We start from the raw sequence: 144,179 nt of genomic DNA, 5'->3' as shown, positions 1-144,179 counted from the left end.
AATTAACATTACCTATCACATGATAATCTTCCAATGTTATTTTAACCTAGTTGCTTTTCCTACCCAAAGAATGATCTAGTGATAGAACCTTTGGAAGGTCTACCTGAGGCCATTGTTAATAGGCAAAGAGGAAGGAAGAACAGAAAGCGCTAAAGAAAATGCTGACTCTGATGGCCTTGGGATCCCTGCCACATTCCTCATTGTAAGGGGCATGTTTTGAGATCATCCCTAATGGATGGTGTCTCTGTGGGGAAAACAAAAGCCTATGTTCTCAAGCAGTGTCAGGAAGAGATGGACCCCAGTCTAAGAGACGGACCTCCTAACTACAGGTGCCAAAGCACAGCAGGAAGGTAACATGCCGCGTGGGAGGAGGCAATATGGTGGAAAGCATGTGGAGGGCAAGCAGGCCCTGATTTACTTACCTGGAGTCCCAAGAAGGGGGAGTTATTGCCCAGGTAGGAGGAAAGGAACACCAAAGCAGCATCAGAGGCAAGAAGTAAAATACAGCACAATGCCTGCTGTGGTTTGGATGAGTGTCCCAAGAAGTTCCCTATGTAAAGACTTGGATCTCAGTAGAGCAGCAGGGGAAGTATTATGGGCCTTTAAGAGGTGGGGCCCATAGGGAAGCCCTTAGGTCATCGAGGGAAGGTGGTCATAGAAGGGGATCATAGCAACTCCAGTCTCTCTCGTCCATCTCTATCTCTATCTCTATCTCTCCTTGCTTCCTGGCTTGGGATGTGGGCACTTACTCCAATATGCATTCTGCCATGATGTTTTGCCCTCACACAGATGATGATGTTCTGTGTTTTAAAATATCATTCTCTTATTCCCCATATATTTATTTATTTTCACGGTGGATTTATGGGTTCTTGCACAATTCAATAAATTACAGTCCACTACTGACTTCATTCCTTTGGATGCTCAGATTGACCCTCAGGATCAGCAATAGCTCCCTAAAATCTATACCTCTGTCCCTTAGTGATGTCCCCACCATTCTGTACTTTCTCACATTCTGACATAACAAGAAATCTCAGGCTCATTTTATACTTTCTGAATCAGCCATTTTTCCAAGGAGTGGTGGTTTATTTTAGTGGAACACTGGGTGAGTCTGCTTTCTATTGCTATAACAAAATGCCTAAGATAATCAGCTTATAAAGAGAAAACATTTATTTTTGCCTCATAGTTTTTTGAGGTTCTAGTCTATGATCAGGTGACATCATTGCTTTTAGGTCTATAACAAAGGTGTCAGGTGACGATGGCAGGGAACACATGCAGAGCAAAACTTCTCTCCTCATAGCCAGAAAGAAAGAGAAGAAGAGGAAAAGACCAGTTCCTACAATCCCCTTTCAAGGCATGCCCCCATTGACCTAGGGACCTTCTGCTAGGCTCCACCTCTTAAGTTTCCACCAGCTCTCAACAGTGGCCTCCCTCCAAACAAATTCTTTAATACATGAGTCTTTGAGAGATATTCAAGATCCAAACTATAGAAGGCATAATGTTGAGAAACCAAGATCTTAACACATAATGTGCTGTTAGTGATTTCTTACTGAAAAGCATTTGAGGTCACCATAGAGATCCTTTTTTAATTTTCTGTTGGAGTTTTGCAGAAAGACTTTCTAATGGTTATATGGTATTTAGCAAATCCAAGGAAAAGGCTATCCATAATACCCCTATTTTTATTTTCCCGTCCCTTGATGGTTGTGGTCAAGGATGTGGTGGTTGCTGTCATTCTAAAATCCCAGGAATCGTCCACAGCCTCACTATTTCAAATCCAGCTACTGCTGGCCATTTCTCTGACCGATCATTTGGCCTCCACATCTGTCAGTAAGTGTAGACTGACCCAAAGTGGCTCTTCCTGTCCTTTTACCTTTCAGTGAGGACATCATAATCAAATAGGCAGCCACACCTGTCCCCTAATGAGTATTCATGTAGTCACAGGATCCACCAAACAGCTGTGTAACTCGGGGGGCTAAAAACCACTTCCTTAGCACCCCAAGTAAGGCTGTTATTTGAATAAATGTTCCATGTCTTCTAAGGAAAAATACCTTTCAAACTACTTACAGATTCTTTGCAATCCTTTCAATGTCAATCTTCAAGCACAGCTGCAATTCCGACCCGAGCTTTCATTGGCTAAACTGTGCCCCGTAATCCTAATGTTCAGTGACATGTTATTTTAGCACACTACAGCAAAAAATAATATGGGGGAAATCAACAAAGTAAGCAGAACCTCTCAAGAGGTTTTGTATGCCAGGGTTAACTTTGAGAGTGGCATGACGAGTCCATATCTCCACAACTAGATGACATGAACTTTAAAAAAATAAAATCCTATGTGCTATACTTTTAAGTATTGTAAAAATTAAGAATCAAAAAATTATTATCAGGGCTGGGGTTGTGGCTCAGCGTTAGAGCGCTCGCCTAGCATGTGTGAGGCCCTGGGTTCAATCCTCAGTACCACATACAAATGGATAAATAAAATGAAGGTTTTGTCTCCAACTACAACCAAAAAATAAGTATTTTTTTAAAAATTACTATCATATGCCACTTTAATTTTTAAACATCTCCCAATTTAGGGCAGTAAATGGAACTTCAGAGAGGATCCATAGGAAATGGTTTCAATCAAAGTCTTTCCCAGATATTTCTGCATATTATTTAAATAGAAATAGAAGCATTTTTTGATTTGTTATAAAGTAAGACATTATTTGTATTATTTTTTTTATTGGTTGTTCAAAACATTACAAAGCTCATGACATATCATCTTACATACATTTGACTCAATTGGGTTATGAACTCCCATTTTTACCCCAAATACAAATTGCAGAATCACATCAGTTACACACTCACATTTTTACATAATGCCATATTAGTGACTGTTGTATTCTGCTACCTTTCCTATCCCCTACTATCCCCCCTCCCCTCCCCTCCCATCTTTCCTCTCTACCTCATCTGTTGTTGTTCAATTCTCTCCCTTGTTTCCCCCCCCTTTCCCCTCACAACCTCTTATATGTAATTTTGTGTAACATTGAGGGTCTCCTACCATTTCCATATGCTTTCCGTTCTCTCTCCCTTTCTCTCCCCCCACTCGTCTTTGTTTAATGTTAATCTTTTCCTCATGCTCTTCCTCCCTGTTCTGTTCTTAGTTGCTATCTTTATATCAAAGAAGACACTTGACATTTGTTTTTTAAGGATTGGCTAGCTTCACGTAGCATAATCTGCTCTAATGCCATCCATTTCCCTACAAATTCTATGATTTTTGTCATTTTTAGTGCTGCATAATACTCCATTGTGTATAGATGCCATATTTTTTTAATCCATTCATCTATTGAAGGGCATCTAGGTTGGTTCCACAGTATAGCTATTGTGAATTGTGCCGCTATGATCATTGATGTAGCAGTATCCCTATAGTACGCTCTTTTAAGATCCTCAGGGAATAGTCCGAGAAGGGCGATAGCTGGGTCAAATGGTGGATCCATTCCCAGCTTTCCCAGGAATCTCCATACTGCTTTCCAAATTGACCTTACCAATTTGCAGTCCCACCAGCAGTGTACAAGTGTACCCTTTTCCCCACATCCTCGCCAGCACTTATTGTTGTTTGATTTCATAATGGCTGCCAATCTTACTGGAGTGAGATGGTATCTTAGGGTGGTTTTGATTTGCATTTCTCTGACTGCTAGAGATGGTGAGCATTTTTTCATGTACTTGTTGATTGATTGTATGTCCTCCTCTGTGAAGTGTCTGTTCAGGTCCTTGGCCCATTTGTTGATTGGGTTATTTGTTATCATTGTTTAATTTTTTTAGTTCTTTGTATACTCTGGATATTAGGGCTCTATCTGAAGTGTGAGGGGTAAAAATTTGTTCCCAGGATGTAGGCTCTCTATTTACCTCTCTTATTGTTTCTCTTGCTGAGAAAAAACTTTTTAGTTTGAGTAAGTCCCATTTGTTTATTCTTGTTATTAACTCTTGTGCTATGGGCATCCTATTAAGGAATTTGGAGCCAAACCCCACAGTATGTAGATCGTAGCCAACTTTTTCTTCTATCAGACGCAGTGTCTCTGATTTGATATCTAGCTCCTTGATCCATTTTGAGTTAACTTTTGTGCATGGCGAGAGAAAGGGATTCAGTTTCATTTTGTTGCATATGGATTTCCAATTTTTCCAGCACCATTTGTTGAAGATGCTATCCTTCCTCCATTGCATTTTTTTAGCCCCTTTATCAAATATAAGAAAGTTGTAATTTTGTGGATTGGTTTCTGTGTCCTCTATTCTGTACCACTGATCCACCTGCCCATTTTGGTACCAGTACCACGCTGTTTTTGTTACTATTGCTTTGTAGTACAGTTTGAACTCTGGTATCGCTATACCGCCTGATTCACCCTTCCTGCTTAGAATTGCTTTTGCTATTCTGGGTCTTTTGTTTTTCCATATGAATTTCATGATTGCTTTCTCTATTTCTACAAGAAATGCCGTTGGGATTTTGATTGGCATTGCATTAAACCTGTAGAGAACTTTGGGTAATATCGCCATTTTGATGATGTTAGTTCTGCCTATCCATGAACAAGGTACATTTTTCCATCTTCTAAGATCTTCTTCTATCTCTCTCTTTAGAGTTCTGTAGTTTTCATTATATAAATCTTTCACCTCTTTTGTTAGGTTGATTCCCAAGTATCTTATTTTCTTTGAGGATATTGTGAATGGAGTAGTTTTCGTCATTTCCATTTCAGAAGTTTTGTTGCTGATATACAGGAATGCCTTTGGTTTATGCGTGTTGATTTTATATCCCGCCACTTTGCTGAATTCATTTATTAACTCTAGCAGTTTCTTTGTAGACCCTTTTGGGTCTGTTAAATATATTATCATGTCATCCGCAAATAACGATAATTTAAGTTCTTCTTTTCCTATTTTTATGCCTTTAATTTCTTTCGTCTGTCTAATTGCTCTGGCTTGTATTTCAAGAACTAAATTGAATAGAAGTGGTGATAGAGGGCATCCCTGTCTTGTTCCAGATTTTAGAGGGAATGCCTTCAGTTTTTCTCCATTTAGGATGATGCTAGCCTGAGGTTTAGCATACATAGCTTTTACAATGTTGAGGTAAGTTCCTGTTATCCCTAGTTTTTCTAGTATTTTGAACATAAAGGGATGCTGTACTTTGTCGAATGCTTTTTCTGCATCTATCAAGATGATCATATGGTTCTTGTCTTTAAGTCTATTGATGTGGTGAATAGCATTTATTGATTTCCGTATATTGAACCAGCCTTGCATCCCAGGGATGAATCCTACTTGATCATGGTGCACAATTTTTTTGATATGCTTTTGTATTCGATTCGCCAGGATTTTATTGAGAATTTTTGCATCCAAGTTTATTAGAGATATTGGTCTGTAGTTTTCTTTCTTTGAAGTGTCTTTGTCTGGTTTCGGGATCAGGGTGATGTTGGCCTCATAGAATGAATTTGGAAGAGCTCCTTCTTTTTCTATTTCTTGAAATAGCTTGAAGAGTATTGGTATTAATTCTTCTTTGAAGGTTTTTTAGAACTCCGCTGTATACCCATCCGATCCAGGGCTTTTTTTGGTTGGTAGTCTTTTGATGGCTTCTTCTATTTCTTCCTTTGTTATTGGTCTGTTTAAATTGTGTGTGTCTTCCTGACTCAATCTGGGCAGATCATATGACTTAAGAAATTTATCGATATCTTCACTATCTTCTATTTTATTGGAATATAGGGTTTCAAAATACTTTCTAATTATCTTCTGTATTTCTGTAGTGTCTGTTGTGATAATTCCTTTTTCATCCCGTATGTTAGTAATTTGAGTTCTCTCTCTTCTTCTCTTCGTTAGCATGGCTAAGGGCCTATCGATCTTATTTATTTTTTCAAAGAATCAACTTTTAGTTTTATCAATTTTTTCAATGTTTTTTTTTGTTTCAATTTCATTGATTTCTGCTCTAATTTTAATTATTTCTTGTCTTATACTACATCTGCTGTTGTTTTTCTTCCTTTTCTAGGTTTTTGAGGTGTAGTGTGAGTTCATTTATTTGTTGGTTTTTTCTTTTTTTGAGGAAAGAACTCCAAGAAATGAATTTCCCTCTTAAAACTGCTTTTATTGTGTCCCATAGATTCCGGTATGTTGTGTCTGTATTGTCATTTGTCTCTAAGAATTTTTTTTATCTCCTCCTTTATGTCTTCTGTAACCCATTGATCATTCAGTAGCATATTGTTCATTTTCCATGTGATGTAGGATTTTTCCTTCCTTCTTTTATCATTGATTTCCAGTTTCATTCCATTATGATCAGATATGGTGCATGGTATTATCTCCACGCCTTTATATTTACTAGGAGTTGCCCTATGGCATAATATATGGTCTATCTTTGAGTAGGATCCATGTGCTGCTGAGAAGAACGTATATCCACTTGATGATGGTTGATATATTCTATATATGTCGGTTAAGTCTAGGTTATTGATTGTGCTGTTGAGTTCTATAGTTTCTTTATTCAGTTTTTGTCTAGAGGATCTGTCTAATGGCGAGAGCGGTGTGTTGAAGTCACCCATAATTATTGTGTTGTAGTCTATTTGACTCTTGAACTTGAGGAGAGTTTGTTTTATGAACGTTGCAGCTCCATTGTTTGGTGCATACAAATTGATAATTGTTATGTCTTGTTGGTGGATGGTTCCTTTTAACAATATATAGTGTCCTTCTTTATCCCTTTTTGATTAACTTAGGTTTGAAGTTGATTTTATTTGATATGAGTATGGCCACTCCTGCTTGCTTCCGAGGGCCATGTGAGTGGTAAGATTTTTCCCAACCTTTTACCTTCAGCCTGTGTATGTCTTTTCCTATCATATGAGTCTCCTGAAGGCAGCATATTGTTGGATTTGTTTTTTTGATCCAGGTTACTAGCCTATGTCTCTTGATTGGTGAGTTTAGGCCATTAACATTTAAGGTTACAATTGAAATATGATTTGTACTTCCAGTCATGTTTATTTATTTATTTATTTTAGTTTGGCTAGTTTTTACTTTTTGGTTATTTTCCTCCCCCTTTACTGAGATACCTCCCGCTGCTAGTTTTGGGCACTATTTTTCAATTCCTCTTCTTGTAGTATTTTGCTCAAAATGCTTTGCAGTGCTGGTTTTCTGGCTGCGAATTCTTTTAGCTTTTGTTTATCGTGAAAGATTTTAATTTCATTGTCAAATCTGAAGCTTAATTTTGCTGGATACAGTATTCTTGGTTGGAATCCATTATTTTTCAGCATTTGAAATACATTGTTCCAGGATCTTCTCACTTTCAAAGTCTGTGATGAAAAATCAGTCATTAACCTAATTGTTTTACCCCTGAATGTAATCTGCCTCCTTTCTCTCATAGCTTTTAATATTCTCTCCTTGTTCTGTATGTTGGCTATCTTCATAATTATATGTCTTGGAGTTGGTCTATTACGGTTTTGAATGTTTGGGGTCCTGTAGGCTTCCAGGATTTGGCAATCCATTCCATCTTTCATCTCTGGGAAGTTTTCTAGAATTATTTCATTTAATATGTTGTCCATTCCTTTGGTTTGAACCTCTATGCCTTCTTCTATCCCAATGACTCTCAAATTTGGGTTTTTTATGACATCCCATATCTTTTGAATAGATTGCTCGTGGGATTTAAGCATCTTTTCTGTGTTGACTATATTCCTTTCAAGTTGATACACTTTGTCTTCATTATCTGATGTTCTGACTTCTACTTGATGTAGTCTATTTGTAATATTCTCGTTTGAGTTTTTAATTTGGTTTATAGTTTCCTGCATTTCTAGGATTACTGTTGGATTTTTTTTAAGATCTCTATCTCCTGGTAAAGCTCGTTCTTTGCCATTTGAATTTGTTTGTTTAATTCATTTTCAAAATATACTTTTGTTGCTTGGACTTGCTGCCTCATGTCTTCTCTAATATTCCTTTCCATCTGAGTTAGGTATGCCTTGAGTTCTTTCCCTATCCCTGTGTCTGATGCTTCTTGGTCCTCCTGTAGAATTAAGTTGTCCTGCATTGTTTGTACTCCTTTTTTCCCTTGTTTTTTCATGATGTTCACGTTACTTTCCAGCTCTATTTGATTGCTGTGTTTCTGCTCTCTTCTATAGATTTGTTTTGGTTTTGTATATCTCTGTTGTCTCTCCTTTGTGTTAGTAGACTATGCCTGCTAAAGTGGATTCCACTGGGAAGAAATTCCGATGGCCGAGCTCCAGTGACATTACCTCTCTGCTATGGCGGGCCCCAGGCTCCTTGCCGGGGTGTCCGAATGGGGGGGTGGGACTGGACTTTCTCTGGTTGGTTTCAGCTCCCGGTCGCTGGCGGGCGGTCTCCAGCCGCCCAGTCACGCGGGCAGCGGGCAGGCTGTCGCCAGCGGGCGGGCAATCTCTTTTTTTTTTTTTTTTTTTCACTTTTTTTTTTTTTTTATTGGTTGTTCAAAACCCTACAAAGCTCTTGACATATCATATTTCATACATTAGCATACATTAGCTTCAAGTGAGTTATGAACTCCCTTTTTTACCCCAAGTACAGATTGCAGAATCACATGGGTTACACATCCACATTTTTACATAATACCATAATAGTAACTGTTGTATTCTGCTACCTTTCCTATCCTCTACTATCCCCCCTCCCCTCCCCTCCCATCTTCTCTCTCTACCCCCTATACTGTAATTCATTTCTCACCTTGTTTATTTTCCTATTCCACTTACAACCTCTTATATGTAATTTAGTATAACAATGAGGGTCTCCCTCAGTTTCCATGCAATTCCCCTTTTCTCTCCCTTTCCCTCCCACCTCATGTCTCTGTTTAATGTTAATCTTTTCTTCCTGCTCTTCCTCCCTGTTTTATTCTTAGTTGCTCTCATTATATCAAAGATGACATTTGGTATTTGTTTTTTAGGGATTGGCTAGCTTCACTAAGCATAATCTGCTCTAGTGCCATCCATTTCCCTGCAAATTCCAAGATTTTGTCATTTTTTAGTGCTGCGTAATACTCCATGGTGTATAGATGCCACATTTTTTTAATCCATTCATCCATTGAAGGGCATCTGGGTTGGTTCCACAATCTAGCTATTGTAAATTGTGCTGCTATGAACATCGATGTGGCAGTATCCCTGTAATACGCTCTTTTAAGGTCTTCAGGGAATAGTCCGAGAAGGGCAATAGCTGGGTCAAATGGTGGTTCCATTCCCAGCTTTCCCAGGAATCTCCATACTGCTTTCCAAATTGGCCGCACCAATTTGCAGCCCCACCAGCAATGTACAAGAGAACCCTTTTCCCCACATCCTCGCCAGCACTTGTTGTTGTTTGATTTCATAATGGCTGCCAATCTTACTGGAGTGAGATGGTATCTTAGGGTGGTTTTGATTTGCATTTCTCTGACTGCTAGCGATGATGAGCACTTTTTCATGTACTTGTTGATTGATTGTATGTCCTCCTCTGAGAAGTTTCTGTTCAGGTCCTTGGCCCATTTGTTGACTGGGTTATTTGTTATCTTATTGTCTAATTTTTTGAGTTCTTTGTATATTCTGGATATTAGGGCTCTATCTGATGTGTGAGGAGTAAATATTTGTTCCCATGATGTAGGCTCCCTATTTACTTCTCTTATTGTTTCTCTTGCTGTGAAAAAACTTTTTAGTTTAAGTAAGTCCCATTTGTTGATTCTTGCTATTAACTCTTGTGCTATGGGTGTCCTATTAAGGAATTTGGAGCCCGACCCCACTATATGTAGATCGTAGCCAACTCTTTCTTCTATCAGATGCAGAGTCTCTGATTTGATATCAAGGTCTTTGATCCATTTTGAGTTAACTTTTGTGCATGGTGAGAGGAGGGGGTTCAGTTTCATTTTGTTGCATATGGATTTCCAGTTTTCCCAACACCATTTGTTGAAGATGCTATCCTTCCTCCATTGCATGTTTTTAGCCCCTTTATCAAATATAAGATAGTTGTAACTTTGTGGATTGGTCTCTGTGTCCTCTATTCTGTACCATTGGTCCACCCCGGGCGGGCAATCTCTAGCGGCCCAGTCGCGCGGTCGTTCGCCTGCAGGCAGGCATTCTCCAGCCGCCCAGTCAACACGGGCAGTGGGTGGACTGTCGCCGGCGGGTGTGCGGTCTCCAGCCGCCCAGTCGCGAGGGCCTGGCCTCTAGTCCCCTGGTTTCTCCTGCTAGACCAGATTTCCCCTGAGTGATGCCTCTCGGCAGTTCAAACTGTACTCTGGGCCTGCCATTTGTTGGGTGTGGAGGGTGTCTATTGGGAACCCCGGCACTCTATTGTTTTGATTTTTTCCGCTTGCCCCTCCCCCAGCGCTGGCTAGACAGGTTTCGTTTTCGCCGCTGATGGGAGGGGGAGTTGAAGGTCAGGTGTCTCTAGTTTTCCCCATGTCTTTATGCAGGCTTGCTCTGATAATCCCTCCCCCGGAAAGCCTAGGAGAGATTTTATGCGAATTCCCCGCTGTATGGGAGATGAGCTGAGTAACACGCACCTGTTTTATTGTTGCAATCTGTCGGAGAGTGGCGGTGGTTACTTCAGCTCTCCAAGATGGTGGCCGCTGGTTTCCTTGGTGGAGTTTCCATTGTGGGGGATAGAACTGTACCGCTTCCTTCCCCGTCTGAAATCCCGAACTCAGCCCAGGGCTCAGTGGGGGCTCAGCCGGCAGGATTCCACAGAATCGCAGCCACATTTCTCCCTGCTTGCTGGTCGCTTCTCGGTGGTGCCCTGCCCTCTGTAGCTGCGGGGCGTGCCACACGGATCAGTCAGCCCCCATTATTTGTATTATATCCATAAAATATTTTCTAACAATGTTAATAGTGTTTTTATCACTGAAGGATGAAATTATTTTTATATTTTCATAATCCCGTCTTTGTAGTAAAGATATACTAAGCATCTTAGAAGTTGGTTCTAATCATAATCATACTAAACTAAACATATGCACTGGTAGTAGACTTGGCAATACAGTTGTGGCAATTGCATGCTGTGTATGAGATGGACCAAGTAATCAAATATTCATGGGATGCTTTATGAACTCTGTATAAGTTGATAGGTTCACTGACATGTTAGGGTTTTTTTATTATTTTTAATTGACACACAGTAATTTTGCATATTTTTGGAGTACAGTGTGACATTTCAATACATGTATGCAACATGTAACCATCAGATAAAGGTAATGGGCCCATCTTCATTTTTCATTTCTGTGTTGGGAACATTCAAATTCCTCTCTAGTAGCTATTCTAAAATAATTTTTGTCAACCCTAGTGGTCCTAGTGTGCTTTATTTATCCTATCCAGCTGCATCCCTGTCCCCCCTCACCATGCTCTCTCCACCACCCCACCACCCTTCCTACCCTCTGGGTACCACTATTCTACTCTCTGCTTCTCTGTGATCAACATGTCAATATTGAATAAATCTTTCATGCAACAACCAGAGTTACAGGAGAGGTCACATGCCACCTTCTCCAGTTACCACAGCAAGAAATCCCTTTCCTCTCAGAATGCCTCACTTTCCAGGACCACAGATGCAGCAGCAGCCTTCTCTGGCTTTATATTAGTGAAAGGTGGTCCATCCCCTCTCTTCTTGATAGAGCAAGATGCTCTGATACTTTTCATTTTCCTCACCCAAAGTCCAAATAGCATCCTGCCTCCTAGCAAATAAATATTTAAGTAATAAGTCATTGAATTGATCTTTGAGTTAATCTTTCAGGAAAAGAAAATAGACCAATAAATTCAAAATAGAAAATTCTAACACTTTCATCATCCCAGTAACTCTTGATGTCAAACATCCCTGCTTTCTCCACCCTACATAATACACTAAATACACTTCCTGTAAGCATCTTACCACTGGCACAAATAAAACCTTTAAGATGCACATTACAGTTAAGTGAGTACAGCTGGGTGAACATTTTATAAACAATTGTTAAGGCCTTAAACACTCTCCATGCATCTATCACAAATCCAGGCAACAACCAAAGCACAAAGACTGTCCTTAGGGTCACCCAGACTCTACCTTCACTACCTACCCACCCGGCAAGCAAAAGTAGGAAGTTATTCATCCTTTCTATGCCTCAGTATCTTCCTCTATGAATTATTGGTAATCATGAGATACTGTAGTTAAAGCACCTAACCATGTTGAATACATTGAGTGACAGCTGTTATTATTACCTTTGTTGTTGTTGGGATTGAACCCGGGGCTTCATGCATGCCAGGCAGACACTCTACCACTGAGCTACATCCCAAGCCTCTATTATTACCTTTTATGTTTCAATTTTTGTAGCCCACCCCCTCATACATGTTGTTCTCAGAACTCAGAGAAAGCGTGCATCTACTTTGAGTGCTTAACCAAATCTCCAACCAAGCCTCATTTCCCGGTTGTACTCTTCAAACCTGATGAATTAAAATATATTCATTGAATCAATGCATACTTAGTAAGCATTCACTGTGTGGCCCGTAGGCCTGATCAATCAAGGATAACCACAGGGGTCTGCTGTGCATATTCCTTGGCCCGGAAGCTCATTGGCTGGGGAAGGTTACAGCACCAGACTCTGCAGTGTAGAGAGTACAATAAGGGGCTGTTTGGGCGGATCCAGGAAAGGACCTGGAGGGAAGGTGTCCTGGACAAATGATTGTCAGAGCCAAAGGATGGGTAAAGATCAGTCAGACATATACAGTCGCCCCCAACCCTCATGCACAAGGGATATATTCACAAATGCCTGAAACCAGGAATGGCACCAAGCCCAACAGTGTTTTTTAAATGCTGCCCAAATGATTATCCTTCTCTTTGAAAATATTTGTTTAGTTCCTATTATTATTATTTTTGTGGTAGTGGGAATTGAACCCAGGGATGCTCTATCACTAAGCTACATCCCTACCCCTTTTTATTTTGAGACAGGGTGTTAAGGTCTGTAAACAAGTCAGATTGGCACCTGTTATTTTGCCAGAGAAATGTTAGAGTCTGTAAACAAGTCTGGATGGCGCCTGGCCAAATGCCAGAGGGAGTGGTTTGTAAAGTAACAAAAGCAAGCCATTAAGTATGGAGATTTCTTATTGGTTGACTGCTGTATCTATTTAATGCTAATTCGATAAGCTGTGTAAAATGTATAAATATCGCTCAGAACCTACAATAAACGGCTTCCACTCCTGCTGCATCAATCTACACAAGTTATTCGTCACCCCCCGGATATTTTGCTGCAGCTGGACTGCGGCAACAGGGTCTCCTTAAGTTGTCCAGACTTGCCTTGAACTTGTTATCCTCCTGCCTCAGCCTCCTGAGTCACTGGGAATACAGGAATGTGCCACCACACCTATCATTATAAACAGAGAACGCAACAGTAAAAAAACACAGCCTCACAAAGCTTTTATATTCTGTGATTTTGTGTAGGAAAACAAACCAAAGAAATAAATAAATTACCATAGACCCCTCATATCCACAGGGAACATATCCATAGGCTCCCAGTAGATGTCTGAAACCATGGCTTATTGCTTATTTCTGGAATTTTCCAATTAATATTTTCCAGTCATCAATGATCATGTTAACTGAAAACACGGAAAGTGAAAATGTAGATAAAGAGGGCCAATTGTACATGCAAAGCCCCAAGTGCAGGCAGTTGTTATGCTTACGGGAATTTATAGGCCTGTTACAATATCAGGTAGAAAGTGGTCAGAGAAGCACAGCTGGACCCAAGCAGTCTTGTAAATCTCATTAAGGAGAGTGATCCTGGGGATACCATGCAGGATGTTAAAATGGAAGTGAAGAATGGTCAGATTAGAATAGCAGCTCAGACTGCAAGGGAGAATGGGCATTTAAGATGAAAAGAGTAGGGACAGGAGAACTAGACAGCTATTGCAATAAATCACATAGGAGCTAAGGTGGCGAAGGAGCTCACAGTGAGGGAAAGAGCCACGCAACGTGTGTGATGGCATAGACGTTCTATGTGTTTGTAAATCGCAGGCTGGATTGTCCAGAGAGCAGAGTAAATGTGCACTTAGGATATTATCAAAACAGGAACAAGGAAAAAAAAAAGAGAGATTTTGGAAGAATTCATTTTCTGTTTCAAAGCTGCAAGCAATGGTCTCCTTCATGGGGAAAACCAGTCCTCAGTTAAGCAGTGGTTATACTCATGTTGCAATTGAGAATTCATTTGAATTTGGATTTCTCAAAGCCAATAAAAAGGAATAGCAACATAATGTTTCCAGTATTTAGGGCTCCTGAAGGTCTTAATCCAATCCTGAATATAAATATTGCCACAAGCTGGGGACCTTCAGGTAAGCTGAGCTGGAGGAGGGTAACTAGTGGGAGGAGAACTTAGGGCCAGGTTCGGGTCTCTGATCAGAGCCAGGCCATTCATGGGTGAGGGTAGCACTTCTTAAAACAGGGAGGGTTAAATGAGGCCCCAAAGCCTTCAGGATCCCACAGGTGACATCTGTTTGGTCAGCTCATTAATTCATGGTATGGGGTCTGGGTGCTGATATGTTAGCACATTCTTGTTTTCAGTAGAATTTCTGCATTTTAAAGGAGATGCTTTGGAAACCAAGCCCTAACAAAATACAGAAATCTCCTGGTCTAAATTTCAAGCTCTGAGGTAGATCTTTGAGGAGAGAAGTCTATGTCCCTGTCAGGGGGACTGCTTTTCTGGCAACTTCTGGATCGCGCTACCTAGGTGGTCCCATTCTGCGTCTGCCTATGTGGATGAAGCCAAGGAGCGACCCTCATTTCCCAGTCCTCTGTGTATCTGAGGCCTGGATGGCGTTCAAACCTCACCCCACTGCCCAGTCCCAAAACCACTCTGGCTCTTGAGGTAGTCATTTATAATACTTTGGAGAAGTCAAAGTCAGGGTCATCTCACTGCCACCTTAAAGTTCCTACTCAAGGAATAGCCCACGGTTGCTACAGATCCTGATGCTGGTGGGAGAAATTCACCGGCATCCACGGAGCTGCTTTTCTATAAAAGTGTTCTCTGATACTGAATATCAAGCCCTTCTAAAAACTCTGTCCTCTACAGATGTAAGTGTCCTCAAGGTGTACTAAAGAAACTGAAGCACTTCCAGTTCAGTGTGTTATTAGTAGCTGTTGATTATTTTTTCCCAAGCTCTCGTGTGCAAAAGAGGGAGGTGGGGTGGAGAATTCTGTTTACTTGCATAGCAAGAGTTACTGCTTAACCAAGCCGTGCTCAGCATGTTTGATAAGAGACCAGAAAGTAAAAAACGTATTTTTTCCTTGGAAGTTAGCAATTAACTTATGAAAGCATAGAGATGTACTGGACTGATTCGACAAAGGTTCTAGAAGGCAGCGTTCACCTGCTGCTCACCTTGTGTCAGCAACTAGCAGTGTCTCACATAGTTACCGAGGAAATCTTACTGAAATAATTCCAGGATGGATTGCAGATCTGTTTGAGTAAAAAACAGTTTGGATGTTGCAATGAAAGATGTGTGAAAGCCGAGAATAAACGGGTGCTGATTCTTTCACCATGCTCAACAAACTTGAAAGTCCACCCTCTTGTTCTGCATTAACAACTATATCCACGCTACTGACAAAGTTTCCTTGCTAACTAAACTTTAGTCAGCCCTCTGAGCCCTTCCCAATGAGGCCCATCTACGCACTTCCTTGTCGAGTCCAGTTTTAACAAGAATCCTGATAAATTTAACTTAACCAGAACCCCTGCCACCCCTGATATCTCATCTCTCTTGTTATCTGACCACATCATCATCATCCACATCCAGGTGATGACTGGTCACCCTGGCCTGTCTTCATTGAGGTTGATTTTTCCTTTACCCCCTAACATTTCCTCTTGGTAAATTTCTGTGCACTAACACCACCCTGCTCCCTGGCAATAAACCCCTGTTGTATTCAAAGTTGAGCCCATCTCTATACTGAGATCTCACTCCCCCTATTTCACCAGACCTGAACAAAATCTGTTTTTGTCATTTTAACAGTCATCTGACTCTGTTATTTATTGTTGTTGTTGTTGTTGCTGCTGTTGTTGTTTTGTTGGGGGTTTTTTGGTTTTTGACACATATAAAGGTCAAAAGAGAAATTCACAATAAACTTAGCAGTGATCAGCTATGAAAAGCAGGTAGAGAGGAAGAAAGCATCCTTCTGTTGTTCAACTCTTAATTTGTTGTTTTTCATGTGAGAAAACAGACAACCCTGCTACAGGGGTATTCCATCTAAAGTTCACTTCTAGGGAGATAGGTCAATGGGAACTCTTTTCTGTTTCATTTTCTTCTAAGCTTCTGAGCTCTGAACTTGAGGTTCTATAATTCCAGGTGACATAATATGATAAGGAAATACCAATGGACAGTGAGATAGATGGTTATTATAACCATATCTCTCAAAAGTCCAGAAACCAAGCTATGTCCAGTTGTGCACGATGTCTTCCCTGGCATTTGCTGGCACTCTATTGGCATGCTTTAGGATGTGTGCCTTTGGAGAGAAGGAGCATATGAATTGTTCTTGGCATGAAGCATTGCAGGCTGAACTCTTAGTCCAGCATATCCCTTGCATATTTCTCTTTTCTCCTGTGTTTAAAATTGCTTTTAAAATTCTGCTGTGTTATCAGAAGGGGCTGTGAACTCTTAAATGTCACCATCATCTTTCACGTTAAGTACGGGGTTTTAATACATAACATATTCATTGAGAAAACTGCTTCCTCAACCTGCTTAGGGGCCTGTCTGTCATCGCACTTGTACTCCTCTGTTTATCTAGGTGTGTTTCTTTGTTTCCACATTTATAAAGAAGAAGGACGTTTTTTAACGCGAGTTTCCCGAGCTTGGGGAAAAGTCTGAGAAAGTCCCCCACTGGAACTAAGATTGTCAATGAACTGCAAATAAAAAGTCAGGAGTAAATAAAAACCCAAGTGAAGGGAAAATCAGATGTAAATTTATAACCCAGTTCTCTTATCTAATTGCTGAGGTTGCTAAGCATCTATTTCCTAGGTCCTTTCCCTATGTGCATTCTTACAACCTCATTCTCTCCTTCCCTCCCTCTCTCCCTCTTCTCCTCCTCCTTCATCTCTTCAGTGTGAGTTGAGAAGAAACCAACATATTTGAGAATATGAAGATGACATTTATGGAATTTAATCTTGAAATAAACCAATCAGCAAACCCTTCTATATGAAACACATACATACATATACACATACACATAACTTTCAGGCTCAGCATTCCCGAGGTTTCCCTAAATTTCTCCGGCAAAGAACATAAGTCTATACATCTAGTCTGGCACTTATTTTTGCTGTTTCCACAGGTCCCAATCCACTCACTCACTCCCAGCAGCACCCCACCCTGTCTCCAGACTTTTGCCTCAGGCCACGGGGCTAAATTGATTTCCGGCTTTGAAGCCTGGCTTGCATTTTTCTACTAAATATATCATCCCTGAATTTCTTTTTTCATTTTTCTGGGTTCTTGGGTTATATATTCACGTCTACCATCTGAGTCAACTGCCTGCCAGTCGGTGTCATTTTATTTTGTTGTTGTTTGCTTGTTTTCTTCCATATAAATTGACACACACTCACTCACAAAGGCAATGTAGGGCTTCCCAGGTCTACTCAGCCCATGGGGGAAATCTGGGGTCTCAGAATAGCCATGCAGCAGTCTCAGGCTTTGTGCACACCCACCATCCCTGAACCCCCAACTTATCTTCAAACTTTTCAAGAAGTCCTAAGCCCGCTCAACAACCCCACAGAATCTGTCCTTTCCTCTGGCTCCAGCTCATGCACGCTGATATTTTCTGAGCCAATAGAGCAGCCAGTACTGTGGGAGCCACAGAAGCACTACCCCTGCTGGGGCCTCCACAAATATGAAGTCACAGAAGCACTACCCCTGCTGTGCCCCCCGGGGGGGGATGCTTCCAGTTGTGTGTGCAAAAGCTATCGCTTATGGAAAGCTACAGGTGTGTATCACTTCCATGTCAAGAGAGGCTGCTGGACCTGCTGGAAGGAAACAAAGTGCCACTCCACTCCCTGCTAGGGGAAAATCATCCCTGACCCCCACCTTCATCCTGGCTTTTCTCAGTTATGCAGCTCATCCGTGAGTGCCCCTCAGTGTTGTCAAGTCTTCAAGCAGGGTGCTTCTCCTGTACTGATCCCCATCCTACTGCTCCAGGACTCACCTCCCTGGATCAGGGTAGTAGTGCACATTTCACAGTGTGAAAAACAGACCCCTTAAAAGACTCAAAGCCAGCTTCCCTTCCACCCTGAGCATGCACTCTTTCCAGCCCTTCTTGAGAACAGCCACTCCCCCAACAGACCCACCACGGCAGCTTGCCGGGCAAACCCAAATACATCTGAATCCTGGGGTGAACTATCCTATACTTCAACCTTCCTCTCCGCTACCCATAAAATGAGTGGCAAGTTATCCTGGTGTAGAGAGGTGAGAAAGTTCTGGATCCTCCTATGTCTTTACCTCCATCTAGTTAAAGTTGGGGACCCTTCATCTAAAACACTTGGGACCAGAAATGTTTCTGAATTCAGGATTCTTTCAGACTTGGGAATATTTGCAAGTACATAATGAGCTATCTTGAGGATGAGACCTAAGTTTAAACACGAAATTTGCTTATGTTTCACCTGTACCTTACACATAACCTGACAGTAATTTTAGCCAATATTTTAAATAATTTTGTGCATGAAGCAAAGTTTCACGGAATGGAAGATTCCTCTCATGGAGTCATATTAGCACACACCAAGAAAAATCAGATTTGGGAGGATTTTGAATTTCAGATTTTAGAATTCGAGATGGTCAAACTGCATTCAATTTTAAAATATGCTCCTGATCTTTAACACAATGATTTTATAATAAAGAATGTCAGAGAGCCTAAAAGGGGGAAAGAGACAATGTTTTGAAAAGAAGAGGAATGTTCTTACATGACCCTGGATAGTAGCCTCTTGGTGCCTCTTCTCAGGCTCTTCATCTCCTTGAGAGAATGAGACCTACCCCAAGAAAACAGTAAGCTCCCCCACCTCTGGATGCCCTCTGGATCCTAAGAGAGAGCACCAAGATGCATAGGAAGGTGCTAGGAGACCAATGGGTAAGCAAAGGCAAAGGAGCTCAATGCTTATCAAATTTCACAAGGCACCTGGCTCCCCACTCCCATTGGCTAATTCATCTTCTCCTTCATTCTATGCATTAACAATTTTAGGGATACCTGAGTTACAGGTGAAGACCTGGATGCCTGGAAGGGGCAATTTGCCCCAAATCACATAGCTGATAGTAATGGTGATAGTGACAAGATTTGGAATCAATTCTCTCTGATTTCAAATGTCATGCTCTTTGATTTAATCAAAACTTTCTTCAAGATCAAAATGTACAGAATGGCTCAGGAGAGTGGAACTAAAACAGGATAAATTCAAGGGTCCTAAATAATGTTAGGTAAATGATAACTGCCTGTTTTGGTCTCTTTTCTGTTACTACAACAAAATACCTGAAGCTGGGTTCTTTATTGTTAAAAACGAATTTATTTAGCTCATGGTTTGGGAGGAGAAAAGTCCAAAACTAGGTGATACCATCAGTTTGGCCTCTGGTGAGGGCTTCTCTGGCTGTGACACATATAACAGAGAAGCAGAAAAGGAAATGGCCATGTGCAGAGGGGATTATATGGTGACACAGGAAGCCAGATGGATACAGTGTTCAGGAGCACTCATTTTATAACAACTCACTCTTATAGGAATTAACCAGGGTTACACAACCACTACAGAAATCCCGTCCAAGTCTGAGCCCCAGTGACCTAACCATCTTCCACCAGACCCCACAGGGGTGGTGGGCCACCTATCTACTTTGCCACACTAGGGGCCAGTAGTCCAGTACATGAGCTTTTGGAGGACACACTTGAATCTTACATAAATGATAGCCTTGCCATATTATGGTATCAGAGCTTTCTAAGAGTATTTGCTTCTCACTGGATCTGTAAGGAGTGTACATTCATACTGGGTCTGGTGAGTTCAAAATCTCAACCAAGGGAATCTGTAGCTTTTATCTTTCAAGTTCTTGGCACCTGGCAACATCACAAAGCTTCAGATCACCTAGGATCAAGTGACACGTAGAATAACTCTGAGTCCTTCACTAATTCATACAATAGGAGAAGTGAACCTTGGTGAGTTATGTCACTGGGCACCCTTGTGCCCAGCAGAAAGAGAACCCCAAGTTAATTTTAAAAACTCATCTTTGAGGAGATCTAAATGGCAATCTCACTGTTCCTGACCCTTCTCACTCTGACATGGATACACTTGGGCAAGATATTCGGGCCACGTCCTAATCCAGATGATGGAATTTGACTCTGTAGACCTAAGTCCAAAAGTCTAAACTAAAATACATCTAGATTTTTCACTAAACAGTTTATTTGGTTAGTTCTACCCTGAAGTTGTCTGCTAGATCTTCAGTTCAAATGCAGTATAGAATAATAAACAATTGCTTGTCTGACTGCAAAAGGAGAATATCTGAAGTTAGAAAACATGAGTGTTTATTTTCTTTCCACTTGCAAGTATGTAATCCATGTAATTAAATAACATGTTAACAATTAGCAATTTCAAATGATGTCATTTAATAATTTAACACCTGTACAAAGACACATGCAGGGAAAAAATGTATATACATCTCAGGGTCTGTTTGACTGAAAATAATTACAGTTGTTTAACTTAAATTTTGATATCATAATTCTGATTCCTAGGTGTTAAATAATGAAAAGAAATTACACAGCTCCAAGAATATTTTAACTCCAAGAAAATTTATCTCCAAGAATATTTTGTAAATATTTGTATTCATGCAAACCCCAATGAGCATTTCTTTTTAATCTTCCTTCTCCCAGTGTGACCTCACTCAGAGCAGGATGCTGCCAGTATCTGATACGACACTTCACAGACTCCTGTTTTTCTCATATTAGTCCAATTTCTAATCCCCACTCAACCAGAGAGAGATAGAAAGAGAGATAGAAGGCACTGAAGAAAGACTCTATTAATTTTATAGCCATTCAATTAAATGATTACTTCTGCATCTTCCAAGTTCTCATTTGGCCATCTGGGAGAGTATGCCAAGACTCAGCTCTAAGACAAACAAGTACAAAGCTTGTTTGCATTTGACAAAGAGCTGGAAATCAAATACATGTTTACTGTAAGTTAAATTCCATGGGTGTCTTATTAAACATTGTCTAATCCTATACATATATTCTAGCCCTGGTTTGAGAATAGGAAAAAGGAGAACATTTTCTTCCTTTTCTGCTCTCCATGTTCAATTTAAACCATCAACAATAAAGATTACCGAGTTGCAACATAGCATCTTGGTGAAGAGCACAGATTCTAGAGCCAGACCTCCTGGGTCAGAATCCTGGCTTTGTAATTAATTGTGTGACCCTGTGAAAGTTACTTAACATCTTTCTACCTCACTTTCGTCCTCTGCAAAAAAAAAGGGATATTACAAGATACCTGATTAATAGGAGGCTAAGAGAATGCAATAAATTAATGTGTGTAAAATGTTAGTATTTTAAAATATTTGAAAATAAGAGGGAAGAGAAAAAAACTAAATGCTTCCACTAGGCATGAACAATTCTCAGCCTTTTAGAAAATCAACAACTGGTTAGAAACATGAGAGAAAAAAAATGGTAAACAGCAGTTCAGGTCAAGAATCTCTAATCAGAAACTCCAAAATTCAAAAATATGCTCCAAAATCTGAAACTCTGTGTATACATATCCACATGACCCCACAAGTGAAAAATTACACATCATGAACCTTCGTTTCATGAAGAGAATTATTAAATATACTTCATAAAATTATCTCCAGTGTAGGAGTTGAAGGTTTTAAAAAACATAAATGAATTTCAAGTGTAGATTTGGATGCTTTCCCCAAGATGTCTCATTACATATATAAAAAATACCAAAATTTAAAAAAAAAAAAACCTGAAATCTAAAACACTGCTATTTCCATGCATTTTAGGTAAAGGATGTTCAACCAGTACAAAAAAAAAAACAAAACATGTAACAACTATTAAATAATTATTGGATTTTGATAGTGGCTATGGGTGTTCAGTGACTGGAATATTTGGTTAAAACAGATAATAGTCATGAAGTGCTTTGAATTTGTGAGGATAATATCTACATTGTAATATTTGTACTGTAAGTCATAAAGACAAGAGCCATTTTATTCACAACAATGGTTAGTTTTAAAACTATGGTAAAGAAGAAACATAATCCACCCTCTTTGAGCTTCCAATTCTGGGTTACAAATATGGGCTATTATTTTCCTGCTTCATTTCTTTCACCAGATGGAGTTTAAAGCAGATAATATTCTCTCAATGTTTCTGGCCTGCAAGAGACAAATTCTAACTTATGGCATTATTAAATGTTAAATGATGATGAGGGTGGTATATAATAATTCTTTACCTTAAACTTTTAATTAAGTGTCAAGTTTGGATATCTGTCATGTGAAAAGTCATTAACGTCTTTATTTTCTTAATTTTTTCTTTCAGTGCCGAGGATCAAGCCCAGGGCCTTGTACATGCTAGGCAAGTGCTCTGCCACTGACCCACAGCCCCAATCCTTTTTAACTTTTTAATAAAAATGAAAATCTATTTTTAAATGTCCATTCTTCCAGAGAGCCCACTGTGTGCTTAAACAGGAATAGATGTCACAAAGAATAAAAAAGAACTCCATGAAAAGAAATACCTGCTGTAAAGGACTTTACCACCACACTGGAGAGACAAAACATCCTGATGTTTTGAGATAACCAGAGACATCAAGTCTTCCCTATGCAGATAAGCCTTAACCCAGTCATTCAAAAGTGAAGTTTCTGGCAGAGGTATATGTAACAGAGAAGTATTAAAAAGCCTGCTGGACATGGTGGTGAATGCCTGTAATCCCAGCAGCTCAGGAGGCTGAGGCAGGAGGCTCATGAGTTCAAAGCCAGTCTCATTTGTCTCAATGGCGAGTAAGCAACTCAGTGAGATCCTGTCTCTAAATAAAATACAAAATAGGGCTGGGGATGTGGCTCAGTGGCTGAGTACCCCTGAGTTCAATCCCTGCTACAAAAATAAATAAATAAATAAAGTATAAAAAGCCTTCAAATTTAAGTTTCAAAACAATTGAGTGAGGAATTGTAATCAGTGCCTAGGTGCTGTCAGCCAGGACTAGCATTCGGTAGACTGGACCAAACATACAAAGAGGGCTGCAGCATTTCCACCTTCACCTGCTGTAAGTCAGTCACTGCCATCTTCTTTATGATTTATCTGATGCAGACATTAGTTAAGGTCACAATCTTGGAGAGCAAGTACACATACTGTATCCTCTGGCTTCAGAACCACAGATCTGGCCCCCTTCATTGACCAATTATGTGATGCTGGGCAAGTTACTAAACCTCTCTGAAGTATTTTCTCACTTGAAAACTGGAGATAATCATGTTTGGCTTGAAGGACTATAGTGGTATTTATATTTAAATTTAACAACTATATTTATAAAGTACTATAATTTAATAATGCAGTTAAATAAATAGTGAACTTCCATTTCCAGGAATAATAAGCATTTAAAAACTGGGAAAAAAATTCTTCCCATAATACCATTAAAAATACTAAATAAAATATGAAATTCCTTTTAAATGTTTAGTTGAATTTTTCAAGAAAAAGGAGAGAAAGTCAAAATCGCAGTGAGAATGGTGGGAGCTGGGGTGGGGCACAGGGAGCAATCACAGTTATCCAGAGGAGCCAGAAGGTGAAACTGAAACTCCTGTGTACAGATAGGACTCTTGAAGCTAATTCAGGGAAACAATGAACTTGCCAGTACATGCAGAGAGAGAGAGAAAGCCTTTCTGCCTCTGCCTCTTTCTGCCTCTTTTTTCTTAAAAGTTTCCTCTGGGAATTCAGAGCTCACACAAATTTTGGGTTCATTCTTGCCACCCAAGAAGTAAAAAAAATATCAATATGTATCCATACTCTGCCGCAACCTTGGACAGCCTAAAAAATCATGAAGAAGCAAACCTGAGCTTATGAATAGCACATGAAGAGAGAAACAGGCATAAGTGAGAGTCAGCAGACCAAAGAGCAGAATTCAGTTCTTAAGAACTTCTCAGAATGAGACAAGGCACAGTGGCACATGCTTATAATCCCAGTGACTCCGAAGGCTGAGGTACAAGAATTGCAAGTTCAAGGCCAACCTCAGCAATTTAGTGAGGCCCTAAGTAATTTAGCGAGGCCCTAAGCAATTTAGTGAGAGCTTGTGTCAAAATAAATTAAAAAATGGAAAAAAAAAATTCTGAGAATGATAGTCTTGTCTAAAGAGGTTTTAAAAAATGAAATTTCAAATGACTTAAACTAAAAAAAAAAAATAACAAAAATCTAAGAAACAAGTAAGATGCTGAAGGGTTAGGAGTGTGACTCAGCGGTGCAAGATCCTAGGTTCCATCCCCAGCACAGGAGAAAAAAGAAAGGAATACACAGACCTTAAAGATATCAGTAATATATAGTAAATATATAGTAATAGAAATATATATAATATGTATATTGTATATATAAAATATATCTAATATATTTATATATGTGTGAAAAAAAAAAAAAAATATATATATATATATATATATATATATATATATATATACACACATAGTAATAAAAATAGTTAAAGTCACAATCTCGGAGAGCAAGTACACATACTGTATCCTCTGGCTTCAGAGCCACAGAAAATCTTGTAGTCAATAAAACTACAACTCCTCAGTGGATAAGTTTAACAATTAAAAAATCCTGAAGAAAAAAATTAGTAAGCTGAAGATAAACCTGAGTATATCATACAGAATGCAGCATGGAAAGAGAAAGGTAATAAAATACATGTAGGACAGAATGAAAATTTCCTTCAAATCTCTATCTGAAATTCCAGGAAAAATGAACAGACTGGTATTAAAAGAAATGTTGTCTAGAGATGAGACAAAAGATCCCTAACAAATTTGAATCCCTAAATGAATGGTGGCAATTTTGTTTTTTGTTTATATGTATATGAACTAATATATATATATATATATATATATATATATATATATACACATATATAATCTACATATAAATAATATGATCTAAACATACATATGTTTTGTTTTGGTGTTGGTGCTGAGGATCTAGCCCAGGGTCCTGCACATGCTAGACAAGTGCCCTACCCTTAAGCCACACCCTAGTCCTGATCTCATATTTATGTGACTCTGAAGCTCAAACACCATAAATCACAAGAGTTCTCTAATCATCGTGACCTTCCACAGTCGGGCATATTCATGGCATATTATACATGGAAAGAATCTTACAGGTAACTTAATCTTAGAACCTAATGAATAAGCCTGAGTTTTGATCCCAGCTCTGTCACTTATTAGCCAAGCATATTGCTTAAACTCCCTGAGCTCCGGTTTCTTCAGTCATAAAGTGGGGCTAAAAACAATTCATCTCTGAAAAGGATTGCTGTGAAGATCAAAACACTTGATCTCCACATGTGAAACACTTAATAGAGAGCCTGGCACAGAATGAGCATTCAGATAATGAAAGCCATCGTTATTTCTTTTCCTAGATTTTCATTTCAGTTAAGAAAAGACCAGAAAAGTTAAATAACTTCTGAGGGTCACACAGAATATTAGCCATAAACCCAGAATTAGAATCCAGCTCTCCCAACCCATATTCTTATGTTTTTTCTGCAGTACTTCACTGCCTCTCAATCAGAAATTAGGGAGCTTGAGGCTGCCTTTTTTTTTTTTTAAGTTGTAGATGGACACAATATCTTTATTCATTTATTTTTATTTGGTGCTGAGGATCCAACCCAGTGCCTCACATGTGCTAGGCAAATGCTTTACCACTAAGCCACAACCCCAGCCCCTTGAGGTTGCCTTTCAGAGAGCCACAGGAGACCTGGGAGCTGTGGCCCAACCTGTTTTTTCTCCTGCCTTAAGATGACACCATATGTTGTGTGAAGACACAGCACACTTCCATTCAAAATACAAATGAAGAAATACGCAGTGGTAAAATCACAGACCTGTGGAGAGGAGACTTCAAGCAGAGAACTGGGGAACAAATCCAACACCTCAAGTCATATCCAGGCAGGTCAATGGCAACTCTGCTTCCCAAGTGTTCAGGCATTCAGGTAAACAGACGCAACAGTCCCTTGCTCTGACTGTCCCATTTCAGAGATGCCTCATCCATGCAAGTAGCTTCTGGAGCTCAGTTGAAAAAAAAAATCAGTCAATAACAATTTTATAGAAATGTGTGTGTTTCAGAGAAAGAACACTCAGAGGTGAAGTTCATTGCTGCGCTGAAGGAGTCTGCAAGTACAATGTCCATTGTGCTGTCAAGAATCTAATCCCATTGGAAGTGCATAACTCACTTGAATCAAATGTATGAAAGATGAAAAAAATAAAATAAAAAAGAATCTAATCCCTCTCTTTTCTCACTTTGGAAGAGGTCCCTGTTTATTCAGCAAGTATTCACCAAGAAACTGTGAAGTCTTTATGAGCTTAATATTTTAAACATTATAAGAGAGATAATACTTTTGGTTTCCATTTGTTTCCTGACAAAACAACAAAATTCTAAGAACTTAATGAGGTACTTAAAACCCTCACTGTGAATAGAATCAAGCATTCTGCTAATACAAACCCATATTATTATATGGGAGGAAAGGGGAGTAATCATTAGAAATATATGTACTAATGAGATCCCCACTACTGGCTAAGACAGACTAAAAGGGAACAATTTAACCCTCCCACCGGAAACTACTAAAAACTTGAAAAATAAAGGAGAAGAGGGAAAATCACTGGAATTTTTCACAGAATCAAAAGTAGCTCCTATCCTATCAGTGTCAGAGGGGAAACTCATACCTCCTGGAGTATCACAAACAGGGCACTACCTCCCCAGTGAGGAAAAACTAACCCTAGTCTCCAGGCTGCACTGGCAACACCTAAAAAACAGAAAAGCATTCCTTAACAATATCAAACCATTTCTACATCCAAGAACAAAATCTAAAAAAATAAATAAATTCTAGGGATACAAATTTAGCAATCACCTAAACAGATAAAATTCACAATGTCTGGCATCTAATCAAAAATTGCCAGACATATTTCACACCCATTTTGTAGAAATAGTATTCACAATAGCCAAGAGGCTTCCTAATAGCCCAGTACATATACACAGAGGAAAAGATAAAAGCATCAATAGATTGTTCATTGGAAACACTACAAACCAGAACAGTGGAGAAACTTTTTAGACCCCAGAAGAATGCCAACCTAGAATTCTATATCCAATGAATAAGTTCAAAAGTAAGAGAAAATAATACTTTTTTCAACATAAAAACAGTGAAATAATTCATCACAGCAAACCTGAACTACAAGAAATATTAAAGAAAATTCTCAAACAGAAAGAAAATGTACAAGATAGAAATTTGAACATACACAAATGTAAATATTAGATTTAATAAAGTGAAGAATACAAAAATGTGGTGGCTGGGGTGTGACCCAGCAGTAAAGCGCTTGCTTCCCACGTGTGAGGCACTGGGTTCGATCCTCAATACCACATAAAAGTAAGTAAACAAAATAAAGATACTGCATCCATGTACAACTAAAAACGATTTTTTAAAAAAAAGAATACAAAAATGTCTACAAATAAATATAATGTGAACACAGCATGAAAAAGGCTAAAAGTAATGAGGGGAAAATGTTTTAGGACAAACACATGATGCCTCATAAAAGAGTTTGGACTTTCGGTGGGAAATGGGGTGTTGCTCAAGTCTTTGGAGCAGGGATATTTCCTATTTCAATCTTTTTTAAGAAAATAACTTTCACCAAATGTGAAGAATAGATAAGAGGGGGGAAAAAGGTTAAAAAAAATTAAGGAGTTAATACAATAACCACAGGAGTAGTCTAAGGAAATTCAAAGTAACAAATGGAAAGGTAGAAATGAATGTAAGGACATCACAAGGACAGAATCCAATGACTTCTTAATCAACAATATATGGGACACGAGAATCAGGGAATAACCAACTTTACTCTGAGTGTCGACGAAGCGATGGCAGCAAAAAAATAGAAAGTAGTGTTGGGAATGAGGAGAGCACTGACTTGGTTTGGGGAAACATTGAGTTTAAGGTAATACACAGGTAGAGGAAATTCACATGTTGTGAGGCACTAGACTAGTTATCTGGGAGTAATGTGTGGGTTAAAGAGCTAAATTTGGAATATTTGCACAGAACTGAAGGCTGAATCTCTGAAAGTGGTGCACTGACCCTAAAGGGAAGTACACATTTTCCCATAGAAATGGCCTCAGGAATGCTGCATTCAAAAAGAGGGCTAGGACCCATGAAGGAGACTGAAGTCCTCAGAGGTCAGAGGGTACCTGGGAAGTCATTATGTCTCATAAAATGGGGAGGTGGAATCAAAGTTCTGGGTATTGTCACCATCCTCCTGATCCAGGTCTGCTGGTTAAACTCCCTTACTATCTAAGGACCAAGTCAGTCATCAACTGAGCTGCCCTCCCTGGCTCCTCAGACAAAGTGAGACCCTGACTCCCTTATGTTCCTATTACATATTGTATGCACCCTTATTACAGCACTTACAACATGATTCTAACTGAACAGATATATCTTTCCACACTAGACTGTGAGCTCCTAGGAAATAAGACTTACCCAAAGCGTAGGAGGATTTCAATATATATTTGTTGAATGGATGCAAATATTCAGCATGTATGTAGCAGACATTTAACTAGTTCCCGAATGCAAGGTGAAAAAGATGGACAAGGACATCCCTCTTTCAAAGCTTATATTCTAACCTCGAGGGTAGGAATGGTGAACAGATTAAAAACATTCAGAAAGATTATTAACAAAGAACATTACTTATTATTCTGTGATAAGTACTATGAAGGAACAAGAACCACTTGGTGTTATAGAACGTTCTGGGAGGTCAATTGAGGTTTTGTGGTCAAAGGAGGACTCCCTGGGGAAGTAGTATTTGAGCAAAGACCTGAATGAGAAGGCAGCCAGGTAGAGCTCCTACATGATTTTAGGCAATAAGTGAACAGATTTTCATTTGTAATTTGACTATATTATCTTGACTGCTGTGTAGAGAATTGAATAGATGGATGGATGGTTGGATGGATGGACAGACAGATGGACAGATGAATTAATGGATAGATGGATGGATGGACAGACAGATGAATGGGAGAATGTTGAGGAAATCTAGAAGAAAGCATTTGTCCAAATAAAAGTTTTAAGAAGGGTCAGACAGAAGCATTTGACAGTTGAAGGCAAGTAGCCTGTCAAGAGGAATAAGAGGTCACGTTAAAAGAGATTATAGCTAAAGGAAATTGACAGAGGGGACAGGGGATTCAATCAAAGGAATAGGAGAAGGGTAATGCTTAGGAAGGAGAAAGAAGAAAGACATCAAGAAGGAGTAGGAAAGTCGAAAGGGGCCACCCCAGGTGGCCAGCCTTCCTCTGAGGAGTGGTGGGATGTCATGGAAGTGCAGAAGGTCAGCATGGCTGCAGTAGGATCGTGTCAGTGCCCATGAGGGCAAGAATAAGAGCAACTTGAGAAGAACAGAGGTCAGAATGCATGGGGCTAGAATGGATTCAGTCATTAAATCGGTGCGATTTTTTTTTTCCCTAGCATTACTCAGAAGCCCAAGCACAAGAGAGAAAGAAGTTAGCATCCAAGGTTTAACAAGAACCAGGACTCCAGACTGAGAGGTAGAGCTAAGATCATTTCTTTCATAGCCATCAACTCAAAAAGCATGTATTGTCCTGAGTGTAAGACAGTAGGTCAGGTATTCCCCTATCCTTGAAGAAGCTGTGCATGGAAGAGGGGTGATAAGAGCAAGCCCGTCGTGTCCATCCAGTGTGACACGTGGAGAATAAACTGAGGTTATACAGAAGCACATAGGAAGGGTTCTATGGTTTGGAAATGGGTTCAAGTGTGCCCCAAAGTGTGCTCCATGATTAAAGACTTGCTGTCCAGGTTGGTGCCACTAGGAAGTGATGGAAACTCTAGGAGGTAGGGCCTAGTGGGCAAGGTCCTTAAGTCATTGAGGGTACGCCATTATAGGAATCCTGAACTCCTTCCTTTCTAGAGATGTAATTTTTGCTCTGACACAAGATCCCCATCATTCCTATCTGCTACTCTTTCCAGAATGGAGCCAATGCAGGCATCATGCTTTCAAGCTCCCAGCACTGTGAGCTAAATAAGTCTTTTCTGGTCCCAGGCAGGTTGCCTCAGGTATTGCATTGTAGTCACGCAAAGCTGACTTATACAATGGTCCTAACTCAGCCTTGGAAGTTTAAGAAACTGTTCCATAGGAAGTATCTTCAAAACTGAGTACCTGAGCAAGAAAGTAAGCCCAGGTACAGAAAGTACAGAATATCAAGTGAGAAAGCTGGGAATGGGAAGATGAGGCTGGAGGGATGAAAAGGACCCAAGTTGTAGAGTCTCATGCCATGCTAAAGACAGCAGGGACAAGGAAGGAGGCTAAGCAGAGCAAGACAGAGTCAAACTTGTATTTAGGGAGAAACCACTGGCTATAGAGTAAACCAGAGAAGTAGAAGCCCAGTAGACAAACTTAAAGTTATAAATATGTCTCTTTCCACTGGGTTATATCCTTTGATGCAAAACAACTTCCTCCCCCATTGAATGTTAAAGATAAAACATTCACAACATTAGAATGTTAAAGATTAAAAAAAAAAGGTGATAAAGATAAGGCAGGGTGTGAACCTGAATGCCAGACTCAGAGCCTGACAGGTATACCAGAGAGCTAGGGTCCTTATCACAAATACTGCCTCCAGACACTTGGTTTTATACACCTTCTCTTATAAGCCTTCTTCCTTATTTATCATTGGCAGTATCAAACAGATTTTGATGGCTGTGGCTGGATCTAGTCCACCCTCTGAGTCTCCTGGCTTTTTATTTAAAACACACTTGTTCTAGCCCTCCCCATGAAACAGAATCCATAAGCATGAAACTTAGGAATCAGTCTTTTAGGTTACATTTATTTTTATTTCATGGGAACTGAGACCTATGTAACAATTTCTGTAATTTCACTGACTTCTAGAAAGCACAAAGGAAATTTTTTAATCAATTCAAATATTCACTGAAAAATGCTGACCAAGTGCCTAACCTGGGCCAGATTTTCAATGTCTAGATGCACTGTTCTTTTCTTTTCTATGAAAAAAAGAAATTTATTGGTGCATACTAATTACACAGTGGTAAGTTTCACTGCGGCATGTTCATACATGCATAGAACATTATTTAATCAGATTCACTCTCCTTACCCCCTACCTTTCCTCCTGCTTATCCTTCTCCTCACCCTAAGGGTCTCCCTTCTACTTTTATGACATCACTTTTTTTTTCTTTTTTTTTCCTATAGCTTCTACATATGAGAGAAAACACATGCCTCTTGTCTTTCAGAGTCTGGTTTATTTCGTTTAATGTGATGTTCTCTAGATCTAGCCATTTTTCTGCAAATGACATCATTTCATTCTTATTTCTGGCTAAGTAACACTCCATTGTATACATTCATTTTATCCATTCATCTGTTGACAGATACCTAGACTGATCCCATAAATTGGCTATTGTGCATTGTGCTGCAATAAAAATGAGAAAATATGGATCTCTACAGTTTGCTGATTTTAATTCTTTTGAATAAATGCCAAGGTGTTACAGCATAGTTAGATCATATGGTAGTTCAATTTTTAGTTTTTTGAAGAGCATCATACTTATTTCCATAGTAGTTATACTAATTTACATTCCCACCAATAGTATATAAGAGTTCCTTTTTCCCCTACACTCTCACCAGCATTTCTTATTTGTTTCTTGATGATTGCCATTCTGACTGGAGTGAGATGGAATCTTAGTGTATTTCTGATTTATATTTCCCTGATGGCCAAATGTGAAAACCTCAAATAAATAATTTAATGATGCAGTTCAAGATCTTAGAATAACAAGAACAAACCAATCCCAAAAGCAGGAGAAGGAAAGCAATAATAAAGATAAGGGCTGAAATTAAGGAAATAGAAAACAAAACAAAACAAAAAAAGAACAATACAATGGATCCATGAAACCAATAGTTGGTTCTTCAAAAAGATAAACAATACTGATAAACTAATCAAAAGAAAGAGAAAGAAGGCCCAAATTAATAAAATTAGAGATAAAAATGGGAATATTACAACACACACCACTGAAATCTAGAGGATAATTAGGGACTATTTTGAAAATGTATACTCTAAGAAATTGTAAAATAGAAAAGAAATGGACAAATTTCAAGATATAGATGATCTACCAAAATTGAGTCAAAAAGACACATAAAACCTAAATAGACCAATAATAAACCATGAGGCTGAAGCAGTAATAAAAAGCATCTCAACAAAGAAAATCCCATGACCAATGGATTCACACTGAATGTTACTAAGTCTTTAATAAAGAACTAACACCAATTCTTCTCAAATTATTCCATTAAATAGAAAGAGAGAAAATTCTTCCAAACCCTCTTCAGGAATCTGTATTTTAAATAAGCTTCATGCACTCATTTTCTATGGCTCCATAACAAATTATCACAAAGTGACTTCACATAAATGAAAGTTATATGTCACAGTTCTAGAGACTTAAAAGCCTGAAACTGTAGTATCGACAGAGCTGTGCTCCCTGTAAAGCCCTAAGGGAAGATCCATCCTTCTCTCTCTTAATTTCTGGTGTGCCCATAGATCTGTAGTGTTCCTAGACACAGCACTTCCAACCTTTGCCTCTGCCTAGTGTCTGTATGTTCAAATGTTCGTCTTCATACAAGTATACCATCCTAATCCACTTTGACTTCATCTTGATTATATCTGCAAAGACCCAATTTCCAAAGGTCACACTCATAGGTGCTGGGAGCTAGGAGTTCAATATGCATTTTGGGGGGATACAGTTTGTTATGGTTTTTTGGATACATTTCTCCCCAAAGGCCCATTTGTTAAAGGATTGGTCACTAGCCTCTGTGATATTAGAGGTGGTGGAACATTTAAGGGGTAGGGCATAGTGGAAGAAGTTACATCACTGGGGCATGCTCTTTAAGGAGATATTAGAATCCCATACCTTTCTCCATCTCTCTCTCTCTCTATTTCACAGCCACCTTGAAATAAGCAGCTTCCTCTGCAAAGTGTTCCTACCATCATGTGCTGTGCTTCAACAGGCTCAAAGGCAACAGGGTCAAGTGACCATGGAATGAAGCTCCTGAAACATAAGCCAAAATAAGCCTTTCATCCTTATAAGTTATTACATCAAGTACTTTGTCACAGTGACTGAAAACTGACTAACATGGAGTTTAATGTACAGTGAGTTTTATAGAACAGCAAGCTTGAATTGTTATCACTGCTCTAAGAACTTGGATGAGATCCCATTAACAGCCCATCTTCATGAGCTTCACGGCACAAGTCCACCAGAGTCACATAGAGCCCTAGTAGGCTAAGGTTCTGCATAACTGGTCTGATTTGGGGAGAAGGGTTTCAGGCAGGATATAAAACATCTGGAACTCTCTATGAAACTCAGAAGAGCCCTGGATTCCATATTTCATTTCTGTTTCCCCACCCACTTTCTAACAAGATGCACAATCTACTTTTTCTAGAGTCAGGGTCACAAAAAATCCACATAACAGATAGTGAATATGTTATTTGTTGAAACATTGAGATGAGGGCTTTTTTGTCATGATGCTGTCTGGCTGTATTATCAATCTTAGTTCATAGTCCTGCCTGTTGCAGAGAATGAACACCAGCCATTTGTAGTCACAATGATATTTTCAGGGAGTAGATTTTTTTCAGATCTTGGAGTCAGGGAACCTAATTCAAATCCTGGCTCTGCCACTTTACTGAGAGATCTTGTACAATGTACTGTAAGTCTCAGTTTTCTCATCTGTAAAATGGGCATAATAATAGTAACTGCCTGGAAGGATTAAATAAGAGAATGCAAGAAAAGTTCTTATTACATAATTAATGTTCAATACAGGTAAGTTGTTCTCTCTATAACCGTGGTCATTGTTGACACACATCTGATGAAACAGCATTCCTCTGGCTGAAATATGTAACTTGCACCAGAGGAACCAATAAGACAAAACTATCCTCTGATTGTAACAAATCAAGTGAAAACAATCTTGAACATGTTTTGAAGAATTCATTCTTCATAAACCCAAACACCAAGACATTTATTTGGGAACAGTAGAGATATGTTTGTTCATTTTATTCTCAGTAGCCAAATTAAAGTTATTATTTTTGAGAAGTTTTATTATATGGCCTAAATATAATATAATATAATTTACTGACACATAATTTTTAAATAACAATGTAGCATTTTTAAAGGAGAAAGGTTGGGGTGCAGCTCAGTGGTAGAACAACTTTCTAGCATACCTGAGCCTCTGGGTTTAATCCCCAGTACATCAAAATAAATAAATAAATTTTCAAAAATAAAAATTAAGTTTAAAAAACATGCAGGTTTTTCTACTCTCCAAACCCAATAGAATGCAATCATCACAGTTGCAGATCAAAAAGAAAAGGCTGGGTTTTTTTTAATTATCTTTGTGATTAGAAACATCAGATTAAGGCTTTGAGTTTGTTTGCTTGCTTGTTAAAAAATCACATGGGTCGAACGTTCATGAAATTCACATGGAATGAAAGGAGAATGGCCCCTCCGCATAGTTCCTACCCAGGCTGGTGTGGGTGTTATTATTCTGTTGACTCACTGCATCATCAATCATAAAAATCAAAACTGACATGTCAGACAAAGGGCCAAGGTCTCCCTAAAGGCCCGTGTCTCCATCCTTTTAACATCACCATCCACATCACGGTTGCCCGGCCTCTGGGATCAGAACATCACACCAGCACTTAAATCATTTCTTTCTCCAAGCAGGGGTATCACCTGGCTGTTTTCCACCCATATTATAATGACCCACTTTCTGTGAGGGGCAAGATGAAAACCAGGTTACACAACACCACAGATGTTTATTTCCCCCATTGACAATTACTCAAATTAGTGCATCTTATGGAAATGATGCTGTGGATGCCAACACATACAACCAGAGAGCTAAGCCCTGTGCCAGGGTTAAACCAGACACACAATAACTGGAGCAGTTAGGGTGTCCATGGCACAGTGCTGGGCACTAAGTGGCACAGACCAAGCATGTGTGTTGTATACCCTTTGGGGGCTTATAAGGAAATGCTGGTTATACTCATAGATGCATGCCACCAGCTGTCAAATATTTGGTCCTAGGGGTAAAAGCTGGGCATGGGTATAAGCATTCTTAGTAATTTCATCACACTGACACCACGTGTATTCACCCTCTACTCCTTGTGCATGCCCTTGCTAAATCCAATGATCCCTAGAGAAAGCTTCTGAGACCAGATAAGGACGAGTCATGATTCATGCAAAAGGCAAATAATCTGTTCAAGTCAATCCACTGAAATGCATATTTTTTTGGTTTGGGGTTTTGGTTTGGGGTTTTGAATGTGCATGTGAGTATGCATGCACATGCACCTGATGCACATTGCACATTTTGTGAAGTCATCAGTATGCAAAGTGAACAGGACCCAGGAGCTGTCAGCATTTCCAGGAGCAAAGGAGATAAAGCTGGAACTGAGACCCCAAGGGTAGGCAGGAACTGGTCCAGTGAAAAAGCCACACTGGGGCAACCCCAGGGAAGGGCAGTAGGAACAGATAGAGAGGACCCCAAGGAAGTCAGCAGGGCTGGAGTCAGGCTGAGAGTGGGGTCTGGGTTAGAGATAAACCCAGAAAACCACTCAAGAGTCCGATGAAAGCAGGGCTCATATGCCTTACAAAGGAGTGTGAGCTCTACCTTGAAGACAGGAGAGTGTATTCAAAGCAATAATCAGATTTTTCATATGGAAAAATCCTTAGAGAATGAAGGGCAAACCACAGTAAAGCAAAAAAGATTTTAAAAGACCCAAAAGAGAGCTATTGGCATGATCTGGAGGAGGTATTACAAAGCCCGGGACTAAGAGGCTGTGAAGGTGGAGAGCGGGCTGACTTTTGGACGTTCACAGATGAGTTTGGGGGACCAGTCAGAGGTGGAGTGAGCATTTTGCTGAGCACTGAAGGTTCGAGGATTACTAGACAATATCGGAGCAACAGATGACCACATCCACATCACCACTTTCCTATCCTAAGGCGCTCCCAGGCACTGTGTGTGAGAGGGAGGGAGGAGTGACTTGAAAATTCCAGCGTACAGCCCGCAATGTTTTCCACATGCTGCACATATAAATATTGCTCTCTGGTGTGCAGCTGCAGCTGCTCCTGCCAGCACCTGGCTCTGTTTGTCACCCTGCCCCAAACTTGTTCCATAGAGGCCTCAGCTCCAAGAGTCACCCTTCATCTCTGCCTGCTCCTGGCTGACAGGTCTCCCCTGGGCCACATCATGGGAACTGAGCTTCAGGTAGTCTGAGGGCTCATCCTTTGCCTGCCTGGCCTTCCATCCCTCACTCCGGTCTTCACACTGGAAGGATATATGCCACCAGTCCATGGGATTTCAGATGTCGATTCCCAGTGCTGACCAGCTCATGAGGTCCCTGTGCTCCACTGAAGCTTGAGATTAGCGCAGCAGGAGGGAGGCCTAATGGTCAGGGCCACACCTCTACCAACATTCACCAAACGCCTGCTGTGTGCAATTCATCCTGCTGGGATGATGTATTCATACCTAGAACACACCTAGAGGTGTGAAACTAAAGCAGAAGAGAGGCATCAACAGGGCCGGTGGGTGGGTAATGTAAAAAGGCCAGCATGGCTTGCACCTCAGCCCACAGACTGAAGCCCACTTTGAATTGTCAAGATGTAATTTTCAGAGTTGAAATTTTTCAGGAACTTTTGAAGCCAATTGTTAAGCCCTGGGCAGTTTGGAATCAGTCACGATGATGAGAATCTTCACACCATGGAATTCGGCAAATCCCCCACCTATCACTTCACCCATCTCTTTAACTACTACAGTTGAAGGTCTGCATCCCTCACCTCATTCTCTTCCCCCTCTATCAATGGAACCCAACACAGAGGCTGTAGGATACCAGCCTGTTTCACACTGGAGTCTGGCAAATGTCGTGCTAAACTGTGAGTTACACAGGGAGTTTGGCACAGTGAAGAGCAGAGAGATTGGAACATGGAAGTCCCAGCTTCCTGCATCCTACTCCTAGACACATAAACATGGGGAAGCTCAGATCCATAGGGTAAAGAAGACATCACAGGCCAAGAGGGAACTGAAACAAGGTGAGAAGGGGCAGCCTGAGCCCGTCTCCACTGCCTTCACCTCACAGTGGTGTGCCTTGGGCATGGAATTTGATGTTTGGGGGGTTTTATTTATAAAGTAGTGATACTCCTGCTCAAGGATTTCTAAGACATAATGTGTACAGCATCCTAATAGTGAATCCCTGCCATGGTTGTTGCTTATCTACCTGGTCCTTTGATATTCATGATGTACTTAAGAGAGAAACAGAAGACAGTAATAGGGATTCACCCAAGTCTGCTCCTGTCTTTCCTTTTCTCTGAAAATCCCAATTATTTTTATTCTATGAACTGGTTGGAATGCTCCTCAACCAAGAGTTCCCAAACCCGATCAATCATCAAAATCTACTACAAAACTCCTTAGAACACAGGTTCAGACTTGCTGGATAAGAATATCTTGATGGATCCCAGCAATGTGCACTTTTTTAAGATTTCCACCCCCGCCCCTAACCAAGGAAAACTGCTGCTAACCTGAGTCAGGGAACCCCATCCTACATTGTACTGCCTCCAGGTGCCAGTTCAGTGCCACTCCAGGTGATCAGTATCTGAAGATCTTGACAAGGATGGGGCCTTTACTTAGGTTTGGGGGTTTTGTTTTGTTTTAATGTTGAAATCAGGAGATCTTTGCACTAAACAATATGCGTGCTTCCTTGCAAAATAATGTAAACCAATAACAGGCTTCTATAATCCTATTTTTAAAAGGCTTTAAATAACTTTTCCAATGCAAAACAACCCACTTAAGCAGACTTCATTCATTTTACGGGCCAGTTCTAAAGCTGAACCACTAGCTCTCTGAGAGCCACACTGAACCAAAGAGAGTCATTTTATATGTCACCACCACACGGGTAACTCATGCTGTGACATCAAGCCAATACGTTCCACATGGGATGGACCAAAAAGGATATTATTTGTGTGGCTCCCTTTGCTCCCTCATTTTGGGATGGTGCTGGCAGTACCCTAATAGAATTCTTTGTGCTCTTGACCAAACCTGTCTCGTGCACCAAAAAGAAAAAAAAAAGTTCTTCATCTGAGCCTCTGGCTCCTACTGAAGCTGGAGATAAATTCAGCTGATGTGTTTTTCCTGATAAGTTAATGTTACAGGCTTCACAATGGTGACCTCAAGTCCACATTGCAATGAACAGCAGTTCAGCCAACGCACTGAGCTTGATAGCCCACTCACTGCCTTTTAATTAAAATTCCAAATTGGTGTTTTTGTTTTCAGAGGAAGGATGGAGCGCATCAAGGTCACTGGGTGCAGCCAGGCGCTGCCAGGGAAGAATGCCTCGCTGCATATTTACACTTCAGCAGCTCCTGGGAGGGCAGCACGCTGCCGCAGGAAGGATTTCTAGCAACTTTCAGAATGGTTTCCAAATATAAATAGCTTCTACGGCATGATATATTCTAGCAAGAAAGACTGGAACAAAAGTAAGTTATTGACTGGCAGATGCCTGCCTGCCAGTGGGCATTGGAGCATCAGGGGCTGGGCTCTTTCCAGCTATATTTAGCATCCGCATTAATGTACTGCTGAACAATGCCCCGTAGAAGAGCCGCATAAATCAGAGAAGGAAAGATTACTAAAATTTATGAAGCAATCACTGTGAGAAACCCCTGGGCACAATCACTGTGATAAATACCTTGTTAAGTCCCAGCCCATCCCCACCTTATGTTTCCTGTTAACACTGAGGGGTCCATTACCAAGCATTGCTACTTCCCAAAGGAGAAGCCATCTGCATTTAGGAGTTGTGCAGCAACCTAGGCCCAGTCCAACCTGACAAAACCATTCTTAGATATAAAGAGATAGAAGAGCCGGCTAAGCAAGCACAAATTTTCCAGGGTGATCTCAAGATTTTTGGGGGTCATTTTGTTCTTTTCAATAGCAAAATTATTAAATACAGAAAAAAAGAGGCTTTCGTGTTTGCCCCTTGGCAAAATTTTTCATACAAATAATGGCACAAATCAGAGTACAGTCCTTTGTTGAAAGGTGCATCCTGGTTCTAGGACCAGAAATAAGGATTCATCACATGGTTGGAACTCCTTTGCTTTGAAAGTGCACCTCCCCCAGAGGATGTGCACTTTCAAAGCCAGGCTATACCATGGAAGATTCTTGGGTCTTCCAGCAAAGAGAGCACATCAAGGATAGTGTGTTGCCTTGAAAGGAAGACAGAGAATTACACTAGTTGTCTCTGGATTTTCTATGGAATAGCTGGTGCCATAGTGGGCACGCCGAGTAAATCTAATACCAGCTCCATTACTTACAAACTGAGTAATCTTGCTTGAATTCCTTCTGCTCTCCTAGCCTGTTTCTTCATGTGTGAAATGGGGATAGTAAGAGTCTGCTATGGTTTGGATATGGTTTGAATGTGTCCCCCAAAGCTTCGTTGCCAGACGCTTGGTCCCCAGTGTGGTGGTGTTGTGTTGGAAACTTTGAGAGGTAGAGCTTAGCAGAAGATTGTCAGGTCATGGAGACACTTCTCTCAGAAGGAATTAATATTGGTCTTGAGGAATGGATTAGTTTTATCAAGCACAAGTTGTTACAAAAAAGAATGAGCCTGGCTCTTGCTTTCTATCTCACTTGGATCCCTTCTTCATGTGCTGTCAACACATTATGCTGCCTTCTGCCATGAAGTCCTCACCAAAGCTGAATAGATGGTGGTGAACCCCCAGAACTGTGAGCCAAATAGACCTCTTTTTGTTATAAAGTACCCAGGCTCAGCAAAGGGGATAGAGGGGAAAGGAGGGGGTAAGGTGGTAGGAATGATGGTGGAATGTGTTAGACATGCATGAAGACACAAATGGTGTGAAAATAGTTTGTGTACAATGACTTGAAAAATTGTGCTCTATATGTGTAATATGAAATGAATTGCATTCTTCCATCATGTATAACAAATTAGAATAAATAAATAATTTAATTTAAAAAAGTACCCAGCCTCAGATATTTTGTTAGAGTAACATGAAACAGACTAATACAGAATCCTTAGCAGGAGAAGGAGCTATGAAAAGAAAACTCAGGTCAAAGTATTTATCATAGTACCTGGCACATAGTTAGTGCTCAAGAAAAATTAGTCATATGATAGATGTTGATGATTCCCCAAAGTAACAACAATAATAGAAATGAGGAGATTTTTTAGAACATTGCTTTCTGAACTTTTCCTACATTTCCCTAAAGTCAGAGAGAATACAGAGCAGATGGGAGAGTGCAGAGCCATTGGGAGCACCATTTATTCATTGCAATATGAGTTGAGTCCCTATGGTGCATTCAGTATTCTATGAATGAATTTCATGCTTTTGCTTTGGTCTTCCCTCCTCCAAAATGGAATTAAGTATTCTGGATTATGTTAAAAGATTACAATGAAATATATCCATTCTGCTAACTGATCATATTCACACAGATCACTTTTCTTTTTCATGGTGATAATGTGTATATCATCCATGGCACACAGTTGTCAGAAATAAACTCAGCTTGAGAAGATGTTAGTGTAATTGAACAAAGCAAAGACCTTTCATGTCTGGAGTAATACAGACACACACGATGAGTTATTTTTGCTTTAAAACCTTTGTGTCTTTTAACCATGTCAGAACACGCTCAGAACAAGATGTAGCTATTGAATAGAAAAGTGCTAAAAAGTGGTGAGAAAAGGCCCTTCACTGACCGTAGGTATGATTTGTAGACTCATATGCTAAGCTCTAAGTAACAGAAAACAAAAGGGTCCCTTAGCTGCCCACATCCCAGGGCAATGGAATGGGCTGTTGTGTGAAACCCGTGGCATGACAAAGGCCACCTTAGCATCCTCATTTTTCACTGTTGCTGTGTGAATTACCCAAAGCAAATCTTCAACCACTGCAGGATTTAATTTCTTTGTCTATAAAAATGCAATGAGCCCTAACCCCAAGGGTTTTGTAAGGATTCTTTGAGTGACTTAAAGAATGTGGGAAACAGGGAGGAGCTCCCTCCCTGGAGAACAGATTTCTCCCTTCTATCCAGTCTTTATCTGAGGCTGTCACCTGGAGAGCAAGAGGGTTAGGGCCAGGACACTCTCTACCCCAAGATATACATACAGATGAACTCAGGGAACATCAAAGTCACTTTCCACCCGTCTTTTCCCCTCTACCACTCTACTGAAACTCTGTGCATTACTTCCTCAGCTCCAAGGCAAGTAGCCTTTGGCAGGAATTCATTTTCTACACACCCCACCACCACTACTGCTTTTTTTTTTTTCCCCAGCATTTACTATTGGCTGGTTTCCATCTTGAAATCCTTTTGTCTTTTGGTTTCTGATATGATACTACTGTGGGCTGAATCCTGCCTCTCTGAAGCTTTCCCTCCAAGTCTGCATTAAGGGTGCCACCTGTTCTTCCTGATTCATAAATGTGCAATCAGTGCCCTAATGTTTATAGACCTTTTCTCTTCTATTCTCTGCCCTTCGTCAATGTCATTCATTTCAAAAGCTTCAACTCTCCTTAAAATCACGGCTCTCAAGTCTGTTTCTGTGTTACTTTTCAAAATTTTAGAACACAAGGTGGAACATTCAAAGATCTACAGGGGCCAGGCAGGTTATGTAAATAGCTAGAATAGAAAGAACTGGAGAATTATAAGGGATTGGTGGGGTCTATAGCAAAGTGAAGAGTATATAGTAAATTGCTACCATGTAGGAATGAGGGCCCAGTAATTCCCAAGCCTAATGTTTTGCAAAGAAAATCAAAAGTGCAAATTTTTAACAAATCCTGCATTCTTCCTTTCCAATCTGAGTTTGGCAGAAGGGCTCCACAAGGAAGGATGGTGAGAAGCAAATGTGTCATTCTGCCAGCCATGAGGTGGTGACCTAAAAACACACCACCAACATTCACAAGCACATCTGTGGAGTGGGCTTTAAAAACTGTGCCCCTCGGGCACTCAAAGAGATCAGAAATTTGTCAAGGAGATGGAGATTCCAGATGTGTGCAAAGCTCAACGAAACTCTCTGGGCCACGGGAATAAGTAATGTCCCACTCTAAATCCAGGTGAGATTGTCCAGAAAACATGACAAGGATGAAGATTCACCAAACCAGCTCTGTACTTTGAATGTTTATTGCCACTTTCAATAACATTTAATCAGTGTGGATAAGAACTTACTGCTGATGGTCAAATGAAGTTATAAAACTATTCCAAAAACAAAACTGATTTTAATAAGCAGTTCATTTACAATTAATTCAATTTCTAGAGGTTGTTCAGGTCAGCCCCATGCAAGACAAACAAATTGCATCTGAAAGCCAAATATAGCCTGTGAGTAATTAATTTAGTCTATTTTTCTAGACTCACAAGTTCAATGGCTATTGTACACCGTATCTGAAAGTCTTATTGGGACCTCAACATTTAACATATTCAAACCCATTTTAATCTTCCCTAAACCAGCTCTCTATACCCTTGTCTATTATTCAAATATTCTCCCAAGTACCCAGGTCTGAAAGCTCTATATCCTTTTCAACTTCTGTTCTCAAGTAAACAGCTCTGCTATATTATCTTTTCAATGATATTTGAATCTATACAGATTCAAATTATAACTCCATTATAATCTCACTGACACCACTAATTATCCACTACAATGTTGCAGTTGCCTGACTGGCCTCACTTTCTCTTTCTCCCCAGTAGTCATACATACTACTGACCAATTAATCTCCTAAAATGCTCCTTTTCACATAACTCCCCAACACATAAGCTTCAAAGCTTCCTATAAACCCTGAAACTTAGCAGATATATACTCTCAACCTGGCATCCAAAGTCCTCCATAATCTAAGACTGACACTAGTAGCCATCTTTCTAAGCATACCTTCTTACTTCTGTGATAATAGTACTTCCAGCAATTGTCTGGGAACACCTGCAATACAAAGTACATTTCCCAAGCTCTCTTGCAGCTGGGTGTGGCCATGTGACTAAGTTCTAGTCAATGAAATGAACATACAGTTTTATGAGGCAGTTTCTGTAAACCATATCCAAGAAACAGAACACATATGCCCTTTACTTCTGCTCTCCTTTGTTTCTTTCTTCATTGCCCTGATGTCTAGAATATGATTATGTTAGTAAGAGTTCTCCAGAGAAACAGAGCAAATAGGATATATAGAGAGATATATGGAAGAAGATTTATTATGAAAGTTATCTCACATGATTATAGAAACCAAAAAAGTTCCACAATATGCCATCTGCAAGCGGGAACCCAGGAAAGCCACTGACATATTTCAGATCAAGTCCAAAGGGAAGAAAACCAGTTAGCCAATAGTGTGAGTTCCACTCCAAGACTAAGTAGGCTCAAAGGATTGGGAAAGAACTTGATGTAAGTCCTGGAATCCAAAGACCTAAGAGTCAGGAGTTCTGATGTCCAAGAACTTGAAAAGATGAGTGTCTAAATTCAAGATGAGAGACAGAGAAAACTGGCCTTTCCTCTGCATTGTCCTTGTATTTGGACCTCAGCAGATAGGACGGGCCCACACACACTGATGAGGGTGGATCCAAATGCTACTGAACCAAGGCTAATAATCTCTTCCAGAGACACCTTCACGGACATACCCAGAAATAATGTTTTACCAGCTATCTGGGTATTCATTAGCCCAGTCAAGTTGACAATTAAAATTAATTATCACAAGGATGCTATACCATAGAGTAAAAGGTAGATGAGGCTGGCCCCTGAAACAATGGAGTACATTCCATCCCTTGGCCTACTATACTTTAAATATTTATGTCTTAAGTCGTGGTTACCTCTTATTTTCTGTCACTTTTAGTTAAACCTTATCCTTACTACTTTAGAGCCTATCTAACAAGTCTCTTCCCACACATATTAACCATATTTTGTCTATATTCAAACTAAGCTACATGTTATTCCCTAAGATGTGTCTACTTTCATCCCTCTGTATCTTTCCTCATGTGAAATCCAGATTGCTTTTCTCTCACTGAAATTCTACCCCTCTCTCTAAAACCCATGTCAATCTCATATTTCAGTTTCATAAGATCCTTCTTCATCCCCCCTAAAATACATGAGATATATCCCTGTTTCTTTCTATCTACCTCCTCCCTCCCTCACTTAGACACACACAGAGCAGCACTGTGTGCCAACACTGTGTGCCTGTGTATATTGGACAGAGTGGGTCTATGATATAGTTTATTTAATTGCATTGAAAAAAAATCAATCAGAAGAGGGCTGGAGTTATGGCTCAGTGGTAGAGTGCTTGCCTAGCATGCTTGAGGCACTGAGTTCGATCCTCAGCACCAGATAAAAGTAAAATAAAGATATTGTGTCCACTTAATACTAAAAAATAAATATTTTTTTAAAAAATCACTGAGAAGAGAAAGAGAGACTGAGGAGTATGCACAGAGGGTATTCCCCACAGGTCTGAGGATGTTTGGAGACAAAGGGTGTTGTGGGTAGGCTTTCTGTACATCCGTGGGCTGGACTTGTTGTTTGAGGGACCTGCTGGCAAAGCCATCTCTATATCACTTCTTAGAGCCACATCATCCCCAGATCCTAGGGACCAAGCAATCACATCAAATCACCACATCTTGCCTAGAGCTGTCCCCCTGCCCTACTCCTTCCCAACCAATCCCTGGGGGAAAAAAGAATCCTGGCATTAACCATTTGATCAATGGGTCATTTTGAGCCCCTATTTGATCAGGTGAACATTTCACAACTTTTTGACTTAGTCATAACCACAGTTGTACCTTAAGATCCACACCCCCTTCCAGATTTTTCTTTTGGAAACTGCTCTGAATAATAATAAGAATAGCTTGGCTTGGCAGAGGGTCCAGGTTAGGATTACATGACATATGGCCCTGTTGGATCCAAGCCACACTGTCAGATTATCCAGGGGGCTGGTCTTGATGTCTGTGAGCTGCTTACCTGAGAGCCCCCATCACCTCTTCACACCCCAGACCTTTGACAAAAGGTGACATTTGAATATAAATAGCAGAGAAAGGAGTTGGAAAAGAAGACAGAAATATCCTCTCCAGGCCCCAGGCTACTCTGGGGCAGAGCCTGCCAGGGAATCAGATGATCACTTCCCAACGTCTCCCGTCTCCCGGAGTGACATATGTTCTCTCAGGAACCGCACAGCTCCTCAGCAGGCTGGGCCGGAGGTTTGCACTGTCTCTACAAACAGAGGCTTCTTGTAACTGCCTCTGTCCTCCCACCCACAGGTTAGTGCTGAGGGTGACTGCAGACAGAACAGACGAGAAAGGATTTTGTCACAGCTTGGGTGAGGAAGGGGACAGGGCACAGAAAGGGAAGAAGGGAGAGAAACTGGGCTCCATGAGTTTTAAAAAAGCCTCCCTATAAGGGACCCAAGGTCGGGCTGCTGAGGGGGCTCCCTCTCACTTCTCCAAGCCTCTGATCTTGGCTGTTGATCCTGCCGTCACCACAGACACTGCCTTCTTCCAGACATTTTCAAAGGGACTCATTCAGACAGAGACCTTGGCTTAAACCTTGGGTCTGTTGTTTTTTAGCCAGTCCTTTGCTTTTACTGGTTTTTTTTTTTTTTCTATTTTTCTTTTTATGTGTTACTTTTTGCTTATTTCATCTTTCACTTCTTTTGGGTTTTGTTTATGCGGTACTGGAGAGTGCACACAGGATTGTTCTACCATTGTTTTATGTTAAGACTGGGTCTCACTACATTACCCAAGCTGGACTCCTGTCTCAGGCTCCTGAGTGTAGAAATACAAGTGTGCACCTCCACACCAGACTACTTCTTTTTTCAGAAAGGACAGGAACTGACTATTTAAAGTTTCACACATCATATAATGGTACTCTTAAGATAACTTAAATAAGGGCTTGGCCAACTTTTTCTGTAAAGGTCCAGACAATAAATATGTTTTGACTTTGCAGGCTATACAGCTTCTGTCGCAACTACCAGGGTAATTTTGCCTCATGACAAAAGTCGATGTGGATAAGACAAACCAAACAGCAAGGCGGTGTTACAATAAAACTTTATTTACAAAATCAGGCAGCAAGCAAAATGAGCCTCTGGGCTGTATTTTGCAAATCCCTGCTTTAGGTGCAAAAACAACTCAGATATGAAGAACTAAGGAGAGGGACTAGGGTTGTGGCTCAGCAGTAGAGCACCTAGTGAGCACCTAGCAAGTCAGAGGCCCTGGGTTCAATCCTCAGCACCACATAAAAATAAATAAATTAAAGGTATTGTGTCCAACTACAACTAAAAAATTAATATTAAAAAAAAAAAAGAACTAAGGAGAGCCAAGTAGAGACCTAATCTCATCACCCTTTCAACCAGGCACCCATCCTATTCCTGACTTTCCACTTCCTTATATTAGGACCATGGAAATCTTTTGTTCACACCTCAGTCTCTTTGTAATTGTTCTTTTTAATTTTATTTTGTTAGTTGTAGATAAATCAAGTACATTTATTTTATTTATTTATTTTTATGTGGTGCTGAGGATCAAACCCAGTGCCTCACACGTGTCAGTCGAGCATTCTACCACTGAGCCACAACCCCAGCCCCCAGTAATTGTAATTTTTGGTTTTCACTAATCATCCAGAAACTGCTAGACAGACCATGAACTGTACCTTTTCATTCTCTTGTACTACTACACTGATGCTACACTCACCCTGGATTTCATCTCCACCCAATATCACCCTGTGGATCTTCTCTCTGGACAAAGTGCTAATGGAGCATAAAATAACAACAGAAACTTAATCATGTTGTCACAAAAGATACCACAGAGGGGTGACATAGGCATAGAGTCTTGGCCGGGGAAAGAAAAAAAAAAAAACATGTAATTCAGGTAGAGAAAAGAAAATTGGCGTGACTAGATTTCAATTTTAGAAAGGTAATGTGTTTAGTAATGGAAGGATAGAAAAGGGCAGGATCAGGCAAGGACACAAAACAGGAAGACAGGAAGTTGTTATAAGAACCCAGGCAAATGAAGATGACCATCTCAATGCAGCCATAGCAGCTAGGTTGAGGAATAATCTCACACACAAACAGTTCTCATTATGATGTTAAAAGAATTGTATGATGAGATGATGAGATGAAGAGGGGCAGTAAGAAAGAGAATAGGAGTCATTAGGAATATATTGTAATGAATCCCGTGTGTGTGTGTGTGTGTGTGTGTGTGTGTGTGTGTGTGTGTGTGTGTTTGGGGAGGGGGGGAAGGTTGGGGGGGTGTTTTTTTGTTTTTTTGTGGGACTGGGCCAAACCCAGTGCTTTGAGCACAAATGTGCTACACAAGTGCTCTATCACTGAGCTATATCCCAGTCCTTATGTATAATTATAATGCACTAATTTAAAAAATAAAAAGATCAGTAAAGAGATCATGTGGAGGGAGGAAGGGAAGGAAAAAAGGAAGTATGAGAGAATGAGATTGATCAAATTATCTTATGTGCATGTACAGGTATGTCACAATGAATCCCACTACTATGTACAAGGATAATGTACCAATCAAAACCACTAAAAAAGAATAGGTTAGTCATAGGATTAGGTGGTACTCCAGTTAGGATTTGATAAAGGTTTGAGCCAGGATTGAGGCTATCACTGGTTTACTTTCCATTTCAAAATATGACTCAGCAATAGAGCACTTGCCTAGCACAGGCAGGACCTGGGTTTGATCCTCAGCACCACATAAAAATAAAGGCATTGTGTTGTGTTCATCTACACCTAAAAAATAAATATTTAAAAAAATATGACTCGGGCTGAGGATGTGGCTCAAGTGGTAGCGCGCTAGCCTGGCATGCGTGCAGCCCGGGTTCGATCCTCAGCACCACATACAAACAAAGATGTTGTGTTCACTGAAAATTAAAAAATAAATATTAAAAAAATTCTCTCTCTCTCTCTCTCTCTCTCTCTCTCACTCTCTCCCTCACTCTCTCTTTAAAAAAAATATGACTCAAAACATTCTCATAGCCCATCATAATTCACCAATTCTAAAACACAATATTTTGATATCTAAATTTAGGTAGTATCTTATAAAGCATTCACATAGTTTAATTTTAGTTTAATTGGTGATATATTTTATTTCATAGTACAATAAATAATGGTGGATCATCAATGGCACCTTGGCTTTTATGGAGTATGGTATACATGTTCAAAACACAATAAAGGATCCAATGATTCATGTTAGGAGCACAAAACCATCCATGATGTGTATCGTTTGCTAATTATAAATTTTATATATTAAAGGAGCTTTAAGAGACTCCAAAGTATTTCCTTGAAGAAAAGTTAATCCAGCTCTCTTATGTGTTCAGTACATTATGTTTTCTGGAAGGACCACAGAGGTTGAGTAGTTAACTTGCTGGTGGTCAGGCAGCAGCATGTAAGAACATGTAAAAATTAGAGAATAAAAATTGAAGGTGGATTGTATAAAAATTGAGAATAGAGTTTTTTGGGGGGAAAGGCAAAATGCAACAGAAACTATAGGAGTAAAAAAATAAAGCAGAAAAAGTTATGGGAGTTTGGTTCAGGAATTTAGCAAGCAGGTGAATTCAGTAAACAAAATAGTTATTTTTAAAACATCTTGTGACTCATTACCAACCTAGTTTATGATTTGAATTCATTCAAATACGCTTTTTGTTATTCTTCAAACTGGACCATGTGAGTATCTAATAAACAGAGTGTCATGTGAGCGTGCTAATTGCCTACGTCAGGAAGAGCAGAACTTCTAAAAGGTGCCTAAGGATAAGAAACTAAAATCTCTCCAAAAAAGAACCCTGTTTTCCTGTTTCCCTATCACACATCTAAATGAATGTAACCAATACCAAATTGGAATCTGTTAAGGTTTGTATACATGTCCCCCAAAAGCCCATGTGCTAAAGGCCTGGTCCCTAGCCTGTGTGGCATATGGGAGACGGTGGAATCTTTAATAGGTGTAGTCATTAGTCAGACGTATGGTAAGAAAGTTAGACCACTGGGAACATGTCCTTGAAGGGAATATTAGGTCCCTGCTCCCAACTTCTGTCTCTCAGCTGCCATGAAGTGAGCCATTCTGCTCCACCATGTGTTCTCCCCATAAGACACTGCCTCACTACAGGCCCAAAGCAACAGACCAACCATGGGCTGAAACAACAATCCAAAATGAAGCTTTCCTCCCTGTAAGAGGATTATCCTGGATATTTTGCCATCCTGGATATTTTGTAACAGAAAGGTGATTGACAGAATTCCTGACTCTAATCCTGCTTGCTCCAACCTCTGCTTCACACCTGTGCCACACCAATTCTTCTTAATACCATTCTCACACGGCTGCTGTATTCCAAATCTCTTAATGGCTCCACAGTGCCTCACAATTGTTGTCCAAATGTTTCTACCTAACTTGTAAGATCCATCCCCCTGGTCGACACACATGACCTTAATTCCCACTCTTCCTTTCCTTTTAATCTCTTCTACTGAAAGCTAATCTCAGCCCATCTTTTCCATGCCTTTTCTAAGATATTTTTATCCCAAGCTAAAAATACCCTCTTGAAAGCTCCTGCCCTTCACGGTCTGGTCCACTTCTTCATCAGGTCTTCTCCACTTCAGTCAACAGGCCAGTGGAGGTCCCTACTACTCAGAGTTCCCCTGCAATGGAAATGTTTGTGACCTCAGCACTGGGGACCCAGCTGTTTCAAGGAGCTGTTTCAAGGTCACATGCAATATGTGACCATGTTCCATATGATTGAAATTTGGGGTAAGAGCTAACTGGATGAGGGTGGGCTTCTAAACTATGCCAGAAAGCCACAGGCTGGCCAGGGGCTGATGAGTTTTCCAGAAGCAAAAATTCTATTTACATAAGAGCAATAAGGTATAGCCAGAACAATGAGATCCCCTGTCTTAGAAGTCTCTGCTGAAGATGCAGAGAGGGATTCAGTCCTAAGCAGTAATGAAAACACCAATGAGTGATCACGTTACATTAATAGTGGAGACTTCAAGAAGGATCCAGGATTTCTGCTGCTACCAGGCCACAAGATTGCCCTGTTACTAGAGCATCTTTGGGTATGGTACAAATTCCCAAGTCTAGTTTCCGTGGGGCCAGGTCTATCTCAGTTCCTGTTTTCCCTAGGAACCCAGTCTGTAGGACTTTTTCTGGTTTCTTGTGATGTCTAATGGCTGCCTGGGGTTCTCTTTCTCATGCTATCCATGTACTACCTAGGGGAACTTGAATATGTGTTAATTCATAAAACAAAATCCTAACATACACTGACCTTCATCAGTCCTGTTCCTGAACATCTGTACCATTTCTAGCCTGAACCATGCAATTTGGCACTTGCTCATAATGTCTTCTAAAGGTCACTAATTTTGCATACAATTTAATTTTGCTCCCCCATAGACCATTCACTTTCCCATGGAAGGGACTCATGGCTTGTGTTTCTTTTTTTATCTTTCATATCCTGATGACCTTGAATCAATTGTTTAATCTCTCCAAGCATCAGTATTCTCATTTTCAAAATTGGAATAACATTTTTACTTACTTTACTGGAAAACTGGGAAGAGCACATGAGAGCATGTCTGTAAAGTGCTTGGCATAGTGTCTGACACACAGGAGTGCTTGGTGACTGCTGGCGATGGTAGTCAAGATAATGATAAAGGTGGAAATGACAGTAGTGGTGCTAGTGGTGGTGGAGGTGATAATAGTAATGGTAATAGTAATGATGGCAATAATGGTGCGATGGTGATAATAGTGATGGTGGTGGTGATGGTGATGGTGGTAATGTGATGCAGTTCTAAACATAAAGTAGATAATTTAGGAATACTTACTGATATGTGAGTTGTTTGGCAAACTATACACTACATGAGCTACAAAGGAAAATAAGAGATAAGAAGTAAGTAGAAACAAAAATCAAATTTGTAAATCAGCTGCTTGAATATCAAGTGTTTTTTAAGATGCATTTTACTCATTTGTACTCCACAAAAATTGATCAGGAAAAATTCCAACTTACAGATGGGAAAAAATAGAATCAAGTAAATTAAATGACTGGCCCAATTTTACAAAACTTAGAAATAGCAATGTAGATCTGCACAACTCTAGTGATGGTCCTTGGATATGTATTATCTCATTCTACTCCTCAGATCTAAATTTTTTCAATTCTCTGCTTCTGCCCCATCAGGGCTTTCTCACTGAGGTTTGCATTCAGTTTGGATAACTCCTCAAACTCCTTTCTAGGCAAAGGAGGTAAGGGATAGAGATGGGAGTACTCACATTTAGTGTCTGACACGCCCAGAAATTTAGCCTTCACTCAACTATTTGAAGGTAAAAATGGTCCTCTGAGCTTCCACATTTTCTCAGGATGAGGAAATGAGGCTCAGACAGTAATTGCCATGACTGCTCCGAGCAAACGGCTGAAACTGAACTTCAATCCAGCACTCTATGCCACCAGTGACTAGCACTCCTCATAGGACTGTTATCCTGCCTCTCATGTCCCCCCACCTTAGAAACCACTGGTTCCTGAAAGGAAAGGCTTTGAGACAATTTAAGGCTGGCTTAAATTCACCCAAAATGAAGACTGGTGAAAGCTGTGCCACCTCTAGCCAATCAACTTCCAGATACTTACCTAACATCTCTGAGCCTTGGTCTCCTTGGTCAGCTCCATAGAATTCTTACAAGTAAAAACTAGGAGAATCTACAAATAAGCCTCAGTGCATAGCCTAGCATACAGTCAACATTTGAGGCCAGGCGCGGTAGCACACACCTGTAATCCCAGGGGCTCGGGAGGCTGAGGAAGGAGGATCACGAATTCAAAGCCAGCCTCAGCAACAGTGAGGCACTAAGCAACTCAGGGAGACCCTGTCTCTAAATAAAATACAAAATAGGGCTGGGGATGTGGCTCAGTGGTTGAGTGTCCCATGAGTTCATTCCCTAGTACCCCAAAATAAAAATAAAAATTTCACACACACAATTACCATTACTATTATTAATTATACTACTTGTTCTAGTTCGGGCCTTGAATGTCCCCCAAAGGCCCGTGTGTTGAAGGCTTGTTCTCCAGCCTGTGGCACTATTGGGACGTGGTAGAACCTTTAGGAGGTGGGGCCCAGTGGAAAGTTCTTAGGTGATTGGGGTGTACCCTTGGAAGGGATATTGAGATCTTAGTTCCTCTTCTTTCTCTGTCTTTACTTCCTGGCTGCCACCAGGTGAGTAGCTTCCTCTGCCTTGTATCCCCACCATGATGTATTGTGCCACCGCAGGCCCAAAAGCAATGGAGCAAATTGACATTGGACTGAAACCAAGAGGCAAAATAAAACTCTTTTCTCTTGAAGTTGAGTGTGTCAGATATTTGTTAACAGTTACAGAAGATTGACTGACACACAGCTAGATCTGTTCTGCAGGTCTCTCTCTGTTCTTGACTTTTTCTTCCTCTTCTTAGTCTTGATGTCGAACCCTGACTAAAAGCCAAAAACCAGTAAGGCCCCTTGTAGAAGCACTGAAGCCAGCTCTATTCATTGAGGAACCACGCAGGCTGTGGGAAAGAGCTGGCAGGGTGATAGTGAGAAGAAAATTAGATATGAGTTGGTAGAACTGATACAGCAGCAAACAGGCTAATGTAGCTCTGGGCTTTGTTCCCAATGGTTTCATCAGCAGAGAAGAGAGGTGAGTCTTTTTTTTTTTTTTTTTTAATAGCCTTTTCTCAAACCCCACCTGGAAAATTACATTAAATTCCGGGCACTTCAATACCATAAAGAGGTAGAAAAAAACTGAAGGGAGTTCAGAGAAGAGTCATAAAAGTGATGGGAGGTTGGGAGACTTGATTTACTAGGAAAGATTAAAATAACTAACTATGTACAGCACGTCTGGGTGGTGACGGCTGAGAAGCAGCAGGGAAAACCTAGCAGCCTATAAATAATGGGGACATGTAAACACCCGCGGGAAGAGTTATTTAGCATGGTACGAGGAGACACAACCCTGGGTAATGAGGGGAAGATGAAGAAAAGGACAATTTATGAAGAACATCGGGAAAGTTGTGTTGTTGGATTTTTTCTTTTTTTAAGACAGCAAGACAGAGAAAATAAAGATACTAAGAAGTAATGTTCCAATTCAGCAGGAGAAAGTCCCATTTTTCTAAATCATATATTCCTAGTCCCTGCATATTTATAACCCCAAGTTATGTGGCACTTCATTGCCATTCCTTCCCACCTAGGGGCAAGTGGAAATGCATTGGTTTTGACACCCCAAGATCTGATAGAATGCCCAGCTCATAGCCATTGTTTCACAAATATTGGCTGAAAGAAAAGGCTAAATAAATGGCCAGTTTTCAAGGAAATAGCATGAAATAAAGTACTTATTACCAAAATTAACATACAGTATTGGTCATTTTAAGGCATCAAAAATCTAGCAGGATCATTGTCATGGAGGAGACAAAATTTTGGCGTTAGAAGGGCCACTATAACAGTCTTATAGTTCAATGATTCTCAAATATTTTTTCCAAACTAATTCATGTATATACCTATGTTTTTCACAATTGCCAGCACACTAGTGTATTTCCATCTTTTTTTCCACCATAAAAAAAAATGTTTAGAAGTTGATGAATAAATGGATAAAAAAGATGTGGAATATACATACAATGGAATACTACTCAGTCTCTTTTAAAGAAAGAAAGAAATCCTGCCATTTGTGACAACATAGATGATCCTGGATGACTTTGTATTCAATGAAAAAAGCCAGACACAAAAAGACAAATACAGCACAATCTCACTTACAGGTGGAAGAAAAAACAGGTGTGTTTTGGAACCTGCTAGCGTTTCAGGGGTGCTAAGGCAAGAAGAGAAGGAGCAAATGACAACTTTGAAGAAGTGCCCAGATAGTGGCAGTTGGAAAGTCATTACAATTTGTACCGCAGGCCAAGAGGGACCTAAATTTCCTCAAGCAGACAGAGAGTGGCAGAGGTCTGCTGAAATCTAACTCAGTGTGCACGTTTAGGAATCCAGACAGCTCATAACATAAGCAGTCAATTCCTAACACTTTTGGGGAAAATATCAGACTCAATCTAAACTTAGGACTTATACCCAACCTGACTTGCACTGGTCTAAGGCTATTGTAGCCTTTATTTATCCACTAAATGTGATAAAATTCTTTGTGCAAAAATACTAATGTGTTGGAATGAATATGAGGTGCTACCTTGGTCTCTGCTAGGGGTCTTATTTAATATACAGTATGCATACCATATTACCTTCTTAAAATCTGAAACATTCCAAAACAGGCCCCAAGCTTACAGGGTTGTAGCCATGTACCATCCTGGCAGCTCTGTGAAAGATGATGAGAGGCCATGAGCAAAGGAGGGAATTCCAGCTAATGGCAGGCAGAACAGGGTCAAGCTCTGGTGTGGCACTGTAGCAGAAGGAATAGAAAGAGGGAAATAATTCTGAAAAAATAATTTGGAGCCAGGCATGGTGTCACACACCTGTAATCCCAGCAACTTGGGAAGCTGAGACAAGAGGACCACCTAGACAACTTAGAGACACCCTGTCTCAAAATAAATTTTTTTTTAATTTTATTTAAAATAATATTATTTTATTTAAAATAATTTATTTTTAATTTTATTTTATTTAAAAAAAAAACAAGAGAGAGAAATGAATTACAGTAGATGGGGTAGAGAGAGAAGATGGGAGGGGAGGGGAGGGGAGGGGAGGGGAGGGGGGATAGTAGAGGATAGGAAGGGCAGCAGAATACAACAGACACTGGTATGGCAGTACATAAAAAAGTAGATGTGTAACCGATGTGAATCTGCAATATGTATACAGGGTAAAAATGGGAGTTCATAATCTGCTTGAATCAAATGTATGAAATATGATATGTCAAGAGCTTTGTAATGTTTTGAACAACTAATAATAAAAAAAAATTTAAATAAATAAATAAATAATTTTTTTTAAAAAAAAAAAGGGCTGAGGATGTAGCTCAGTAGTAGAGCATCCCTGGGTTCAATCCCTTAATAATTATAATAACAACGACAACATTAATAATAATAATTTGGCAACAAATCAGCAGGATTTGGTGCTTGGAGCAGTGGGTGGGCACAAGGACTCCCAAGTTCTCTCTTGACTATAAGAATGCATGGCGCTGCCATCATGAGGTTGGTTCCCCCAGGAGGCGGAACAGGGTCAGAAAACAACATAATAGGTTCAGCTCTGAACACACCAAGTTGAAAGTACCAATGAGATATCCAGATAGAGCCATCCAACAAAGCTATGTAAGTTGTATGCTAGCTCAGGGGAAATGTCCAACTCTAATCCACAGTGATAAATTAAAATTTCACAGATGACTCTTGAAAACAAAAAGAGAGAGGAGAGGTCATTCAGAATTCTTTTTTTTTTTTTAGCAGTTTTACATAAAGATATCCCAAACTACATTTTATTTATTTTTATTTTTTTAATTAGTTACACATGACAGTACAATGATCTTGACATATCATACATTTGAATCAAATGGATATAATTTCTCATTTTTCTGAGTGTACAGGTTGCAGAATCACATTGGTCATGCAGTCAGTATATACATACAGCAATAATAATGTCTATTTTATTCTGTTGTCCTTCCTTTCCCCCCTAACCCCCCTCTCCTCCCATCACTTCTCTCTACCCAATCTAATGTGACACACTTCTTTTTTTTTTTTTCTGTCCCTCACATCGTCATACATGTATTCTGTATAACAGTGAGGGTCTCCTTCCATCTTCTGTGCAATTCCCTTTCTCCTTCCTTTTCCCACCCACCTTTCTTCCCTATTTAGTGGTAAAATCTTCTTCCCATGCTCTTCCTCCCTACTCTATTTTGAGTCACGCCCCCCTTATATCAGAGTAGACATTCGGCATTTGTTTTTTAGGGATTGGCTAACTTCACTTAACGTAATCTGCTCTAATGCCATCCATTTCCCTGCAAATGCCACGATCTTGTAATTTTTTTAGTGCTGAGTAATATTCCATTGTGTATAAATGCCACATTTTTTTATCCATTCATTCATTGAAGGGCATCTAGGTTGGTTCCACAGTCTAGCTATTGTGAATTGTGCTGCTATAAACATTGATGTGGCTGTGACCCTGTATTATGCTGTTTTTAGGTCTTTTGGGTATAGTCCTAGAAGAGGAATAGCTGGGTCAAATGGTGGTTCCATTCCCAGCTTTCCAAGGAATCTCCATACTGCTTTCCAAATTGGCTGCACCAATTTGCAGTCCCACCAGCAATGTATGAGTGTACCTTTTTCCATATCCTCACCAGCACTTGTTGTTTGACTTCATAATGGCTGCCATTCTTACTGGAGTGAGATGGTATCTTAGAGTAGTTTTAATTTGCATTTCTCTGATTTTGGTGAGCATTTTTTCAAGTATTTGTTGATTGATTGTATATCCTTTTCTGAGAAGTGTCTGTTCAGGTCCTTGGCCCATTTGTTGATTGGGTTATTTGTTTTTTTGTTGTTTAACTTTTTGTGTTCTTTGTATACCCTAGAAATTAGAGCTCTATCTGATGTTTGAGGGGTAAAAATTTGTTCCCAGGATGTAGGCTCCCTATTTACCTCACATATTATTTCTCTTGCTGAGAAAAAACTTTTTAGTTTGAATTCGTCCCATTTGTTGATTCTTGGTTTTAACTAACTCTTGTACTATAGGTGTCTTATTAAGAAATCTGGGGCCTGACCCCACGTGATGGAGATTAGGGCCAACTTTTTCTTCCATTAAATGCAGAGTCTCTGGTTTGATTCCTAGCTCCTTGATCCATTTTGAGTTGACTTTTGTGCATGGTGAGAGAAAGGGATTCAATTTCATTTTGTTGCATATGGATTTCCAGTTCTCCCAGCACCATTTGTTGAAGATGCTATCCTTTCTCCATTCCATGCTTTTAGCACCTTTGTCTAATATAAGGTTCTTTTCCTCCCAAAAAGGAGAGAAGACAGACAAGCCCTAGCCAAGCTCTCTAGCAACGCCTTAGAAAAGGTCTGTCATAATTTCGGCAAGTGCTGGAAGGCAAAGAAAAGGATTTTGAATTGCCTAGGTCTTCTGTCCCTCCTGCCTGGCCTGTGCTGGCCTGCTCACATACAAAGCCCTTTGCTCTCATCAGACCAGCTTGGCACCCAAGCATCTGTCCCTGGAGCCTCCAGTAACTCACAATGTGTGTCACCACCCACAGGTCTTCTTATGTTAATTCCAAAGAAACAAGTTATTAGGTGAACAACATAGTAGTAATTCATACACAGTTACATTAAAATACATTGTTGGCATTTGTTTTTTAAGTGGTTTGGTTTGGTTTTAAGTTATAGAAGTAGAATAATGTGGATTTGTGCTTTTTTTTTGGGGGGGGGAGTACTGGGGATTGAATTCTGGGGCACTCGACCACTGAGCCACATCCCCAGCCCTATTTTTATTTTATTTAGAGACAGGGTCTCACTGAGTTGCTCAGGGCCTTGCTAAGTTGCTGAGGCTGACTTTTAACTTGTGTTACTCCTGCCTCAGCCTCCTAAACTGCAGGGATTACAGGCATGCACCACTGTGCCCAACAGTTTTGTTCTTCTTTTAAAATTGGTGCAATAAGGAGTTACATGATCTTCTAAGGTGGTGTTTTATTAAGTACAGGTAGACATAATGATAAAGCAACCCTATGTCCTCCCACTACCATATCTCTAGTGCTGGATTCTCGGATACAGATTTTTTTTACTCTCCTTGAAGAATCTCTGAAGTGGTTTCAAAAGTCATCTATAAAATGTAGGACTGGGCTCTAGCATAAACTGAGAATGCATAACAATATACCTAGCAAAAAGTCATAAACATGCTACCTTCATTTCAAAAGTGCAGTTTTACCAAAGATTGCAAAGTTATTTTCTATAAAACAGATTTTTCCAGCACAGTGAACCTGGATGGGCAGCACTGTTCATGGGCTGTTTTTGTCTTAGGAATTTATTCCTCTTTTAAAGTGAGCAAAACTCTTGTGAAAGACCCTGCGTAAAACAGCTTCAGATAGAAAACTTAACACCCTGTCTTGGGAGGGAAATAGGCTATTATGAAATTTAAAAAACCAATAATTTAGTCTCATGGGTACTTGTGAACTTTTTTAGCTTTACCTATTTTTTAATTGACAAAAATTGTATATATTTATAGTGTAAAACATGATGTTTTGAAATATGTATATATTGTGGAATGGCTAGATCAAGTTAATTAACATATGTATTACTTTACATATATTTTTGTGGTGAGAACATTCACAAATTTTAAGTATATGGTACATTGTTACTAACTACAGCCACCATGAAATACAATAGATCTCTAAAATTTATTTCTCTCATCTAACTAAAATTTTGTGTCCTTTGACCCAATCACTCTGCTCCAATCCCCTTGGTAATCACCATTCCAGACTTTACTTGGTGAGTTCAATTACGTTGTTGGTTATTTCTCTTATAACATCCCAGGACAGATGATCTGAATGCTCTATTCCACAGGGGTATTTAAGGATCTAAGATTTCATCAATCTCTAATCTCCATGGGCCCCCCAGCTCTAGGATGCTGGCCTTGTCTGCATGGTCAAAGTTGTATCTTAAGGCCCTTTGTGCTCCATGACCCAGCTACCCACCAGATAGAAACCTGGACCTTACTGGAGAGCCTGTGGCCTTCCCTTGTCAAGCTCAGCAAGTTTGGCCAAGACTGGTACTTCCCGAGGATTCCTGGACTACCTACCTAGCCAAATCCCCCTCTGCAGGAAGGATGGAATAAATGGATTTAGAAGATTGAACAGAAAGGAGTAAGCATGTTGTTGGGATGATAAAGTAAAAACTGGATTGTCAGGCTTGGAAGGGAACTTTCTTGCTCCTGGAGTCAACTGAACTAAGTGGAGTCACTTCACTTTTCTAACTTCCATCTGTTTCCAATGCAGGGAGAGAGAGAGAGAGAGAGAGAGAGAGAGAGAGAGAGAGAGAGAGAGAGAGAGAGAGAGCGCAGTAGGAGGCTGGAACATGCTGAAGGTAAGTGAGACTGTGCCCACCTACCATGTGGCAAGAGGGTACCACGTCTTGCAAAGGACACGATAGACCCCATATTTGTCTGCCAGGGAAGTCAGGAGGGCCACACCAAAATCCATTATAATTCAGGAAAAATGACAGGTGGAACTTTCCTAAAAATAGCGACCTTAGAGGGCAGCATCCCTGTGATGCTATAACGCAGTATAAAGAAGAGCTAAGACTGAGCGTAGAAACCAAGAGTTTGTTACCTATACAGCCTGGGATAAACACAGCTCCTTCTTATGTTATTTTTAGAATTCAAATGTTTGTTTGCTTTTGCAATGCTGGGGATTGAACCCAGAGCCTCACACTTGCTAGGCAAGTGCTCTACCTCTGAGTTACACCCCCAGCCCAGGTATGTAAAATTAACTGGGATCTCATGAGTGTTTACTGTGTACCTCAGGCACTATTCAAAAAGGTCACAAATCTCTACTTACTTAATACTGAAAGAAACCCCTAGCAACATTGGGATATAGAGATAGAGGAACAAGTTCTGGCACAGAGGGAAGTAGTTTTATCCCATGGCACAAAGTTAGAAGAAATAATGGAGATGAGATTCAAATCTAGGTGAGCATTATGTGCATGTTTTTAAACACTGGAGGAGAATGGGTGTTGAACAAAATGTGGAAGAATGACACTGTACCATAACTTGCACTATTCTTAAACTACTGCTATCTCATTGATCTTCATCAGTTAGCAGCCCATAAGAAAACTATCATGCCCACATGTGATTAGCACCAGTACTATTGCCTACTATTTTAATAAGCTCAATTCTCCTTTTTGGGCAGCACAGGTGGAACATGGAATTTTTAAGCCCAGTAGATTCCATTTAAAGAACAACCCTATATACAGTAAGGCACAAAATGGTCTAATATCTATCCAGACAAACCACAGCTGCTTTATTTACCACCCTCCAAACAAAAACCTTTCATTTCCAGTTGTAGAAGCAAAAAATAAACCTTGATCTCATCTCCTTTACACATAACTTGGTTTTAGACCATTAATCTATAACACTACAGTCTTGGCCTTTGTGACATATCTTAAATATAGAGTCCTGAAGTCCTAAGGATAGGAATCAAGTCACTGCATTACATGTTGTGTTAATTCTTCCCTCTCTTGTCTCATGAACTTCCCGCATACATGAATTCTTGCACTCACTTTAAATGCTTGGCCCCTAAAAGATACCAGTAACTAATTGAATGGCTTTGTAATTTGAATGGCTTTATAATTTGTTCCTACATTTGTCACATGGCCCTTAATATAGTTCCATGAGTGTGCTCAGAACCATTGGGTGTGGCTCCCTATTTAGCCTCCTGACAATCACGTGTTTCTAAGATAAAAACAGCTAACCAGGAATTTTGAAACGTAACTGCTGTTCTGAACTAAAAATATAGAGGTAATCATTACAAAACACATCAAAGAGATATTTGATGTTACATATGATTTGATTTTCTTGTTTTTTGTTTTGCTTCTGCATCTCTTTTATTGCTTGTTGTAAATCAAGACACTTTCTCCTATGAAGGATGTGGTCTCCCAGACAGGAGGTTTGGTTCAGAATATGGTGGAGAATTCTTTCAGCCAGGAACTACTATCCCTTGCCCGCAACAGTCACCTCTTTCTGGCAAATCACTCCAGTCCACAGAGTTGCATTTTAGGAAATGACAATCAGAAGCAAATATCATAATACTGCTTCCTTTCCTCTGAATTCTCCCTCTGCCTACTACTTAGCAAATCTGAGGAACTCTTACTTGGTGGAAAAGCATCCAGCTGTAGTTGTAAGAAAAAATAGATGATTTCTATTTTGACCCTTTGATAGGTCAGGATCATACCAGCCCTACAGCATTCTCTCATCTACCTGACAGCTCTGAAAGATTGATATTATTTGTAATGCTTTTATATCATATTTTCTACTTTGTTGTGATGATGTAATTAGTATCCAGTAAACTGTACTTATGTTCAATTTGATAAGCTTGACATATTTATAGTTATATTCATACTTATATACATTCCCTGGGGAATTCCCCGCCCACCCCCCCACCCCCGCCAGGCAAAATGATTGAACTTTCTAGAACTCCACATTAGCCTCAGTTTTCTAAAATTATATTTAAATGGAAACAATAGTTACTCTTGTCTGGCTTCTTTTATACACAATTATTTCAAGATTCATCAATGCAGTAGCATGAATCTGTAATTAATTCTTTGTTATTGCTGAGCAATATGACCACTGTATAGATATACCATAGTTTGTTTATTCATTCACCTGTAGTGTACAATTGGATTCTTCAAAATTTTTGGCTATTACAAATAAAATCTCATGTCTTTGTGTGACCATATGCTTTAATTTCTATTGAGTACATATATAGAAATGTATGGATGAATCACACAATAGGACTATGTTTAACTTTTTAAGAAACTGTAAAAATGTTTTCCAAAGAAGTTGTACAATTCCTACACAGCTGGAACATTCCTATCAACTGTGTGTGAGAGTTCCAGTTCTTTCAAATCCTCAATAGCACTTAGTAGGGTCAACTTTTCTTTTTAATTTTAGCCCTTTTAATAGGTGTATAATGCTCATTGTGGTTTTATTTTGCATTTCCCTAATAAGCAATGATATCGAATATCTTCATGTTCTTATTTGCCATTTATATGTTCTTTTGGTGAAGTATCTGTACAAAGTTTGACCCATTTTTTTTAACTGAGTTATTTATTTTCTGGAGTTTTGAAGTTCTTCAAATGTTCTGGATATGTCTTTAGCAAATACATATCATACAAATACATTGTCTTAATTGCCATAGCTTTATAATTAATCTTGAGTTCATGCAGTGTCAGTCCTCCAACTTCGTTCCTTTTGAGAGTTCTTTTCACTATTCCCTGTGAATTTCAGAATCAGTTTGTTAACTTCTAAAAAATAAATAAATAAAATAAACAAAAGATGCTTGTGAAATTTTGACTGGGAATGTCTTAAATCTACATATCAATTTGTGGAAAAATCAACATTCTAGTAATGAACATAATATTTGCAGTATATGTATTTTGAACATCTTTTGTCATTTTTACCCTTAAATATTTCATATTCTTATCTTACTAAGTGGTATTTTATGTCAATTTCTGACTGTTCATTAATCAGATGTGGAAATGCAAGTAATTTTTGCATACCGCTCTTATCTCCTGCAACCTTGCTAATCTCACTTCATAATTATAGTCATTTCTCTGTCAATGTGATCAATTTTCTACATAAACAATCACATTATCTGCCTTCTTACCTTCCTATGTGGATGTTTTGTTGCTTTCTCTTGCCTTTTTGTTCTGGATAGGAGGATCTTCAGTACAATGTTGAATGGAAAAGGAAGGAGTGAGCATCCTTGTCTTATTCTTGTTCCTGAGTTTTGAACTAAGCACTCAATCTCCTAAATATGATGTTCAGTATAGGTATAGACATTCTTGATCAGATCAAGGAAGTTTTTTTTTCTATTCCAATTTTGCTGAGAATTTTATCAGGAATGGTATGGATTTGTTAAGTGCTTTCCTGTGTTTATTGAGATCATAATACGGTGTGTGTTTAGTAACAAAGTGAATTACATGGATTTACTTTTTTATTTACATCAACCTTGCATTCTTGGGATAAATCCCACTTCTACATGATATATTATCCTATTTAAGTATTGTTGAATTCAATTTGCTAAAATTATGTTTCAAATGTTTATGTCTATGTTCACAAGGGATAGTGGCCTGTATTTTTTCTTCTTAGAATGTCTTTCTCTTGTTTAATTTATAAAATGAATTTAATAGTATTCCCTTCTCTTAAATTGTCTGAGTTTATCTTAAAATAGCATTTCTTTTTTCTTAAAATTCTGGCAGAATTTACCAGAGACATCTTCTGAGCTTAGGGTTTTATGGGAAGGTTTTTAATTAAAAATACAATTCCTTTAATAAAAATAGGGCTAGTCATGTTGTCTGTTTCTTCTTGAGTAAACTTTGGTATTTAGTAATTAATGTTTTTCAAGGAATTTACCCATTTATCTCAAGTTCAATTTATTTAACATGAAACATTAGCATTAAGTATTCCCAATATTCTCTTACTTTAACATCTGTAGAATCTGTAGGTATGTCACCTCTATTTTCTTATGTTTGTAATATGTATCTTCTTTCTTGATATCTTAATTACAAAAAAATTGCCAATTTTAATTTTTCTCACTTTTGTTTTTCTATTTCCTTTATTTCGTCTCAGATCTTCATGTATCCTTTATTCTGCTTATTTTAGTATTAATTTTCTCTTCTTTTTCTACTTTCTTAAGATGAAAGTTGGAATTATTCACTTAAAAACTTTCTTGTGTTATAATATTGAAATTTTTATTTTTATACACAATTATTTTTATACACAATATTTTTATACACAATTGTTATATTGTCATGAATATAATTTATCATTTTAAAATGATAAATTTTTATTTCTGATGAAATTCTTCACTTATCTTATATTAACACAGTCATTCCTGCTTTTTTTAAAATTAGTGTTAGTGTGGTATATGTGTGTATTTTATCCTTTAATTTTTAACCTACATGTGTCTTTATAGACTCCTTACTGTTAGGAGTTTTTGTTTTTGTTAAGCCAATCTGACACTCTCTGCCTTGGAAAGTTTAGACCATTTATATTTAATATGCTAAGTTTCCCTCTATTTAACAGTGTTAAAAAATTTTATATATGGTATTTTAATGTTTATTTAATTCAAACTTCTTCGTAATTTCAGCTTTGATTTCTTCTTTGAATCATAAGCTAAAGTATGCTATTTCCAGTATTTGGGGATAGCCCTAGACCTTTCTACAATTGAATTCCATTGTCAAAGAATATACTTGACTGACTTGAACCCTTTTAAACTTATTGAGACTTGTTTTGTGCCTCAGAATATTTTGGTAAATGTTCTTTGGGCACTTGAGATGAATGAATATTCTGCTATTGTTGGGTGGAACGTTCTATAAATATCAATTAGATCATACTAGTTTATAGTGTCGTATAAACATTCTATATTCTTTTTTAATATTTATTTTTTAGTTTTAGGTGAACACAATATCTTTATTTTTATGTGGTGCTGAAAATTGAACCCACTGCCTCATTCATGTTAGGCAAGCACGCTACTGCTCAAGCCACATCCCCAGCCCCAACATTCTATATTCTTAATGATTTGCTATCTACTGGTTCTAGAAATTATTGAAAGATGGTTGTTGAAATCTTAAATTTTAATTGTGAATTTTTTTATTTCTCTTTGAAATTTCATCATATTCCACTTTCATGTATACTAAAGCTCTATTAGCTATACAAACATTTTGGATTGTTACATTGTCTTGAATATAATTTATCATTTCAAAATGATAAATTTTTATTTCTGGTGATATTCTTCGCTTATCTGATGTGAACACAGTCATTCCTGCTTTTTTAAAATTAGTGTTAGTGTGGTATATGTATGTATTTTATCCTTTTATTTTTAACCTACGAGTGTCTTTATATTTAAAGAGCATTTCTTGTAGACTCCTCACTGTTAAGAGTTTTTGTTTTTGTTAAGCCAATCTGACACTCTTTGCCTTGGAAAGTTTAGACCATTTATATTTAATATGACTAACAGTATGGGTAGGTTTAAGTATCATCTTGTCATAACTCTTCATTTTATTATTTTAGTGATAGATTTAAGGTTGGTACCACACATCTTAACTTGTTACAATACTGTTAAAGAATCTTACAGCTCTGTGCTCCCACTTCTTCCCTACTAGGTTGTGATATTATGGTCTTATATTTTCACTTTTTTGAGAGAATCTGTCTTTTCTTTTACAAAATCTAAATCTAAGTGCCTCATTCTATTATTATTACTCTTGTTTAAACAGTCAATTATCAATTAAAATAATTAAATTATCAAAAATTTATATTTATTTATCCACATGGTTAACATCTCTGGTGCTCTTCATTCCTTCATTTAGGTCCATATTTCCATGTGATATCTTCATCCTTCTACCTGAAGGATTTTAAGATTTTAACATTTTTAATATTTAAAAAATGCCATTTATAATTTTAGCACTTCTTGCAGTATGGGTAACCTGATGATGAATTCAACTTTTGTATGTCAACAAAAATCTTCACCTTTATTTTTGAAATATGTTTTGCGAGATATATAATTCTAATCTAAGCTTTGTTTCCAGTTACTCCACTGCTTTCTTCCTTACATTGTTCCTGATAAGAAATCTGCTGTCGTCCTTAGCTTTGTTTCTTTATAATATGTTCTTTAACTAGCTGCTTTTAAGATTTTTCTCTTATAACTGGTTGTCATCAATTTGATTATTTTGTGCTTTGATACAATTTATTTCATTTTCTTTATATTTGAGGTTCATTGAGCTTCTTGAATCTTATCTGAACAATTTTTATTAAATTTAGAAAATTTTTGACCAGCATTTATTCAAATTTTTTTGTCTATTCATCTCTCTCCTTTCTTTTGGGCACTTTAAATATATATATTAAGCCACTTGAAATTGACCCATAACTTACTAATGAGGAGTTTTTGTTTGTTGGTTTTGTTCTTTGTCATTTCCTTTTCTCTCTGTCATTTTAGAGAGTTCATATTGCTATAATTTTGAGAGCATTTGTCTTTTCTTTTACAAAATCTAAATTGCCCCTAATCTCTGCTAGTACTTTTTTTACTTGCACATTGCTGAATTCCCTGAAATTTCAATTTGAATCTTTTCTTATAAATTTCAACTTTTTGAAAATGTGAAATATAGTTATACCATTTCAATATATGTTTCTACTCTAATATCTTTGTTATTTGGGATCAACTGGTTTATTTTTCTATCCTTATTAAGTGTTACATTTTCCTGACTATTTGCATGTTTGGTAATTTTTTAACTGTATGTCAAACATTGTATATTTGTCTAGTTCCTGGGTGTTGGATAATTTTTTAATTCTATAAATATAATTGAGCATTATTCTGGGATGAATCAACTTGAAGTTTGATCCTTTTTGGTGTTGCTTATAAGATATCTTAGGTAAGACTGAAACATTGTTGAGGGCTAAATTTCCTACAACTGAGGCCTCTGTGTACTCTATCCAATACACTGTGAATCTTAAGGTTTTCTAGTCCAGAGGGAAGAAACAGGCACTATTTCTGGATGATGGTTCTTTTCCTGTCCTCAGATAGTTTCCTTCCACCCATATAGCCCCTTTCTAGAGAGCAGTAACTAATAAAATGTATTTATAAATTGTTCATACATTTGTCACATGCTCCTTAATATAGTCCCCTGAGTGTGCTCATAACCATTGGGTGTGGTTCCCAAATAGATAGCCTCATGACAAGCTGTCACATGTTTCTAAAGTAAAAATAGTTCACACAGGAATTTTGAAACTTAACTGCTGTTCAAAACTAAAAATATAATCATTTTAAAGCATGCCCAAAAGGTAAATAACTTCATATTTATGTATTTTTTTATTTTTCTGAGACATTTGTCAATGCAAAATCTAACCAAAAAGGAATTTCTCTGGGGAAAAAAATTGATTTTAATCCCTCTGTTAAATGGTAATCAAAAGATTTCCAAATTGCCTGAGTTCATCATTTAAAGTATTTACTTTAAAGACATGCTAACTCTACTTTAAACATATCCCCAGCCCTTTCTCTAGAAGAAATTATATTCTCCATAAAAAAGCAAGAAAAAAGCTCATGGTACTTCCACAGAGGTAGGCATAAGCCAATGGGTCAGTGTGTGTGTGTGTGTGTGTGTGTGTGTACATATTTATATATATATATATATATATATATGCACATATATATGTAGATACATATATATACATTCACACACATATATATACATATACATATGTATATGCAAACAAATTTTAATAATTGATCCCATTTTCATAAACCTAGACCATAGGGGCTGGGGCTGGGACTCAGTGGTAGAATGTCTATCACGTACGAAGCAGTGGGTTTGATCATCAACACCACATAAAAATAAATAAATGTCTAACTATAATTAAAAAAAACTATAACAAAGTATATGTTTCCATATGTATGTATATACATTTCTTGCTGGATAAATTAATAAGTTTCAATGAAAAGTTCCCTTCACTTGAATTTTGGAAAGTCTAAGCATATATTTGGGCATGTTAGAAAATCATGTGTTGGCCAATTTTTAAAGGTTTTGGCTTTTTTAAGTATAAATATAATCCATGGCTGCAAAACATTTAATGTTATTATCCAAATTATAAGAATGATATTTGTTATTTGTATTTTATTTTTAATTTCCCTATAGGCTAAGTTTTTGATGTTTGAAAAATTTTATACAACTCAATGTCTATTTAAACACAAATAAACTCATTTAAGATATAATTTGGCCATTTCAAGGTACTGATTTATTTGAAACTCATTCAGGACAATATGAAATGCAGAATGGGGCCACAATATTGAAACCTGATTTGGGGCTCCTGGATATGGATTAGATGTGACTGGACTGTATTTTCAGGCAGATTAATTGATGTTCTTCAACAAAAAGCATTCTAAATACAACTCTCCCACTCAATAATAGGAATAAGCATTTTATATTTGAAACAGAATGTAGACTCTTAGATGAGATTAGTAGAATTCAGTCTGCTTGTTCTATATGAGATATGCCTAGAGGAAGAAACAGTAAGCATTTACATAGGCACATTAGATTCACTACAAAACTATAAGTTGCTTCTTTGAAGCACATCGCCAGAAGAAATAGCCTGACTTCTAATTTTGGACCCACTTGCCAAAGAGTCATTCATAACCTTCATCCATCTCTAGATGGTACTCTGGATGCTGGGTGAATGACAGCATCGTCATCATGGAAATGTTTAGCCCTTAGGCTTTACCTAAGTAGGGTCAGTCATGAAAGATGGGAGACTTTCTTTCTTGCCAATATCCCTTCTTTGAATACTGTTCAAATTCAATTATTTCTCATTTCCTAAGCCAACTTAAGATCATGAAACTCTTCTGGGGAAATTGTAAAGACCATCCATCTGACAGAACTGCTTATTCTGTAACAAACACCTCAACATGCCTACTCTTTAAATGTGGGATAGGGATGGGGAGACCCAAGACAGTGAAAATTCATGGTACTCCTATAACTAGAAAAGGAAATCAAAGCAAGCCAGAAACTGATTAACTACAGATTTGTGATTTGGGCGAAGAAAAAAATGAAGGTTTTTTTTTTTCTTCCAATCAAAATGTTCAATTTCATCTCTCCAGTATTAAAGATATGGTTATATGCCCATTAATATTCCAATGAGATTAGGCACTTTCCAAGCTTCATCAGTTCTTTTAGTCCAATAGGTAATGACATCATTGGATGTCACAAATTCACAAGGGATAAACTTTTGGAATTACCACTGCTTTTTCCCTCAGATATTTCCCAAGGAAGAGTGGGTGGGGTACAGGGTAGCCACCCCCATTCTGTTTATTTCTAAACGAATTCATTTACTGACAAAAAGAAGTCTATCTACTAGAACCAATCTATATCATCAAATTTGAGGACACCATCTTTAAATGCTGTTTTATTTTAAATAATAGGACTTGAATGGGCTGCTTGAGTTCTTATATTTCAATGTAAATTAAATACCAAGTTAAAGGAGAGTGAATTCATGGAAAATTATCAAAGTTGTCCTAATTGCCTTATAATGTCACTATGCCAGTCCAACGGTATCTTAAGTAGGTGCCATGTATCAGTGATTATCTTGAGGTTGAATCTAGCTTGTTATTTAAGTAACAAGATCAGAATGTTGTCACTTGTTTTGTAGGACTCTTTATTTACTCTTTCTCTCTCTTTCTTTCTTTCATTTTCTAAGTACTGTATCCCCAGCACTATGTCATGCCATATAGCAGTTGTTCAATAAAGATTTATTTAAAGAATGAAGTGGCTATTTTAAAGATTGTTGTATTTTCACCTTTTATTTTCCTGCTTTTATTGTCATTATGTTGCAGATTTGGTCGGTGACTGAGGTAAATGTGAAGAGAAACATTAAAATTAGTAAATATTAACTAAAGTTAGTAGGGCCACCTTTTCCAGATAGAAACCAAAGGTTAAAAAAAAATTGAACACAAGGAGTATGCAGTTAGTCCAGGGAAATGGTGCTGTTCTGACTCAAAAGACTGCCATTCTGATCATGTCCATGAATCAGCAAGCACCATTTGCCCATCCAATAAGGCGTAGGACCCCCTGCAAGACTGCAGCTGGCCAATCAGCAGGCACTTTTACAGCCTATGGCTCAGCCACACTCTGGTGACAAACATAAAGGATACCATGAGCTTACTTCTCAAAAAGCAAGACACTATCTTGGCATATTCAAAGCATCAGAGAATCTACAGCTCTCTTTTCTGTAACTCTTGCTCATTCATTATATACCACCTTCGACATCACAATGTTGGACCTGCCTAAGTTTCGATTTGTGCACCTCACGTTCCATAGCCCAGTACCTCCCTTGTCCCAGGATTCATAACAATATGCCAAGACGTCTGTTTAAACTCTGTGGGTGACCTCAGCAACTGTTCCCACTTTCTTTACAGCTGATGCCAGTTTCACAAAATGGAGTGAAGGAAGGACGAAAGGGAATGAGGACAAGAAAAACATGCAGTAAAGGGTGGAGGGGAAACCCTTTAGTCAACTACAGAGCAAAGGGATGTTCTGAGGATTGCTTCCCTCTGAAAGAGCAGTTACAGTTCTACTATTCTTGCTAACAAGAATGAAAAGCCTTCTGACTAGTAAAAAACAAATCTCGCACTGCTGTCATGTACCAACCCTGTGCATGTGCACATGCATATGCTAGAAGCCAGGGCAATGGCCAGGTGGAGCCCATAGAATGTCTTCCAACATCCCACAAAATGATTAGGAAAAAGCCTGCCTTAAATGTTTTTAAAAATAAGTTTCTCCAAGCTGAGCCATGAGCTTTATCAATAATTTTTGCCTTTGCCCTGTATAAGGAGGGCAGAACCAGTTGTTCAACTCTGGATGTTATTATACAATTTAACTCCTTAGCTCCTGGTGCTAAATTTTCCTGGCTGTCAGCACATATCAATGTAAATCATAACCAAAACCACAAACATAATTAAAAGGCCCTTCCAAGGGGGGAGGGGCAAGAGAACAAGGGCCAGTTCCAAGTATAGCTTGCCAACCGCTTTTCAGATATCCAGTAAGTCTACTGATTTTTTAGTTAAAATTAAAATTTTAAAAATGTTTTCCAGAATATAGGCTGGAATATACTTGGAGAACAAAGAGAATTCTAAGTAAGAATATTTTCTTGTACTTTTAGCCAAAATAGCAAAGAAGCCTCACAATAACTGTCTGACCTAAGAACCAGATGTCTGTCTAGCAACCTGACAGCTGGTGGAGGACACAGCAAAAGGAAAAAACACATTAAGAATACTTATTTTCACTTTCTTCCCAAAGAAAATTATAGAAGAGCCTATTTCTTATTTCTTCATGTTCTTTTCTGGGGAAGAAAAGGCCATATCAAAAAATATTTCCTAAAAACCTAAGGGCAACCACAGAGGCATGCTGCAAGTAAAATGCATACATACATACGTATATTTAAATCACACTCTTAAGGCACTGTTTACACATTTTTGACCAAACTCTCTGCGGTCAGGGTCATTCTACAAACCTGAACCCTACATTCTACAAACCTGAATTTTGGACTGTGTACTAAAGGAGGTAGAGACAATTTATTGTTATAATTCCTTCCCATTCCACTTTTAAGAATAAAACATCAACTTAAAAATGCAAAATGCCTATGGATGCATGTGGGTATTCTATTAGTGTGTAGACCACACGGACACACACTTGAGAGGAACTTGGTGGCTAATACATCTTTTCAATCCATCTGGCATATTCCCCGCCCCCACCACTTCATCACCCTTTCCTGCAAGTGACCACGCACAGATCTAAATTTGGCACATTTCAAGGTCAAGTGATGCAGCAAACAGAATTTGACCTCGAACAATATGCCTTTGTCCATTCACCCATCCTCGTAAATGTGCACACACTCCACATTTTGCTTGCTGCAAGTTCATAAATCTTCATCCCAGATTACTTATTTCTTCATCAAATACTTACAGAAGAAAAAAAAAAGACATCTGGATGTGTTTGTTCCTCCCCTCCAGCCCCCACACCTCCCCAACCCTTCAATACATACACACAGCTTGTAAGAGCAAGGAGAGTGTTTTTTAAATTCCATTGGTTCATGTAGGCACAGAATCTGAAGCAGCTCCAAAATGGACATCAAGTAAAAAAATACCAGTTTTCAAAAGTCTGTAATTATGTATTTACACAAATTACATAATCCTATATGTATTTACATACAATTACAGATTATCAAGTAAATAACACAATGTTGTAGTGTTAATGAGATGAAATAGTATGAAAACACCATCAACAGAAGCCATTCATTTATCTACAAAACAGAACCTGGCAGAGCAGGTTCCCCAACACTGATCTGGCATGTCCTTCAGCACTGTTTGAGGACATTTGCATGACAGATGGAAAGGTGGTTCAGTCCATGCCGGGTAAGTCTTTTGACCGTGGTGCAAGTGTTGGCACCAACAAAATAGTGGTTTGGCTATCTGAGCATCTGTTTATGAAACTGGAACCACCCATTCCACAATGGCTCAGGGCTGCCATCCAAAAGGCTTTGGGTCTCTTACTACAAGAACCGGATGCAATCCTATAAACTGGAGATGACTCTACTGCCCAATAGGACAATGCCCACAACAAAACCCTGAGCCATCTACTCTCCCAGGAGGCCTATTTACATAAATTGCATAAGTCAATATTTATTTATTTACAGACCAATACAGTTTATTTTATCAATTGCCAAAAGCATATAACATTTTGCTTTTCTTAAGAAAAAAAAAAAGGTACCAAAGCAAAATAACTCCAAAAGTAGACATTAAAGTAGCATTTTCTAGGAATGCATGGAGATTTGAGTCTTTTTCACAATTCTTTTTCCCTCTTTTAGACCAATTATCTGGAGTCTCGTGCTACTTTAAGATTACTTTTGGCTGTCTTCCTAAAATCAATTTCTTCAGTGCTAAATATTATACCTATGGCATCCTAGAAACTTGATTCTTCCCTGTGGTCAAACGTTTAATTTTTTTTTTAGCAAAGAAAAAAAATTAAATGTCTTTTGGAAAAACTAAAGCCTGAATATGTGCACGTTTTAGCAGCAGCAAAGGGTTAAATAATAAATAAGAACAGTACTTCTTAGAATTAAATGCAGTTCTGTTTAGAAAGTAAAAGGGGGAAAAAATCCCAAGAAAATAAATGAAGAGAACATTCTGTTCCTTATCATAAATCAACTATTTTACAGTGCTTCTGTTCCCTCCCTCCAAGACAATTCTCAATCCCAAATATTAGACTTAGCTTCTCCTTAATGCACATCAGCAGGAGTGCATTACCCCATACTCCAGCTTGGACCATAGAAGGCTACGTGTATTTGCTCACGACAGTAAATCATGCGCTTCTCGTTCATAACAGCTTTAACTTGCCAGTGACATGCTTTTATTTTTCATAGAGAATGTGCATCCGAGCAAAACAAAATCAGAATATTAAATTTTAAAATTAGTTACATAAATCCCAACACATTTTTTTAACTGTCACTTTCAATTTCCCAATGTAACTGGCTAGAAAGTGTTATGTGTGGATGAGAATTTGTTATAAATTCCTTTTTTTTTAAATATTGCTTTAAGAATTTGACTCTTTTCACCTTAGTATATAGTAAGAAATAGTCTTCCTTGCCCAAGGGCAAGTTCCAAAATTATTGCTACCAAAGAAATACATATTCTTATGCTTTTCAGAATAAAATGTTATAAAAGCCTTGTAAAAGATATTCTATATAGTAACCTCCCCTCTAAAAAAATTGGGTGCTTGTGAAAACCATTTTTAAAAACAAAATACAGTCAATGAGTATAATACTTTCCCCCTCATTGTCATTATTGATAAAGATTTATTGTTTTCATGTTGCAAGTTTTACTTGAAGGGGTGCTATTACCATGTAATTATGACATTCACACCGAAAGCAATTCTCTAAAAAAGATGTTACAATGACCCCTATGGTACGTGTATAATTTCATATTTGATAGCCAAGTGCACAAATAAAAACTTACAAGAATGATCCTGTTAATCTGACTCTTATCTCTTAAAAAAAGTCTGAGCTATGTACGCTTGTTTATTTTTTCCTTCCTTGCTTAAGAATTCTAAATCAGTACAATGTTTGATATTAGTCCTGTTGTTCTGGAGGTGGGCTAAAATAAAAAGCATAGTTATTGTTTAGCTTTGGTATATTTTGCAATAGACTTAAACAAGTAAGACATATACCAACCCTCATATTTTCCAACCATGAAGTTACAGTGATGGAGTCACTGATGAAAGAGGAAAATTACAGACACAGAATAAAAGGTTGAGACCCAGTTTATCTTTAATCCTCTGGGATAAGCTATGAAACAAGCAGTCTGAAGAGTGAATACTCAGTGTCATGAGCGATGTGCATAAGTTTACAATAATATGGGCACAAAATAGATTGTCGCCTTTAGTACATTAGGGTCATTAGAATTTCTCATATCCATGCACCGTTATACCTACTTGCATGAATTACCACAGGTTCATAGCGGACTTTGCCATTTAATGCTTACAGAGCCTAAAGCTTCCAAAATGCCTATCTGGCCTGTACATATTTCATTAAAAATAAACTCTATATAATAAATAAATATATAAAATAAATAAAATGTTGCCTTTGGAATTTCTATAAATAAATTTAACTTTTTTTCTTTTTTTTCTTTTTTTCGCCTTTTTTTCTTTCTTTTTTCTCTTTTTTTTTCTTTTTTTTTTTTCCTTTTTTTCTTTTTTTAACTAAGAGGTCTTTGCTTTAAGTTCACTGGGATGATACCAGTGAGAATTAACTGAAAAAGTCTTTTAAGTAAGACTGCACCCTCCATGCCTTTGAAAATGCAGCGTACCCTTGCGCAGGCCACCAGCCAAAAATCCTGATGAGTCGAAGTATGGCAGCTGTGCTGATATAAGATGAAGTACAACTGATCAAAATTTAAAAGCGTGTCTATTTCCCAGCATGCATCAGGCCGTTGTCCTCTTTGCTTTCTGACTCTCCAATTTCTCCTGCTATTCACCCATTCACACACTCACACCCCTCTCATTCAGTCTCTCTCCCCTTATTTCACAATAAATCAAGCAAGTGGCCCTAGGCAGCCCTCCAGGAGGATCAGCCTTTAAGTGCAGAACAAAATCAGCATGTTCCCATCCAAGCTTCCATCATACATTATGCATGCGACAAAGTTTGGCAACAGTGGAGCTGAGGTGATGACACAGCTAATCAATAAGAACCCACCGCATGAAACCATTTATAGTGGTTACTTTTTTAAGGGCTCAAGTGAAGAAATTGTCTTTGTCAACTTTGGCTTAGAATATCCTTATATAGTTCAGGTACTTTGTCAGGGTCCACTGGCCTAGGTAAAAAATGTGTGAATTTCTGGTGCCGTTTAGTCCTGGTCCCTTCTCTTGGAGTCCCGTCTTTATTTAATGCAACATAGTATCGCCTTCCAGTGTCCACGTGTTTATATAGATTCGATGAGTATGTGTTATACCAATTTTCTTCAAACTGTTCTCTGAATACACACTCTTGGGTTAGTTTTTCCTGTTAAAAAATAAAAAGAAAGTAAATACATTGCACAATTAGCTACTTTCTATATTAAAAGCAATATTCCATTTTGCAGAAAGCAAATTGAGTATCTCTTATCCAAAATGCTTGGAAACCAGTAGTGTTTGGGATTTTTTATTTTCTTAGATTTTGGAATGTTTGCATATATTTAATGAGATATCTTGCATGTAGGATCCAAGTCTAAATACAAAATTCATGTATGCTTCAAATACACATGATACACATAGCCTAGTGATAATTTTATACAATATCTTTGTGAAAAAAAGTTTCCTGGTATGGAATTTTCCACTTGTGGTGTTAGGCTGGTGCCCCAAAAATTTTAAATTGGGGAGCACTTCAGATTTTGAATTTCCAGATTAAGGATGCTCAATCTGTACCCTGATGAGAAAATACTGATTTCTAACTCGTTTAACCACTTCAATGCACTTTGCATAAACTGCTTAACTCTATCAATTTAATGACATTCTAATTTCTTATTCATAATGACTAAAGCAGAAAAGATTCTAAATATCTTCTAGTGAAACTTTTCTTCAGGCCAATTATTACACACAAAGTACAACTAAAATTCTGGGTCATTCTCATTTTTACTATAGCAATTACATGGTGACCACCTTTGCACCTTTGCACTTAAATTTAGATAGAAGAGCCTCCTAACTTTAAAATAAAATAAAATAAAATAAAATAAAATAAACATGTTCAGGCATACAGATGCCCCAAGGAAAGTTATACTTATTCCTACATTTCCAAAGCAAAAAAATAAATTTAAAAAAATGTTCCCTGCTTTCTTAAATATCTTGCATTTCCCTCCACCTGAGCTATATGAAAGCCTGGGTCCCATTTTACTCCACAGCCTGGGACTCCTCCAGCCACATCATTCATGGGCAGTAATGACCAGAAATAATATACATATCACATCCCAAAGCCACGAACACACTCTAGGCAGAAATGTGTATACTGAAGCTGGCCCCTGGAGAAAGAAGGCAATGGGATTTATTGGCCTTTTTGCTCTTACTATCATTCAACTGAAATTTTTAAAATCAATACTTTCCTAGATGATGCTTCAAAAAACACTGAAATGAATTTAAAGTGTTCACTTTGCTCTTGTCCTCCTGGCACCTTACATAAAAAGAAAACAAATAACCTACATCTGCAGGCTCCACATCCATGCATTCAATCAACTACAGAACAAAAAATACTTGAAATAAAGTCATATCTGTATTGAACATTTACACACTTTTTTTCTTGTCATTATTCCCTAAACAATATGGTATAACAACTATTAATACAGCATTTACATTGTATTAAGTACAGTAAGCTAACTAAAAATGATTTAAGGAAGATATGCAAAGGCTCTATGCAAATACTATGCCATTTGATAAAAAGGGACTTGAGCATGGGCAGTCCTGGAACCAATCCTCTACAGATACCAAGGGACAACTTGTAATCAAACCCAGATAAGGGCATTTGGCATTCTTCCATTTCTGTCATTCAGACCCAGATGACAGACAGCAAATGTTACACATCACTTAAAAATATATGCCTTTTTCACATCCATATAGTTGAAAACATACATTAATATACTGAATTCATAGATATAAATTGAGTAGAATCCATCACCTCCAATTGCTTGTAAAGTCAGGCAAGAGAGCAAAGAGAAGAGAAAGAATTTGACCAAATCAATCAACAAGTCCAATGTGAGGCCAGCTTCTGTGTTTCTTCCTTGACCCAAAGGCTTAAAACAGTCCACGACTCCCGAGTGCCCACGTGTCCTCAAGAGTATTCTTCTAGTAGCCAAAAACACTGAGCAGGTTTTGGGTGGTGGTGGACTTCTGTTTTATTTTGTTTTGTTTTGTTGGTAATGAAGACTGAATCCAGGGCCTCGTGCATGCTAGGCAAACACTCTACCACTGAGCTGCACTCCCAGCCCCCAGGTTTTTAACAAAATATTTCACTGGACGAACTTTTACTATGCAAGTTGAAACAGAGGAAAGCAAAAGAGAAAATCAATGCATCAGAGAAAGCCAAAAATTATGTGCAAACAGCTAACCAGGACTTAAAGGGACAAAAAAAATTACAGAAAGTGAGCAGTTATCCATAGCTCCACTCACAGTGTACTGCTTCCACTTAGGGATGGCCCCAAGAAACTCACCCTTTCAGGGGCATGGGGATGCAGAGCAGAGAGCCCACCCTCCACCCCTGCCACATGTAAACCCAGAAGGGCCTCCTGGGGAAGTACAACCACCTTCTGCACAAGAAAGACTGGGCTGAGCGTGATTATTTCTCCCTCATCTCTATTAAAACCCATGAAATAAAAAAAGTGTGCTGAAGCCATAATGGCTATTTTAGTCTTTACTTCCATCTGCATAATAAATAGTCTCCTTGCAGGCAAGATTATTCCTGGCTAAAAAGGGCTGGTTTTAGTTTACTGTAATTTAAGGAAATTTTCTAAACAAATTTTGTTGCATTTATTTTTTTCATTAATAAAAGGGACCAAAGTATGGCATTGGCTTTCATTTCCACAAAGGACAAGAAAAAAAAATCAATTCAAATAAAGCTTTTTGTTTGTTTGTTGTTTAAGCAGGAAATCTATCACCTGATAAGTATTACAATGTTTATTTTTTAAGTGAAGAATAATTCTTGCTCCTTTTGGAGCCATGAGTTAGGCACCAGTTTGTATTGCTTTTGCTTATAAGCATACCTCTACTAGCACAATGGTCTTTCCTGGGTCAGAAACAGATCCATGGTAACCTCCTGCTAGTTTACACAGTGGAGGAAAAACAGGCTTTGGAGTCAGAAGCCTATTCACATCCCAGCTTCATCCTTCACTCACTGGAGGACATTTGTAATGGCTTATGTCACCTCTTCAAGTCTTAGTAGCCTCATATTTAAAGTAGGATTAGAGCAGGTTGGGCATCCCTGATCCAAAAGTCCAAAATGCTCTGAGTTCCAAAACTTTTAGGATATCAAGTCATTACTCAAAATGTTTTAGATTTCAGAGTATCTGATTTTGAATTTTTTGATTAAAGATACTCAATGGGTAAAAATCTTGGCAAATATCCCAAAATTCATTAAAAAAAAAAAACTATGAAATCTGAAACACTTCTGGTTCTAAGTATTTCAGATAAGGGATACATAATTAAGTATCTTGACACAGGGTTGTGACAAAGATGCAATCAGAAAACAGTGCTGGGCATAAAGAAAGCCCTCCATGAACAATGGTGTTGATACAACATTACATCATACCTCTTAGGAACAAACCTAGAAAACAGCTTATGTGATTTCTCCAGTTAAATGCATGGGCAAGAAGGCCCAGATGGGAGGTGATTTGCCCCTGGTCTATGCCACAGTATCATGTCATTATGATAATGCAGTCACTAGAGCAAGAAGTTTCCAGGAGCCCTACTTCAGCACTGCACTGGATCCTTTTCATTTTTCACATCTCACTGAATAAGCCCTGTGGTTCCCATAGCCCCTCTCATTCATGAGATTCAGGATGCTGTTTCCCCAGGGGCAGTCATTAGGGAGGGTGGCACAGGGCTAGCGTTCACAGGCCATGTTCAGGAATGGGGTACTACAACTCTTCTTATATGTGCTATACTCCAAAATGCAATTTTAAAAAATACTATTCATTTTGCAGGAGGAAGGACTAAGAAGCAGGCGGGGGCGGGCTGGGGGGAGCATGAAAAAAATTCTACTGTGACAGAAGTATCAACCTCTAAAACTGGAACACAAGTGTGTTCTCAGTGCTTAAAAAAAGATTCTCATTGTATCTTTTTTTTAAAAGAATATGAAAAACTCCTTTTAAAAAAAGGCAAGTGATCTAAGAAATGGAACTAACCTTTTCACTGCTCTGTTACCATAGCTCTAGTTTCTTAGCAGGCTATTTTAGCATCATTTATACACACATAATATAACTTTCTAGGCAACCCAGAAAATAAAGTGAATTATTTGATTATAAAACAATATAATCTACAGCCAGCATTTTTCACTATGGTTAGGAGTTCAATGGTCTTAGTCACAGGAGGATTGTATAACTTCTGTTAAGTGAGATTATGCTGACATTACATTGTAAAACCACTGATACATTTCAGTTTCTGAAATTATACCAAGTATGTCACTCTGGTAAGCTTGCATACCCTGAAAATTAAAATTATCATTAAAAGTTAAAGACTGTGTTACTTTCCTGTACCATGCATGGATTTTAAATAGTTTCTTCCTCTTAGTTGAGACTATGTCATTATGTGATTTTTATTTTAGACAGAGTAGTAAGATTTACAAAATTGATCTCTTACAATCACACTTCAGTACTAAGTGATGAAATCCTTACCTGAGGTGAATATGTTTAAAGCTATCCTTCTATTCCAAAATAAATTTTTAATTAAAAATAAATAGATAAAACTGGGGATGTAACTCAGTGGTACAGCACTTGCCCAGCATACACAAGTTCTTGGGTTCAATCGCGAAAACCACAAAAAGATAATAATAATATTAATTAATAATAAGTAATGAATGCAAATTGGAATAGCAAAAATTGTATTAACCTATATTCTTATATATGTGGGGGGAGTGTCTGCCTTCAAATAAACTATACACTTCAGAATTATAGAATTCAGTTGTTTTAAAACTCACCATATGTTTTCAATGCAGACAGTTTATAGAGTATTCCACTATAAAGTGATCAATTCTTGTTTTATTGTATTTCCATGTTTTAAAATTTTTTTAGATTATTTAACTATAGCTGTTTATGGCATACCTATCTTTGAACTGTTGGATTATATCACTAGGCTTGGGTGGAGAATGTGGATTTAATTCAAAAGTCTACTAAAGCTCATGCTTTGGAACAAAATCTGGTGGATGTTAGCAACTATGGAAACCTCTTTTCATTTTAAATCATCAAATTCAGAGCAGTGGGAAAAACTGAAATTAAAACTTCAAAACTGTTACCATTCCTGTTAACACCAAAGTATGAGATAATAATGTGAAAATGATAGTATAGCCCAGAGAATGCTTAAGAATGTTATAAGATATAGACTTATATAGACACTAATTTAAAATACTAGAAAATTTGAAAATGAGTGATCCACAAGGGCATTACTACACCCAATTCAAATGCCCATTTAAAAAATGAAATCAGAGTTGTTTCAAATTTGGAGACTCGGTAAGAATTCTCATTGCAAACATATAGGCTTGTGATATGCTGCTATTTAAAAACATGATTTCCACATTAATAAATATAGGGCATAACTTTAACCATGCTATGCAAATGGTTGTGTTTATTCAACTCAACGTAAAATACTTGTTACCACAATATAAACTACTCTAACACATAAATTCATGATCAGCAACCATACAGACATTGACTTAATTTTAGAGTTCCCAAACATTTTCATAAGTTAATGACTTTGATGTAATCCTTCATTCTTGTATCTATTGTCTATTAGAGTCATGGTATTTAAACTTCCCTTAACCACAATTACTTGTCCAGATGTACTCTTCCTCATTAATAATCTAACAGTGAAGCCTAAATGGGAGTTGTCGAGAAGACCAAGGTGATTAAATATAATGACTAAAGGACCATTAATAAGAAGTCAGGTCTTTTAACTCTTCTCTCCAGGGATAAGTCCCTATTGAGAGAGAAAGCAACAAATATAGAAAGAAGAGGCAGGAGGACACTATTGATGATTTTTTTTTTTTTTTCAGAAGCTTTTCTCTTGGGCTGGGGATGTGGCTCAAGCAGTAGCGCGCTCGCCTGTCATGCGTGCAGCCCAGGTTCGATCCTCAGCACCACATACAAACAAAGATGTTGTGTCCGCCAAAAACTAAAAAATAAATATTAAAAAAATTCTCTCTCACTCTCACTCTCTCTCTTTAAAAAAAAAAAAAAAACAAAAAAACGGAAGGAGCTTCTCTCTAGATCCAACCTCCGTTTGCCCTCAACATGCCTCCCTTGAAGTCCTGTTTTTCAAAACCTCCTCAAATCCCCCCAGATGGGCCTGCCTTAATACCCCTGTTCCTGGCCATTACAATTGCTTCTGGAATAGTAGAAACATTGTAATCCATGGCACTTGAATTGATGTAAACAAAACGAAGCAAAAAAGCAGGCAATTTTTCCATTTTTTTCTCATCAAAATATATAGAATATTGGGGTGGAGGGGTGAGATTAACCAATGGGGAGTAAGATACAATTGGATGGGACCAAGAAGTCCTGGTGTGTTATTGCACAGCCAGGTAGTTATAGACAACAATATCATACTGTATATTTCAAAAATCTAGGACAGATTTTCATGTTTTCATCATAAAATGTGATAAATGAGGAGATGGATATGTTTTAACCTGATTTAAACATCACAGAGGGCAGGGAATACAGCTCAGTGTAGAGTCCTTGCCCAGCATCCACCAGGCGCTGGGTTTAATTCCCAGCAAAATAGCACCACATAATAGACAGTACAATACACAAACACATATAAAAATATCTCATGGACCCCATAAGTACCATTTCTAGGTTTTTATGTATCAGTTAAAAAATAAATTTAAGTCAGGAACGGCAGTACCCATCTGTAGTCTCAGCAACTCTGGAGGCTGAGGCACAAGTTCAAGACCAGCCCAGGCAACACACTAGGACCTCATCACAAAAACTAATTAACTAATTAATTAAAATAAAATGTAATTTTTAAAATATATAATTTTTAAAACACTAAATATATATCTGAAATTAAGAATTCCTTATCTTCTTTACAATCTTAAAATTCCTGTGTGCTAAAAAAAATTAAAAACAAAAAATGCCTTCTCCCGAGAAGTTGGCTACTTCAGTACTTAGGGACTCAAAGATCAGGGCCCTGTCTACTCTAGGCACACACACACAGGCACGCGCGCACGCACACACACACACACACACACACGAATGCAGCAGGCTTACCAGCCATGTGGCAATAAATAAGCTGCCAAAGACAGACCCTGCCAAATAGGACAAGTGAGACAATTTAGAGGCCTTCCTTAGAAACTGCCTATTAAAATGCATCTTTGTTTAGCAAATCATATTCACTCATAAACTTTCTATACATTTGCAGAGATGCATTTCCACAAGGAAAGAAAATCTTGCTCTAGGTATAACAGAATTCAAATTTGAAAAATTCAATATTCACTTTAAGGAATATTTGGCTTATGTTAATACATAGCCAATGTATATTTAATTTTTCCACAAACACACCTATAGAAAAACTGCATCAAATTTCTTTTAGGATATTAGAACACCAAGTTGGAAAAAATAAAATGTCATATTTCTTACTGAAGACTATTACCTGATAAGAGTAGTAATATTATTCAATGATCACTTAAAAATGTACATTGAAAAATATGCAAATGCTATAATAACTTCAAATTAAAATATTACTCAGTAAAAACTGACAGTAGAATGCCCATGAAGGGTCAGACTGACAATGGAAAAGTATAAAGCTAGAAGGCTGAGAGGTAAAATTAAAGATTCAAGAAAGATACCAGACAAAGACAACCACTCTATTTCCATGATAAGCACCACCTATTTTGGAAGGGGTGGAATCAAAAATGAAAAATTTTAGCAAAGACTTTCCATGATCAACAAAGCAGGTTAAATTCAGCACATGTTTGCAGAAATAAGAGAAATCAAAAGATTAACAAGTATAATGGCTGTATAAATCCAAAGATAAATTTTAAAGAATCAAGATACACAGAATTTCCTTGGTAAAGGCATGCCAAGCTTCCAGAAACACGCACACATGGGTGTGAGCTGGCTAATATTCATGAGCTTTAATTTCCTTCTCTGTAAAATGAGGGCATTGGAAGAAATTTCCAAGGTCTTTTATTGTTATTGCTGTTGTCATTCTTGTGCTAAAGATTGAACTTACAGCCTCCCCAAATTCAAGGTATGACCTCTATCACTGAGCTACTCTGCCACCCTGGAAGTTCCTTTTAGTCAAAGACTCTAGTTAGTCAGTCATGGAAACATCGAAATGTGGAAAGCAAAGTTATCCACAATAACTCTGGAAGGACATATTGAACAGGAAATGAAAAAAGAAACTGCTGCAGAGCTGGAAAACAGGGAAAGAAACCAAACAAAATGTGCTGCATCAGTTGCCCACTGCAGGCAGGAGAGCCAGCAGGTCAGAACTGCAGACTAAATCCAGGCTTCCAGCAGCAATCAAGAGAATGAGGTTGCTATTCCAAGGAGGAAAGGACAAGGAAGAAGGCAGTCACTTTGTCATAAGGGCCCTCCAGCTTTCTCCTTGAGAGAACATTTGGAGGATACACTCCTAATTTCTGTTACTGCTTTCTCACATTTGGAGGCTTGCCACATCCTCTTCCCAACATTGGCCTTATGAACACGGCGCATGAATGCCTCTCTGACCAATGAATCCTACCAACACTATACCAATATAATGAACTGTCCTAAAAGAATTGACTGCAACAGGGATGGGGTTGTAGCTCAGTGGTAGAGCACTTGCCTAGCATGTGTAGACAGTGGGTTCAGTCCTCAGCACCACATAATAATAAATAAATAAAATAAAAGGTATTGTACCATCTACAACTAAAAAACTTTTTTAAAAACAGAATTTACTGGAAGAAAATCCAAATCCTATATGAAAACAAAAAGTTAGTAGTGGGTAGAATACTCAAATCTGAGTGGAAAGTTGGACATGTGCACAAGGCAAAGAAATAATGTACAACACCAAAAAGAAATAATGCCAGGCTCCCTGGGGCATTATTTAATATTTCCAAAGTATTCTTGAATTTTTTAAACACCTCCAGCCAGTGCTTATGTCCCCCTGACACCTCCATCTCTACTCAACCCATAGAGAACTCCTAAATTAGATTGAAAGGGAGATGAAGCCTATCCCTACCACCCTCCCTTTCTCCTTGGGTTCTCAACTTTTAGCTCCCAATGTACTCATGTCAGCACAGATTTCTCCATAACCAAACCCTTCTTCCCAGCCCCACCATGTGATAAATGGTCCTTCCTCTCCTCAACACAGATGTGACTGTCTAATTCTCTTTGGGCCCCTCTCTCTGCTAGATTACACCATCCCACTTCCAGTGCTAATCAGAGATAACATGATCCATTATTCATTCTATTCTACCAATCCACCAAATGTATATGCTGACAGGGGCCTCTTTAGAAAGTACCTTAGCCCGGTATGATAGCACATGCTTATAAAGCCAGCAGCTCAGGAGACTGAGGCAGGAGTATCACAAATTCAAGGCCAGCCTCAGCAACTCATTGAGGCCCTGTCTCAAAATTTAAAATAAAATAAAAAGGACTGGGGATGTGACTCAGTGGTTAAGCCTCCCTGGATTCAATCCTTGGTACCAAAAAATAAATTCAAAAGTGCCTTAACCCAGAAAACTGATTCTGGAAGGGGGCATTCTAGGTATAGTGACAGCCTCATGCATTAATTAACATGTAAATATTAAATAATAATAATAATTATTATAACAAAGTAAATGATATTCATAATAAAAGAAACTTCTTTAGCCAAGTGGATAAATAATAATGAGCTAAATATGAAAATAAACTATGGAACATCAACCTTAATAATAATCTTGATAAATTAGGTTGACATTTTATAATTTGAGAGATGTCATATTTTTATCTGTAAGAAAATTTTGATTTATTTTCAGAGACTGCATCATGAGTCAACTTCAGAATTCAAACTTGCAAAAAAAGAAAAAAGAAAGAAAAGAAAAGAAACAAAACATCAGTCTATCTGTCACACAGTAAAAGCTATTAGAGGTCTCATCTGTGCAGCATCTCTGTCACTGCCACAGGTAGCCATGAAGAACGCTAAAGGAATGAGCACAGGCTGAGCAGCCTGTGAGCCAGCACTGTGCTGGTCACTTTACAGGCATCAGCTCCTTCAGTCCTCAGAGCAATACTATGAAGTCCCTGTCATCAGCCATTTTATAGTCTCAGCTCAGAAAGTTTGATTGCCCTAAGTTGCATGGCAAGTGGGCTTGGTAGAGCTGAGGTTCAAACCCATTACTTCCACAACTCCTCGCTTTATCTCCAAGCTCAAACTGTTCAGAATACAAAGATAGAGGAGATCCTTCCATCAAAACACAGAAAACTGAAAAAACCAACTTGAAAGAGAACAAAAAGGAATATGAGTTAATACGACCAGTAAAAAAGTATCTGAAATACAAGGCATTTGTGTAGTAAAATGAAAGAATAAAGAAAAAGGGTAGGAGAAAAGAGAAAGGGGTCAGGAAAACAGAAACCTACAGCTTCAAGCAGACAGCAGACTATGTGAGAACACACGACATGACTCTGCAGCCCATAGGCAAAAATAATTCAGTGCTACAACAAAGCAATCTCATTAAGCACTATCAGGAGAAGGATGTTTTTGGCATGACCTTGGCAAGTCTGTTCTTAGAATACTGCCTTGCGTTTTGGGCCACTTCATTAGAAAGGAAAAGCAAACTTAAATGGAGATTTCAATGAAGAACTTAAAAAAATTAAGAGTAAATCAACTTATGTCAGGATTTTAAGCATTTATGGAAAGTGGGAAAGAAGACACCTCTGAGCATGTCTCTCCCACTTAACACCGTAGCCTTTTAATCCTCAGAGGGAAGCCCTATGCTGCAGGAATGCAGGCTTTTTTTTATTTTCTCAGCTGGTTGTCATGATGTGGCTGATGCGCACCAGGCCAGCAGGCCGATAAATGATGTTTCTTCACAAGTTCAAGTCAGTCTCCGGCACAGAAGGAAGTAGGAGGGACAATGTGGCCAGGTCACTGCTGAAGATGCCCCAGGGCCCTGGCTCCCAATTGATTCTAGTGGGGCCAGCTTTTTTGTGAGGCTCAAAGGCCCCTCCCAGGCTAGGTCACAGAACAACATAGTGGCAACATCTCCTGAGTAGCTGATGATGCTGACAGGGGAAGACCCTCCAAATGTCAACAAAGAGGCCTCTGGCAGCAGCTGAGATAAACGGAAGTAAAGACACGATAAATTAGGGCACAACCAGCAGCCTCATATAACATTTTTTGTCATAACATTTTTTGTCAAACTATCGATACATCACCTTATTTCATGTGTGTTTCTATTTAAGAATAACTTACTTAACACGTATAATCAATTCATTAACATGAGATTTACAGCCAACATCACCTAACTAATGATTGAACAAAGCTTTTTCATGCATAAGATACATGAATATCTTGTATAATTTGCTCCACAAGATACACCTTAGCCTTTTCTTGCTTTTAGTTAACACTACACAGCATATCAGCTCTATGCTGGGGATGTTTTATATGGCAATATCACCAAGAAAAGGCACAAAATATGAAATACATGGTTCTAAATACATCCCCAAAAGGACCCTGTTTACCTGAGACAAGAAGGCAGAGCTTGGCCTTCTTTGACCTGAGCTGGGAATATGCATGTGAAAGACTCATTTTTTTTCCCACTTCCCTGCACATGTCCACAAACCACCAGAAAGTGAAACAAATATTAATTTGGAGGTTATAATCAGATTTTAGCAACTAGGTAAATTCACACATACAGAATCTACAAATATGAGGATCAACTGTATTTTCAGCACCTGGCATGTATTAGTGACGGATGATCGATAATGGTTGTTAACTTTGTGAAAGCAAACAAGAAAGAGTGAGTGTATGAGTGTGCAAGTAAGCATGCAAATGAACTGTGAAGACTGTAAGTGTGTGAACAGCTGAGAGAGTATATGAGCAAGTAAGCAAGTGAACAGAAATTTGTGTGTGTGAGTGAAAAAGTGGGTGAGTGTACAAGAACGGGTATGAGTGAATGTGCAATTGAGTGTTTCAGTGCGTAACAGACTGACTAGGAAAATGCTTCCAATCTTCACCCTCACTCTGACTCAGGCTGTCCAACAGCACAACTCAAGAACTAAGGAAGATGCTCAGTGACCAAAAACATTCTGAGACTGAGGCGCCAATTGAGGGGTAGCTTAGGGTTCTGTGTGGCTAACAATTTATTCTGAGAAAACGGGTGACCCTGGAGAACTGAGTGGTAAGAGGAAGTGGTTGACCAGGAGTTCCTTCCAAGAAGGCAAGTGGGGTCAAAGGAAGGTAGGAAGAGTTTAGGGGCCATAGGGTTGTTCTTCTATTGTCCTTAACATTATTGTCTCCTGGTTGGACTCACAGTCCCCGTACACACTGATTGGACTCCCAGCATGTGCACTTTAGGCTCAGAACTCAGGGAAGCAGGGTCAGCTCTGCCAATAAACCACAAAAATGAAACTCCCATTGCATAAACCCACTGCTCTTTTAAAATATATTCACCAAACTATTCAGAAATGAATTAATTTTATAGTGTTCATGATTTCATAGAAGCTATTTCTACAATTCACATTTTCAATCAAATGGATGAAGTTAGAGAAGAAAATGCTAAATGAAGCTAGCCAATCCCAAAAAATCAAATGCCAAATGTTTTCTCTGATATAAGGAGGCTGATTCATAGTGGGGTAGGGAGAGGGATTATAGAGGGATAGAGGAACTCTAGATAGGGCAGAAGGGGTGGAGGGAGCATGGGGTTAGAAATGATGGTGGAATGTGATGGACATCATTATCCAAAGTACATGTATGAAGACACAAATTGGTGTGAATATACTTTGTATACAACCAGACATATGAAAAATTGTGCTCTATATGTGTAATATAAATTATAATGCATTTCACTGTCATATATAACAAATTAGAATTTAAAAATTCATTAAAAATTTGTGGGGCTAACATTTTTTTATCCAAAAGGATCCTTATACCCAAATTGGTCAGGAACTAAAGGATATACGTTAACTCTTCAAGCTCAAAAATACCTACTTACAAATCAGGTACTAAAAATCCAGGGTCAGTCTTATCTTCTTTTTATTAAAAAGAAAGATAAAGAAAAGAAAGAAGTAATTGTCTCACTGACAATCCATTTGCTCATTCAATACTTTTTAAGTATCAAATGTATGCAAGACTGTTTTAAATACTGGCAGTACCTTGGGAAACTAAAGTAACTGAGCCCTGGCTTTCCAGAGCTTAGGCTTTAGGAAATGGACAGCTTTAATACTCGTCTGATTTGGGGCTTCCTGAAATCTTCCTCTCAAGTTTCTCTCATCAGGAATCTGTGGCAGGGATTGAGACAGAAGGATTCCTGAAAATGCAGCAGAACAGAGCAAGGAACATGAGAGACACCGAGAGTGGTCAGAGAGCGGAGCCAGGATCATATGTGAAAGCTGCACCTGTCACAAGAATTCTGCTGCAGATTCCTGAGCCTGAAGAAAGATCAGTCCTGAATACGCTCTCTGGAACCCCAAGCCATTCTTCAAAATCTCTCATGAACAACCTAAATCCTTCCCAGGCTAGGGATATAGCTCAATGGTAGAGTACTTGCCTAGCATTCTTGGGGCCCTGGGATCCATTCCCAACAATAAACCAAAAAAAACCACAACTAAAACACAAATACTAAATCCTTCTTAACTCTTGAGAAATTTATAGATCTGAGTTCTATGATTTGATCACACTAACTTGGCTTTTTTTAAGTGTGCCTCAATCAGTGAATGTTGTTACTCTATTCACAATGTAAACCTAAAATTAAATCAATAAAAACTTTACAAAAAAGATAATTTTCCACTAACTAAAAACCACAAGTCTAGATGTGAAGGAAAAATGAACCACTAAATAAAAACTAAGTCACTAGAAAGAAAAAAAAAATCCTCCAAAATCTGTGAAAGGAATACTGAAATCTTGCTCCACTATATGGTTAATTCTGGGGTGTGTGTGTGTGTGTGTGTGTGTGTGTGTATTTCACAAAAATGAATGGTCACTCTTAACATGTATATGTATCACAAAAAAAATTCTTTATTTACCTATGTTCAAATCCTGATTTGTCACTTGCTATCTATGTGTGACCTTAAGTCACCAAACTATTAAAATCTCACTTCCCTCATTTCTAAAATAAGAACATTATATGAACTAAATTATATAGAAGATACTCTACTGAGGTGCTGCTGCCCTCTTTATCATCTAAAAATTACTATCTAATCCTTTGAAAATTGACCATGCACTTATGAAATGTAAAGCAATGCTCTATTACCCAAAATGTCTACTGAAAACCACACATTTCCAGAGCATGCCTGATATCAGGTTGATTACTCAAAAAATGTTCCTCCTTATTTCCTTCATAGGAACTGCATTCCTTGGAGATTCTGTACAGGATATGTCGAAACACCTCCCATGAAAGCAATCTGCCACCACAATTACAAATTACCAAACTTAGTGGTGACTCGCCATTTTGGTAGGGTATCCTGATCCATGAATACACAAGGCTGTTCTGCTGTTCAAAAGTTGCTCAGGATTGCCCTTGCAGAGCAACTGACAGAGTAAAGCTCTTGGTCCAACATGCCCCAACCCTTCCTCCTGCCCAGAGCTTCACATCTACAACCATGTTTTTTAATACTGGCGTCTGCAGATCCCTAGAAGACAAATGACATGATCCAGGGAGCCTCAAGTTCTCAACAAGAATGTTTTCACTTTATCCTTTCACTGCAATGAAAAAGTAAAGGAACTGCTTCAAGAATATTCAGGATTCTACAGATGAATACCTCATGACCCACGTATTACCACTGAAGTGTGTATAGTCAGCCCTCTGCATTTATGAATTCCATATCTGTGAATTCAACCAACCAAGAAGCAAAAATATTCAGGAAAAAAAAACTGGATCTATACTAAAACATACAGATTTTGCTTTTTGTTATTATTTTCTCAACAATATAATATAATAATTATTTACATAGCATTTATATGGTGTTAGGTATTAAGTCATCTAGGGATGATTTAAAATCAAATACAGGTGCTGGGGTTGTGGCTCAGTGGCAGAGTACTTGCCTTGCACATGTGAGGCACTAGGTTCGATCCTTAGCACCACATAAAAATAAATAAACAAAAATATTGTGTCCATGTATAACTAAAAAAAATGAAAATAAATAAAATCAAATACAATGCCATTTTATATAAGGGACTCAAACATGAAAGGATTTGGGTATTCAAGGGGGATCCTGGAACCAATTCCCCCATGGATACAGAGGGGCTACTGTGCTGGGGTTTAAAATTACTTTCAGTACTAAAATAGTGATGCTTATACCATCAGCAGTAATGGGAAAAGAAAAAGACATACTTAGTCTACAGGTTTAGGACAAGTGAAGACCAGATGACATCATTTGACCTCACTATAATTCAAATAGGAAGAAGTTGGGAGGAGCACAGAATCATCTCTAGATGATGTAAAAAACAGGCATGCTAAGCTCAAACAAGGCTGAACCACAGCTGGCAGGACCATATTGACAGTGAGACAGCATCTTAGTTTCAAGTAACACATTCATCACATTAAACCAACTATGCCAATTTAAATTTTATCAGTCTTATAGTTTAGCTTGAATTTTAATATAAATACGATTTGAATTATAGTTGTCAAGGAGGTGTGAGTATAAGGAATTCAGATCTAGTCTCATTTTTGCATATATTCAAATAACAAAATAAGTTAAGTCAATATAGAATCCTAAGGATCTGAGATTCAATCAATCATCCATTGATGGACTCTATATCCACAGATCCAATAAATCAATCACAGATAAAATGAAAAATTACATCTATACTGAACATGTACAGACTTTTTTTCCTGTTATTATTCCCTAAGCAACACAACTATTTACACAGCTTTACATTGCATCAGGTATCATAAGTCATCTAGACATTGATTTGAAATCTAAGGAAGGATGTTTGTGGGTAGGTTTTCTGAAAAATACTACACTATTTTTTTAAGGGACACAGCATCCACAGATTTTGGTAATATTCATGGTGTATCCTGGAACCAATACCCTGCAGATACCCAAAAAAAAAAAACTGTACTTCATTTTTTTGTTACTGTTATTTTGTTTTTTCTTTTAAAGAAGTTAATATATTCTTCAATTCTGAAACAGATAGATCCACAGGGTTCCTCCCACCTACCCCACAATATGGAAAAAACAAGCAAAGAACTTCTGAAGCTGATATAGCTCTACCCCAAAAAAGACAACTGCCCCAACTAATATATGTATTAAAAGAAAGTTTGTGTGCATTAGAAACACAGGCAAACATTAGTTACTGATTAGACAGATTCATGTACAACAGACCTACTAGTAACACCTGTTTAGCAAGCACAAGTGTCAGAATGATGGTAGGAATGGTTGCAAGGCATAGCTCTGAGACTGAAAGAACTAAGCCTGAGTCCTGTGCAGCTATTTTGAGCCTTTGAGCAAGTTAGGTGACCTCTCTCATTTTCAGTTTGGTAGTGGAATGAGATAACTCTTAGGGAAATACCTGGACTTTATAAGCATACAACTACAGAGTACATAGTGCTTTCACTGCATGACGCTCAAATACAGCAGACTGTGTGTGTACGTGGTTCAGGACTGGTTGAGTAATTGGGTCAATGAACATTTACCATGTGCCAACTGCACATAAAGCGCATGCTGAGCCTCTGGGAAATAGAAAGATTACAAAGACAGACACTCTGTCTCCAAAATCTTCATCTAGTAGGAGAGACCAACAAGAATTAAAATTCCTGGGAGAATAAAATCAAGTGCTGTGAAGGGATACAAACAAGAGATGCTAGCACTTCCCAATCTGTGGGCTCTCTTCTGGAATCATTTTTGCAGATTTTACACTCCACGTTCCTACAGCATCACAATTTTAGTGATTGCTACCTTTTTTAAGAAAACATTAAATACCTTTCATTAAGTTCAAACTTCTTGGAGATTTTTTTCACACCATTCTTTTTTTTTTCCTTTCTGCATTTTTTTTATCGGTGCAATATAGTTGTACATAATGATGTGATTGTTATTATATATTTGTACATGCACACAATATAACATGGAATTTTTTAATGAGACCTTTATTATAGCTATTTATTTTTGATGTTTTAAAGTATCTGGATAATGTGATAACTTAGATTAAGCTACTAAAAGTAACTTTCTGAATCATATCTCCAGTCTCTTTGATACAAACAAAAGGGACACATATAAACCTGATTCTCTGATACTCTAATTCTCTGAGTGGGCACATGCACACATGCACATATGCATGTGCAATCTAACTACCTCTATAAATTTCAAGTAGGCAAGATATTCTGATCTTTACATTTGAAGTTATGGGCCCTATCCTGTCTTTTCTTCCTTTACTGAGTCTCCTATTCATCCCTCAAAGCCCACTTTAAATGTTACCCACACAAGTTTCCCAAGCAGTTCTTTAAACACTCCTCTGGGTTCCCTACAGTGGACTACAATGAACTTCACACTGCACTGAATTATTGATAAATACGTTTCTCCCAACAAATTTTGAGATATCTGTTTCATACTTATATCTTACTTACTGTGCTAGACACGAGGTAGATATGAATGTCTGTGAAATAAATGACAGACGAATGAATAAATGGATGGATAACTTGACATAAGAATACAATAATCAAACTTCACCCCAGAGTTAGAATTATTTAGGTTTTCCTAATCAAACCATGATACAGAGTTAGCAAGATAGTTGTTCCTATTTCTACATTCTAATAGGATATCAGAATCCTACCTATTTTTCTAAAAAATATCATTTGTTCACTCTGTCCTTTTAGATTGACTCTCAAAGTGAACTTGGAGTCCAAAAGAAAAGCTACACAGATGAATTAGTAAATTAATATTAAAAATGCAAAAATACATTTTAAATGAATTTCTGCTACACTGACACATTAATTTACTTTACAAAACTGATTCCTATTTCCCCAAATCTCTTCTTTACTTTCTTTTATAATGAAATCAGTCTTTTCAAAGTTTTTTTAGCATTTTAAAACAAAGTGTCACTTCAGTGTACTGAGCTTATGGAATGTCACATAGATAAGAATTTCTTAAGATCCAAATTTTAGTGTATAGTAATAGAATGATCATATCTTTCTTTTCTTTTCTTCTCTCAGTCTCATCAAATAAAAATGAGATATTTTTACCACTCTTTATTCCCACTACCACACCAGTTGTGATAACTGCAAACCCAGTAGAAAAACCTGAGATTCTAGCCCCAGCAGAACAAGGTCTCCTCCTCAATCTCCCCCTCACCTGCATAAGGTAGAGACCAAAGAAAAGTAACCTGCAGCCCAGGGAGCTTACCTCCCAGCTCTACACAAAAGAATATGGTAAAAAGAATCTAATTGTATAAACATTCAGGGTACACAGAAATCATCATGGGTGAGGCACATAAGACTCTCTAGTAAAGCCTAAAAAATCCAAACTTGAATTTGGATTTTTGAGCTCCATCCAGAATGGAAAGTCACATCCCAGATGTCTAACTCAAGCTCATCATCTCAGATGAGAAAAATAAGGGCCCACTGCCTGCTATAGTAGCAGACACAGAATGAGAATTCAACCATACTCTTGCCACTACACTATCTTCTCTCCAGCTCAGCCATGTCCCCCTCGGGCTACACACATCAGGGACAACATAGACACAGTCCAATTAAAAATAGGAGTGGAAGACAGTGATTCTTCATTCAACTGGAGTTCTTAATTCACATTGACCACATAAGAGATACACTGAGGTCCATGCCTATATATCTAATGAGGTATTGAAATAAACCACAGTTTTTAATTAATTTTACTCCCATGAGCATTTATTAAACACCTAGGATGGACAAGGTCCCTTGCTATTTATTAGATAATATTAAGAAGAAAAATGTGACCCACACCCTTTTGATCCATTAGTGGATACAAAAATTCATTTGGCAATACTATAAATTATACTGTTTCCAATATAATCATGGAAATATAAACAAAGTATTACTGGGACCTGGAGGAAAACACAAGAAATGCTAACCAGAATAACTAGGGCTAGAGTTAGGGATGTGATGGAGGCTTTGCAAAAGAGGTGACATTTTCACTTAATCTTAAAAGGTCCTGCTTCATCAAGCAGAGAAGGGATTAGAAAGGCATTCCAGAGAGAGGGATTACCTTGACCATGTGTACTTGTCCTATTGCATGACATATTTGGAGAACATCAAATAGACTCAAATTATGTGGGGAAATGGTTTACAAGAGATGATTCTAACAATGCAGATCTGGAGGAAAAATGATTTATGAAAAGTATTGAATGCTATGCTAAACAATGTGAGCCTTATCTTTCCAAGGCAAGTATTGGAAGGGCTCTCCATGGAGAAGAGACATTTATATCTGAGTATTGAAGGTAATTCTGCCATTAATGTGGAGAATGAATTAGAGATGACAGATATTAGATACAGAGAAGCAGCCAAAAGTATGTTATGTTTCCACAAAGAAATTATAATATGGAAAAGTGTCTCTCAGAGCACACTTTCCTCAAGAGCAATTTCCAAGTCTGATAATACTCTTTCACATGAAAAGGTATGTTATTTCAAAAACACACATAGAAGAAGAGCCATTTTGCCTTTTCTTGGATTCCCTCCTTTGTCCAGCTGGGATTGTCAACTAGAGATGTGGCCACATAGCAAGGCAGGTTAGAGTCTACCTCTAACTATACACTTTATGTGCGCAAAAGCTCTAAACAAGGCTCTCAGGATTCACAGAAAATCTAACAAGACAGTTTGTATCCCCAAACAACATGCAAGATGGTGTTCTCCAAATTTCTACCTCCTGGGTGCCAGTTCCTGCAATATTGTCACTGGTATTGGGTCCACATTCAATGAACTTCTCACCCTGCTCTAAGCACTGCCATTAATGAGAGCATACACAAGCAAGAGGGCAGCCATATGAGGGCAGCCATATGGTTTATGAAAAGTATTAAATGCTTTGCTAATGCAGAAAACCACTGAAATAATCCCAATAGGGAGATGAGGCTCCACCCAGTCAACATTCCTACAGGCAATTTGCCTGAATACAAAATTAGATGTGCTCTTCCTGTCGACCAATAAGCTACAGGAGTCTGAATCATGCCAGTGATTTCATCTGACAGGCTGGTCAACTCTCAATTGGTGAGAATAAATATTCCAACGGGGCATGCGGCAATCTTTGGAGCAAGAAACAAATAATACAGCCCCTACTTGGATTTTCTCACTTATCATATCCTTTAAAAATGTTTACTTTGATGAATGTTTTATAAAATAATATAACATATGAACTATAGTTTTATATATAGTTTTGAATAAATTAATATATATATGTTGAGATACATAGTCAAAATAGCATCATTTGATGGGGTAACATAAAAAAAAACAAGTTTGATGGGTTATGTGATCAGAAAAGTTTGAAGACCATTTTGATAAGCCCACAGCCCTTCCATCCACTTAAGGATAGAATTTCTGCTCTTAAAAAAATATTTTATTGAATTGAACTGGGATCAACTGAATTAAATCCACATTACATACCTAAAAGTGAAATAATTGAGGGCATGAAAAAAGGAAAACATCATTTTATATTTTTTAAGTTTAAAAGCTTCCTTCATCTTATATCTCATATATCTTTCTTTGTAAAGTGCAGACAAAAGCCATTTAGGAAATGAATGTTTGCCTAAACTAAAAACTATGTTTAAAAATCTAAATTCAATTCTTTATTAACATTTTCTTAAAAATTTTATTCTCTTATGAAAGCACTTACTAAACATATTTAAAAATCTAAACCAATCAACCCATAGTTTAAAATTTTACCAAGGCAGAAAGGTCCTAACACGTTCTATGTGATTAAAAATGTTGTGTTAGCCAAGGATGGTGGCATAGGGCTGCAACCCCAGAAACTTGGGTAACCGAGTCAGGAGGGTCACAAGTTCAAAGCCAGCCTTGTCAACTTAGTGAGACCCTGTCTCAAAATAAAAAATAAAAAGGGCTGAGGATGGAGCTCAGTGGAAGAGCACCCCTGGGTTCAATCCCCAGTACTAGAAAAAAAAATGTGTGTTATATTCAAATGCAGGCCATCATTTCTTGTCATCTATAATCTTTGAATAAAACTTTAATATTACATACTTATACTACATATGTGTGTGTGAAAATGTTGAAGTAGTATATATAGAAAAACATTTGCCTTTCATTTCCATCAACTGAGGACTCCAGAACTTCTCCCAGTCTGAGCTTCTTTCAATTTTTGACTTTTCATAGCCTCAAGTCTTATATTTCAGATAACTTGGATTAAATTCTCATTTGACCATCAATAATTCTAATAAAAACACTAAAAATCATTTCATTACAAATTTTAATGTTGAAACACTAAGTTAGAATATAGTAATAAGCTTTTATTTGTATTCACATTTAGCAAAAGTTAAGTATTTACTGTGCAGCATGCACACATTTTAGGTACTGTACTTGGAGGAGTGAAGAGATACAAGGATGTAAAGTCATTCCCCTCCCTGCAGAGCAGAGACAGGGACACTGTCTCGTTCACAGTTACACCCCAGCACCCAGTATAATGCCTGGTACCTGGCAGTGCACAATATATACTTCATCACTGCCTCCCCCAAGGGTCTTACAACCTAGGAGAGGTGGGAAGTGAAATTGGAGGGAAAAAAGAAACTGAATACTTGCAAATAATTACAATGTTGTTATATTCTTATTCACATATAAGAATATCTGACAACAATTTCCATCTCCTTTCTCTCCTGGCATAATGGAAGTTTTATGTTGCTCAGAGAAAAGGTTTAGACTCACTGCATGGTCTATTTCTAGTTTTAATTACAATGCTTGGCAAAGCTTGGGAGATCATTTCAATTCATTTCAAAAATAACTCCCATTCAATACAAGAAGATGGGATTTTTCACAGTTGTGAATTTTTTATTTACTTGATAATGAAGATGGTTTGGCATATAAATAAAGCACTTTCTTTGCAACTTTGGTCTAGTGAAAATGCAGAGCTGATGATCTATTAATAAAAATGAATGGCTTACAGGCTCAGTTTCATTTCTAGCTCTTTTTAGTCTAGGGAAAATGCAGTTTAAATAAAACATGGGACACAGAAACTGACAAAGTCTCTCCCAGTACTTACTGATCCATACAGCTCCCCCTTCTCGTTCATTCCGAGGTAGAGTCCACTGTCCACTCCACGAATGCTGACTAGGCCCACTGCTATACTGATAAATTCCAGAATGCCTATGAGACAAACAGCAGAAGACAGAGAACAGATTAGAGTACAGAGCAGATCCTCCAGAGTCTCAGCATCCCTGGGGTTTTACAAAGAAAGCTGAGTTCAGCTCCCAATTTGAATAACTATACATTAAAGAAGTAACATCTCTTTTAAAATCACTGCCTAAAAGAATTTGATTTTGCAATTAAGGTCCATTCTACTATATTGATACAAAAATAGTTACCAATATGAGCCAGGTATGGTGTCTCACACACAGTCCCAAACATTTGGGAGACTGAGGCAAGAGAACTGCTTAAGTCTAGGAGTCTGAGGCCATCCAGAGTAACACGGTGAGACTCCATTTCAAAATAAGCCACCCAAACATCAACAATAACAACAACAACCAAAAAACCACATAATATACATAAGAAAACATTTTAAAAAATCAAAAAAGATAATATCTACATAGACATGATAAGGAATTATAGAATTGAAACACAGCCAATGAATATACTCTAATGACACTAAAAGTATAGATGAAGAAAGAAATGACCTACTTCCACTTTATAAGTGTGAGATTAAATATTTGTGTATGTGCATCTTGATCTTGGACTTCTCAGCCTCTAAAACTGTGAAAAGTAAACATCTGTTATTTAACCCAAAAGAGAAAAAGTTATTTATGTATAGGTACAGATCATAAAACATCCATTCAGAGAATGGTCTCATGTCACTCAAAATAACAGTATGAGGTGTTATCTAAAGTCTGGGTTGAAATTACTCAGCTCTTGATTGTATAACTTTATTGAGCTCCATCTGAAAAACTAAAATAGCACACACACATCTCAAATATCTCTGCTTAAACAAAGTATTGATTTTTTGCTGTGTTTATCTAAACCTCAAAGTGACAGTTAAGCAATTAAGATAGCACAATATTCTGGAGGGGAAAATGTTGGTTTCAAAAATACTCTTGACTTAAAATAGGCATGGGATATTATATCCCCAAACCAAATCAAAATAATGATCTTCTTTTATTTCCTTCCTTCCCTTTGCTTACCTCACTAAGAATAACAACACCTAAGTTGGACATAAATCCAGAATTTTATTGCCACACAACAGCAGCTTCAATTTCCCTAACTGTATTGTTGTTTTAAGATGATAATCCCACAATATATTCAGGGCACTGCTCACATTCCTTGTATTCAGCCATTCCCCAATTTTGTTATAAATTAAAATGCTATACTTTGTGTAGTCTTTGGATCGATGCATTCCAAATACTGAGTTCTCATTTTTAAAATATCTCTAAATATTGAAAAATTTACTTATGTTCAAGAGTTTAGAAAGAACTCAGAGCAACACTGTGCTATAGTCAGTCTCATGTGACTAATAAAAAAGCACTTACATGAATTTTTGAACAATTAATTTTGCAACTCTCACAAAACAGACTGCGCTAAAATCAAATGAAGACAAGAACTACATAAATCTAATAAAGGAAAGGATTAACTCAGGAGGAAACTCTATTCCAAGGTGATGCAAAAAAAGAAGAGCTATTTCTTCTAAAAAGGTATTTCTGATACTTTTATAAATATGTTACAGATTATCTCATGCCTAATTTACAGAATATCTATCTTTACATGCAAACTTATTTATTCTAATACAATGTGAAATAGTATATAGAAAAAGTATAAAGAGAAATTATAAATTATATTTTGAATCCAATAACCTGTATCTCTGTTATGGAAGACATATCTAAAACAGGTCAATTTATGACTAGCCTTTCCTATTTCACAAAGCAAACAAGAAGATAAATGAGGCAATATTTTCATGAGATTCATTTCACATGAGATGCACTCCCTTTTGACATTGTATTCCTATTAGGAGTCTCATACACATGACTCTCTCCTCTGCTACCTGGAAGTGCACCACAATCTAGGTCATACTTATCCTGAAATTAGCATAAGGGGTTAATTCATATCCAATTTTCATTATAACATGAAATACAGAAAATGTTTTTCCCCCATTTAGGTCCAAATGATTTAATTTACCAGACCAATGAGGAAAGGTTTCATCATAAAACTAAAAGATACCTGTGTCCTCTAAGAGGGTATGTGATGATTTTTCTGTTTTCCCTAAACTTGAGGCAGCTCTGAGAACTAATAATGAGTATTAGACAGCATTGTCCACAAAGTGCAACACAAAACATGATTTCACAAAACCACTTGACTGGCTGTTCTATAGATGGATAAAAGTAACAACCATAGTAATCATTATAATAGCTAGAATACTTAAGCATCTAATCTCTGACAAATGAGAAGCCTTTTCTCTTTCAGTTCTCAGGACAACCTCAGACATTATGATATGTGCCTATAGGGAACTGATATTTCAGAAGAGTAAATAACTTGCATCAAGTAATCATACTTTAAAGCCTATTTCTTTAATTAGTATATATATTTTTATTTGTTTTTACTTTTCTTTCAGGTATTTGTGATTTTTGTACCACTTTCATACTGCTAAGCTCCAAAATTATTATTATTGAATAATTTGGAAAGGAAACTATTAAGATATCTATGTTAGGTTTTTTTCTGGTATTGACAGATAGCTGAAATTCATCTGACTTCATTTATCTATTCAACAAACTGTTATTGAAGGACTATCATAAGCTAAGCACCATGCCATTTATTGAGTATATAGAGATTAATAACATCTGGCCAATGTACTATACCATCAAATTGCTCACCAGATACAAAAGCCCTTTCTTATCTGTGAGGGATATATTCCTTGGATGCCTGAAATCACACATAGTACCAAATCCTATACATATTACTTTTTCTCCTATACATACATACCTAGGATAAACTTTAATTTATAAATTAGGTACAGTAAGAGATCAACAATAACTAATAAAAAAGAAAACAATTATAAAATATACTACAATAAAAGTTATTTAAAACTTATAAACTATTTATTTCTGGAGTTTTCCATTTAATATTTTCACATCACACTTGCCACAGGTTATAGAAACTGTAGAAAGTTTAAATGCAGATAAGGGGGACAACTGTAATATAAAGAACAAAAAAGATAACCATGGTAATAATGTGATGACTGCAAAGACAAGGAGATGTTCAGGGCAGCATCCAAAGGTGAGTGGTTCGCTCAGAGGCAGCTTCCTGAAAAAATACTGAGATAAGTCTCTGAGGAGCTATCCAAGAGAAGGAATGATCTAGTGACCCCAAGTGGAAAAGATTGCATCATCTCAAACCACCATCCATATCTCTGCAGCTTCCGGAAAACAGAGACGCCAAAGAAGCAGCCCAAATTTTTATGAGGTCACCTCAGAGATCCAAGGGCAAATAGAAAACCTGGGTGTATGAGTCACAGCCTTTCTCCCACACCCAGAGAACACTAATGTTGTAAGGTCAGGAAGACCTGGCAACCTGGTAATGGAATCCCATCCCAACCACACTGGAATCCTTATCCCTCCTGGTACCATGTTGTCCATAATGAACTCTATAACCTCAACTGAGCCGATTACACCCTTGCTGGGCCAGAGTTGGTGCCAGGCAAATGCTTCCAACCATCCTCTAATACAACCCACTCCCCATGTTATCTGTTTATTCATGTAAACATGAGCAAGCACTCTAGGCAGCATAGACAGTGCTGGATCAATAATGGCTTAGGAGGTTTCTCCGTAGAGACACTTGAATGTTTAATGATCAAGGGGAAAGAAAGGAAAAGAAGCAAGAGAGGAAGGAAGAGAATAATGAGATTGTGCCTGAAATTTAAATTGTGGGCCTTACCTGTGTATCATGGCAGCTTGTGTCTTGTTCTAGCAGATAGAATCTCAACACACTCAGCCTTAGAATGGCCACAGTAAGGGGTAGTGATAAAGTCACATGGGATACCCAAGGTCAGTGACTAGAGTCATCTCTCTATTCTCTTTCCCTGTAGCCAACAATTCCAAATGATGATTCTCTTATTGGGCCTCATATGGTCTGATGAGGTTCAGGATTGTCTGTGGACCATAAGAAATCAAGTCCATGCCTAGACTACTTCAAGAAAATGTATACAGCATACCTTAGTCCTCGTCCCAGTCTCACGGCTATTAGTGATCAGCCTCAGAGCTGATGGCCCTTCCCCAGCTCTGTCCAAATGATCCATTAGCCCCATGCTGGCCCAGCCTCCTACAGACCACCTGAACTGGTCCTCACCTTCAAGGCAAGGGCAGCCATGAGAAGTGAGAGAGCAGACAGAAGCTGCCTTACCCTGGCTCACATTAAACAAGCCTTTAACCTAAAAGCCCTCAACGCTTAACAGATGTGCCCTCTGTTAAAATGCTCAAATGAGATAACAAAACATTTGTAGAAGGCAAATGTTATCTATAATCCCAGATACTAAGAAGGCTCAGCTAAAGGATCACTTGAGCCCTGGACACTTACAAACACACGTATATGTGTGTGCATAAACACACACATGAGAGAGAGAGATACACATACACAGACTGTTGACAGAAGCATGACATGAGGCAGTCAAAATGGTTGATTAAGTCTCTTCCCTGAAGATGTTCACCTAGAGAAGCCCACACCAGGGCATCCAGTAAGTCCAAATCTGTAGCAACTAGAGCAATCCAGAGTTAATTTAGGAAATGACCAACTGAATGAGAGGAGAACCCTACCAATTTTTCAAGAATCTGAAGCGAGCCTAAAAACAGCCTCTTAAAAAGGCAAAGACACTGAAAAGCAAGATACAAAGAATAAGACTTCTTAAAGTGCAGAACCCTGGAATTAAGTTTTTTAAACTTCCCTTTATTTAAAAGAAAAAAATCACACCATCATATTTCTCTGCTCTTGTGCAATCTCCACCTGACACCTGATTCCCTTTGAATGTGGGCAACCCCAGTTGGGGAGCTCATCTGGGGTCCTGATGAAGTCTAGCACCATGCCAAGAGGTGAACCTGGTCCAACATTCACTTTTATTATTCAACATTACCATTGCCCCAATTTTCTGCTCACCCTTTTCTCCTCTCCATCTAGCAAGGCTGGAGTGCTTTGAAAGTGAAAATACATGAATATATAAAAGAAAGACGCTTGTTCCTCCAGCCTATTACCTAGAGATACAATTCCCAGTTCTTCTCCTTGCTCAACCTTTCCTCTACACCGCTACCCTCAAAGGAAAAAACAAAGGGCTCCCTTAAGGTCCCACCTAAGTTGTCCCTGCTGCAGCTCCTGCTGGAACAACACTGACTCCCCCACCCCCACACCCCCTGCACTGCTGCTGCTGTGTCACAGCCAAGCTAGCCAGCCCCTGCAGTCACCTGCAGCTGCATGGGGGCGGCAAAAATCATTTTTCCAGCACGTTTCCTTATGCCCTTCCATTTCAGGTAGAAAATGCACCTTCTATTTTAATCAAGATGTAAACCCACCCCACCCCCCACCCAAAGCTACTCTGAAACTGAAGGTAAAGATGAAGTCCCCAGAGAGGAGCCAGAGGGAGTAGCTGGAGGCCTCTGCTGGGGGAAGGAAGAGGGTAAAAGGTGAGGCAGCAGCGGCTAGCAGGAACGCCAGGTGCGAAGAGCTGCCGCAGACCCTCAGCCCCCTCCCTTTGCCCGCTAGCTCCCTCCACCCTTCCGCATCGCGCCTCCGGGTCCTAGCGCCGACGCAGCCTCCTTCTGGGCGGGGCTGGAAGGCAGGAGTAGGAGGCTCCCGGCACACGCACCGCGCTGCAGAGGTTGCTAATATTGGGACCTGCCGCAGAGGCAGCAGCGGGAGACCGCGGCACTGCTGTCACCCCGGGGGCCCGTTTCTCACTGCAACCGGATGAAAGATTTAAATAACCCTCCTGCCTCACACTCCTTCCCCACCCCCACTGCGCACAGCCACCCACTCAGCTCCATCCAAACGAGGGTGAGTGGCACGGCGATGCGCTAGCGCCCTTCCCCCGCCACCGACACAGGGCCGACCTACTAGCTAGCGGCCCGGGCGCCACGGGTCCCCAACCTGGGCCGGGACTTCCGCTCTCCACCAATCAAACACCGCCCCCCCCCCCCACACACACACACACACTGTGCCGAAGATCCTAAGGAGTAGCGATGTCACTTCCTTGGCGACACCTTTCTCCAACCTCTAGGATCGAGGAAGGGTGAGGAGATCTAGTTTTTTGTTCAATGCTCTCTTATTCGACCGCTGTACCTGTAGTCCTTTTCCGCTGACCCCAGAACGTGCCTCTCTCGCTTTCCCCACCCGCGTGGTCCCCACCCTGGCATCCTTGCTCTCCTCGGTGACAGTTACTGAATTTCTGGTGACTTGCTTTCGTGTGATAAACGTCCTACCCTAAAGGTGACTGCATTAAAAAAAAAAAAAAAAAAAAAAAAAAAAAAGCCATGGGGGAGGTACGTGGAGAAGCCCCAACTACAACATCCTATAATCTCTCCACACCAGGGCACCATCGTGCTGCACCCCGGAAAATTCACACAATGAAGCTGGTCCTAGCCGGCCGCGACACCCCTGCAGCTGTGCGCCCCCTCCATACCCTGGCACTCACCGCGGGCTCCCCCAGCCCAGAGGCGGGCACTAAAGTGGGAGCGCAGAAAAACCGGCCCGCGGAGCCCTACTATTCGAAAGCTGTTAACAATAGCACACCGCCCCCTCCGCCCGCCTCCGCGGCCCTTTGTCCCTCACCCCTTCCCCTGCAGCTCTGACCCTTTTCCTCGCCCAGGGACCCCGACCCACCTCCCGGACCACGTAGAGCCCTTGGACTCTCCAAAACCCAGCTGCGTGCTTCAGAAAGAGGGGGAGGGACAAGGAATGAGACTGCGGAGCCGACCTCCAGCCTGTCCTCAGTCCCCGCCACCAACTCTCCTGCAGCGGCGCGCGCCTCCAGCCGTTCCCACACCGCAAACCACCGCGCTGCCCCGGGCGGCGGCTGTCAGCACTGCCAGACCTACACTCACACAAAGAGAAAGCGAAGGGACTGAACTTGGGCAAAAATGAAAACTCAGATCCTCTAAATGCGGTTAGAAGTGTGTCAGACCCTGCCCACCGCCCCCAGACCCGAGTCGTCCCGGCAGCATCGGGGGCGCACCCGATCTCGGTGGAAAGGGAGTCAGAAACCGAGAGCATTTAGGACCGCGCGGAGCTATCCCGGCAGCCGCCTAGTGCGCTGCGGGGCCGGGGCGACCGAGCCCGCACCTGCCGGCCGCGAGCGCGGGAGGGCTGGAACTCAGGCTGCTGGGCGCACCTAAGTGGCCGCCCACGCCACACTCTGGCTGCTCGCGCTGCCAGGCTAGTGGCCGCTTGGGACTCGGACACACTCGCTCTCCCACCCACGGCCGCCCACCTCCTGTTGTTCTGGTACTGAATGCTAAGCACGGTAGCAGCCCTTAAAGCGGCCAGCTAGAAAAGCACTTTTCGTAAAGTTCAGTCTTCTCTTGCAACCACCAGAAGCTACGTTTACTTCTGGGGCGGTGGGAGAACGGTTACATTTTAACTTGGTAATTGTACAGCGAAGAGCTTTTTTTTTTTTTTTTTTTTTTTTTTTAAGCGGTAAGGGAAGAAGGCTAGAGAAATTTACTATTTACCGCTTTGGGCTCAGGCTCAGTAAATATCAAAAGGAGAAAAAAAACTGGGCCTCGAGTATCTGAAACTATCCTCATCTCAGGCCTGAGCCCTTCTCACCTTCTGGCATCATCTACAGTCCAACGAAGCTAAACATGTAGTTTAGATTGTGCTCCACATCTGGCATTAAAGCCTAAGGAAGAAAAATCACCACAGGACTTTGTTTTTTACGACCTAGTTTAAGTGTTGTCAGGTGGGTTCACTCAGAAGTTAACTCCTTCCAACAGTCTGGTTGCCCAAACTGGCGCTTAATTTAAAAAAAAAAAAAAAAAGTAAAGGGGGGGAAAAAAGCTAGATTCCTCCCACCCTATGTTGGTTGACTTTGTGCTGTAGGGCTAAAGGTGCCCCAGCAGGCACGTGTGTGCAGGCATCAAAACGGGCAGAGTCACCACCCTCCAGTCTGCAGCCCTCAGTGCTGAGTCACAAATACCCTCCTAGGAAAATGAAATCCTCGGAATGCCCTTTAAAATTAGCTTGCAGTTTTTACACGGACATGCACACACTCACATCAGAGAACCATTCAGGAAACCCACACAGGGCTGCACACTGTAGAAATTAAAAAATAGAGGTTATAACTTGATAACTAGAAGAACAAACACCCCTGGTGAGCATTCTGTCCTTTCCCAAGTCATTTTCCCCAAAGCCTCTGTCCCTGCTATTCAGAGTCTAAAATATGACTTTAGCCCTCCTCCCAACAGAACAATCAGTCAGCAATCTTCGCCTACGGGGCTTTTCAGACACACTTGGGGGGAATAAACAATACAATTAATTTACAATTCAAGCAGAATACTTATTAGAGAAAAAAAGGGGAAATCTTAATCTGAGCATGATATACTCACTGCCTTAAGGAAACTGAATGCATTTTTAAGTACTTAGTAGTTAATAATTAAAGCGTTAAACTGGTAGAATCAGTCCATTCAAAAGAAACTTCCTAAATCCGATCTTCCCATGTATTTGATGCAAAAGAACTAGAGACTTGTGTTATATTCATAAGTCATGCCCCCCTTTAAAAAAAAGGGGGGGGCCTTTTAATGTAGACTTGCATTGGTGCCAGCGACAGATCTGCAATTCCGGAGGCTTTTCCCTCCCTGAGCTGGCAAGGCAAAGAGAGAGGAGAGAGCGAGAGACAGAAAGAGAGAAGAGAGATCCCTTCCCGCACCCCCCGCCCAACCACCACCTTCTTCTTGGTAGTTACAGTCCAACATGTCATCGTATGGACACTATAGGGTTAATGGTATACCTACCAAAGCGGCTGTGGTCTTTCCTGGTTCCCTGGATAGTACCATTGGGGAAGATTTCTAAGTGAAATCCAGTCCTGCAGTATAGCTGCCTCCGCCTGAGAATCCCCTTTAAATGATCCAAGTCCGTGACTGCGGGTCCCCTGGGGAGCCCCCCTGCTTCGGACTGACCCAGGTGGTCACTTAACAAAACCGGGCTGTCCACCGGCAACACGGGTACATTCCCAAACGGTACCGCATCCTGTACACCGAAATAGTTCCCAACTTCACCTAAGGGAGCCATCAGAAGACTCGGCTTTTGGAGCACAAGAATAAACAATAATGATGGTGTCAACCCAGGAGATATTAGGCGAGGTATATCCAACTCCCTTCCCTTACTGCAGTTGCAGGGAGAGAGGGAAAAAAGGTTCTTTTCTTCAATCCATTAAATGCATAAATAAAAGTAATCTGCTGCTTCACTGGCACAGGTTCAAGGTCAAACCACTGATAGTCTAAGAAACCACCACTTTATACTCACACACTGACATATTGATAAGCATATCTATGTATCTCTATAGATAGATCCCCAGCTCTTAGCAGGCAGGAAGGTCTTCATCCCATCCGACCGTAATAAGGAAAAAAAATCCGTAGTTTCTCCATTTGCTTTGAGATCAGAATGACCATAGCAACTTAAATGCCTAGGCGTTATTATAGGGATTTTTAAGATGCACGGGCTACGTCAGAATTTACGGATCCTGACTCCAGGAAGGCATGCGCTGTTTTTACTCTCTAACCGACTCTGCAGACATCAGCATGAATCCTTCAAGGGGGTAAAAAAATCTCACGGTTGTGGCGGCGACAAATCTCCCCTCCCAGTCCCCCCTCCAAAAAATAATAATAATAAAACAAAAAGAAGGAAAAACTTTAGGCGTCCAAAGCTAGTATCCAGAAATCTCGAGAGGCTCGGCAGAGGTCCATTGGCTTAGAACCGGTGGCCAGCGGCAAGCGAGGAGAGCCGCGTCCGGGAGCTCGCGTGCCGCCCTGGCTGCCGCGAACAGGTGTTGCCGCGCCGGCTCGCGGAGCGTTGTAGCCGGGCGGAGCGCTCCTCCTGCGCAGCCCCCGCCGGCGCGCAGAGTGGCGCAGGCAGCGGCATTGGGCTGGGTTTAAGGTAGCGCCCGGCCGCCCGGGATCCCCGCGGTCCTAGCGCTCGTCCTTCTGCCCGCGTCGCTCTGCGGCAGGCGGGGCGCAGCCAGGCAGAGCGCGGAACTTCCTGGGAAGACGGCCGAGGAACCCTTGCTTCATAAAGAAAAGCAAATGAAAGATGCTCAGCCCGAGGCAGGAGGAAGAAACCCTGGAGTCTCCTGAGACCCCAAGTTCTCCCGCTTAAGAGAAGCTGGTAAACTGAAATCTAGCTCGCTACATTGAGTGAAACTGGGAAACTAGTTTTCACGTGGACGCTGTAATTTTGCGTCGCATTATAAAATGTGACTTAGTTGAGTTGAGGGAAGGGGATGGTTTAATAGGCTTTGATGGACATGGCAATTTTTCTTTCCTTCTTCAGGCAGACACAGAAGAGCAAACTATACTCAGGTAAGACGGTTGAATGTAAGTCATCCCCCCCCAGACACACACACACACACACACACACACACACCACACAAGTACACACACTTGCCGATGTGGCCACCCTTTCGGTTTTGTTAGGGAGTTCTGCTGGGCATCTTTGCCTTCGGGCTATGTTTAGGTCCCGCCCGGCCCGGCCCCTTCGCTCCGGTGCCCACGTCCGCGGTGCTTTCGGCGGGGCGGGGGGGGGGGCGCCAGAGAACCGCCTCTGTCCCCGAGTTCGACTCTTGCCCCAGACTAGCGCGCGCGTCTTAGGGGAGTAGGATAGACAAGAGCGCTCCAAAACACGCTATTTAAGACAAGCTGTGCCATACTAAACCCCATTTTGGGACAGGGAAGAGAGAGGCGAATTCCAGTGTCTCCCTCCGCGGATCCTGGAGATCAGGGCGCCAGACGCTTGCGGGGCGCCCTGGGCAGAAGGCGCTCCTTGCTACTCCGTCCTATCGCGCCGCACTTGGAAGCGGATCTCCAGTCCCAGGTTCGGGCTTTTGCTCGCGCCCATCTGCCTTCGCGCCCAGCTGGAGACAGGGACAAAGAAACTCTCTGCCCGGGGCCACAAGGGGCTCGGCCGGGCCGAGCCAGCCTGACAGCCCGGCCCCGTTGCGCTCTGTTTCCCAGCCCACCCGCAGGCGCCCGGATCCCCAGTGACTGGAGACGCGGAGTGCGGCGCACCCCAATACACACACACTCGCTCGGAAGCCCGCCCGCGAGCCCTTGTCTCTCTCCCCTGCTCCTCTTTGTTCACATTGTCTCAGCTTAAGGCCCGACTCCGGTCAAGATGGTGAAAGTTGCTAAGACTTGAGCGCTGCTCCAGACGGCGTGCGAGTGAGAAGCAAAGTCCAAAGCAGACGCCGGACCCCTGTGGTGGGGAAGCGAACCAAAGCCTTTTTATGGGGAAGAAGTCGGACCCGCCTTAGAAGTCAGCTAAAGGCTGGAGGTGAAGACTGGGGTTGGCCCTATTCCGGCCTTAAAGGTTTCGCCGGAATATGAAATTGAGCAATGAATTTGCAGATTTCTGGGGTGCTAGAGGTACTGGCGACCTGGAGCAACCTTGCCTTTCTTCCCGGGGTGGAAAGAGTGCTCCGGAGGAAAGGGAACGGAGAAAGGGGGGCCTGGTGATCCTCCCCTCTTTCCATTCCCACACCCTTTGCCGCAGTCCGGGGTCATTGGGCGTCCGGGGACTGGCTTGGTTTGTCCTGCTTCCGAGTTTCTAAAGGCGGAGAGCCCTGCCCGATGGTATTTACAGCATTCACATCCGCGAGGTAGAGAGCGGGCTTTAACGTTAACTGCTCGGTGGCAGATACAAGAAGCTGGAAAGGAAGTGCCACTTCTCATAAACCTCCCGAGTAGCTCACATTAATCACCGAGGCAACCATTAGCGCTGGGTTAAGCTGGAGCGTTCCCCGACCACTTGGGTGCTATGCACCAAGTTGATTACTTTAAAAAGAAAAAAAAAAGATGGAAAAGAAGCAAAAGCAAGAGAGATGGAGACAGGTAGCTTGCTTGATACAGAGGGAAACGAGCAGCACGTGGACATTTTCCACTGAAGTCAGTACTGGGACCGTTTCCACCAGCTGTCCAGCTGTCTCCAACCACATTCTTTCGGTCTGGATTTAGACTGTCATCCAATGAGCAAAGACCATTTCCGCTTCTGAATCCTGCAGTGTCGTGACTGTCACTTTAAAAGGCGATGCAGCATTGAGAGAGAGAGAGAGAGAGAGAGAGAGAGAGAGAGAGAGAGAGAGAGAGGGCAAAGTAGCTGATGGAGCACTTTTCCAGGTAGAAGCAGGGCTCCTCCGGGGCGTCCTTTTCCCCTGCAGTTGGTTTAATTCGTCTGCATCCATAACTCCAGCTGCACGCAGTTTTCCTGTGTCCCTTTTTGTTGCCCATCAGGTTTATCTGTTACTTAATGCTCAGTCGCTTCCTTGTTTAGTAATAGAAACGATATCCTTCCCTTTCTCCAGCATCACATCACATTTCTCCTGCACTCACCCCACTTCTATGGCTGACATCCTAGGGTTCCTCCACAGCTGTGAAACTTCCATATCCAGGCCTATGTGTGTGTTTTACAAGTATTCCTCAATTAGTGTACAGATGTTAAGCTCCAAAGACTATGGCCTTGCTTTTTAAAGACATGTGATATAGTTGGTTTGATAACACCTGTCTTGAAAGACTGGTGTTGGAAATAAAAGAAAAAAAATACACATAAAACAGGCAGCACACAACAGACACTCAAGACATTGTTGCTAACTTTATACAATTTCTTATGTAGCTGTCCCATAAAACTTCTGTCCATGGGGGTAATCAGCAAAAAAATACTGCTATTAATTTTAATCCCACAATTCTCTAATGCTGACTTCTCAAAATGTTGTGACCCTTTTCCCCTTTTCTCCCTACCTGTGTTTCTATCATGTTTGTCATGTGCCTAAACCTAGATAGGAATAAATGGCAAGAAGTCAAGTTTGCTATGAAAAGGAATGAGCACTGGAGTAGGAGTCCACAGATCTGGAATGTGTCCAAGTTTCTACCTACTCCCTGTGCAATTGTGGCTCCCCTCCTCAAGGGCCCCAGTGAGTTGCTGTGAAGATTGGTTTAGATGCAGGTATGTAAAGGTAGACTGTACACTTATAAAGTCCTACAAATTTAAGATGGCATTTAGGAAAAAAAAAATGCTCTGTTAATCTCTCCTGCTTTCTTGATTAATTTTCTTGGCCCACCTCCCAAAATGCAAATCAGCACAGAATCCTTTCATTCTCTTCAACAATAAAAGTATAACTACTTTATATAGATGGCTACTGCCATTCATTCTATCTCTGTTTCCTCCATCCTCCCCCATCCCACTCCACAATCAAACTATTTAGGGGCTTTTGTTAGAAACTGTGAGGAACATGGGATGGAGAGAGGTGGTTTGGGAAAATGAAAGTGTGTTCCCAAGGATAGGTTTGACTGTGGTTAAGAGTATAGAACTTTTGTAGTCGGCATTTATTGACTATTTCCTGTGTTTCAGACATTCTACTAAGTATGTTTGTGCTTAATGGAGTGAGATTTAAAATGAGACTTGAAGCCAGGCAGGGTGGTGGTGCACACCCATAATCCCAACTACTCAGGAGGCTGAGGCAGAAGGATCTCAAGTTTGAGGCAGCCTGGCAACTTAGCAAGACCCTGTCTCAAAATAAAAAATCAAAAGGGCTTAGGTTATGGCTTGGGTTCAATTCCCAATACCAAATAATAATAATAATAATAGTGATAATAATAATAAAGACTTGAATTAATGTGAAGGTATATATAATGTTCCCAGAGAGAAAAACTCAACTTTGGACATATGCATCCTTTTTTCTAAATTAACCCATAAACTTAGCCTCATCAAAACAAACATACCAAGTTTTTTTTTAATTAGACACAATGCTAAAGATAATATAGAAGATAAAATGACAAGAAATTTTTCAACAAGAAAAATGAGTGGATAACTAGCCATACACTTATTTCAGATATTTTAAAGCTTCAATAAGTGAAACAAAGTAGTATTACATGAATTATTCATTTTAGCATATAACAAATAAAGCAATAATACAGAATAGAGGTTCTAAAAATAGGCCCAAATGAATATTGAAATTCAATATATAATAACAAACTAATAGAGGGAAAAGGAACTATTGCATAAATAGTTTTGAAAAAACTGAATGGGCAACTGGAGAAAAATAAGTAGCATTTATTCTTCATTTTTTTAAAACGCAAACTGAGCAAATCTTTAAGTGTAAAAAATAAAATTACAACAAGTGCTTAAAAATGGAAGAATTTCTTTATATCTCAGTTGTTAAGGCCTTACCAATTGTAAATGCAAAATCCAAATGGCTAAAAGAGAATATCAATAAAAGCAACCACACAAAAAACATGTTTTTAATTGAATGGGAGGAAAACACAAATTCAAAAGATAAATGATCAGATAGAAAAAAAAGTACATCTCATATCAAGATAAAGGACTAATTTTCTGCAGAGATAAGCACTCCTACAAATCAATGAAAAAACAGCCTCTGGTGTCTGGTTTGACGTGAAAAGAGCTTGGAAATCATCACTCCCATCTATACAAGGGAAAAGCCAAACAAACTAAAAATCAAGATTTTATCTTAAATTCATCAGAGAATTGAGGTCACAGGACAGACTGCTATCCTTAAAACTGGAGAGACCAAGCAGATACATAGAATCACAGCTTACTAGAGCACAAGAGAGAAACCCACAGCTGGAGCCAGCCTAAATAGGACCACTTAATTGCTGAAGGCTCCTTGTGGATATGTTTAAGAGTTAAAAGTTCACAAGGGTCCAGTCTTGGAAGACCGCACACATTTCCCTGAGTTTTGTATCCAGAAGCGCCACCAAGCTCACTGTGAAGATCTGATAAAAATCCCTTCCTACTTCTCTCAAGAGGAGGGAGAGTAACTATTTTGAAATATTCCCAGAGCTTACTCTTCTCCTTCAGGATACCAAGATGCCAGAGAAAATGTTTGTCTCCGACACCTGCAGCTACAACAAACAGTAAACTCAGGCTAACTCCTAACCATGTAAATATTAAATCTATGTTCAGACCCTCTATCACAGTAACTTTAGTTCAATACATCATGTCTGGCTTTCAGCAAAAAAATTACAAGGTATGTTAAAAGGCAAAAGAGCACAGTCTGAAGAGATGAAACAAAGAAGAGAATCAGTTACAGCAGAAGTCTTAACATTACCACACTAAAAAATTGAAGTAACTAGGATTAATGTGCTAAAGTTTCTGTGGAAAAAAAGTGAACAACACTTGCAAGAATAGATGAGTTATGTAAAGAAATGTAAGGTGAGGGACACCAAATGAAAGAATGTAAAAGAAATGTTGGAAGTCACCAGGTGTGGTGATGCATGCCTGTACCCTCAGCTACTCCCAGCTACTTCAGAGGCTGAGACACAAGTTCAAGGCCAGCCTAGGCAACTTGCTAAGACCCTGTCTCAAGTAGTTAAGTAAATATATAAACAAATAAACAAAACCCTGTAAAGGTAATAAAGAATGCCTTTGATGGGATTATTATTAGATGGTCATAGCCAAGAATCAGTGAGCTTAAATATATGGCCATAGAAACTTCTCAAACTGAAATACAAAGACCAAAAAAAAAAAAAAAAAGACTGAAAAAATGTATCTGAATATAAAAGAAGAGTGGAACAATTATAAAAGCGTAACATGTATGTATTAGGTACACCAGAAGGAAAAGGAAGGAAGAAAATATAAAATTATAATGGGTATTTTCCAAAATTAATGACAAATTCCAGACCACAAATCTAGGAAGTTCTGAAAACACTAAGCAAGGTAAATAATAAAATATCTTCACATAGATACATCATTTTCAAACTGCAGATGATCAAATAGGATTATATGAGTGCATTATGAATGCATGTATGGAAATATCACAGTAAATATTATAATAATGTTATTCAAATCTAATCCAATTTTATTCTTTTACTTTTCTATAAGCAAACTTCTTACAGAAAATTATGTAAGTATGTGAAATTCATGCAGAGATAGGCAGGCAGGAAGGTAGGTAGGTAGGTAAATAGAGAGAGAAAAAATCTTAAAAGAAGCCAGGATTGGGAAGACACTTTACCTATAAAGGAACAAGGAAAAAAATCTCATATTTCTTTTCAAAAATCATGCAAGCTTCCCAAGCTTGAAGAATATGGAATGAGATATTTAAAGGGTTGAAAGAAAAAAGAAAAACACCAATAATAGAATGAAATTGTCAGTTTCCAGAAAAGGAAATACAAATATTTTTGTTTGTTTTTGCTTTGGGATACCAGGGATTGAACTCAGGGGCACTTGACCACTGAGCCACATCCACAGCCCTATTTTTTTGTATTTGATTTAGAGTCAAGGCCTCACTGAGTTGCTTAGTACCTTGCTTTTGCTGAGGTTGGCTTTGAACTCATGATCCTCCTGCCTCAGCCCCCTGAGCCACTGAGATTACAGTAGTATGCCACCATGCCCAGCACAAATGTGTTCTTTTTTAACATTTTTTTAGTTGTAAATGGACACAATATCTTTATTTTAATTATTTATTTGTGTGTATATTTATTTATTTGTTTGTTTGTTTGTTTGTGGTGCTGAGGATGGAACCCAGTGTCCCAGCACTACAAACAGCAGCAACAGAAACTACACTGTGCATTGGAGTTCCAGGAAATCAGTCACTCTCATATACTACTAATACAGATAATTTAATCTTTAATCCTGGCACAGCCTTTATGAAGGGCAGTTTGGTAATATCTGTTAAAATTCCACATGCACAGCCCTTGGGCTGACCAATCACTCTTCTTGTAATTTATCTTTTATATCTATGCACACATGTGCAAAGTCATGTTTGCAGAAGATTCCACACTGTGGCTCTCTTTGTATTAACAAAAGATTGGAAATAATCCACATATCCATCAGAATGACTAGCTAAGCAAATTATTATAATTCATAAAATACAATCTTACTAAGCTTGTTAAAAGGAAAACAATAAGGTTGCTTTTGAATACTGATATGGGCTAATCTCCAAAGAATATAGTTAAGAAAAAAATAAAATCCAGTGTATATGATATGCCATTATTTGTGTCTTATGGAAACCTTTTATATTCATACATATAGGTAATAGCTCTAGAAATCACTCAAGATGTAAATACGTTAACATTGGTTGCCTTTGGGGGGAAAAAAGTTGTATAGCTGTGTGACAAGGGCTAGGAGGGAATTTTTAAATTTTCACTAATTTTCTTGAATGTATTATTATTTTGCAAAAAAATAAACATTTAAATTTTTAATAATTACATATTCCTATGTGAAAGGCATGTAAGGACACTGTCTGATGCAAAGATCTTGTGAGCAGTTGCAGAAATTATGGACCATTTTTCCCATTCACTCCAGATACATGAATTGATATAGCTCTGACAATGTAAAATTTAGGCTTTTGGGGAGTCCCCTAAGATGCAGTGACTTCTGATCTATTCCACTGTACGCTCTTATCTTTCCTTAGCCATATCCAGCTTTTTCCCCCCCTGTTCACTTTACTTTCCTGCCTATTGCTATTTCTTCCATCATAAAATGTGACTGACAAAGCCCCGGAATTTTCTTCACCTACAACTGTCCCAATACTGTATCACATTGCTGGTTCAAAATACCCCATCTCCCACTCTGTATTTATCATGCTCATGGCCAGTAAAACTGCCTGGCTTCCTGATGTGACCTCCGTGTCTTTGTTTGCCTCTTTCCTTCCATCTCTCTTCACCCTTCTTTTGGTCTCTCCAACATTAACCTATTTTAACTTTTCTTTTCCTGCCTGCCAAGCTGCTTGTTGTCATGGAGCTTACATTCCATGGAGGGAAACAGACAATAAGCAAGGAAAAAGATGATCCTAGACAGGAGTAAATGCCATGAGAAAGATGAACTGGAGTCCTGTGGAAATGACCAGAAGCTCTGGTTCTAGGGCTATCTGTGATGATGACACTTGAATGATAAAAAGGAGCTGAACTTGCTAAGGAAATTCCAGGTGGAGGGATTAGCAAGCACAAAGACCCAAAATTGGAATGAGCTTCAAATAACTGAGGAATAAAAAGGAGGCCAGTGGTAAGAGCAGAGTAAGTGAAGAGATGGATCATTTGGAACAAGTAAGAGACACTTCAGATCCTGTGGAAACTTATAAGTTTCTAAGGAGTTGGGTATATGTGACAAGCCAGGAACTGAAGTGGATTTCAAAGAAGTGAAGAGTAGAATAGTGGTTACCAGATCCTGGTATTGATTTTTCTAATTCTAGACAGTCCATGCAATTTTTTTAATAGATTGACATTCTCTGGGGGAATTTTCCATATTTCCATCTGTTGTTTCCATCTCTCTTTTCTTGAACATTATTTTAATGTTCCTATATTCTAATCCCAATAGTTTTATCATGGTCTGCTTCTGGTGTTTGTTTATTTTACATTGTTGTTGTCTCTTTATTTTCATTCATCCCTTGCCCCTTTGCATTCTAGATATTGCTGATTATATGCCAGATACTGTATATAGAAGTAGAGACTCAAAAATAAAAGACAATGAACATAAGATTCTAAATACATTTTTAAAAACCTGTCTGGGTTTTCCTCATTATCTATATAGAAAAATTATTAACATTTATTACATTTGTACAAGTGTAGTCTGGCAGTATTTAGATAACCTAAGTGCAATATACATGTTTAGTCTCAGAAGAATTGGAATAAAACTGTGTCTCTACAGGTTTACAAGGAATGATGCTATTAGCTCTTGTAACAATAATATCATTTCACACTTATACTCTATAATAAAAAAGCTGATTGCCTTTTTTCTTAACTGTTCAAAGTTTATAATACAGAAAATTGATAATTTTAAAAAGTGGAGGCTCCAAATAATGATATATTCTACCAGAGAATGTATTCTTTTTCTTTTAGATAGATTGGATGAGAGGCCAATAACCTGAATCCAATCAAGAGCTGAATTGGGTTAGGACTTGGTCTGTTTTAGTAAGACTCAGCAGACCTTTGGTTTGTACCTGTTCCTTGGGCATATATCCCCTCCCACCCATCCTACTGAGCATAAGGTTTCTCAGTTCTAAAAGATAGTGGGAAATCAATCGCTATCCTTCAGAAGTTTTCAAGCCCTATATCCTCTTCGCCCTACAAAGCTTCAAAATCTAGCGAAAGTGTTGAAAGGGGAAATAGATGTATGCTTGAAGCAGGTTTTGTCCCCTGGAGGCTCTTAGATTCTTAAGAACAGAAAACAGTGGAAGTTTCATTTGCCTTTAGAAAATTTCAGACTCACTCCTAGTATTCTGTGAAGCCCAGAGATTCAGCAAATATCCAGTTCTAAATTTGAAACACCCAAAGTTTCTAATTCATCACACTAACACTATGTGGGTTAAAGCTTTGCTGGTATCATTTTCCTTCATATGTACCCCTGCGTGAACCAAGTCCAATCCTCAACCTGTGTCCAGAATCAATAAATGTCTCACAGTCAAAATGAAGCTGCCAATCATCAGCTTACCTTAGGACAGTTTTCTTTGTAATTTTAGTTCACGAAGTAGCTATGTCTTTCACAACTTTCTGATGCTTTTTAAAATATGATTTTTGTAATTTCTATAGTCTTTCCTAGCTGCTACAGTGGGTCTACTGGCCTGATTCCACCAGCTGCATTCTATCCAAATGTAGTAATTTAATATTTTATTTTTGAAAATGAGACAATTATTCTACCAAGGATTCTACCTTTTATTTCATAGTGTTTGTTATTATTGTTTTGTTTTGGTTTTTTTGTTTGGTTGGTTTTTGGTGCCAGGGATCAAACTCAGGTATGCTTAACCACTGAGCCACATCCCCAGCCCTTTTTCAGTTTTTATTTTGGGGCAGGGTCTCACTAAGTTGCTGAGGCTGGCTTTGAAATTGTGATCCTCCTGCCTCAGCCTCCTAAGCCACTGGGATTGTAGGCGTGTGCTACTGTGCCTGACTTCATAGTGTTTTTAATGCGATTTATTTTTAATTGATATATAGACATAAAATTTTACATATTAATGGCATAACATGATATAACTATACATGAATACCTTGTGTAGTGTTTAAATCAGGTTAAAAATATCTATCTCTTTAAATATTGATCATTTCTTTATAGTAAAACTTCAAAATCCTTAGGCCTAGGGGTGTAGCTAAGTGGTAGAGAACTTGCTTAGCATGCATGAAGTCTTGGGTTCCATACCTGTACTGAAAAAAAGAAAAAAAATTAAAAATCCTTTCTTCTAACTTCTTGAAATGTACAATACATCATTGTTATCTATAGTCACCCTCCATGTATTTTGTAGTGTTTTATAGTTTTAAAGGTTTGACACATTCACTTATCTCAACTGGACCTTTTAACATGTAGGTAAATCAGGGTACCCAAGCCAGCAAGGAATTCGTGAAGTCATACCACCTGAGTACAACTGTTAAGTGAAAGGCCAGCAGGGTTTTTCTGAGTTCTGATCTCTAGTTTGTCTATACTCTCTTCAATTTAAAGACATAAAAATAAATAGATTATATTCACCAGATCGAACAACATTATCTTCCACAGTCTTGCACTTATTAGTCTTTATTTACAAGACTGAATGAATGAAGACTCAAGTTACTACTGAACCATCTTTTTATATGTTGATAAAGGTGAGTTTACAATATTCATGAAGCAATCGCCTCAGGCACCATTTCCTACCAGATTGTAGATTGGAGAAAACACAAAATTAAAAATAACATTCTAAACTTTACAAAAGTCAAACAGCAGCAAAATTGTACCCTAAGTAAACCTACTGTCATATTAATTCTATGAATTGTGCTGGTATATAGACTAACCTCTAGATAACTATCCCCACTTCTCAGTATTCTAGATAGCTTTACCAAGCTGGTCTTTCAGCAAAGGGAACGTGTTTCATCTTTAAGAATCTTCTTCTAACTGGCTTTTGTTAATCCAATAAGCTCCTCTTTGCTTGGGAAGGGTAATTGCTATCTAGCTGAACTGGTCTTTCACATTGTGGTCAGCAATGAGGTAACCCTTGAAAGAAAGTTCATATGTCCAAAACTTCTCCCCCAGCTTTAACACATTTTTTTTCAAACCTACAAGATGAAAGGCAAGGGACTCCCATTCATGAACTAGTCAGATCCAGAAGACACACAGTTAATATCAAGTTGTACAGTTGTACATAAGCATTTACTCAGGAATAACTGAATAGCCCGGGCTCAAAGAAAAGAAGGAAAATATGGTCATACCCAGCACACCACATCACATTAAATAACTACACTATGGATATGATGTTCTTATTTGCAATATACAAGAGCTACTTCAAGGCTAAGGAAGTGAAATCGTGTTTAAAAATGCCAAAAATGGTTTTGCTTCCTCAAGCTGTACTTTGATCATGCACGTATTCTAACTGGTCATATTTAGGATTATTTATTTAATGTGCTATTTATTTCAATGTGTTGGACACACCGTGAAAGCACAATAAAAAATTCTTCATACTTCTGAGTACCTTCAAATATGAAGAGAATTCTGCATTTTGAGTCACCTCACCTAAAAAGCTAAGAAATACAACTAACAATGCTCATTATTAACCCTCAAACGTTTCTTTAACAGTAACTAAAACTTATTTATTTATTTTTCTTTCATATGTCCACTTAGGTTGAATGTGGCAATTTTTCTGTCCACCTCAAGTATGTATCTGATTACGTGGATTTTAAATGATATACTAAACGAAGACCAATCCCAGATCTAAAACCTCCATGGTTTTTTCCTCAGTAAAAATTACTGGAATGTGAACTAAATTTGAAAACATAAACAAGAGTAAGACATCAATAGTAATACACCTAAAAGTAAAAAGGTATGTTTCACTGTGCTGAGTTTAAGAAAAACACTTACATTATAGATGGTAAAATATGGAGCCAGATGTTGACTCTTTTCACATATTCTTTTCTCAAAACAAGTTGAAAGGGAATGCTCTTACATGATCCATAGATCCTTCATCCATGAAAGATAATATCAGGTAAAATAAACAAAAAAAGAGACCGGATAGCAAAGTAGAAAGAGATGTTCTTCAGAAGTTCTCCTGTCTGGCAGACCAAAGCTGAGGACATAGCTCAGGCACAGAGCAGTTGGATAGCATATGCACATCCTTGGGTTCGGACCCCAGCACTGCAAAATTCTTAAAAAAAAAAAAATAGTCCCAAGACCAATGTCCTCACTGTCTGGTGTGGATGAGAATAATATTTGTCACATGCTTGTTTTGAGCATAAAAAGAAATGCATAGGTTAGTGCCTGTTAGCCCCAAAAATGGCTCAATAAAGGTATATCTTATTAAAAAGCATAAATTAATTTTTCCTTAACAGTAAATCTATTTTCAATAAGAGGGGGGCAGTGAGAAAGAATAAACTCAGTGTTTATGTTTTTATGAAGATTAAATAATAACAAGAAGGAAAGCAGGTGGGAAATAATTTAAATATAATATGAACAGCTCTATACAAAAACCAGGAAGGAAACCTGATTGAAATACACCAAAATACTGGCATTAGTTACAGAAGGGTCGCACACTGATTTGTTTTTGTTCTCTGTTTCCCAGATTTTCAGTAGTGTGGTTCTATTACTTTTGTAATGAACAATATTTTTTATTTTAAAAGCTAAATGATGTGTTTCTCATAATAAATTACCTACTTCCTAGCAAAGACATTCAAGAAATTGTTTTATATCCTCCAGAGCTGTTTGAAATAACTGCTAACAATGATTTCATTCAGTTCATCATTTATTGAGAGCCATGTGACAGCCTCTAGGAGAAAACAAAATAAATGAGATAGGGTCCTGTCCTCATTATGTCTCTTGGTAATAACAATGATTCTAGTTCTCCCATTGTAAATCAGTTTGAGCATTAAGGGTTACTGTATCAGCCCCATACCACCAGGGAAACAGAAAGAGGGAGAGGGAGAGGGAGTGAAGGAAGAGGGAGAAAGATTGATTGCAAGGAATCAGCTTACTCCATTGTGAGGCCTGGTTGGCAAATCTGAAATCTGTAGGGCAGCCCTGCAAGCTGGCAGTTCTGAGGCAGGCAGTAGCCCTGCAGTCCACAAGTGTAATTTCTTCTTCCTCAGAGCAAACTCAGTTCTGCTTGTAAGGCCTGAAGCCTGTGATGAAGCCCATATAGATTGCTAAGACAGTTTCCCTTTACCTAAACTGATTGTAGCCATCAAGCCCATCTACCTAGATAACAACTAGATTGCGTAGTGGAGGGCTGTAAATCTTGCCAGGTGAACTCATGTGTCTCAATATTTCTTTATTTTATCCTACTTCCTAGTTTATTTAAAGACCCAAGTATGTCAGCTCATTCCAAACCCCACCAAATACAGTCCTCTCAAGAAATAAAACACTCTTGCTTATCCCTGCCTTCCTTCCCAAGGCCAACTTGATAGAATACTCCATCATTAAAAACACAAACAAGCAAGCATTCTCTCACTGGAGAATGCCTTAACAAGTAAGGACAGTATTCTTATTCTGGGTGGGCTTTTGCTTTAATCATGGTAAAAACCATGGTAGAGAGGCATTAGAAGTCAAGGAAAAGCAAAATTTGCTCCCTATTAACACTAATGTCAAATTTAGAGAGGCAAAGAGTAGAGACCAGCTGTGATTGCTACACTGTAGACTCCACAAATATTTTGCTATGACTGACCTTTATTAAACTTTACTTTAATTGAAAAATTATTTAATATATTTAGGCTGTAGTCCCTTACTAATTTACATAATTGTTCTTATTCATGCCATATGTGTACAACACTAGTTCTTAAGCAGGGTAGATATGTTCCTAGAGAACGTTAGGTGGTGTCTAGAGGCAAGTTTGGTCATTACAATGGGAGAGCACCAAGGGAGCATAGGACAGAGGTGATTCTAAACATCCTACAGTGCATAAGACAAGGAGCTATCAATCCAAAATGTAAATTTTAATCAAGTTCCTCAAAAACTAAATCTGTGAAGAAGCTAATAATAAAAAGAAAGATTAAAAATCATTTTTTTTCATTCTGATTCTCCAATGAAACAGGATCAAAATTAGATACATATGTAAAGAAATAGATAAATGTTTTAGTCAGATTTTTTTGTCACTGTGACCAAAAGACTGACAAGAACAATTTTAAAGGCTTTTGGAAAAGCAATACACAGAAGATGTGTGTGTGTGTGTGTGTGTGTGTGTGTGTAGCCATTCCAACTTTAGCCAGAGCTTATCTCTGATTTTATGTATATCTGTGTGTATACACACACACATACACAAAACCAGAGACAAGGAAATTTATAATAAGGAAATGGCTCATAATCACAGAGACTGACAAGTCCAAAGTCCACAGGGTTAATGTCCCAGTTAAAGTCAAAGATCAGGAGCTGCTGAAGAGCCAGGAAGAACTCATATCCAAATCCAAAGGCCATTAGGCAGAAAAATTCTTACTCTGGGAAAGATCAAACTTTTTAATCTATTTAAGCCTTCAATTGTTTGGATGAGGCCCACCCACACGAGGGAGGGCAATCTCCTTGGTTACAGATTTAAATGTTAATTTCATCCAAAAATATCTAGAAATTCCCAGAATAACATTTGACCAAATATCTGGGCACCCCATGGCACTCAAGCTGATATACAAAATTAACCATCACACCTATATGGGATAAAAGTACCATAAAGAGAAGGAAAATTGGAAATTAATGTTTAATAATAGGGAATCAGTTAAATCAGCTAATTCAGACACACACCAATATACTATCAACTATGTTTTTTTTAGTGCGGTAGAAGGTCAATTAGTGCCATGGAAAGATTCCTTACATGTCATTGACCTGGACTCTGCTATCATCTACTTGAATTCTTATAAAACCTTGAGCTATAACTCATTCTGGCCCAGAAATATGAATCCATTCAGTGCTCTCAGGTCCTCCCTTCCCAGAAGCAGAAAACAGAATTATGTGGTTAGAAGGAAATTGTGATCCTCCATTCAAATCCCTACAAATAACTTAAAGAAAATAAAACATGTTTAACAATGTATCTCAGGGGCAGAGCATTTACATGAGGCCCTGGATTTGATCTCCAATACACAGAAGAACAGAGGGAGGCAACTCAACTAATTCTTGAGAAATTTAACAATCCCAAATAAAATATAACCTTTTAAAAAAGAGAAAGAAAAATTAGACAATGATTTAGATTTATCTTAATTTATTGATAGAAATTTAATTTCAGAGACTTTTTAAATAATAAGCATTTAAATTACAAACTAGGATTTAATGCCAACTGATAAAAAAAGAGAAAGTAAAAAGGTGTTTGCAAAATAATATTTCACAATTGCTATTTTTGCTGAAAATCAAGATTGCATAGGAGAGATTGATTGATACTCTAAAGAGTATCCTCACCATCAAAGGAAACCCTGGGTACTCAAAAAAAAAAAAAAAAAAAAAAAAAAAACAGTTCCAGACATGTGAATTGTGATTTTTAAAAATTCTGAACTGGGCATAGTGGCACACACCTATAATCCCAGCTACTCAAGAGGCTGAGGCAAGAGGATCACAAGTTCAAGACTAGCCTGGGCAATTTAGCCGGACTCTGTCAAAATAAATTAAGTAATAAAAAGGGATAGTGCTGGAGAAGAGGGGCAGGCAGGCAGGCAAGCAATAATTTCAGAAATGGCTTCTTTTCTCTATCTGTGAAATAAAGTTTTGGATCAAAGAAAGTCTTTCTAAATTTATTTCTGACATTAATCACCAAGTAAAAATACAAAGTATTGATTTTAACATCATTGTCTGGGACCAACCTTTCAGAATTTATAAATTTACAAACCAAACTGTTAATAATACTTAAATGTTTAAATGCTGTCTAATTTGAGCTTAACACTCTAATCTTAATGACCAAATATACTTCTTGTACAATGTTGTATATGTGTGAACTGCAACAAAGTCTAAAGAAACACTGGTTCTTATTTCCAGGATGTAACCTTTGATTATGAATCTGTTCCTCTTGTACTGAAAATAGAAGTCAGAACCATTATGAGAAGAATGCCTGTGAAGTACACTGAGATCCTTAAATAAAAGTTACATACAAATACAAACACTGAGGCTACAGTATCATTATAGCTACAACAATCCACATAATCAGAAAAGTTTTCTTTGGTTATGCAGAATTGGTTACTGAAAGGCATTACCTCTATTGGGAAGGCATTTGAATTAATTCTCCTTAAACCTAAAATAATTTATCAAAGGACTCTCCTTCCTGCTATAAACACTGTCCCATGACTGACTGCTGAGTAAAGATGCTGCAGATGAACACACTGTCCATGGACAAGGAGTTCTGGAACTTTACCAGAATTCTCATGGGATCCTTATTTAAAATGCATATTCCCCATGAATTCAACCAAACTTTCATATGTACACTCATGAATATAGCACAGTGAATCCCAACACCAAGTATATTCACAAGATGCTATTTTTAAAAAAAACTATAATAAATTGCAGAAAGATCCGTAGACAAAGGGGAGCAGAGCAAGAAAGGAAGGGGGAGGAGAAAAATGCTGGGAACTGAATTAGAGTGAATTGTGTTCCATGCTTCTGTGATTATGTCAAACTATATCCTACTGTTATATTTAACTAAAAAAGGATCAATTAAAAAATGCACATTCCCCAGCACAGTAAGGTAACTACAGTTCACAATAATTTTGTTATATACTTTATAAAGAACTTGAAGAGAGGAATTCCAAGGTTCCAACACAAACAAATGATAAATGTTTGAGGCAATGTTTATGTTAATTATCTTGATCTGGTCATTACATATCATCTACATATATTGAATTGTCACACTGTAGCCCATAAATATCCATAATTATGTGTCAATTAGAATTTTTGTAATACTGATCCTTGAGATCAACCTCATAGAGATTCCAATCACCATATCTGTGGAGAGGGGACCCAAACACCTATATTTTTCATATGTACACCCAAGTGATTCTGAATGATCATCAGAAAACACACTTGGGGAGACTCTGTCATATGGTGTAGCCTTTGACTTGTTTTACCTATTATGACTTTTGCTGGTTGATTTGCCTTCTTTTATCTGGTTTCCTTCTCAATCCAGAGCTTTGCAAACTTGGCTGAGCATTGAAGCCATCTGGGAGCTGGGCACCACCCTCAAAGATTCTATGTAAATTGGTCCAGAGCCAACTCTCTTCCATGCAGTTTTTTTAAAGAACCCCAAGTTACAGTCTAGTTTGAGGAAGTAGTCAGTGGTCTGCAAACTGGCTCTAAGTGTCCCTCTAGCCCACTTAGTCTTTTCATCACCCAGCTCTGAGTACCTTAGCAAACCACTTGTTTTGGTGCCCACAGCCAGGACTCCTACTCCAGGGGAGACAATAAAGTCATGAAGATGAAGGACTTTCACACCAAGAAGAAAGAGGTCCTTCTGAACTGAAGCCTCCCATCCTGGATGCAGTCCCAGAGAGCTTCTTTGGGGACTGTCTGTTACTCCCCACCAAAACAGATCCAAGCCCAATGAAATGAGAGAACGTTTAGTCGTAGAATATGGGATTTTCCCACTAGCAAAGTAGGTTCCCACTCCTTCATGAGAAACATTCTGCTTTAACTGGCCAAAAATAAGTAAACAAATAGTTAATGAATTCATAAATACTAAATAAACATTTAGCCAGTGAATACTTAGTGCAGTTATGTATTTATTCTTGATTATTAAAACCAGAAGAGTTCTCTTGAGGGAAAGGAATCCTTTTTTTATAGTAACATATATGTATATGTACATAATGCATAGGGTATATGTTGTAAAATATTCAAATAATTCAGAAGTGTGGGAAGTAAAAAATAAACAAGCTCTCCCATCCTCCAAAATTGGGCACGCACTAGTACTTGCTGTGTATCCTTCCAAATCTTTTTCTAAATGCCACATACATGCACAAGGTTGTTCCTTTTAAATGGGAACAAAGTATACAAATTGATATGCAGCCCACCTTTTAAAACTCAGTTCTATACCCTGGATATCCACCTCTGTCAGAACACACAGATTTGCTTCATTTTTAGTAAATGGCCATTTCCAGTTTCCATGGTGTGAATATACCCAGGCACTGCAATTGAAGAATTTTTCCCTATCTGTGAATGTCTGGATGGTCAATATTTTTTCACTCTGCTGGACAATGCCATGGTGAATATCCTTTATAACTAGGTGTAGCACTCGCCAGAAGTCAGTACCCCCTCTGCACAACTGCAGGCAGCAGGGCTCCAAGATGGCAAAAGATTGGTTCTGGAGTTGAGCCAAAAAAAACTGCCAGAATCAGTGGCTATTTTAGCTATTGTTCTTGTACTTATTCCTGAGAAGGCTTTCCATGACTGTTGCCGATGTTCAGTTCAGACCGATAAATATGGATCAATGCCAACTCCATGCTCAGCCCTGTACTAGATGCCAAGGATCCAATGTTGCATGGGAAATACTCCCAGCCCTCAAGGAGCTATTTGTCAAGTGCCAATCTAGTAATAGAAGCAAGAGTATAAAGGGATAACATACAGAGGTGGGTGGAATGGCTTCATCAAGCCCTGATACAAACCTGTGCTTAAACCTTTTCTAATTTTGCCCCTGGATTAATTTAGCTGCTATCTCAGTACCTGCCTAACTTTCAAGAGATGAAAGCATTCTAAGAACATTTCAAAAAGATCTCCCCCAGAAGATACATTGATCATACATATAGGGGGAAAGATTCTAGTAAAATATGTATTTTACTAGGGAGGGAGGGAGGGAGGGAGAGAGAGAGAAAGAGAGAGAGAGAGAAAGCCTTAATCTGATAATCTGAAATCTGAAATCCAAAATGCTCCAAAATCTGAAATTTTTTGAGTACCATTAAGATGCACAAATGGAAAATTCTATACCTTGTTATTTCATACATAAAATTATTATACTATTGTTTAAAAATACCTTCAAGCTATTTGTGTAAAGTATATATGGAACATAAATGAATTTTGTTTACAAACTGCCCTGTCCCTAAGATGTCTCATTATGTATATGCAGATATTCCAAAATCTGAAATCCAAAAGACTTCTGAACCCAAGCATTTCAGATAAGAGACATTCAACCTGTGTTTCTGTTCCTCTGGAGAAGTCAGACTTCTGCAAGTTTCAGGAAAGAGTATACATAATTCATCTAATGGGTTTTTAGTTTTCCTTCCATTGACCTTGCATTCTAGTTCTTGTTGTCGTCTTTCCACATGCTTGAGTTTAGATTTCCTTCCTAGTACTTGGTGTGTTTCATTTTGTACTATCTCCAAGTGAAGTTGGTCCCCCAGGTAACAGTTCTTCATGCATTTGAATACCATCAGTAAATCTCACTTCAACTATGTCTTTCCAAGCAAAGAGACACTGATTTTCTTATTTTTGTTTTCATTTTTCTCACCTTTAAACCTTACACTGTATTTCAAGTTCCTTAGACCTTTTTATTCTGTAGGTTATGCTCCCTGACATGACCAAGTATCATGCCAAGCTTTGGCAGAGCTCCGCTCTTTGTCCTTTTCACCGATATGTTCAAGTCTCAAGAAGGAGATGTGGGGACTGGACTGAATTAAGTGCTCAATAAACATTTGTTGAAAGGATTAATGAATGAATCAATGTCCCTGTCTCATCTTTCTGTTCTAGGTCTTATTACCTGAACAATGTACTGATTAAGGATATAACCATGATTGTGCATAAATTATAAAGATGTTTGATTACACCTTAAAGTTATCTGCTCAAATACAAGGGGAGAAATTTTCAAGTTCTATAAAACAATGTGTGTGGCTACTTTCCAAATTTTTCTTACTCACTTAAGGCATTTTATATTCATGAGCCTTGATGTTATGGCAATAACTCTGCCTTCAACCATGTTTCATTTCTGGTTTCTAAAAACCAATGCAGTGTTTTCATGCCAAATCCCAGCTGTGCCATTATTGATGAGTAAGTGTACTATTTGACATTACAGGTCAATGAATATTGAGACTTGGATCAGAAAACAATTTTTGAACTAAAGGCTAATGCTAATGTTTTTATTTTCCTTTGTGAGTAATTATATTCTGTTCAACTTTCATTATAGAGCACTGTGGTTTCCAGAAGAAAGTCCTCGGCTTGGAGAAACTGGGGTCGATTGACTGTCAGATACAATAAAAGTTACCTCTTTTACTCTTTCTTTATTCTTCATAGATTTGCTGCTGTTCCTTAAATTATGCAAAAAATGGAGAGAAAAAAAAAACCTAAAAGAGGAATATGAACAACTATGAATCCTCCATTAGACCTTGGCAGAGGCCCAAAGAGACCACCAAGCTTGCTCATAAATGCAGAGTGTCTAATAAAAATGTGATGATTATTATTATTATACATTTATTGCACAGCAAAAATGCACTAAATTAAAAAATGTTTTTCATATCTCCTGGTGGGTGTGTAGAAACTGTGGGCTGTTTGTTTGCCCCAGTAATTGGCATGTTGTCCTCATAGTCTGATGGCTGTCAAGAGTCACCATCCTGCTCCCATTCAGGTTTTCTGTGGCCCAAGGACTGCTTCTCACATCAGTACCATTAAATTATGGATCAAGTTCTGTTCTATAGATTTAGTCAATGTGGGAAAAGAATGTTTACCAAGCCCTTTGAGCTTTTTTCTATTTCTCCAAAAGACTCTGGAGTACTATTGCATAGTATGGTGACTATAGATAATAATTATTTACCATAGGTTTCCAAAAGCTAGAGGAAAGGATTCTGAAAGTTTTTGCCACAAACAATTAATAAACATATGATGAGATAAATATGTTTAACCTGATTTAAACTTTACGCAATGTATACATATATCAAACGTTACATGGTACCCTATTAGTATGTTAACTTTTATATTTTTTGTATCAGTTAAAATAAAAATGGATTATAATCTTTAAAAAGAAAGGACTTGGTTAAGGTTTCCCTGTGAAGAATTTGCTTTTTAACCCAAAGATTACACACATCTCCTACATCTACCATGATTTAAAAAGCAACACAGATAACGACTACCATCTTAAAGCAAACTCCCATTCTATTTCGAGAACAACAAAACGTAGTTTCTCAGAGAATTTTAGAACTCCCCCAACAACCATTATTTTATAAGCACTTTACCAGCTCTTAGGCAAAGTGTCTTAACAAAATAACAAATATTTAATGAGAACCACAACTCGCATTTCAAACAGGTACTTTATGAACTGCTTGCTATCTCTAAGTTCTGCAAAGAGAAGAGTGAAATGCAGTCAATAGAAAGCTCTTTTCTTAAAGCAAATGCGGGCTGCTGTTTCTTTTGCACCTCCTCCTCCTTAAAGCTACACAGTGAAAGGACTCCAGCCAAAGCAGAAAGCCTATGTTACAGGACCCAACTTGACTGGGCATTATTATGCCAGCATACCTAAGGCCAGTTGCTTAAAAGGTAGCTTCCCTTTTTGCACCTACAATTATTTTCATACACAAATAGCGTACATTAAATTGGTCATTTGTGAGCTGAAATTCAGCATTGTCTCCTCATTTTGACCGAATAAGGGATCATTTTCTAGTGAAATTACATTTTATGAGTAATTTTCAAGTCTGTTTGCTATGGCTGAGACAAACGCTTAACCCTAAAAATGACATCAAGAGCTCTCTTTAAAACTTAAGACAGGAAGCCTGGAAATGATGCTGAGTGGCAGAGCACTTGCCTAGCATGTTTGAAGCTCTGGGTTCCATCCTTAGTACCATAACACAATAATACAACAACAAAAACTTAGGCCACTAAACTTACTTGTGATCTGTTAGACTAAAAAGTACATGATTCTTCTCTGGGCCAGGACTAGGATGAGGCAAGCAAGATGCCTGGGATGCATGATTTAAGAGGCCCTCCCTTTCAGGAACTGACCCTGTGCAGATGCAATCCTATGAGGATTTTGCACATGAGGTACTTTGGTCACCTGAGTCCACATCCTTCCGGGGAAATGCTGCCATTGTTGGGCAAGACTTGTCATCCTATCACATGAGGTAAAGCCAAACCATATCCACATGAGACTCCATGAACCTCCCAGTGAGTTTACAAGATGGGGCTCTGTTCGATAGAGGGTGGCAGTACCCATGTAGTAGTCACACTTGTAGTGTTAAAACTTGGGGGGGCAAACCGATTTATTCTTTTTTTTTAGAGAGAGAGAGAGAATTTTTTTTAATATTTATTTTTTAGTTTTTGGCGGACACAGCATCTTTATTTGTATGTGTTGCTGAGGATCGAACCCGGGCCGCACGCATGCCAGGCGAGCGAGCTACCGCTTGAGCCACATCTCCAGTCCCCAATTTATTCTTTTTAACCTCTTTTTTATTGTTAATTGGTGCATAATAGTTGTATATATTTATGGGGTACTGTTTAACATTTCAATACATTCAAACAATGCACAATGATCAGGTCAGGGTCATTGGCACACCACCACTTAAAAAGGTGGTTTCTTTTCTTTTTGTTTTTGAGGAGCTGGGGATGGAACCCAGGGCCTTGCTCAGGCTAGGCAAGTACTCCACCACTGAGCTACTTCCCCAGCCCCAAGAATCAGTTTTAAATAGCACAGCATAGTTCTTACTCACCGCTAGAGTGAATCCAACCCTCCTATGAATTCCCATCACAAGAACCCTCTTCTGTCTTTTGACCCTCCATTTTTTCCTCATGAAGTGTCTGCAGTTTGTCAATGTGAAGTCAGAGGCCATGGGAGGACAAGTGGTTCTATCTTCAGCTTTCTGCTCCATACTTTTTCAATGAGAAAGGGCAGGTGACAGGTTGTGAGAGAAGGCTCCTTCTTTTTTCACTTGCTATTCCAACGTTGTTTCTGCAGACGGAGTAGTTCGTGTCTCACTCTGCATCTTTTGGCTCTCTCAGGAGCTCCTCGACCTCCAGGAGACGTGAAAAGTACTTCTAGCCAACAACGCTGAAGCGCTGGTCACTGAAGGGACATTGTGGCAGGCCTGTCATTGCTCAATGAGATTAGTCTCTAACTGATGCACACGGATCTTACTGAAAAGGCTATTCTGTAATTGTTGCCATTAGCGCAGCTACCATTAGGCAGTTGCCTAAAACTTCCTGGAGGGACTCGCAGGAGGCTCCAGCAGCTCCAGTTCACTCATGTAGAACAGCAGGCGCTGTGCTAATTTCCAGGCTCCCACCCATTAGGGGAGAGAAGCAGCTCATTAGAGGTCCTACCCTCTCAACGCCAATTACCCCGGGATAATGACCAAACATGGAGCATACTAGAAAGTTCAGGGCTTCCCAACCATCCCTCCCATTCATGATCTCTGTTGATTACATCCACTGAAATAAACCCCAGATCTCAAATCTCACAGCCAGGCTTGACATAGCCAGCCATGTGAGTGCCAGGTCACGTTAATTTAAAGGCTGAGCATTTTTAGCTACTTATAAGACTTTTAGAAAAAATGCTTAAACATAATAGAGTAGCATAGAAAGTGGTTTTGATTCATTTTTCTCCAAGGTCTCTACCTCTGGTGAGGAAAGAGACTTTTGCAGCAGAATGAAGCAAAATCATTAGTCTCAGAAGTGTTAATATCTGTGATCTTTTCAGAAAACTGAATAGAATTGAAACTAACCTGAATGACCTGTGTCCCCATGTCACACTCATTTGGGAGAAAAAGGTTGTGAGAGAGGCAAGGAAGAGGCTGGGAGGAAGAATGAAATTGTTGCAGAAAAAGCAGAAAATGCCAAAAATCTGCTCTGAAAAAAAAAAAAAAAAAAAGGTCAGAGCTCTGGACCACAAGGACTGACTTTCAAATACTTTTGCCCAATGTCATTAAAATCTCACTTTGGCTTCTTTGCTCTCCTTTTGCATATTTTATTACTTATTTTGCAGTTTCATCCTGGATTCAGAAGTCACAGGTTTTTGGTTTTCAGGTTTCTTAACCCACTCTTACCTATTCGTCCCCAACCCTAGGCCCATCTCTGGGACAAACAGCTGCTTTCTTATTCCTGGGTGTCATTTGAAAAGGGGCCAGGTTACTCCTGCCTGAACTTGCTCATGGCAATGTCTCCATAGTACTGTAATAAGAAAATGTATCATTCAATTGTTTCATGACTTTAAGTGAATCAACCAGTTGTTTTCTGTTGTGTAAATATTCTTTCAAATATGCAGATTCATATTTCAGAGATGATTGTTTTACTGACAGATCTTGTTCATAGGCACTAATGAAGAAGATATTTTTACAGATAATCTAAATAGCATACAGCGCATATATTATAAGGATGCTGTTAGCAGAAACACAGCCCGTGTTTTTCTAATGTCTTAACATCATACCCAGAATCCCAAAGGAAAAAGTTATAACTGTTTGGAATGTAGTAGAACTGTCAAAACGACATGAAATCAACTCCATAAATGGGAAAACACAAGTCATTCTTCTATTTAATTTGGGACAGGATGAAAATATAAATTGTTGCATCCAGAAAATAAAAATATAAAAACAAGGAATATAGGCGCCCTCTCGTGGAGAAAATCAACATTACCACTTCCAAACAGGTTTCTCCAAATCAATGTCCCAAATCCTGTGTAGATTTTTAAAGAGGTTCATCCTCTTAATTGTTGCTCAAGTGAATGTTAATCATGCTATATAATGGTGTCATATTTTCATTTGCTTTGCAATCATAGGCTCTGCCTCCCAGTTTCAAGTTCTTGAGTTAACTTAGCAGACCCACCTGTAAGTTACTATTGCCCTGTAAATTACCTAAGCTTATACCTAGTGTCTCCTCTGCTAAAATTTTAGACCAGATCTGGGATCACTTGGCTTCTAGATACTCCCTCTATCTTCCTTTGGGCTCTGCCCCTTTAGAACATACTAAAACCATCATAGCTTTATCACTACACATCTAATGAATTGGTCCTTCTCTTTATCAGTGTGCAGTGTACATGAATATCTTCATTATATGGGAAAGATAACCTTCCTTGAATAAGTCTTATAATCATTTCCCTCAGAGAAATAATAGTGCTATTTTCTTATGTTTGTAAAACAAGCTAGGGCAAGACCTCTTTCATAGCATTTATTATGGTATGTTTGAATTGCTTTGCTGCTTGTCTGTGACTCCTTCCACTGTAAGCTCTGTGAGGATGGAGACCATCTCCTCTTTCAATTGTTGCACTTTCAGGACCCTGCACATGTCCTGGCATGCAGGGGATACTTCATAACAAATAATTGCATAAATAAATCCCATTTTGAGGTGCAAATTTGGCTTGCTGGAAGCAGCAACCAATATAGTCATACAGGTATTAACACGAACAAGGGAACAGAAAGTGGCAAGAGGAATTGTGATTGCAAAAATGTTCCCCTTTGCCAGGAGAGAGGAGGAAGGGGGTCAGATGAGGGCAAAATCCAAGGGCAGCTGAATCTCTGAGGCTGCAGTTTGGCACATTTGTCTAATTCAGCCGCACCCAAACATCAGTGGGCATCAGACTCACCTGGAGGACTTATTAAATGCTTGTTGCTGGGCCCCACCCTGAAGTCTCTGATTCAGAGGATCTGGCAAGGAGCCCAAGAATTTGCATCTCTACTAAGCTTCCAGATGATGCTGATGCTGTTGTCCCAAGGACCACGCTTTGAGAGCTATTGATATAAAGCAATGGTTCTATGTACACCCTGCCTATACCCCAAAACCTCCCAGAGACTTGTGAAAATTTGGATTTCCCAGAACACACCTAAGACCAATGAAATCAGAAACTCTGTAGGTGAAACCCAGGCAGTAGTACTTTTTAAACCTCCCCAAGGCAAAAGACTTTACCAAAGTCTGAGGCCCTATTCCTGACTCAGTGTCAGTAACATAAACACACAATAATAATGCATCTCTTGATTACAAAGGCTTCTCCTATATAAGCTCATGTGAACCTCGAAAACTCCTGCGAGATAGGAAAAGCAAAATTTTAACTCAGTTTTAGAAAAGTCAGGCAATAAGTTGGAGTTCTTGGTCTTACATCAGATTTTTTTTATCCAATATCAATTTTAGAGTCAAATAAACTTGAAATAGAGGCCAGGATATAACTGGAAACACTTCTTGGAAAATTTAAAGTAGCATCTTGGTGATAAGTATGATAAAAAGGCAGAGTGAACCAATCCAGGTATTAGCAACAACAGGAAACTGCCACCAACCCAAAATTAAAGGAGGAGTCAGTAATGTTGGAATCAGGGTCACCTGGTGGAAGTTGGACTCATATTGGACCTGGCAGGGCCATGCCAAAGACAAACAGAGAGAAATACGCTGGCTTCTCCCTACCAGATTCTTCTTCTACCAGATTGTCTTTTGGTCCAATCAGTGTGGAAGCCACCTGGCCTAGGAACCTGGGAAATATAGTTTAGAAGACTCAGCAGCACAGTGAGGATCAGTGAGGTGCAAATAGGTTCAGGATTTAAATCCTTAGTCACCCATGTAAGTTGGGTTACTTGAACAAGTCACCAGGCCTCATAGGAGTGAAATTTTCCACTCTATCAAATGTTGATTATATTGAAGATTGATTAACTGAATGAGGTAATACTTATAGACCTTAGCACATCAATAGCATTGAGTGGCATCGTATAAACATTTACTTCTTTCTCTTCACCCTAGTCCTGTGCTACCAAAGCTATTGTTCTCTCTACTCTCCCAAAATTGAAAAACCACTGGAAATGACAGTTCCGTACATTAGCAATGTCAATGCCCCTTCTGTGATCAGAGTTGGGCCTTTCCCCATGGGATGATGCTGTTATTGCTGCCATCGCCATAGACAACACCAGATCCCAGGTGAGTGTTAAAGATGGACAGCCACCAATACAATCCAGAAAGGCAATACCATTATTCTATAAATTAAAATACATGTGTGAGGTACAGACTGGCCCTGAAAATATTGCTACCATGCCATCAATTTAGTGACCACCACTCTGACCTCTGCCTTCCAACAGAATATCCAAGAGGTAAAGCATTTCCTGAGGACAGTTTTGAGGGAGCATTTTTAAATTACTGTTTTTTTATGTCAATCAAAAGCATTAGATTCACTTTCTGGCCTCCTTCCATTTATAGAAACTGGATGCACATCATGTAAGAATTAAAAAATAAAACAATAAAACAGGAAGTAAGAGAAAAAGGATTAATCAATAAAGATAGGTTAAAAAAAAGTGTTTAAGGCAGGAAATGCAGCTTCCTAATTATTTGCTAAGAAGTTAACAAGACTTTCATTATTAACAGACTAACTTGGCAGGCTCTGCTGTTAATAGTCTATTCTATAGAAAACTAAATAAAGCCTAATAACAAGTTGGTATTTAAAAAAAAAAAAGTAAACTCTTTATCTAGAAAGAAGTACGTAACTAGGCACTATACAGTACCTTTGCCAGGCACATGGGTGGTATCACTTACGTTGGCATGCCAGCTATTATTGCACAAACTTAAGTGCTAAGAAAAAACTTGTTCATACTGTTGTTCGGTATTTTAGAAATGTGCAGAATCCCATATGAAAATTTTTCACAGAAAGAAGTATTTTAAAATTCTAAGGTCAGTTAGTCATTCAAAAATAAAATTAACTTCTAGAGAATTCAAACATTCATACTAATGCACATAATGAACAAATATGTCATTAGTACAAATATTAGAATAATAATAAATTTTCCTCTATCCAGGTAGCACCTCTTCTCCCAAAGAGTTTGACGTATTTTTTATAAGTATTTTCTTTAACTATCTTGGCTAGAGGAAATAATCCCAGTTTAAATAGGATGTGTTTTGTAGGAAACAGTAATTATGATGTAGTTTTACAATCTGAAACTTTATTGAGGAAAAAAATGATATACACTCTGTCATCTTCAATATTATTTTTAAAAGCATCACATTTTAAGATACGCTTTACTATTAATTATTATTATTAACAATAATAATACTAATTATAACCATTAGCCCTTGGCAGCTGCTCAGACAAAGAAACTAGAGACTAAATAAGCTTCTTCGAGTTTAGCATTTTCATGCAACATATAATTTTAAAATCCTGAAAATAGATTTAAACACTAGTAATTCTATATTTGTTTCCTTAATAGTGTTGTGACGTAAGAGATTTCTTTCCTATTGAACTTGTTTCTTCCAGCTGCGTACATAGCAATTATTCAAACCTCTGTAACTCACGTTAGACATAGAGCTAGAGATCCTAATAAACCTTACTAGAGTTTGGAGTAAAATATATCAATTAACTTTGTTAATCTTGACATGTTATATTATGCTTCTTAATTCAGCTTATTTTGGGGCCTAGAGAAAAATAATAAACTTCCATATTATAACACCAAAATGTCAATGAAAGAAGTAATAATATTAATAACTTTGAGAATGAAAAAGAACAAATTCCACTAAGCTTATACATACTAAGCCTTCTAGAAGTAACAATTGCACCTAACTATCTTAATGGATACTTATGGAAGAAGAATTTGAAAATGCTCAATTGCTTCAAATTAGAGGTAAATATAATATGAGTGCCTTATAAGTTTTCCCAAACAACGTTTACCTTTCCCAATCTTGTTTTATCCATATTTTCCAAATGTCTTCTTTATATTATATACACTATTCTGTACTGTCTCTATCTAAACTCATCACCACTATAATCCATTTCATTAAATTTCAAAAATTTAAATTACAACTCATAAAAATTATTCAATTTAATTTTTAAAAATCAAAGTAGGATTTGTGACATCTATTGGTTCTCAAATCTTCATACAAAAAAAATGGCATGGGAACTTCTGATCAAGCAGAATGGCAGAATAAAAGGAGAAGCAGATACTGATGAGACCTAGTAATGACTGCCACATCCGTATCTGCTTCTCCTTTTATTCTTGGGCATATGGAAGGCTATACTTCCTGGCTCTCCTGCAGCTGTAGAAGTCACGTAACTAGATTTTGGCCAATTAAATATGAGCAGGATGACAAGGGTCAAATTTTGAGTTGGCAGAGTGAAAATTTCACATATAATTCTCTACACTCTTTTCTCCCTTTATGCCATGAAGGCAGAGAGGCCTTGTGGAGCCACAAAATCAAAGTAACCTAGACAGCTTAGTCACAGCATGGAGTGTACCAGAAGTACACAGTAGATCATGCAGGTACTCTGACCAGAAGGAGACCTTCCATAGATAAAAATTTAACTTTTGCTGCTTTAAATCACTGAGAATTTTGGAAATGCTTATTAAAATAATACAGCTTAGTCTATTCTAATTGATACATAATGAAAACCTACAAGGAGAAAAAACAGTCAGTGAGCTATAAGTATAGGTAAGGGCAGCTTTGCCCTGGTGATACATTAACCTATCCATCACTAAGAGAGGGGGTTGAGTTAAAGCATAAGAATTTAGCCAGAGACTCTATAAGACTCCATTAAAAACCCTGACTTCTGGCAAAAACAAACATCTTTACTTTAGGTCTCCATATTTTCTATACATGAAGATCAAACCACATATGAACTTCCAACAAAAAATTCACAAAAGAAAAAAAGAAATCACCATGAGTAAGAGTCAGTAGAAATAAGAAACAGAATTGGATATTTAAATTGCCACATATAGACTATTAAAAAAAAAAGAAAAAGGCCAATGTATTAAACAGAAAAAAAATATAGCTGAAGAGAAAATCAGCAAACTGGAGAGTTGATCTGAGGAAATAACTCTGAACACAACATAGGGACAAGAAAGTGGAAAGTAAAAGAATGGAAAGTAAAAGTTGAAAAGAAGGAGAAAATTGAATGGAGAAGAGACAACAATTGAAAAGAATGAGAGTTTTCCAGAACTAAAGATAAGAATTCACAAATATTGAAAGCAGCATAATGATTGGAAAAGAAAAAAATTTAATTGTATTTTATGCCATATTTACCTGTTCCACAGTGAGATGAACCTCTCAGACTATGTTCCTGCCATTCTGCTGGATCAGAAGTTCCAAGGTCATTCTACCTGGATGCAGCAACACACACCTGCAATCCTAGCAACTCAGGAGGCTAAGACAGAAAGATCAGAAATACAAGGTCAGCCTCAGCAATTTTCTGAGAACCTCCGCCACTTGGGAAGACACCATCTCAAAATTTTTTAAAAAAGAAAAGGACTGGAGATATGATTCAGTTGTAAAGTATCCTTGAGTTCAATCCCCAGGAAGAAGGAGGAGGAGGAAGAGGAGGTGAAGAAAGAGGAGGAGAGGAGGAAGAAGAAGAAGGGGGAAGAGGAGAAGGAAAAGAAGAAGAGGGGGAGGAGGAGAAGGAAAAGAAGAAGGAGGAGGAGGAGGAGGAAGAACAGGAGGAGGAGGAGGAAGCTCCTCCCAGATCATTTTTATGTTGCACTAATATTGAGAACCAATACATGTTGCAAATTCTACTTTGATTTTTAAAAACTGCACTATTCATTTGAAATGTAAGGAATAAGGAGATATTACCTGGTTGCATTTGCCCTTGAGCTCATCTAGACACATTTTAGTCAATCACTGTTAGCTACAGATAAAATGAGTACCTAGAGAGCAGAAAGACAGGTCACTAAGAACCAACTATTGGATTGTAATATCTCAGTAACAATAGTAGAAGCAAGACTAGTCAGAAATCTTCAAAATGCTGAGAATAAATAATTATCAACCTAGAATTTTGTGCCCTGAAAAAGCATTTGAAATAATTTGAAATAAAAAGATATCCTGATGAATTAATACCTGGGAGTATTTAGCACTAATAAACGCTACTAGAACTTTTATAAGATGTATTCAGGTAAAGGGGCAATGTTCTCTGAAGGAAAGACTGAGATGCAGGAAGGAATAGTGTAAAATAATTTATTTAAACTAAAAATTGTTTGTCTTTGAGTCAACAGCAATGTCTGATTTTTAAAAATAAGAAAATAACACATGAAAATAACATGTAAGCTGAAAAAATAGGTCAGAGCTGAAGTATTCTGAGAACCTGAATTGTTCCAAAGTGAGCTGAGCTATTAACTTAAAATGTTAGAAAAGTAAGTATGCACAGAAAGATTTCATGCATAAAAATAGAATGCAATAATTCCAACCAGTGGACAAAGAAAAAAATTAATTAAATGAACAAATCTTCCTAAATCAATGTTTTAAATGTAAAAGAGAGAACACATGCATGGGAAAATCTAGACAAATAGAAAGCACCAAGTAAGATTATTGAAACAAATTGTAACCCATCTATAGTCACATTCAAAGTGGACTAATCTATAACCAGAATAAATTGCCCAATAAATTGTTTTTATATTAACTGAATATAAAAACAAAGAGTATAGCAAAGAAATGATGCCCAAGACAGGCAAAATACAGTCATATGCTGCTCTCAAAAATCAGACTGAGGCATATGGACCATGAAAATTTTCAAGCAAAGAGATAGAAAAGAAATTCCAAATTATTACATTTCACAATTTATATACCTCAATACAACAAGAAAATGTTGCTAGAATGGCAGAAAAAAATTAGAATTTTTTTAAATCCATAAATGATATAACACCAAAGTGAGATGTATTTCTGGAAGAAGAGAGTTCAACACATTTTTCTCAAAGGGGAAAAAATAAGACAAGAAAAAAAAACACAATAGCAACTCTAACTGTAGAAGAACCCAAACAACATAACAAGCAAGCCTGGCTTATTGGATATATACAGGATGCATTCGATAACTAGAAAATACTTATAATTTTCAAGCACAAACGGGACACTTATAAAACAGAGAATGTAAAGCAAGTGCATTTAAATAAATAATACATTCACATTCTCTAAATTTCAAACCAGGCATTGAAAAAGTTTGATAAATAAAAATCCCTATATTTAGAAATTTTAACACTTCTGAAAAAAGGATCAGGTGATATCATAGTGGAAATTTTTAATACGTATAAATTATGAATAGAAATACTATATTTGTAAACTTGTGAGGATAGAGCAAAAACAGCACTTCACAAAAGATAAATACAGGTTTAAGACAGATACTTATTATAGAAAAAAATAAAAACTAGAATCTAAGTATCTACCAAAGAAGTTAGTAAGAAAAAAGAAGGTAAATAAAAAGAAACAATAAATAACAGAAATTAACTCAATACAAAAACAAAGAAGATAACAGGGGGGGTGACGAACAACTTGTGTAGATTGATACAGCAGGAGTGGGAGCCGTTTATTTTAGGACAACAGAGGTATTTATACATTCCGCACAGCTTATCTTAATTAGCATAAACTAGATACAGCAGTCAACCAATAAGAAATCTCCATACTTAATGGCTTGCTGGCTCCACCTCACAAACCACTCCCCCTGGCAAAATGCCAGGCGCCATCCTGACTTGTTTACAGACTCTAACATCCAAGTATCTAAATCAGTGACTACCAAGCTTTACTTTCCAACAGAATCATCTGGAGGACTTAAAATATGGATTAGTTGACCCCATCCCTAAAGTTTCTGATTCAGTAGGCCCAGTATGACCCAATATTTTGCATTTCTATAATATTCCCAGGTAATGTTGATATTGCTGGTCCAAGGACCAAACTTTAAGGACTACTGATCCAAGTTAATGTTTTAAATTCTAACCAAACTAACCATAAAGCTTCTTTAAGTTTCTGTATGGAAGACAGCTTACACATATGCATTGATTTTCTCTCCCTTCTAATATTCTGTCAAAATATAAACCCAAGTGATAATGAGAATATCAGGAGAGGTCCATCAGCAAGTGTGAAATCATGATCAAGTTCTGGAAGAAAGCAATGGGACTAATGAAGCAGAAATGCACAGTGAAGGAAACCACAATTTTCTTGAGTACAAAAAGGGTACTAAGTTTCTCTGATGGAAACCTAGGGAGGATCAGAATTAATCTAGAATATGTTAATATCACACTAACGAGAAAAGACAGAGAAAGCAGAGCAAAAAGTTATCAGTGAAATACACAAGGCAATAATTGGGCTTCAAATCCCTTGAGGATTTACTTGGAGAGACAGATATACAAATGAAGATGATAATTGTCAAACTCATTCAAGCTGGATGATTATGGGGAAAAGATTTTATATAAGAAGTAGAATTTGACCTAGTCCTGAAAACTACCAGGTGTTATACAAGTAGAGTGTGTTTCTGTTTTATTTTCTTTCTTTTTTGTTTGTTTCTTATGTTTCTAATACTTCCTCTCCCAAAGGATTTTTGTAACACTCATGAATGTTAAAATCTACTGAGTTGCTAAGAAGAATTACTCATTTTAAGTTTCTTATTTTAAAAAATAAAATTTTACAAGTACCCACAGCTTTTGTGGGTAAGCAACAGATAATACTAGAAATATTTTGTTAGCAAAAGGTAATCAAGTAATGTTTTTAAAGGAATGTATTTTTACTCCAAAGATCATGAAGTCTAGAAACACCTGACCCACATCCTAAATCCCTGTGGCTGTCTAATTTTAAAAGATTAAAAATGAATTTGTCAACATAAACTAGAAGGGAAAAATTTAAAGGATTAACTTTCAAACAACAATAAGGTAGTTGTATCTCTAGTGTTTATATTTCTTTAAATCTTGCTCTAATTTATTCTTTTTTTTTTAAGAGAGAGAGAGAGAATTTTTTAATACTTATTTTTTAGTTTTCAGTGGACACAACATGTTTGTTTGTATGTGGTGCTGAGGATCGAACCCGGGCTGCACGCATGCCAGGTGAGTGCGCTACCGCTTGAGCCACATCCCCAGCCCCTTTATATATTTTTAATTGCAAGGTCATAGAACAATAGAGGAACATAAAAATATCCTATCTTTTACGTTTTACAAGTAAGGTAAAGGAGACCCAGAGGTATTAAATTAATCCATTAATTATTGAGCTCTTATTTTAATACAGATTTTAATTTAAAGAGAAAACTTAATAACAATTAGACTTTTATATGGTGTTTTAAAAATAAATTTGGCCTATTTAGAGAGAAGCCTCTGTTTGATTATAGTTGGCCCCAATCTGGAGACAAACACCTAAGTCTTCTTAGGAGGAATTTAATAAAAGTAAATTTATATGTGCTAGTTTTGCAAATGCAAAACTGTGAGTGAACACAAACATCTATGAGATCATCTCATTTTTATTTTATTTTATTTTTTTACCTTTTAGGAAGAAATAGGCAGAAAGCATATGACACTTTTTGTTTTGTTTTGTTTTGTTTTTAAATACCTAGGCATTCAGTTATCATCATATTGCTAAGCTTCTCTCTTCCCCACGTTCTCTACAGCTTCTCCCTCTGCCAGGGTTGCAGTGGGACGCAGAGGTATAATCTTGGTGTCCTCCATTTTTTTAGAATTTATTTTGGGAAATTAGATATTCTGGTTAAACATTCTACAAAAAAAGCTGGTTTTACTTGTCATTCTCCTCATGTATTTAGGCTTCTTAGGGTTTTAAGTTCATAGATTATAGTGTGTTCCTGCTCTAGAACAATCTTATCTCCCATGGCTTGCCAACACACCTGTGTGCATTAGAACTGAATTCTGGGCCTTCAAGCATTTTGAGCATCTTATTTTTCCTTCCTACTTCTTAATATTTCTGTTGGGTTGAATGCAGATGAGATACTTGTGTGCTAGTGCCACCTATTGTTGAAAAAGTAGATGTAAATATGACTCTTGCTAATTAGACTACAGATTGAACTAATCCTGGCTTGAACACTATCAAATGATAGAACCACAGTTTTATTTTTTAACCTTTTATACAGTTGCTACTGGAGGAAAATATACTAAGTAGTTGTGTTTTATGTTTGTTTTTATTTAATATAAAGACTATTTTCATTTTGCCACAAACAATTGGACTAATTTTATGAGAATAGTGAGTATAAACACACATTTCAAGCACAGAGAAGAGATTGAAATTCAAATTAAAAAATAGGTGAGTTAAATAAATAAGTGTAGTACATTTATAGGGACAAAGTTGTTGGTGTTAAGCCTGTTGATATGAACAATTTTTATGTTTTCATGTATCTGTTAACAAACCAATTTTAACAAATTTTAAGGTATTTTAAATATTGATATCAACTTAAACTATGATAACATAGACATACTCAGATAAGTTTTTATTTAAACTCCAAGAGTTGGTATGAATAAGATTTTAAAGATATAATTTTAAACAAAATTTCTTTCTGTGGCTGCTTCAAAATCCAAACAAAATGAAGCATTCATTTTTATTTTCCACTCCCAGGACCTGAAAATGTTAAATGGTTAGAAAATAAGAATCATGAGGATTCTTATCAATTTCTTATCAATTCTCTTAGAACCCAAAGTTAAAAATACCACAGTAGCATTAGGATTATTTGCAACCTACTGTGGTCTTTTTAACTTTGGTTCTAAGAGAATTGATAACAGGATTACCCATGGAAACAGAGGTCAAGAACTAGATTCTAATAAATAGCACAGTGTCTGCCACCATCTTGAACTCCTGATCCTGAAAGCAACATCAAGCACACACAGTCTTAGCATGTACTTTAGGCCAATTTCCTTCCCAAATTAAGAGTGGCTTTTGAAATATCCTCAACAAATGCCCAATCATATTTTTCTTGGAAGCCCATTTCATTATTGAGCATTTATGACTCTTTTGAAAATCATCCTCAAATTAAATAAAACTAGAAATGCCTTCTACTTGATTAGAGGTTCTTAAGTACTTCAAGCAAAATTATTTCCCAATTCTTTGGCTTCCCGAGAAGCCATCTAGTCTGACTTTTCTGTCCAAATATGATTGAAATCTTTTTATGTAATTGTAGTCTACAACCTTTCAATGACCCTTTATAATATCAGCCCCCAACCCCAACAAGACTTCCTTCAGTGAACAGTTGAGTTATCCCTCAGTCTCCATGAGGAAAAGGTTCCAGGACACCCTCCAACCCTTGGGTTTTAAAACCTGTTCTTTATATAAAATAGTGTAATAGTTGCATAGTATTTATGCACATCCTTCTGTATATTTTATCATCTCTAGAGTACTTATACCTAATACAATATAAGTGCTATGTAAAATCTTGTTGTGAAGGGAATAATGATCAAGAAAAAATTCTGTACGTGTTCAGTACAAATTCAACTTTTTTTTCACATTTTTTATCTGAATATGTGGAACCCGTTAATGCAAAAGTCTAATTCTTCAAAATTAGACCAAGAGGAGAATATGCACTACTTTCTATAGAATCCTTAAGTCTTTTCTTACCCTATTAATGTTTTTTTTCTACTTTGTATGCTTCCTCAGTAGACACAGTTCCATCTAGTAAATGCTAATGCTTTTGTTTCTTTTTCTCCAATTATGATGTATTGGTTTTAAATGTGGACAATACAGTATTTCTATAGTATAAAAAAGGGCTGGACATACCCTTTTTTCTGTCAAATTCATGCTTTAGTTAATAGTCTTCATCTCTGAGCTCAAGAACGTGGGCCTACCTGCTCTCCAAAATTCCACACATGCATTTTTACTATCACTAGACTTCCCCATAGCAATGTTCCCAAAATTGTTACTTCCCTCTTCACCCCATCTCTTCTCCATTCATGAGCCTCCTCCTAGGTTTCCTCTACCTTTTTCATGGCAATACCTAGATTCTAGTTGCTCTAACTTCCCCATGATCTTTAACATCCTCTCAGTCTCCAGATTCTTCTGGCTTCTCCTCTGCCTTATGCTTCAAAGTCTCTTGTTCTCCACATCCTCTTCTCATGTCCTGGGTCTGATTTTTATTTCCTGACCCCTTGACTATGGTCCTATAATTACAAATGTTGATGATTCCTCACTAAATAAAGAATGAAGTCCAAACACTTCAACCTGGAATTCAAAGCAAACCCCCTCATTATTGGATCTTTAAATTTCTTTTCCTTCTTTGATCCATACCCTACAGGTGTTGGTTTTCTCCAAAAATATATCCTACTGCACTCAACCACAATACACAACACTTTTGTTCAAGTAACTTGGATGGTAAGTTCCTTCAAGGAATAGCTACTGGTTGGCATACTTGCCATTCTTGAATTTCCAGCACAAACTCTACTACCTCTTCTAAAAACATACCCATCATACTTAATCTCTCCTCCCAAATACTCCCCAAACACATTGAAACTCTTCTCCAGGATTTATCCTATTTTTATCTTATATTGGAGCTATTTATTGTGAGTGTTTCTCCTATTAAACTTCAAAGTTTTTGAAATCATGTACTGTGTCCTATTCATTTCTGTATTATCTTCATATTCTAGAAAAATTCTTCATTCATAGTGGGTGCCTTATAAATATCTGTAAGAAGAATGAACAAACATCTCACTGGAATCAGCAGATTATAACATAATCTCTTCATAACACAGTGAACTTAATCTTAAGAAAATGTTAATTG

The 144,179-nt window shown here is 38.4% G+C and overlaps 1 protein-coding gene and 1 long non-coding RNA gene across 2 annotated transcripts; one reads left to right on the top strand and one right to left on the bottom strand.

Annotated features, from left to right (window-relative positions):
- Positions 1-74,110: 74,110 nt before the first annotated feature.
- On the bottom strand, positions 74,111-106,576 carry Fgf9 (fibroblast growth factor 9). Its single transcript, XM_076872382.2, has 3 exons — positions 105,754-106,576; positions 96,825-96,928; positions 74,111-74,800 (listed from the first exon to the last, which is right to left on the bottom strand). Exons 1-3 carry the CDS (start codon positions 106,028-106,030, stop codon positions 74,555-74,557), a joined length of 627 nt encoding a protein of 208 aa, XP_076728497.1. The 5' UTR covers positions 106,031-106,576; the 3' UTR covers positions 74,111-74,554.
- A 447-nt stretch (positions 106,577-107,023) lies between these two features.
- LOC143411571 (uncharacterized) lies at positions 107,024-127,202 on the top strand. Its single transcript, XR_013092870.2, has 3 exons — positions 107,024-107,122; positions 107,288-107,316; positions 127,085-127,202. It is a non-coding gene; the product is annotated as an uncharacterized LOC143411571 (long non-coding RNA).
- The last annotated feature ends 16,977 nt before the right edge of the window (positions 127,203-144,179 follow it).

This window comes from Callospermophilus lateralis, chromosome 12 (genome assembly GCF_048772815.1).
Source record: "Callospermophilus lateralis isolate mCalLat2 chromosome 12, mCalLat2.hap1, whole genome shotgun sequence".
In the NCBI taxonomy this organism is placed as follows: Eukaryota; Metazoa; Chordata; class Mammalia; order Rodentia; family Sciuridae; genus Callospermophilus; species Callospermophilus lateralis.
This window is presented reverse-complemented; position numbering and strand designations above follow the sequence as displayed.

What these genes read in the sequence shown, in the direction of transcription:
- Fgf9 (XM_076872382.2), bottom strand. Translation starts at nt 106,030, where the DNA reads ATGGCTCCCTTAGGTGAAGTTGGGAACTATTTCGGTGTACAGGATGCG. An exon ending in GAAAGACCACAGCCGCTTTG is followed by an intron (nt 96,929 to 105,753) that starts GTAGGTATACCA and finishes TTTGTCTCATAG; the next exon opens with GCATTCTGGAATTTATCAGT. An exon ending in AGGGGGAGCTGTATGGATCA is followed by an intron (nt 74,801 to 96,824) that starts GTAAGTACTGGG and finishes ATTTTTTAACAG; the next exon opens with GAAAAACTAACCCAAGAGTG.